The following is a 138,828-nucleotide window of genomic DNA, read 5'->3' as shown; positions in this document are numbered from 1 at the left end:
TACAGTAACTCTCTCAAAAGCAAATGAAAGAAAATGTAGCAAATGATCAGTGTCATGAGAAGTCATACTGAATATTACAGTTTTTTTATATGGAGATGTTGTTCATAATAGTTATGTAACATTAAATAAGTTAACAATGATAAGGCAAATCTCACGTGACAACCTCTGAGGGACTTGACTTCATGGTACAGGTGCATGTTTAGGAGTAGTGTTTCGGGTCTATCTGCATGTTTAACATGGAACTTTATGCATGAGCCACAAGGAGTGTGAGTGTGTTTCTGTGTTAGTCTAACCACTAAATGCGTGCAGCGCCTAACAATGAGGAAACTACCTCCTTCTGCGCGTGGGGCTGGTGGTATTGCTGGCAGCTGGACTGCCTGAGGGCCACCGGCTGGACTCAGTCGACACAATCTGGCAGTGCACGGTACCCAGCAGCAGCATCAGACACATGGGTCCAAACACCTCGCTGGCAGTCGCCCTAGGGACCTCGAAGTACAGCAGCACCGCTGCCACTGAGGGGAGCAAAACATTTTGCAACAGCAAACAAAACAGTCTCTTAGGGGAGACATTATAACAGAATTCATGCTTACTAATGAGGTCTCTTCTGTGCTCCTCAGGTGTGATGGGTAACAAGTTTAGTGTTGCATATAAATGAATGTAAGCTGTGTTGAATAGCTGGCGAATTGAGCCTGCAGCAATAGATCTAACTTCATGAACCACAAACAGAGCATATCGAGACCTGTGTACTTTCTTCAATTAAAAATACGTAATCAAACAACCTAAACAAAACCAACAAAATCAAACTTATTTGGAAAGGAGTGTGCATGTGTCTGGGTGCTTGCAGGCAACAATTTGAAGACACGGTCACAGTAAAGTACTCCTGATGTTTCCACCAATTGCTTTCAGGGAGTTAAGGTGGACTGGAATTAATCAGTGAGTGGTTGTGAGAGAGGGCATGCTGCTTTTTTGGCGGTTGTTAGTGCATTTCTGCAGCCCAGATTTTGAACTGTTGGCCAAGGGGGCGACAATCCAAATGGCACAACTGAAGAGTTTTTATGTGTCATGTGTCAGCTGCTGTGTGACGGTAAGGCTCCACAACATTTAAACCAGAGCTATCATGTGTTTCTATTATCAGTATTAGAAGCAGAATCGGAATACTTGAATCCCACAGTTGGTCACGGTTGTTCCAAGACAGTGAGATCAGTAACTAACTAAACTAAATCAAATAATATATTAAAAAGTTATAAAATATAACAAAATAGTCTATTCTTGCATAGATCTGCAACTAACACATATTTCAGTAATTGACATAAAGCAATTTGCCCTTGGGAAATTATTAACGTTTTTTCTGATTCTGTGTATTTTGATTAAAGAAATAAACACAAAGACGCATTCAGCCATTCGGTTTGGTTAGCTCTTCCAGCACACGAATGCTGACTTATGCTGTTAAAGAAGAGTTTTCTATTCTTCACTGAAACTCTTCTCTAAGCAGATACAAAGTTATTTATCCAGTAAATTAAAAACTGTTCTGATGCATGGAACCTGGTCTAGGTTGAATGTCTACACTGATGTTTGAGTTGAGGTCAGTCTTGTTTTAAGGCTATAGTTGCAAGATGAGTGGTGGTGAGCTAACCTTGCATAATGTAGAGCATGAGGATACATGAGGAGATGGAGATGGAGGTCACCTGGATCCACCACTGGAAGAAGAACGGGAACAGCAGCACTCTGACCAGACCCTTTCGAGTCAGCGCTGTCCATGGACTCTCTGGTTTGGCTTTGCTAAATGTAGATCCTGATGGGATGAAAGGGGTGGTCTGTTAAAACTACATTTACTAAGTGATGGAGCAAGGTTAAAGTAAAGAAGAGATTAAACAGAGCCAGATAAAGCACTGCACATACATATATACATTGCATAGTTTATCTGCTTGACAAGAAACCTGGAGAAATGTCTCAAATACATTTCAAAACAATTAATGCTCCTTATTCACACTCACCTCTTACTAAATCAACATCAATAAGGTCTGGCTTGATGTGCCCCGTCTTCTTTGGTTTGCTGTCCAAACCCTATATAAATAGTAAGGGCTTCTTACTCAACTTAGAGGTCAAATGCACTAAAAATACACAAACATTTATTCCATTAAAGAGAAAAATGAGTATCTTACATTTAGATCGGCATTCTCAAGAGATTTCTCCCAGATTTGTTGATCATATGCCCCGATCTATAACAAAATATAATTCTTCTAATTATCTTAATTCAAAGAAAACACAAGAGGTGATAATAACAACTAAATGATCAAACAAAACCATGTCCAGTTAAATCTATGGAAAGCTTGTGTGATATAACCACACTTTTGTTTTTATTTAAATCAATTTTTCTAAAGAGTAAGGGAACAAAGAGGTAAAGGAAATGATTTAATAAATTGTGAGATGTAAGGATGTAAATCAGAGCATATGGATTCAAGATTGAATGACTATGAATTAAATTATTACAATTGTAATAACAGCCACTTCAAAATAAATCAGATTAATAGTAACAGTAATTAGGTTTAGCAGAGTTTTTAATGTACTAAGTAGTAAACAAGTAAGTAAAGAACCACAAACAAGGCTCATTACATATCTTACGTTATATTACTAGACTTTACTAGTAAAGTATATAGTATAGGTTTGTAACAAGTGATGAGTTTCCAAGACTTTCCTAAATGACACTAACTGTACTGGATGTGTTGCGCTTACCTTTTCTTGGTACCAGGCTATTGTTGCCATTGTTATTAGACAGGGGAACCGGTCAACTCGGATCAGGTCATTTCACGGTAAAGAGAGGAGGAGTGTGGAGAAATCCAGATGTGTTCCCTAATCAGATATGGTGCACGGACACAATGCTGAAGCTTGGAAAAAGCAGAACTTAAACGAGAGGCCCGCAAGGGAAAGCAGAGATAAAATGAACGCGTTTTGGTGTGAAACAAGCACCTGTGTATACACAGGTGCGCTAAGGGTTAGCTAAAAGTAGCCAAAGTAATTATCTGAAATTATTTTTTACCTGGAATTAAACAGCACGGTAGCTTTAGCACAAACTGGAAGAAACCCTTTCTGATCATTACAAACTGCTCGTTAACACTTTCTTGTCATCAGTTTCGGGTCGCTGCACGCTGCAGCGTCTTTTTGTGCAACTGAGCTAACTACTAGCGCCGATTACAGCTTACTTTACCTCTTCCGGTAAGTTTCGACGCGGATAATTTCTGAAAATACTACATTTTAGCAGCTCTTCTGCTTTCACACATACGTCTACTTGTTTATTTAAGCTATTTTACACTTTTTAGCCCATTCTTCCGCTTCCCTTTTCCTGGGTTTGTTGTTTTTCTTAAGTTGGCTCCCAATATTCCCTGAGGTTTGTCTATCAGGTGGCCATTTCAGGTTATTCAAAAGAGAAACCCCTTTCAAAGACGTATGCAATTGTCAACATTAAGTAATAAGCATGAACTAAAATTATAGACAAAAACTATGCTACATATATGTCAGTATACGTACTTCAGTGATGAAACGCATACATCTTCAGAGGGCAAGTGCTACCTGAAAGGCTAATCCGTGGAAACAGAATACCCAATACCTCCATAACATTTCGGCCACTGACAGCGCAGCTGCTGTAGGAACGGTAGTATCAATCACGCTCACGTTTAAGCTTGTCCCTTATATAATACCATAGCCGTACTTTAATGCAAAAAGGGTCCCTCTGAATTATTTTTAAATATTTATTTAACTTCTTAATCATCTAAGCTCTACAAGAAACCTTTTTAAAAAATTTCCAAGACATGTTGCAAATCTCAGTATTCCTGATTTTAGTGAGTAGACTCATTAAAAATTCCTGAAAGAATTTTTCTGTGTAAAAATGCTTCTAGCTCAACTTTTAATTTCTTTTGTATCAATCCAATGATGAGGATAAGGAGGCGAGAAGGAAGAGGGGATTTCTGGCATATATGACTAAAAAGAATGTTCTCTCTCAATTAGCACAAACTATATTACAGGTACATATGATTGTAATTAACATTTAATTAGAATTCAGATGAAAATATTAAGAATACATACAGCTGTACAACACTACTCTTTAGTTCTACTGTTTAAATAATAGCTAAATAAGAGTATCCTGAAAATGATAAGGTCTGATAGAACAACTCTGCTGTCTAGCAGGTGAATCAGCAGGCTGTTAAGATAGAGACAGAGTCATTTGTCATTCGAATCTTGAGTGTCCGCTGATGGCTGCTCATGCTCAGCTGTGCACACGATCTTTGCTTTGACCTTTTTGTTTGAGGAAATGATAAAGTAGGGGCTGAGAGAGGCATAACATGAAGAGAAAAACACCCTCATATCAGCCACCACCGGTGACACTTTTTCCACCGTCAGCATGTAGATCCAGATCACATTTTCAATCCCAAAGAAGACCACATAGAGAACTACCAGGGTTAGCACTGCTTTGGCTGCTCTGGTCTCTGCCCCGCCACCCTGAGAGCGATGAATCCCTTTCATTTGGTGGCTGTGGCGGTGGAGCAGCAGCAAGATGTAACAGCTGGAGCCCACCATCAGGGCAACAAATGCAAAATCCCTCCCAGAGATAGCCACCCCGTTAATCACATAGGACAAGTTGTCTCTGAAGTCTACAAGGCAGAAGCCCAGGTTTAGGGTAAAGGCAGAGACAGTGCCATTTCGTGGAGCCATGGTGAATAATGGAGTTGATATGCATATGGCCATATTGAAGAGCCACAGCCCTGCAAAGGTGGGAATAACCAGGGATGGAAGTGAAGGCTTCAGCCTGGACAAGTAAGGCCCAGTAGAGGTGATGGTCACTGCCTGAAACACACTTAGCATGCAGGTGATGCAGACTGACAAAGCCCGGCCAATGCGGTAAGCATAGATCACCACCTTACAGCCCGGATCATTCAATAGGGCCTTCAGCCCGAACACCGTCATTGACGGGGGGACACTGCGGGTCAGCAGCAGCAACAGGTTGGTAAAGGCCAGGTGGCACAGAATCATGTCCACAGGAAGGAGCTTCGGTCCAGTGCAAACGATATGTGTGTACGCCAAAAGTACCACAGTGTTTCCTAAAACGCCCATACCTGTTTGCAAGAGGAAGGAGACACCTTTGATGGTCACACACAGATCCATGCCACCAAGACCTGCAGCTGTCGTGATTAACAAAGCAGAAAACCAAAACTGTGATAAATACTATACACATAACCTTAATCTTTCAAGATGACTACACAAGTTTTGATAAAACCAGATAACACCAATTGTGTCACCTGTAGTGAAAATGATGCTCACCTGAAGTTGAAGAGAAAAAGTAAAGTATTTAGTGCTTTAAATGTTGGAGAGCCTTTGTAAGTTCAATATATAATCCTAGATGCCCCTAAGGATCGGCCAAGATATTAGTGCAACAAACTAAATATGACTCATGGTCTCAGAGGACAAGACCCACAAAGGAGACAGCGTCCCCATGGATGTTGATACACTTTTTTGGCTTGCTGTATTGACCACTACATGGCTTATAACAGATCCATGATTAACATGTTCTCAGTGTAATGGGGTAAAAATATCCTTTTTAAAAATACTGCCCAAAAACATAATAATAGTAGTGATGGCAGAATTTTGTATGCGGATTATTTTCTAGCTCAATCTGAGTTTTAACTTACGATCATATTAATCAGAGTTAGAATACTTTATTAATCCCTTAGGAAATTATAAGGTTACTTTGAAATAATGTTAAGAATGCCGAAGAGTCATTTCAACGGGCACAACTTTGGAACGTGGAAATTTGCTTTCTTTCAAAGATTCAAGAGAAGGTCAAGAGATTTTAGTTGTTGGTTGCAGTCTGGGAAAATCAGTTCCTTATGTAAATTCTTAAGTGTTATTTTCCTGCACTTTGAAATATCATAAAGCTATTTCCCTGCAGAGTTTTAAGAAATACGGTTGATTGACCACGTGGAGACAGCCGTGAGTGGTTACTGTTTACGCAAAAGCAGCCTGATGATGCTTTGAATGAGCCATCAAGAGGCCTTTACACGCACAGCTGGTGCTTCAGCGTGCGCTCCTTTTCTCCATCATGTCCTGGGAGCATGTTAAAGACACAGAGAAGCAAAACAATTAGCCATATAACAATGCATGTCTGCACTAATTGGGGGCATAGGGACAACTAGACATTATTCATTTAGCACCGACAACGGAAGTTTGTTATAAGTATCCCCGTTTTCTAACCAGCTAACCTGTAAATGGCAAATGTGTCTTTATAAGGACTCTAACCTGGTCAGCTGCACAAGTTTATTTTTGTGCTAAAACGGTGTTGTTTGAGAAGCCTGCTTTTCCCTGGGGGTGGAGGTGGGATCGGGGGGGAGCCTTGGAATAGATAATCACTAGATGTGTTATTTGCTTCCCTGTGTGTTTTTGTAACATGTTTAAATGTTCTGAGAGCTAATTAAAATGGCAAGTTCAAGCATGTCCTTCTCAGGGGATTGCAACAGTATGCTTCATTGCGAGTTAAAGATTTCTTTTTTTCTCTTGACAGGAGATATGTTCTCGCTGATGTAATCTGTTTTTAGCATTGCTCCTATTCTCCTATTATAATTTTGTTGTTTGTCAGAACAACAGGTGAATATGAGTGTGTGTGTCAAAAAACTATTCTTGTTATATAATATTATATTCCCTTGAAGCTGCAGACAGCAGAGATTTATTATTGTCCATGCTGTACATACATATTCTATATGTGTAAAAAATGCTTTCAGCTCAAGTGCACAGTTGTGTAGTGGCTTCTAGAAAAGCCCACACAATTGGAACAATCTGGATGGCATGCAAATATCATGCATACTCTGTAATGATGAAATTTATGTTACTAGGACACAAACAGACCCTTGCAGAGAATCGTCATGTGAAATTGATAAAACCCATTGCGGTTTATGTTAATGCATTTTAAAAAAATCAGGTCCATTCTTAGATGTTCAGCTCAGTTTAGTTAAGAGAAATATCACTTTACACTCTTTTGTTCCTTTGTGTGTGCTGATGAGGGCAAAATCTCTGAACTGGCAGAGGGGTTATTCGTTGTATTTCTCACTGCACCTTTTAATCTTTCCAATAGAAAGAAAAATGCACTTTCAGAAGATTTTGACTTAACAGCCTCACAAGGAGATGGGGACAGCTGACCTCCCAGCATTTTACATTTCATTTGTCTTCATCATCTAAAACTCATTCACTCTAAATTCTTCGGGAGCTCACATTAGATTTTTTTTTATTATACATAAACATAGCTGATTTTCATGTAATGTTCAATCAAAAACATAACATGACTGGCTTTTAATTTAATTCCTAGTTTCATAAAAGCTGGACTAACACAGAGAGGCACAGAACATCCGCACTAAATGATACATATCCAGACTCATTAAAAACGTCAACATATAAATATAGAGGGGAACATACTAGACTAGATGAAAATCCTGGAAAACAAGAAATATGAAAAAATTAAACTGTAATTAACAAATCTAAATATTTTGTACATTTGCATGTTCAGTTTTACCCAGTTGGTTTTCAATGACAGAGAAAAAGTATTTCAATTAACAAAACAGAACAAGAATTTTCAAGGAGAAATTGTATCAAACCACCATTAGTGCCAACACATACATTATATTCATAGTGTTCAGAATAAATATTTAATCAGGGTTTCCTGAATGTGGCCACAATATTTCAAGTACTCTATAATTTTCAAAGTAGGACGTGTCTTGTGTTACAGGAATTAAGCTTAATGTTCTCTAGCAGTTCCCCGATGTTAAATCATATTGTCCTTACAGCATCCTCACAGTTTAGGTTAAATTCTATTAAGAGTTTTTATTGCTGTGGATGAATTACACAATCATAAATCATAAATCGGATCACGCTCCAAATGAAAATTGCAGGCGATCTACCATGAAGAGTGAGTCGAATGTCCTTTGTTTCCTCTTCCTCCACTGGAGGACACTGTGGTGTTGATATGCGTCTAACCAACACAGGGAGGGTTTCTGATTTGCAGTGGCTTTAAAAAAAGATTGAAGATATGAAAAATGCAAAAGTATTGTGGAGGGTTTTACACAGAGATCTGCATATAGGTTCAGTAATTATAAAATTGATTTAATTCTCTCTACTCAGTGAAACAGTGACATGGAGGAATGATTGTAATCTCTTTTTTTTGACAATAAACATGGGACTGATAGATATTGTGCTTTCATTAATGTCATATCTCTCATCCACTGGTAAGCTCTTTGTACGAGGACACACACAGCTTCCACTGTCTTAGCCTGTCTGAAACCCAATACAGGTACAGAAGCAGTCATCTGAATTGATCTCAAGTAATTGGAGGCTGAGGGAAGAGAAGTCAATGGACCATGCAAAACAGATCTTACCTGTCTGCCAGTATAAGAACACAAACACCCTGACTACATCAGGAGAGAAGGATCACAGCGTGACAGGCACAAGGTCCACTTTAGACCTCTTTAGCTTCGACCGTTCTCAGGTAGGAGTTTAACCTTCGAAACGATTTTTTCCTGAAACCATTTAAATGCTAGGCACCATTTGACATTTAGAAGTGCATGACAAATAACATATTGATAATGTGATTTTATTGATTTTCAACTTCCTGTAGGAATGGCATCAGAAGTGTTTGTCCGTGGGATGCTCTTTCTCTTCCTGACCGTTGTGGGAATTCCAGGTAATGCCACTGTAATTGTGGCATTCCTCCTCTTGCTGTACCAGGAGAAGCGACTTTTAGCAGCTGATGCTATTCTCCTGCACCTGGCCTGTGTCAACCTGTTGGTGGTGGTTGTACGTGCTTTGACGGAGACCCTGGCCTCCTTCCGTCTGGCCGACATCTTTGGAGACACAGGCTGTAAATCAGTGATCTTTATCTATAGAGCAACACGTGGCCTCTCAATCTGGCTCACTTTCCTGCTGAGTACCTATCAGTGCTTGAGCATTGCCCCTCCAGGATCAAGCTGGGCTTCTGTTCGTGCCTTGTTAGGTCACTATTTGGCCTTTGTGTTCCTCTTCCTTTGGGTTCTCAATGCCTGCATGACGACAGCAGCCATACTGTTTTCTTTCAGTACCAAGAATGAAACTAGCCCGATAGACAATGGCATTAATGTACAATTCTGCTATTTGAACTTTCCTTCAAAGCTGTCCAGAGATGCCAACGGGGCAATCCAGGTTGGCAGGGATGTTGTGCCCATGGCCCTCATGACACTCGCAAGTCTGATTATCCTGGTATTCCTTTACAAGCACAGCCAGCAGGTGAAGGGACTCCGCAGTAGTGGTGGCGGTGGTGCTGGAAATAGTGGAGCTGAACAACGAGCTGCCAAAGCTGTGGTGGCACTTGTGACCTTGTATGTTGTCTTCTATGGGGCAGATAATGGGCTTTGGGTGTACACCCTCACTGTGAAGAAAACCATGAGTTCCTCACTGATCTCTGACCTGCGTTTATTCTTTGGCTCGCTATATGCAGCACTAAGCCCTCTGGTTATAATTGCATCAAACAGGAAGGTGAACAGCAGGCTGGGGTGTGTAGCACATGAGAAGTCTGCTGTGGAGAAAATCAAAAATCTTTCTAGCATGTGAGGCCTGCTGGGATCAGTTGATCACTGGGCTGAGATTAACCTCAGACAGAATTTTTGAAACTCTGGGTCATGCATCGGTTATTCTGTCTTTGAAATATACTGAGCACACTATTTTCCACAGTTTCCTGATTTTGCTTAAAATTTGGGAATTGCACTGTCTTTTTTCCCCATGTAATGGCTTTGGTAGTTCTTAATTCACAACATGATGCCCTTTTCTTTGTTAAAAAGACCTTTCAGATGTGTTTTAATTCAAATACCTAATAGTTCCTTATTTATTATGTCACTATCAATCAGAACAACCCTGTTACTGAGTACAAGTCTGTACAGATCTCTGCTGATCTGGCACTATGTTCTTTTGTTAGTTTATATTCCCTCTATATTAATTGGGAGGAAGAATTATAGTTGGTTGACATGGGCTCAATGTAGCTGCCTATTTAGCTATAATTAAGGCTTTGAATGTAATCTGGGAAGTGTCCTGTGCTAATGAGCCAGGCTAATTGTCCCACAGAGAATTGTTTAAAACCTTATGGAAAAGACTATATTCTTTGGAGGGAAAAAGCGATGTTTATTAATCAACAATTAGTTACTCCGTTCCGTGCACATGTTATATTGTATGTCTAGGCTTCTTGGGTACAGTTATAAGACTTTAAGGACACAAAAATACATCTTGGCAGCTCAGATGAGCTTGCTGTGAAAGTGGCAATGTGGGAGTTTAGGAGTCATTATGTAATTGCTATGTCTCGGAGAAGTAAGTGTAAAGAGAGAGAGAGAGACAGGGTGAGGACACAGCAACCTCTGTGAGTGACAGTCAAAAAGACATAAAGTGGGGCTGCCAGCACTCTGTGATCCTGCAATAACTCTAAAGTGCAATCAGTGCAGCGGTATTCAACTACTGTCGCATTGCAGGTATGAATGAGGAGGACAAGTCCTCTTTCAGTGCTTGTGCAGAACTGTTGCTTTCACCATCACATTGCCTTCAAAGGGCATTAAAGGCCATATCTTTTATCTAAAAAACAAAAAAACAAAGCCCTGTTAAAATTTATTGTAAAAGTTGCAACCATTAAAACCCTTGACAATGTGATTATATGACTTAAGCTTCTCTGAGGATGAAAAATTCCATGTGTCTTACTCTTCAAACCACTGAAATCTGATTAGCACTTTACACAGACTCCGGTGGAATGAAGGATAGAATACATGGATGGTTTCACAAGTGAAGTGAGCACGCTGAAGCCTCCCTTCAGGTGGTGAATCACTGGGGGCGTTGACACCGATTTCAGTGATGTCATTCTTTCTGTTTCTGTCAGGGAAGAAGAGGTTGATTAATTAAAGAGAACAAATACATGAAAGACAGGTTCCATTGGAGTGTATGCTCAAGTTTCCTTCTGTACAGGTTGTGTGAAGGGCGTGCCAGGCGAGGCATCTCCCTGCACAAGTAAGGACCTGTTTTCGATGTTTTCCATCCTTTTGCAGTCTTTTCAGCTTGATGAATGCAGGGTGCTGATTAACACGTACAGTCCAAACCCACACAATTGTAACCATCTATTACAGCATCTCACAGCCTTCAGCTGAAGCATTTACTCCTAACACTTAATTATTCACTTTACAAAAAAACCTGCCTGTCTATGCACACTTTTCAGTCTGAAGTCTCATTTCACCTGTATGACAAGGCAATGCACTTGCCACCTAGAAAACACAACAAGGCACAACTAATTGATATTTACCCCCCCCCCCCCCCCCAAAAAAAAAAAGAATTAAAAAAATCTACGAATGCTAACCCTTCTCTTTCCTTGTGTGTAGTTAGGCAAGGTATACGACACAAACCTGTGCAAAGCCACAAACGAAAAAGCTGTCAAGTTTTCCACGGTGGTGGATTTAAATGAAACCAAGTGTTGCATTAAGTCACGCCAGGTGATCCTCTTCTGCTGTGCCTGATTTCAGTCTGTTTACCTGCACCAGGTACAGGCATATTTGTCCCTGTGTCCACCAATGGAAAAGCAGCAAGAGGGTTAAACCTCCCCCTTTTCTGCCTTGAAGCAAGTCCACACCCCAAAAACAGCTTCTTCTTCTTTTTTTTTTCCTTTTCTTTTACCCGGGAACTAAATGTTAAACCAGAACTGTCCCCTCCCCCACAGAAACGTTTATGAATTACACAAACATCCAAATGTTAATCATAGAAACCACTATGTGCAAAAAGTGGCAAAAAGCACAAATGTATAAGAACCTCCTAATATCAATAGTTTGATAATGATGATCATAAATGAAGTTCATTTGAGAGCACCATCAACCTGCCAACCTCTTTATTAAATCCTGTAACCTTACATGTTATTTTGTGGATTAAAATACATCTTAGTTGGTAATCCCATGAAAATCTTTATCCGAATATAGCAACTGGGGCTTATTACTCTAATGAAAAAGTATCAGTAATAAAATAATCCTTAAAAAGTTATGCTTAAAAAACCTAAATTTTGAAGAAATGACAGACGTAACAAGCTCTTTTCAAGCTTGCTGATGCTGTCTTTGCCTTTCCTTCAAAAGCACATTTTTTCAGCTGTCTTGTTTAGAGAATCTGAGTGAAGCTACTGATGGAGAATGCCACAGAAAACTGTACTTTTATCTAAACTCATTTGGTATTTTTTAAAAATGCAGGGGTGATGGTTTAAAAAAAAACAAAAAAGCCATCTCGGAAGTAGCTTTAATTCAGTGCAGTGTTCACCTGGGGTTCATCTGGGTTCGAATCGCTGAATTATACCTTACCTCAGAATAGCTGACAGGAGGTGACCCGAGTTTAACACAATCTTTATAAAAATTTTTTTACAATCTTAAGTTACAGAGCTAGATGTGTGTGATCCATTTCTTTGCATCCACCCAGTTTAACTGATTCTTTGAGACAGAGCGCACACACCGTCATGTTTCGACTTGTCTGGAATGCTGCATTGCACCTAAGCAAGGAAGTCAAAAGAAGAACATTTAGACAGCTGAGGTAAAAGTTAGCCCTGTTCAGTCTCAGCAAAACGTTTTCATTTTATACTCTTTAACTCCCCTTTTTGTTGCAGAGACTCAAATATGAAATACACGGTTAATATAAACACAAACATGGAGATTGTGGAGTTTCAAAGTTTAAAGTTCTGGCAGTTCTGATTTTATTTACACTGTAGCAGAAACATGTTAGTGAGGGAATAGTTTGCAAATGGAAATTAGGCTTATTTTTTATTTATTTTTTGAGGGTTGGATAAGCAGATTGATGTCATTCTGGTGTTTCGGCACTAACTATACAGCTCCAGGCACGGGCAGAATATATGGAGAAACACCGAGCTGGCTCATTCTAACCAAAGACAGCAAATAGCACCTTTAAAGCTCACTAATTAAAATGCTATACTTTTGTGTTTGAGCAGCACAAAAGAGCAGTGTAAAAATAAAATAAAGCAAAACAGAAATAAAGGCTTGTTGGTTTGGACAGTATCGGGTGGACTGTTATTCTGTTTCTGGACTGTGCTAATCAATACTCTCTCTCTGCTGGCATTAATAATATTCATGCAAGTCTGAGTAGAGTTAAAAGAAATAGTACACCAAGTCTCTTTTAATTTAGTATTCAGTAGTCTGCTCAAAATAAACAATGTGAAGACAAGAGCTGAATCTGTATGACTGACCAAATTGGCATAATAAATGAAACTACTAGAATACCACAGTACTTAAAGTATAAACTATGACACGGTAAATAGAATTTGAAGGGTATTTATGTAGAGCCCATACTAACCGCTCACCATTCACAGAGACATTCATACAGCACTTTATTATATGCATTTCAAACACCCCACTTCAATGCCTAAGGCCAGTTCAGAGTCACCAGTTACCCATATGTGTATGCCCTTTGAGCGTGTCAGGAAACAGGCACATGGGGAACGTGCAACCTCCACAGAGAAAAGCTTCAGGTTCAGTCCAGTGTGGAAGATTGGGTGGGGTTTGGTTCACTAGCCTGGGGGCAGTAGCCTGCTGCAACTCCACCATGCTCAGGTAAAAAATGCACCACTGTACTGATACATGAAATAAACATTTAGGATGCCTTGCTCCTTATCTAACAGTGTCTCTTACCGTAAGGAAAAGGAGAAATATAGTGTAATAGAGTGTTTTTATTTCAGCTTCTGAACAATAACAGAATATTAATGATCTTTTTCCAGAAAGATAGAGCCGCTGGATTGGCTGAAATGAAAGCTGAAACCTGTTCTGACACGAACTGAAGTTCCAGCGTAGGCTATGTAAGAATTCTCTCAATACGTATGTGGCTCATAATTTATTACTCATGGGTGAATTAGTTTTTGTTTTATCTTCATACAGGTAGTCTCACGGAGATCAAGATATCTTTTTAAAGTAAGAGAGAGAAATAAATGTATATCAGGCAGGAACAGGCTTCATTGGCATGTCAGTTTGCAAAGATTTATCCTTTGATGAGCCAATCCCGTGTCCCTGAAGCACACTGATTCATGCTGAATGCTGTGTGAAAGCATAAGCCCAGCGCCCAGATTTTAATCTCTTTAAATGACTGCGGTTAAAAGGCAGCTAACACAGTAGGGGTTCAAAACTGGGGGCTTGAAAGTTGAATTAAACTCCAGGAAAATAGTATATCTGTATCTGCAAACTACTTGCTAAATACACTATTTTGTTATTTTGATTAAAATGCCTGAATATTGAAGCTAATGTAACATAGACAAGTCTACTTAATTAAAAAACAAACACGTAAATAAACAAAAAATAAAGGAAAACCCTGTGACATGCAGGATCTTACGCAACTTGAAAAACTGACATCAGATACATACACCACTAACTAACCAAAACATCTTAAATATAGTCTAATAAGGCATATAAAAATTAATTGGCTTAAATGTTGACTTTGAATTGTTTAGTACTGTGAAAAACCTGAGGCACTTTGCATAATTAGACTTATGTATTTACGTGTGGCATATATAATGGCCTCAAATTCATTGTGTAGCAAGATAACAACTCGCAATCATAAACATAGAGGTGGTCATGTCATGGCTTGCATGTATGAACATTTCAGGAACAGGCTTTCTTGCCTTTTATGACATTGCAATAGATCTAAGCAGCAGCAGAATAGAATCCAGAGTGTACGCATTTTTTAAACCACTGTATGTACAAAGTAGCTCCACCAATCTCATTGCTTACCTTCATCCAACAACATAAGAATGACCCCAAATACACTGCCTGTACAACCAAAGCTTTTAACTGAGAAGGTGTCAGACCTGCCAAGTCAGGCACTAGTTTTAAACTCTGTTCATTTTACCAGCTTAAAAAAAAGACTGAGACCCAGATTCTGTGTGTGACCTTAGCTGTGCATGTAAGTGACAACATTAATGAACTCTCTACTCATTTTTGAAATGTATTTTATTAAGATAAATGAAAGCCAAATGTCCCCTGTCAAAGCTGGTTGCCTGTCCAGTCCATATGGTGTTATGGATAACTTTGATGTAACCATAAACCTTTTAGAGCTTTACAATCTGCCATAGTATTTTTAAAACACACAAAAACAGATCCAATATCGATCATTATTCCATTTTTCCATGCTGAAGACAACTAATGCTGTCACTACCATTATCACTAGTGCCCATGCAATGAAGATGCAGTTGAGTACTGTGTGTCTCTTTTTAAAATTTGAATTGATGGATGTACAATATGAATCAAGTTACTAATATTTTGGAAGAAAACATGCTTCTTATTTGCTTTCTTTCCCAGAGTTAAATTAGACTTTAAAACTATATCTCTGTGGTAATTAACGGTGGGTAAATATTCTGTCACCCGTGAACGTGTTATATCTTGCTTATTTAATCTGTGCCAATCCAATCCAAAGTGTGAAAACCACAGGTTGTGGTTTTAAAGGGATTATATGCTGTATTTCTTGGATGAATACAGCATACACTTCAGTTTTGATTTATATTATACAAATGAGAAATAATGTGTTAATTCGGGGTGCTGACATGTGAATTTTCTTACCGCTAGACAAGAGACTAACTTTCGCCTTTATTTCAACTCTTTGTGCTTTTACAAGCTAATTAGCCGGTAGTACTGAACAGCTGGGTTAGCAGTGACAAAAGGGATGCTTTCCTTAGATGGTAAAGTGTTCCTTTCAAATGTTACACTGTAGTAGACGTTAGGATTTTGCCCTTATCTTTGTCATCTTTCCCACTAAATGCCAGAAAGGTGGAATTTTCCACAAGCCACTACCCTGAGTTTGCTGTGGAATGCAGACAAGATGGAGCAAGCCTGCAGAGAACGACATCTCAGCAGTAACAGTATGTTGAGGTACTTAGCTTGTGCACATCATGCCCACCTCCTTAATTCTCCCTTCAGGGGGTTTTGTTGAGCTATTACTCAAATTGTAGCGCTGTTCTGTAGTTGCTACTGTTGCTGTGAGGTTCCTGCAGAGGGCCACCTTAGAGTCACTCATTTCCGCAGTCTGAATTCTATGACTCATTCTGGTTGAAAAATGTTGTTTATTTCACGTCGCTAGTTTTATGCAGTAAGCCTCAATCCATCTTTCAATATGTTTGTTCATCTGAGTAGATTTCACAAAGGCCCTAAAAGAAGGAGGATGTTGTAACTCAACTCTAAATTCAAAGCTGTACGAGACATTTACGACTGCTCTTTTAAACAACCTTAGATTGCTATCGGTGCCTTAGAGCAACAGACCTTGTAAAGTTGCACAATGTGGGGCATGTGCTGACATAACAGCCACACGTATCTCATCTCTCCACTAGCCCCCTTTGCACACGTAGTGGAAGAGGAAAATCACATTTGAGGAAAATGACAAGAACATCATGCGTCTTTGGCACCGTACTGAATGTAACAGTACAAAATCTCAGGCAGTCATATTTCTGTACACTTTATATGTTTTTACATAGTACTCGAATGCATCTCATGGTCCTTTGATATACATACATACATACAGTATATGGGATGACAAATTGCCCAGAGTGGGGAGTTACTGGTATGTGATAATAAGGAGTATTCCTGCAACATATTATGAAAAATTGAGCTTCCTTGAGCTTTTTCAGAATAAGTGGTGTCACTCCACCCACTTAAAGCTGAATAATAGATCTGATGAATCCTCTGTGTATCATGCAGCTGCTGTCAGAGTAATTACAAAAGACACGAGTGGAACACTCACACAGTCATATCAGAGTTTATATGAGTTGAGAGTATCACAGTATCGCAGGAGCACACTGTAGCCCAGAGACTAGAATAAGTCTGCTTTCCATGGTCTGCTGATGTGAACAACCTCACAAATTAAAGGCACACTTGCTGGTTCTGTTGTGGTTGCCCCGTTGAGACCCTAAATCCCCCAAAAAGTCCAGCCAGCTTAATTTTGTGTTTTGTGTTCAGAACATTTGCCGTGAGTTCTGAATTTTGAGCTGCTGTTTGGTGCTATAAGGACATCAAACAGTGTACCTCCAGGGGAAGGAGAGGGCGCCACCTGTTGATTTTTTAAAAGTATTTGAAATAAAGGGGCAGCTTGAACAATGTCAGTGTAGAGCATCATGGTTGCATGAAGCTGTTATATTGCTATATTTCCCAGCAGTACGTAGGAGAATACACAACACACTGGATGGCAGATTCATTACATTTTGCATCTCAACCCAGAAACCAGACAGCTATTTTGACAATTGCTGTTACCTGGATAAACAAATCTTAATAAAAGCAAGCTCACCATGTGACCTGTTTGTGATCCAGCTTTACATAAACATGCAGAACTGCTGTTGTTTATACCAACTGTGCACGCTTTGCCCACATTAAATATTTGGTACTCCAGCCTCGCTTTAAGTGTCCTTGGTTCTGCATAAAAGGTACGTGGTCATAGTGATGATCGGTAGCATGAAGCAGCGATACATTTACAGAACAGGTCTAAGGAACCTGAAAAAAAAATCCACATATTTTGACAGGCATCACATCAGCACAGCTCTAGTCACGACTCGCTTTATATTATCCTAATTGGTGTATCTCAACAAAACAAATGGTGAAATGCTTGCACGGAAACAATTCTTCCAGCACTTTCACATCACACTTCAGAAACAGTTGAGTAACAAAATTGTCCAGGCAAAGAAGACCAAAAAACCCCAAAACAATAAAAATACAAGGCGCTTACATATAATAAGGAGACTGGAGGGTGTAAGAGCTGTTTGAGCAATTTCACTACAAAAGCAAAAACAATGTGTCTCATGATGATTATTATATTTATGTCTTTATATGTGCTGTCACCATATAATACCTGCCTCCTAACCAGCAGTGTTGAATCATTTATTGGACTGTATTTATGCAGCATAACATAAGATTACTTACCACTGAAGCCCGCATCATTTAAAACACACAAACACACACAGAAAAGAGGCAATTTGAAGTGCAAATCAGTGGCTCCATTCATGATTGTAACGATACTCGAGGAAAATAGGCAGCTGAGGACACTAGTTTTTTCCAGTGTCACAGGTTTTGTAGGAGTCTCAATGCACTGAATAATGTATTGACTCATTTGTCTGGAGGAGCGCCACAGTAAGCCAGACGATCAATGGCACAGCAGCAGTGCCAGATTAGCTTTTAAAGAACTGCCAGCTTTTTCCCCCAACTGCACAGCTGTGTTCGTCCTTGTATTTGAAAACTATTCTGATGTTAATTTCTAAATTTGTGTCCTGGAACATATTTGATGGGCAGTGCTAGTCAGGAGTGGTTTCTCCATTCTGGAAAGCAGCGCTGTTCCTAATAAACATAATCTGTTATGAATATGTTTGCTTTTTTTCCAACAAAATATATATATTAAATTTTTTATATAAGTAAAGACATCAACCAGAAACAATAAACCAGCAAAAAGATACACTAGTGACAACAAACTGCTCCTCCCATGCCACACATGGCACTTCACACCCCCTATAAACAACATGCAAAACACCCTTTAAAGAAAATAAGATGTCACTGTAGATTAGCACAGTTTGTGATGGATGGCCATAAGCAACAAGTCTTAATCTTCACCAAGGCAATATATGTTTGAAAAACTCAATTTTCCATGATGCTAAATTTTTTAGAGGATTTTAAAAATATTACCTTGGCAATAACGTAAAAATAATAAAACTATAAATTATTGATTTTTATCTCTATCATTTAAAGTTATGGTTCCCTCTATGTACTCATATGCTCTACGTCCCTTCTACCATCAACCTCTCAACATGCACACAAATAGTCACTGCTCTTTTACTTGAACTTCTCCACCTTAGCTATACCCTCCTGCGTTCCCTCTAGATGCACTCATTAACAGTAGAGGGCATTGGAAACATCACCTCATCACCTCCCTACAGGACCAAGGCCCTCCACCTGACCTTGGAAAATGTCCAAGCCAGCAGCACATCAAGCCTCAGAAGGGGAGAGGAGTTCAGGTTGCACGATGAAGGTCAGCATACTGCAGCCTTGTTGCATGCTGACGAGATCTGCTACTTTAGACAGAAGGTGAGTTTTCATGGTTTCATCTTTTTTATCATTTGGTGATGCTGGGCTAAAACTCCATAGATGTTTTTACACTCTGACCCCAACTGCTAAGCTGCACTGATCAGGCCTTCATTATACATGATCAGAAATGCAACGTGGCTTCGTGTTGTTGTTTTCCAACACCTTTGAAACTCCATCTGGCAGCTAAAGCCGACATCTGAGCGGCATTCACATAAAGCGAGATCACCACTCACCAACGCTTTCATGTGAAAATACAATCCTGCTTTTTAGAAATAGGGTAGGCGGAGGCAGAAACAGAAAAGACCATTAATAAGGAAGATGGAGTCTAATGCGGAATCGACCAGTAGGTCTTTTAACGATCACTAGCCATTCATTGATCACGCACTGCAAGACAGGAACAAAGAAAGCTTTGAGGGGAACGACTCCTTGGCTCTGCTTCCACTTCAAAAATCAGTCATCACGTCTCTTAGCTGTAGAGCTCTGTTCTTCCAAAAATAAATACAATCATATATAAAATACAGATCTTAGCAATTAATCTTTGAATAACAATTTACTTGTATATCTTTTTTTTCTTCTGTTAAACTAAATTGTAGTCTATTAACAAATATCAGTACTTTGAAGCATTTCATCGTTAACATACTGTGCATTCATAGTAGTTCAATCTCTTAGAGATTAAGTATTTCACCCATGCTAGGGGCATGACCCTAGGATGAATGGATTTAATGGCTCAAATGTAATTATGAGCAGAGGAATATTAAGGCCTTTTTTGTGCCTCCATCAAGCTCAAAACTTCTTTGTTTTGAGCTTGAATCCATGACGTAAAACCTGCTAAACATTTTTTCAGTAAGGAAATGTTATGAAATGTTTTGCAGTGACCACTTATTATATTCCAAAGTCAACGGTGCAATAGACTTCCATACTTGAAATGTGCAATTCACTTGCATTTTTATTTTTATTCCTATTTATTCTATGTATCCCCTTTGTATATTTTATCTATATATGTCTTTGTATTCATATATGTGTGTATATATATATATATATATATATATATATATATATATAATGTTCTGTAACTCTGTAACTTCTGTCGGTGCTGTGCTTTTTTGGAAACCGAATTTCCCAGAGGAACCCACCCGAGGGATTAATAAAGTTTTATCTTATCTTATCTTATTTTCCAGACTATTGTTATATCTGTGAAAAATTAAACAAGGTCGGTTTTCACCCTATCATTAATTGTTGATCTGGTTTGCTACTCATAAAATATATCTAAATTCTATAAAGCTGCCATGTGGCTTCAACAAACCGAAATGCAATAATGGACAAAACCATGGTGCGAGTTTGGTGCACCATCAGCTGTGACTACTAAAAGCTCCAATCTGTACCACTGCAGTTTGGAATATAACTCTAGGGGCTAGTTTACCCAGCTCTCTCACCAGCTGATGTTGAGGTTGTTTGAAACGGGCACAGAGGCAGCGGTTATCTGAGCAGTAACCACGTTTACAGCTTCAACCACAGCGGCTGGGCTGGGCAGCTCATGCAATAATTGCATCACTGGATCATCTCTATTTTCTGTAGTATTTCAAAAGCATTTCCGCAAACTCGCGGTGTATTAAAACTGGACTGTAACAACCTGCCAACTGTGCATATGGGTAGGGGAAATGCAAACCATATTGTGCAGAAGTAGTTAGGAAAACATTTCCCATCGCGAGCCGTAGGGGCTCTGTATAATTATGTTATTGTTCCAGCAATATGGCCAGACAATGCACAAGTCACATCATCAAGGAAAAAAAAAAAATTTCACCAGGTTCCCATTTTCACAAAAATATATTAGTGGAGTACAGCACGGAGACGACAGCTATTGATTCAAACATATGAGTCTCCTGGATTTCTGCCCGGTCTGTTGTACAAAAGTTATATCCTCCTGAGTTTATCTGCCAGTGTGTCCTTAGTTTTGACCTCTGAATCTCTTGTTGCTTTGTTGCTGCACAATTACTCTTTCAAAATAATGGAATCACACTTTGAAAAGAAGACAAGCAGCAGGAAAATAACAGAAATAATTTTAGTATTTTTTTGTTTCCCAGAAGTGAGATCAAGGCAAAAACATTCCAGCAGAAACTTGTTTTGACTGGATATAAACAATAGTGTATTCTTATTAATTTAAGGATGCTGTGAAAGAGTTGTCAGATATCAGCTTTAAATTCTTATTGATGATGGTATTTATAGATGTGTGTACATTTATGAACACCAAAGCTGTTTTTCTGTATCAACAGTGAAACGTAAAAAGGTCAAAACCTGCTAAGAAAGCATAATGGATTGCAGAACAGCACAAAAGTGACACCTGACAAATCTAAATGTATATTCTGTGGTCTGTCTGCAATATGTCACATTTGCAGTACATTACATTGTTCAGCATTAGCCCTCCCTGAGAAAAACATGCTGTTCCTTGCTACAGTGCATTATGAAAGGTTGCAAATGGGCTAATTTGCAGCTTTGACAGTGCCAGCCTCAGCAAAGGCGGGCAGTAATAGGTTTTGAGGTGCCGCTTCAGCGCCTGCTGTGATGGGAACAACGTGGCTGAAAGTAGGCATAGGTCAGGCTCCTTTGGAAACTCTGACAAATTAAAAACAGAAAACCTTTGACATTTATCATGCTAGGAGTCTGCAAAGGTCATTGCCTGTATGTGCTGCTTTCATTTTCCATCCCTGTCCCCTCTGGACATGTTTTGCTGTGATTGCTTATAGCCTGGTGGAGCTGCAGAAGAAAAAATTGGGAGCTCTGATTTTAGCAAAATACTCTCTCTCTCTCTCTCTCTCTCTCTCTCTCTCTCTCTCTCACACACACACACACACACACACACACACACACACACACACACACACACACACACACACACACACACACACACACACAATGACAGCATTTCTCATACAAGCAGCGGATATATGGAGAACACAGAGATGAAAAACAGAAGTCTATCTGCTGCTGCTTTCCTCTTGTTTATATACTGCACTACAGCAGTTGTTAATGGGCCTATCATGATGATTAGTGATCACATCAGTTTCATCACGATACGATTTAGAAGGAAACCGCTGCTCTGTAAAGAACAACCATAGGCATGTAATACCACACTGAAATTCATTTCTGATTTCCTCGCAATACATCATTCCACACCATAAACACGCAAAACTTGTGATCCCACTGGACCATGACCATCTCATTTAAATGTTAATATAAGTCCCATCATTCATAATTTAATGTGCTCCCTGGCATTTTTCGTTCATTTTGGCGACGCTATCTTATGTGACAAGCCAATTTACTGCTGGACTTGACTAAATTGCTTTAGCATTGTAATGCTAACGCCATAATAAATCCTTGACATACTGTTCCTCCTCAGGTAATAAAAGAAAATAATAGAAAGTTACACACGTTCGCTGTGAAATCCATTCTCATCGATTTCCCCGGCGTTACACACAGCGTGAGATTCTGCCTCCGAGTCGGATACGATACAGCTGGAGAAACATTACGTCTGAGGAATGTGACAGAGCTTGCCCTTCTTGCCCTCTTATTGTCAGAGGTGGCATTAGTGAGGATGAAAGCAGTGTGAGCGATGACACAAGCAGTGCTCGAGAGACGAATCAGACAGATTACAGCTCTGAGGAGAAAGCAGGGCCAGGCTTATTGCTGGTAGGTGTCATTTTGTGTGACCTTTCTGGGAATTACCACCGTGTATGACCCAAAGCATGTCTGCTTGTCACAGAGACATGTAGGAGCTTCTGGTGCTGGTTTAACCTCATCCTCTGTCTTTCTCTGGCAAACATCATGGCTTAACTCAGCCAAGCTACCTTCCAGTTGACCCGATCATGGCCAATAACTGTGGTAATCTCTCACTTCTCGTTAGCTCCCCCACACAACCTCAACTACAATTTAAATTCTACAGGCTTCATGTGTCTGCAATGTGACTTAACCTTTGATAATATGTTGGCACAACTTAGCAGAGAAAACGAGGGATTAGTCGAATCGTAGAAGCTATTGTGGGAGAAAAGCAGCATCAGAAGTTGATCATCATTTAGGGCTAGTCAAAGCTCGAAATCCTGTGATTAAGGCATGTAATCCTATGTTAATTGTAGAACTGCAGCATGTGTTTATACGCTGATGAGTCACTGCGATGTACCTGCTATTTCAAACCAGGCATATCAAATTTGCTTTAAAGAATAAATCTAGTGCTGCCCCCCCATTTTTTTAATAAATCCCATGAAAAGACCAAAACCATAACTGTGTCCAACTCTCAGTTTTTTCAAACCTCACTGCTGCATTCGAATTGCTGCTCAAGTATGAATAAGAATTAGAATGACTTTAATAATCCTCAAAGAGAAATTCTTTTGTCACAGTTGTGGAAGCTGTACAACTAAATGAAAAATCTGAATTAAAAATAAATCCCTCCATCCAACCATTTTCTGAAGCCAATCTGGGCCTCAGTCTAGGCAAAAGGGCCCAGATCTCCCTCTCTCCTGCCGCCTCCTTCAGCTCATCCAAGCCAGTCAAGAGTTATAATTTCTCCAGTGTGTCATGGGTCTGCCCTGGGGGCTCTTTCTAGTAGAACATCCTGCAACCCTCTCAATTTGCTCTTTTCGATATGAAGAAGTAGCAGCTCTACTCTGACTGACCGTCTCAACTATCTCTAAGGAAGAGTTCAGGCAGCCTTTGGAGGAACCTCATTTCTACTGCTTGTATCCATAATCTTATTCTTTCAGTTGTTACCCAAAGCTTGTGACCATAGGTGAGGGTAGGAACATAAATCCACTGGTAAGCTGACAGCCCTGCTTTCACACTCACTCCTCTCTCTGCACAACAGACCCATACAGTGTCTACATTACTGCTAACGCTTCAACAATCCATCTGTCAATCTTACACTCAGTTCGCCACTGACTTGTGAATAAGACCAAGACAGATGAGAATGAGATATTTAAAGTCCTTAATTTTGTCATCCCTCACTGGCTGAGAATGGCCTCGGATTTGGAAATGCTAATTTTCATTCCTGTTACTTCACATTCACCTTTTATACCTAATTTAGCCATCATAGTTTTTGTGGTACATATGAAGTTATGACAAGAAGCCACTTTGATTAGAGCAGCGACTGAAAATGGCTACTCTGGCTCAGTTCAGAAGGTTAAAGTTTGCCAAAATTTGCTGAAAAGCACCTTTAAAGCACAATTTACATTAATTTACATCTTGTATCTTAATCCATAGATTTTAAGCGGCACTGTGACCTCATTGACTGTTTTTTTTTGTTTGAGTAGTGACCATATTTAGACAAGTGGGTGGTGTGCGAAGTTATATGCTAGCAAGCATAGTTAGCAAAATACATAGACAGAGATACTTGTTATCTAGCGCCAAACCAACATGCAAATGTGAACTGAAATGTCACTCATCAAGACTTGTGCACAAACGCCTTCTGCCTTTTGTTAGAAAACTGCATTAAGACCTTTAAACATACTCAGCAGATACAGATCAGTTATTCAGATAGCTGAGGTGACACTAACAGGAAGTTAGTGGTCTACTTGACATCCCAAATCTAATACAAAGCCGCTCTGCCTCTAAAAATGCAGTTTAAGCAGCTGAGTTTTACAAAAGAAAAGAAAAAAGAAAATCAACTTCACATACCACCTTTTTTATAGTAGTAGTAGAACTGACTCATCTTTGGCTATTCCTGAAACTGCAGTCTTCGACACTTGCCTGGGTTTAATTTTTCAGTCCTGGTGGTTGTTGTTTGGTTTAGTCCTTACAAATCTGTAAAGATTTTATGAATTCTGAACATAGCCATGGTAGAAATCTCAAATCACTTCGAGCCTTTGTGCTGAGATAAGTGAACCAACTGTTATACCTGCAAGTTTTGCTATATTTCAAGAAGTTTTGGGAAACTCATATTATTAGGAGTCTTCTGTTCATTTATTTTAATTATGTTAGTTCAGGTTTTGCCTTTTTACTTTAGAAATCTTTCAGAGGATCATTCAAGTCCCCTTGTACCTTGTTAATTTTGCTCGTCTCTGTTTTAGTTAATTCCTGCTTTATTTTGTGCTCTCACTCTTGTTTTTAAAAAAATAATTTGCTAAGTTATTGTCTGGATTATTTTCAGGAATGCCTCCTCCCGCGTGTTTGCAATCCCTTGATTAACTCTTGTGATCAAGAGATTGCAAGAGGTATTATTATACTTTGTCTGAGCATCTGTGTTTCTTGCCTTCATTGTTCCTTGTTCCTCTGATGCCTTTTGAGTTTCTGTTGCCCGGGTGGATTTTTGGACTTGTGCATTAAACTTAATAAAAGTTTTTTTTTTTTTCTTATTTCTGCCTGTGTTTTGACCCCTGAATTTGGGTCCTTAACCTGCAAATCCTGACATGAATATATGCAAAGCTCGCCTTGGATCATTCCTCTCATCTAATTATTTTAAAAATTTATATATTCTCAAAAATGTTGTGGTATTTCTTTAAAGAAAGTAGAATTTATGTGAAATGTTCATAAAATGCAATGGAAATAAACAGTTGTGTGGATTTCTCTTCAGGAAAAGAAACAGTGTCTAAACAATCTCTATATCCTGAAGATCTGGGATATAGCGGAGAGGGGCTTGTCTAATAATATATCCCACTGAGCAATACGACAAATCCTGCTTGAAATCCAGCCAAACACTAACAGGAAGCTACTGTGACAGGCAAAAATACAATCACTCAGCTTGCAAAGAATAATTGCTTTAAGACACTAATTAAGATAAATGAGCTTTAAAGAGAGAGAGAAAAGGACACAGAGGGAGAGGAAATGAAGTTATGAAGTTAAATTGTCATTTTACTTGAAATAATGCCTGTAGACTTGCAACAACTCCAAGAAAATATCTCTGAAGACATCCGATGTAAATCCATTTTTCTTTCCCTCCACATGTTTCTCCCTGAAGACGTTTCTCATATATTCACGGCAGCCCTGTGCCTGTGTTTTCCCCTCCCTTCACATCCATGTCTGTATTTGATGTGCTCCACAATCCAGCCTTTGGACACAGTGTGTTTTGAGAGACAGATGAGAGGAAATGATTCATTCATCAGACAAGGCTCAGAATACAAATCCCATCTGACCTGCTGATCGGATGGTTGATATTGCAGATCTTCCTCGTGGCGGGTGCCGGGTACGCTTATTAGGGCTTTCAGTGGAGCATGGTGCATGGGTCATCATCTCTCCTGTAGTGACTCTGTGTGACAGCAAACACAAGCTGGCCTCACCTCTGAAAATGTGCACATTGCACCAACTAATTCAAACGTCAAACCAGATAAGGAACTGCAGGATGATAGTGGGATATGAGGGCTGGACAGGCCTGTCAGAGGGGTAATTATTTTCCACCAAAAGGAAATATGGATTTGGCCTCAGGTGTGTGTTTTCTTGTTTCTGTGGGCAAATGTGTCACATCAGAGCTCTGCAAAAGCAGATATATATACTCATCAAAACTTTTGTGATTGCTTTGGACTAGCAATTTCAAAGTGCTGCATGGAAGAAGATGAGTGAGGAGAGCTATCTGTGGTGCTGAAAATGACATTTAAAGACTTGTCTGTTCGCTTTTCTTATCTATAGGTTTGGCACGGACAAAAATGGCATTATATTAACTTAAACAATTATTCTGGGGGCATTGTGATTAATAGAAAACACTGACAGACACAGTGTTTATCAGAGATATTTTATCTGTGAAGTGCATTCATGGCAAGGTGCCCAAAAGGTAGATGTGAGAGCTGTAATACTTAAAGCATATATGACAGCAGGCAGATGAAAAACAACCTGCAGGGATGTTTTTGATGTATTTTCATTATTTTTATTATAGAAATATTTTTCATTTGAGATTCCTCAGCACCCAGATATCAGAGATTTTTGTATACGAAGACACACAGAATACACAGAATATTTCTCCTTCGTGTTATAGACAAGAGATTAATTATTTTAACTCATCACTGCCTTTTGTTATTGTGGCAGTGATGAGGAGATTGTCATGGTTTCATTGCAAGAATTAGAATACAATTTCCTTTCTCGCAGATGTAAGACTTTGGAAGCTGTACAACTTAATGAAGAAAGAAAGAAATTATAAATTAAATATATGAAATTTTAAAACATTAAAATTGAAAGAGGAATTATACAACCAGATTGGTTAGACGATTAAAATGTTTTTTTTTATTTTATATATATATTCAGTGGAGCATTTTTCTTACTACTAGTCTTTTGCAGAGTGTGCTTCTCTGGTGATCCTCCTGTCTGCTGCATGTGCATTGTCTTGCTCCAACCCCAGGCCTTTTTAATACGCTTACTAATTCTTTTAGTATCATTCATCCAGAAGTTTTTGCCTACAGTGGACCACAGCATGAAAAATAAAACATATGGAACTGAGCTACTGGTCTTGTGTTGTTTGCTGTCCAAGTAGATTTCCAGAAATGCCTGTACCTCCTCCATCAATATAGTGAAAAAAGGAGTGAAAAAAGGAGCACTGTAAGTCCTGAATTCCATAATTTACCAGTGTTGGATGTTAGGGTTCCTGGGTCGGTGACCCAGTGTTTTGTGTTTTTGGTTATTTGATTTTGTTATTTCTTTATATTCTAGCTTTGCTTTACGGGTTTTTCTTAAGTTAAGGTCCTCTGGGTGGGGTTTGGTTAGAGTTTTAGTGTTTTGGTTTTCTGTCTGTGTTCCTTTGTTGCTGTCTTCCCTGTCTGCTGTATTTCCACGTCCAGTCAGTGTCTGTGTCTGCCCTGGTCCCACGTCTCTGTTCCCTTTGTTTTAGTGCTTGCCTGTGAGTCTGTGTTAGGTTTCCTGTTTTACTTTGGAAGTCCATGTCTAATGTTAATGTGTCTGGTTTCGCTTCCCCTGGTCTCGTTAGGCCTGATTTGCCCCAGCTGTTTTTCCCTCCTGTTACTCATTCCCTGATTGCTCCCTCTGTGTATTTAAGCCCTGTGTTTCTCTGTGTCCATGTCGCGATCTACCGTTTAGTTTGCTGTGTTTTGCCAGTCCACCGGTGTTAGTTTATTTTGAGATTTTCCCAGTTATGTTATGTTTGCGTTCAGCATTAAAGCTGTTTTGGTTTAAGTTTGTCTCTGGAGTCTGCATCTTGGGTCCTATCCCTGTCCGCACACAGCTGTCACCTAACATTGGATGGTTCAGTTCATATCAATTCACAAAATATGAAGGTACAAAAGTACTTTCTGTGATGTTATTTGGATATATGAATAGTCAGATATTAATTTATCACTATATCAGATGATATAGTGGGGTAATATGTAAGGTAATTACTTAAACACAGACAATGAGTAAATTAGTTTAAAATTCTGGGTTGTTTCTTATCTTTGCCATGCTAAATATATGTAGTATTAGCTTGTCCAGTCTTCTCAATGACTCATTGAGCCATTCCCATTCATGATGCATCTGGCTCTTTTGATGATGAGGCTAATGCTCACCAAAGCCTCAGCAGAAATGGTCTAAGGGGAAGGGTGGCTGTCAAGAAGGAGGGAAAACAGGGGAAAAGGACGAGTTATGGCAAATTGCACAAGAACTGGTCTGAAAACCAGTCACAACAGGAGTGATGAATCCAGATTTGAAATATTTGGTTCAAATTGTTGTCATTATGTACAGAGAAGGTCAGGAGAGTGGTACAACGGTGATTGTCTACAGCCACTGAAAAATAAGGTGTAGCCTCTTGTGCTGGGGATCTTGTCAAAATTGATGGAATTATGAACATAGTACAATCAGATTTTGATCTACCACATAATACCAATTGGAAAGCAACAGCAACAGTTTTAAGCATGTGACAATCATCCCAAACAAACCACCGATGCAGTTAATGTATACCCGGATAGAAAAACACACAATTGCACATCAGTTGTGGATTAGCCTTCCCAGAACCTGGGCCTCAACATTACTGAAGCAGTATGAGATCATTTCAACAGAACAAAAAGCCAGCCAAGACAGAGCTTTGAAAGCCCGTCAATAAGCCTGGAGAACTATCTCAGAAGACTACTTAAAGAAATTACAAGAAAGCTCCCTGAGAGAGCTCAGAGTGTGTTGAAAAATGGACACAAGAAACACTGACTTTAAAGCTCATTGGAATTATACAAGCTCTGTTTTTTCTTTATGCACCGTATTGCCATCTATGCTTTCACATGTTTAACAAAAACCACTGCACTCATTTCCCATTTTCATTGCAAAATATAAAGAAACGAGGTGAGGCTCAAGACTTTTGCACAGTACCCTAGATACAAAAAAATCACTACCAGACACACATCATGTTTTAGGAGTTTGGTATCTTGCTCAAAAACCTTTTGACATGTAGACTGGAGGACGCGGCTATCAAATTACCGACTGTTCAACTAGTGGACAACCTCCTGAGCCACAGTTGGGAAAAAAAAGCCAAGACTGAAACAGTATTTATGCCTAGAGGATGCACTCGTGAGCCTTTGATGCTTTTCAGTAAAATGTTTTGACACAAGTAAGCATGGCCATAAAGTCTGGCCTAAAAATTCAGGTTCTCTTCAAAATTAACTGTGAAAACTTAACAACGTTTTAAATTTAGTGCTTTTCTGTAAAATTACTTATTTCGTTTAACACTTTGTTTTTGATATTCGCATTAGTCTCAGCTGTACTTTTTAGGTTAGTGTTAGTGAATGTGAGTATGCTGATCTGCTAATCTAAGGTTTATGCAGAAGCAACACATGCATGCTAAATATCAACAGCCTCAGTTTTCTGACAGTGGTTAAAATTTAGGTTGTTTGTACTGAAAAGCCCCCTGCCATCACCACTAATTAGTGATGATTAGCAAAAAAAATATAAACATCTAAAATGTAGCTCAGTCTTCTGTCTTTCTACAGGCAAAGATGAAGTTTATACCTTAAAGTTTTTCTTTGTTTTGTTTTATATATTAGCACTGAAACAACAATGGTTCTTCACTGTGAAAAAAAGGAAAAAAAACAGGGATTGATGCTGAGGCACACTCTCCCTCTGACTTGCTTCCTTTTATTTGCTCAGCCACTGTGCAATGATTTCCTTTGCCAAGGCAGAGACACTGCACATTAAACTCTATTCTGAGCACAGGCTTCATCCACCCTGTGTATTGTGAAAGAATCCAATAATAAGGCTGAAAGTGAGAGAAACCCTGCAGAGATCTAATCAGTGCTACGCATTATACTGTGCCAGGGTCCAATGTATACCCAAGTCAAACTCATCAGCAGCCATTTTCAGAAACCAAGTTATGAATTATTATCACTCACAGTCTCCGGTACACTCCTTAATGCGCAAATTAACTAAAATATCCTCTGACATTTGTGCTGAGGTTTCAATAGACGACACATGGAACATCTCCAGAGGGGCAACTTCTGAAATCTCGCCGAGCTCATGGTTGAATGGATGCGATATACAGTTTCATGCATTTTCACCTTTTTTGAAACACACTCACTCACCGCATCTTAGTTAAAAATACAGTTTTGTATTTCCTCACATTAATTTGCAGCCTCAGGGAAGGTTCCACTCAGTTCCTGCTGAATATTTTGCCATTTTTTAACTGTGACAAGAAAATGCCAATTTATGGAGCACACAAAATTACTTTCATCCAATAAGCCAGATGCAAATGAATTCCAGTAAAGAAGGTCAAACATATTCAAAGATTTTCAAAGCCCTCTTTAATAGAAAAAAAGCTGGATGTTGGCCTAAATGTGGAAGTACTCTTAAAATACGGTGCACAGTGTGATAAGTAAAGGCTCGCAACGCATTCCTAATGCCTTTCACTTAACCTGCCAGATAGCAAAAAAATGGGCTTGGATAAATTTGTCATGAATGAAATAAAAAGTTAATTTATTTGCTACCTGCCTGACTTTTTATGAAAAACTCGTGGATAAACAAGGCTCAAATGTGTGCAATGGGCATAGAACCAGAGTGATTTGGCTTAAAATGTGCATCCTGCTCCACAGGCTACAGGGAAGTGCTGAGGGGGCTGATCACATTCTGTCCACCTGTTCGCAGAGGGAATGACCTCCAGGAGCAGGTAGACATCCCAGCAGGTAAGTTACTGCTCAAGCCAAGCATGCAGGTAATGCACAGTTGAGTGATGAAGCCCTAAAACCCAGAGTGGGGAAAGAGGAGTGAACTCCAAACCAAAATTAAAACTAAAAGACAAAGAGACCACAAAAAACAAGCTAGATTAAAAACAAACAAATACAAAAAGATGAGTTTGTGTAAACAAAGGTAATGACATCTGCAGTTTTCTATATGCACTCGCTGGTCACATTATTAGGTACATGTTTTGAACTGCACGTTAACACAAATATCTAATCAGTCAATCACATAGCAGCAACATCTAGGCATGTAGACATGACTAAGAGAACAGCTGAAGCAAAACCATCTCTAGTGTTTAAAGAGAATGATCCAAAAATGAGAAAAATATCCAGTGCAACAGCTTTCTGGGTTAAAATGTCTTGCTGATACCAGAGCTCAATAGCTGAAATAACCACTTGTTATAGCCAAAGTAAGCAGAAGAGCATCTCTGAATGGTCAAAACATCAAACCTTAAAGCAAATGAGGTACGGTAGCAGAAGAGTGGCCTGGGTGGGTGCCACTTTTACCAGTTAAGAACAGGAAACTGTGACTACAATTTGTATGGGCTCATCAAAAGTGGAGAAGAGACGATAGGAAAAATGTTTCCTGGTTTGATCTCAATTTCTGCTGCAACATTCAGAGTAGTAGGGTCAGAATCTGGTATGAACAACATAAAATAAAGCATCTATTCTGATTTGTATCAATTATTCAGGCTGGTGGTAGTGATGCCATGGTGTGGAGGACATTTTCTTGACCCCTTAGCAACAACTGAGCATAGTTTTGGTGCCACAGTCTGCCTGAGTAATGTTGCTGACCATGTCATTCCCTTTAGGAGTGTATCACAGTGTATCCATCTTCCAATGGCTGCTTCAAGTAGGATAAACCACCATGTCACAAAGTTCTGCTAACTTCAACCTGCTTTCTTGAACATGGCAATAAGTTCACTGAACTCAAATATCCTCCACAGTCACTAGATATCAATCCAGTAGAACAGTGTAATGAAGAAAGAACACTGGTGATTAAATGTTCTGTCATATTGATCAAAGTTCTTTCAAATCTTTGGATTTTGTGCACATAGAAGGGTCTGGATCGCAGAGGATCTCGGGATTGATCAACACTTTCTTTGTAATTTGTTGCTTCATTGACACTCACAGGTAATTCTTATTGCATACTCTCGAAGCTGAGCTTCAATGGATAACACTCAGTCGCTGTGACATTTGTGTTTAGTGCATTTTCCTTATCTGCTTCTCCACTGTAACTCAGTAAATATTCATAGTATGGAGGTAAGTTTTCCATGGCTTCAATATACTAAAGTTATTTATGAATAAAAGTCAAGACCACCATTATCATCGCTCTCTCTGGTAGTTCAATCAGTGTCGGGGCTCATTAATGTGATAGTAAGTGATATGTATCATGATGGGGACAGCATGGTTGCACAGTGGTTAGCACTGTTACCACACAGCAAGAAGGTCTTGGGACTCTCCAGGTATTTCAGCTTCCGCTGACAGTCCAAAGACATGCAGTTAGTGGTGTTAGGTTAATTGGTGTTTTCTAAATTACCCATAGGTGTGAATGTGAGTGTGAATGGACAGACTGGCAACCTGTCCATGGTGTACCCTGTGCCTCTTGCCCCATGGCAGCTGGGATAGGCTCCAGCACCCCATGTGACCCTGAATTAATTGGATGGATAGATGGACCGGTGGATGAAACTATGCTTTGGAAATGTATTTATTTTTATACCTTATGAATTCTTATATTATTAGACTTGTGAGAAAGTTAATTGAGGGAAATCTCGGTTCTACATACATGTAATCCTCAGTAAATATTGCATGGTAATGATGTTATGAAGGAGAGTAAGGGGAAAGATGCTGTTTTTGCCTTAAAAGGGTGAAAATGTATAAGGAATCAAAAATAAGATAAACACTCTGTTCCTAAAAACAATTAAATGTGGCTGGAGGCATTTAATGATCTAATAATTTAGATTAGATTAATAGAAACCCATAAAAATGTTCGACTTCCACTTTTTCTTAGTTTTCTCAATATTTACAGTATTGATTTGCTGCATTATAAACGCTGGAATAAATGGGAAGCTGCAAAATGTCAGCAAATGTCAGCTGATGAAAATGCATGACTGATGGTTGAACTGTGTGTTTTCATATCACATTCACACACAATTGGCTCTCACTGTCTGCCGCCCTCTTCTTCCATCTTCAGCGCTACGAGACATCCTGCAAAATACCTTCAGAGTTAATGACGGTAATAAACTGAAGATAAACACTGAGCTCTTATAAACAGAGCACAGAATTTCATTTACTCACTGTTGTAACTGAGGAAAGGGTCAATTTACTTCCAATTCAATCAACGGAGGTGATAACATTCATAAAGGAGGAAACCTTTCTCTGGTATTTCTAGTCTGCCAGAAACTTGTGAATGAGGTCTCAGTCATGACTTTATAATTTGCAGATTTAATTTGATTTGTGGATTGAGTCTATAATACAGGAAACTTGACACATCTCGTCTTGCAGCAATTCCTGAAATAATGTTTTTGTCTGATTTTGCTGCCTTGTTTCACCTTCAATGACATATTCATTCACTTTATATTAAACTAACTGTGTGAACACATTTACAGTGTCCTTGGCAGGTCTTTCAAAAAGACGGCTGTGAAGAAAGTGAAATAAAGCCTGTAATAAGAGTTAGAACTCTGCATTTATAAGTGTACTTATCCATAAAGCTTACTGATAATTAGAAAAATCTGCAATACAGTTCACCTATCCACACATCTTTTAAAATTTTTAATAAACTTGAACTTCAATTTTTAAGATGCCACAAAGAACACTTATTTGATCTACTTCAAACATGGAGGGTATATTGCCGAGGACCCAAACCAGTGCAGTGCTAAGTCTGAAGTGATTTGCATGAGTAGTTCTCATGTTGGGTAAAAGTAGTTCTCTGTTATCTTATGTGTTTTTCCTGTGAGCAGTATTTTAAGGGCACAACAACTAATAAATAAAATTTAAAATTACTGTATAAGAACATAATGCTTCAATTGAATGGCTTTGATTGATAGAAAGGGGGATGGCATTTGTAGGGAGGTAAAATTGATCAATTTGTGGAGAAAACACTTTAAGATATAAATAACGCCAGGAGAAATTATTGTGACAGCGACCTGGTTTTTGGCTTCAGCTGGACCCTGGAAGTCAACAGGTTTCAGTCTGAATGTTGGAGTTAAATACTGCTAATGTGGTTCCAGGCATTATATAATGACACTTCCAGACTAAAGATCCTTCAGAAAAACTTTGCCTGAAGCAAAGGCAGAAAGAAATTTATTGGACTGTGGAAGTGTCTAATAAGGCGATAAATTACACCTTGCATTTGCGAAGCACAAAAAAAGAAGAAGTCAGTGTTATGTTCAAAAATTCATTCAGTGAAAATTACAATGAAAACTGTCATTACTATCATTCCAGAGGACATAAATACCATTTTTATGCAACAGTGTCTTGAATCTTTTTCTTCCTGTTTGACATGCCTCGGATTCTGACAGCTTGAAAACCACTGGACTGACACATTTGTTTATCTGTCTTTATAAAGCCCTACAAAGACATTAAAGCATCCCCAAGCCACTAAACCCAAATTTGAAATTTAACTGTATTACTTTGGTTTGAGGCTGGCCAAAAAGTTCAAACTTTGACAGAATGTCACTACTCTGATAGGCTAAAGCAGACAAAGACAGAACAAAAACTACACAACATCTCTTTTTATGCTTTTATTAAATTCTAGATGTTTAAAGTATTGCTTTATTGTAATACTTAACTTTGTCCTCTCAGTTATTTTATGTGGATATATTACACAGAATACACATGAGACTCAATACACAAGTGTCAAGATTTTATATATTGCTCAATGGATATTTTCTCTCTCTCAGAGGAAACCCTAGAGATGGTTATGCAGGAAAATCGCAGAAGCTCAGCAGTTTCTGAAGTACTAAGACCAACCTGTCTTTCACCAACAATCATACTATGTTCAAAGTCACTTAAGTCACCTTAAATCTTTCCTATTCTGATGCTTACTTTGAAATTCAGCAGATACTTTCCATTAACAAGAAGTTGAAAAGAAGTTGTATATACAGTTATTACAGTGGAAGCTCATATTAAACATGGCCAACGTTTCAAATGATGAGGTTAACACATGTAACACTGTAAGCTAAAAACTCAACCTTCAGTTTTTTGTTTTTTTTTCGACTCTCGCCTCTGTATGTTGTCATTGAGACTGGATATCTTTAATATGGTCATCTCAGAAACACTGCTCTGGGTGTCAGCACAGCAGATCCAGATTAAAAGATAAATAAGAAGTGTTTTGAACTATGAAAGAGAGTTGCCAAGGAGGATTCAATAATAAAATATTGATTTAGAAATTAGTGTAATTCTTTCCAAATCAATATTTTAGACCAAAAAAAGGTCATTTTTTGACTTGCTGCATGTTGTTCTGTGTATAACAATTACCAGCACTAAAGATCCCTTTGGGTTAAAAACTTTGTGTTTTAGTCTTCAGTTCCAAATAGTTATAATGCTGTGTAAAATGTAAATAAAACCAATATTCAGTGATTTTCTGATCTCGTAAACTCATATTTGATTCACAATATCAAAAAAAGACGAGGGTCACAAAAGGTTGTAAAAGTAATTAGAACCTAAAATAAATGGCTGGACGAACATTTAAAAAGTAATAACTGGGTATAAAAATGTTAAAGTGCCAGAGTTTCTCAGACATAAAGTTTACCAATTTACAAAACAAAACAAAACAAAACAAAACAAAACAAAACAAAACAAAACAAAACAAAACAAAACAAAACAAAACAAAACAAAACAAAACAAAACAAAACAAAACAAAACAAAACAAAACAAAACAAAACAAAACAAAAAACTGCATCTACAATTTGTGGGCAGGAACACCTCCAGAAATCAATGTCTGTGAACACAGTTCACCGTACCGTCCACAACAGCAGGTTAAAGGCAAGGTAAGGAAAGGCAAGTTTATTTATATAGCTCAATTCAACAGCAAGGTGATTCAAAGTGCTTTACAGAGACATTAAAAAAACCAAAACAAATAAAAAGCATGATTTAAAATGAAAAAGAAAAGGAACAGTAGATAAAAATCAGTAGTTGAAATGTAAGTTTTGAAATTTAAGCTTAAAAGTAAACAGTGCGGTGCGGTGCTTTATTCAAATGCAGCTGAGAACAGGCGAGTCTTCAACCTGGATTTAAACTGAGTGTTTCAGCTGATCTTTAAAGTCTATCGTCTGACAGACAGGCAGCCAGTGTAAAGACCTCAGAGCTGGACTGCACTATCATGCAAAGAAGAGACCATATGTGAACATGATCCAGGAACATCACCGTCTCCTTTAGGTTAAAGCTCATTTATAATGGACTGAGGGAAAAAATGAAATTTGAAATTCTTTAGAATTAAACGTAATCCCAGAAGTAAACATGCAGCATCCATGTTTTTGGAGAACACGGTCAGTGTTCTCCAGACTAAAGAGAAGACTGATCATCCAGCTTGTTATCAGTGCTCAGTTCAAAAGCCTGCATTTCTGATGGTATGGGTGTGCATTAGAACCTATGCAATTGACAGGCTGCGTTTGCAGTTTAGAGCAACATATGTCTTTGTCAGGGAAGTCCTTACATGTTTCAGCAAGACCGTGTCAAATCACATACTGGATCTATTTGAACAGCACACCTTTGTAGTAGTCATTTAAGCTGGTCTGCCTGGAGTCCAGTCCTTTCACCAATTGAAAACATTTTGCATACAATGAAATTAAAAAAACGACATTGAAGACTCTGAACTCTCTAGCAGTGTCAATCCTCTACTGTTGTTGTCGACTGTTCTTAAAAGAAGAGGGGATGCTACACAGTGGAAAATTGAAACAATCATTTTTTCCTAGTATTTTTTGGAGTTGAACCATTTGATGTGTTTTCTATTGTGAATAAAATGTGAGTTTATGAGATTTGCAAATCATCGCCTTTTTTATCGTGGGGCAATCGTGGTTCAAGAGTTGGGAGTTCGCCTTGTAATTGGAAGGTTGCCGGGTCGAGCCCCGGCTCGGACAGTCTCGGTCGTTGTGTCATTGGGCAACTTCACCCGTTGCCTACTGGTGGTGGTCAGAGGGCCCGGTGGTGCCAGTGTCCGGCAGCCTCGCCTCTGTCAGTGCGCCCCAGGGTGGCTGTGGCTACAAAGTAGCTTGCCATCACCAGTGTGTGCGAATGGGTGGATGACTGGATGCGTAAAGCGCTTTGGGGTCCTTAGGGACTATACAAATACAGGCCATTTACCATTTTATTTTTATTTACCATTTTATTTTTATTTACATTTTACGCAGGAGCCCAAACTTTTGTGGAATTGGGGTTGAATCACCAGATAAACAAGCGCCTTCTTGTCTATGAGAGCATCCCGGCTTACCCGGTTTGTAAATGTAAAACTTGGCCTCTCCACTCCTTTAGCGCTATTTGGAATCAATACAAAAAGAAACAGCTTGTGTGAAAAATCAACTGAGATTGAAAGGAGCATCATGTACAGACTTCACAAATAAAACTCAGGGAAGAAGATGATACAGCCTGAAATGCTCAATTGATGAACTACTCGACTTTCTGAAAGTTTAATACAAAATCACTACTGGAATCACCACAACAACCTTGACATTGAAAAAGATGTATGCCTAAATGAGCTGATGGCTGTGTGTTTGCAGAGAGATTTTTTTTATGAATAATATAATTAATTCCTAATCTAAATGCATAAAGTCATTGTTGTTGAACAAGGAAAGTGATTGATTGAACAGAACTGTGTAGAAGCATCAGTGCTTGTATTCTGAACACAAATTTCTCATGGGTAGAAAGAAAAAGGTAGATGAAGTCAAACATTTTCCTTATGCAAAGCTTGACTAATAATTCTACAAAATACATGATTATGTTTTTAATGTTAACTGTGCACAGGCAGCCTCATAAATATTGACAGGAAGACTTCTTTTGGCTTTCATCTAATCTCCTTTTTTCAGGTTTATGTAAATCGACTTTATCATTTGGCAACATGAGTGAGAGATCTGTGTTGGCAGCTCAGGGTGCAATCTGGTCCTGCCAAATGTAGCCATTTTTCATCAACACTACAACAAGACCATCAGATTCAGTGACCCCCACCACGTTACTTCTTGCAGAGCAATAGACAGCATGAAATATGGATGAAACCACCATAACGTCACCCACGGCCAGTGAGGTTCTGTTATGAAGCCTTGAGCTAAATATTTTTACACTCGGCCTTTTGGCTGTTTTGAAATTGGGCGTGTGGAGGAAGGGGTGGCTCTGACTTTGAAACTGAGGACAAACAGACCAGCAAGCATAGCCTGTATTACCCTGCATTCTGACTCTAAAAATTATTGTGATTTATAAAATGAACTAAGCCCATAATATCATCACAGCAAGAGAGCCAAAGGCCATTTTTACCGTATACTATGCAACTAAAAGGCTTTCTGCAATCAGGGGCTATAACCAACTGAGGCACTTCTGTGCTAGCTTCACTTTTCAGACCTGAAATCTGCATCCATCCTTTTATACCGTCTATGTCTCTTTCACTAGGCTACATTATAATAGCTCCATTACCTTGTGTTTAAATCTTGTGTTTCAGTGAAGGTGCCATATTGCCACAGGTTAGCTGTGCCTCCTAACAGATGAATATGGAGGTTGGAGGTACACTTTAATATCATTACGACTCACAAAATTTATAAGAAAAAAATCAGGTGGCTTGGTTTGGTACTTAATTCTGAGAGAATGTTCCTGATTTTCCAATGGAAAAGTGGTCCTTGGTCCCTACTGGTGATAGCACTTTGAATAGAAATCTGAAAAAGTCCCTGGTTTGAAGGCTTCTCTCAGCTTCCTCTAAATATAAAACTGGTCTGACGGAAACAGCCATTTAATGTTTTTACTTTAAACTCTGTCCTTCTTACTGTTCCTTTGTTTGTTAAGCCTCCCACTCTTAGAAGCACAGTTTACACTGATAACGGCAGCTGATTTACTTTTTAAAATACTAAGGATATTTTTTGAAGAACTGGGCCTTTATTTTTGATAGATCTAATAAGGAGGCTGCTTCCTTTCTCTTCCTTTCTCTATTCAGCAGCTGCAGGAAAACAATTGCCACTTGCAGAATGTCTAAGTAGCTAGCAAACTAATTAAACTGACATGCACTCCAGTGCTAGCTCTAGATGACATTTTATATACATTTATGTTTACTGCATGTCACACTCTTTAAAATGACAGAATAAATAGATTTTGCCCGATGAAAGCAGTGAGACATCATCGGGTCGCCTCATCCATAAGCTCTGGTCTTAATACTGACACTTCTGCGCATTGTCCATCAGTCATGATATCAGATGGTGGACACATCATTTAAAAAAACATTTGCTGCCACAGATCCGTGAGCTTTGCCACTTTCACCAAACTATATTTTTTGTCTCATCAACAGAAGAATCAGAAAAACAGTTTTATTCAGGTGTTTGTCCTTAATCAAAATAAAAAAAACAAAACAAAACTGGACCTTCCAATGTGATAACATTCACATTGTACCAGGATTTTTGGTTGTAAATAAAAAAAAATGTTTTTAAAGTATTTCACCATGAGGAGTAATACCCAGCAGATGTGCTGAAGTATTACTGACAGGCCATGATAAGCGATCGATGTTTTGGTGAGGACTTTAATGTAGTGTTAGTTGTTTGCAGTTCCCTTTTCGCTCCTTTTGCACTCATGATGTAAATAAGAAGTTCGCAAAGCTCAAAGTAGACTCTTAAACTGTTAACCACCGAGGTCTTCACCTGCTTGTGAGCACATTCAGCGCAGTAGATCTTCAGCTTAGGTAAAATCTTTATTTAGTATTTTTCTCTTGGCTCTTTTAAACAAAAGTGCAGTGCAGGAACAGTTTTGGTCAGATCTCTTTAGGCTGTATTTAGTTTAATGCACCTGTAAAGGCAGTCTTGGCCCTGATATCCACTGGCTACATCTGAAGCGCACCCCCCCCCCCCCCCCCCCCCCCCCCCCAAAGAAAACCCCAAAAAACTGCCCGTTGGCAAAGTCAGCAGACTAATCAATGGATTCCCAAATTGCATTTTTATTTTCCAGGTCCACATTTTCTCAACCACACAAAAAAGTTGCCGCAGCAAAAATCTTCAGTCTGATGTGAAATACAAACCTGGTTTGACTTTTCTTTTGGATGGAAAACATCTGTGTGAAACTATTAATATAGACAACCTCACAGAAAAAAACACCTCTAAGAGACGTCTAAGGAAGAAAAAGTAACTAGGGAATTAATAATTGTTTTCCATCACGAGCCTCCTTGTTATGAATGTGACATTAGAGTGTGGAAATGATGGATGTGCTTTGGATAAAGCCTGGTGTTTATATGTGACTGTTTAGGCAAAATGAGGGATATGAGGGCCTCTCAATCCTATTCTTTGCACAGTGAGGTGTAGCGGTTCAGACTGAAAGGTTTTAATGGCTTTCAGTTGTTATTATTCTGTGTGTTATGACAGCTTGATTGGGCCTGCGGTTGTCTTTCATTGCCGTTCCATTTGCAGAGCTTCGTGTTGTTATGGTAATTTCCATGAAGTAGATTGCATCTAGCTGGCTACTCCACTTGGGTCCTGTCTGTGAGAGAGGCCCAGAGCCACAGCATAATGAACACATTAGAACAATGCCAGAGTAAAATATCACACACACCAGGCACACTTGAGTCCTTTCACTGACCACCCCGGTTACCTGAGTAACTAATTGCAATATTGATGAAGCTGCAGATCACCATTTTCCAGGAGGAGGTGTGATTTCATTTGAATTTTTACTCATTTCACTAATGTCCACAGGCTTGCAAGGATCCTGCATTGTCCAAAAGTTTACTCTGTGTGTCATAAACAAGGCCAAGGCTCATGTTTGAGAAGGGTTTGACTTAACAATGCAGGTACTTTATACGATCAGCCCATCTGCTAGCTGTGCCTTCCTGCTGTGATATTTAGGCAAATATGCACGTAAGTTTGTGATTTTATTATTTGCTAAATAAAGGTTTTTGCAACTCTGTTTCCTATTTCTCCTTGCCTTCTCATAAAATACTAGAAGACTATGAGTTTTATGCTGTAAAACCCATTGATGCAAAATTGTGAAACTCACTCTCAGCATCTAAGTGTGCAGACAGAGATCAATGCATCCCCTTTACTGCTTCTTCAACTTTGAGTTGCTGGGGACCTGTAGCCTGTAACTGTTTTATTAGTTGTATTAATGAATATTGATATATTTTCTAATTCCAGCGCTCTTTAGTTTTGCTCAGCTGAATCAGATATTATGTTGTCTTTACGTATGGTAGTCTCCTTCAAGACTTCTTGAACTAAAAAGCTAACGTCTCCCTCTCTCTCTCTCTCACTGAGTTTACTCCAGAGATTTGAGTGTGTAAGTGCGGCTCTTGAAGGAATGATAACGTGGATTTGCACACCAGCTTGAAAACTAATTCACAACTGCAATTGCCCTTGAATTAGACCTGTGGAGAACAGATAACAATCTCCCACATTTCAGTTACACACTTACAGTCTACATTAAAACCTCAAGCAACCTTGAAAAATACCATAAGCCATCCATACAGGCATGGCTCATCACACATATCTTAGTATTAACTGTAATTACACATCACTACTCTTTTCAGCACAGGTGACATCTCCTTTACTGTTTAATCTACCTTTTTTATATGATGAAAAGCAGGAGAAACAGAATGTAATATTTAAAAATGAATTGTTGGATGCAAACATGATCAGACAGGTCTACAACTCTGTCCTTCAACATAAAGCATTTTGCTACAATCTGGATGTGAGCTTTTGGCATATGAATGGTAACGTTTATAATTCTTTTATTTTCACAGCCATTTATGAAGCTTTCATCTCAACAAGTTTAGACTATTATAATTCACTTTTCACCAGTCACAGGACCATCTTCTGGCATCATCTCATCTAAAAGCCAGATGCCACACTTTTAACAAATTCAAAGAAATAAGACCCCATCGCTCCCATTTTTGCTGCACTTCTTCAGAACTGATTTTAGACTTAAATTAATTAGTTAGCCCATTTCAAATGCTCCCGAAGCCTTACAAAAAGAAATTGCTCATTTTCTGCTTAAATCCTACAGCTGTGGAACTCTTTATAAGACAAACTGGAGTTTGTCGAAAGAAAGTCTGTTATTGCTCCCCTTTTAAGTCTGTTGAACACATCTGTCTTTATTGTAGGCTTTTGTGTCTTCTCACTTAAATCTGTAGCTGTGTGCATCTGTATTAACTCCCAGCACAGTTTATGTGCATAAATAGCCTCAAGTGTAAGTTTGTATATTTGTCTTTGTTTGTGTTCAGACTTGTGCGTTTGCTAATACAGTATGTGTGTGTATTTGTGGTGTGTGTGTGTGTGTCACAGAGGTTCGTTAACTCGTGCACCCGACGTGGGGCCAGTGAGGAATAACTGCCATCTGCTCAGGCCTGAGGGAGTCCGCTGCCCACCCAGAGCTGCTCAGCCCTAACAGGTAGCCAGTGTGACATCTCAAACTCATCTCCAAACCACCAAACAGCAAATAATGAGGAGCAGACAGCTGGCCGATGGACGCTGCATGCCCCCCTCCCTATCCACACCAGAACCCCCCCCCCCCCCCAAATGTCTACTGAGCTTTTCAGCAATATGGGCAGGACAATGGTGATAGTGGGTTTGGATACATGCTGCACTAGATCCTTATTGTTACAATCATATATTTTTTAACCTTTATGGTTTATAACGCTTAAAAAGGCTTAAAATGAATGATCTTTGCTAGAGCTCTGAGACACACACACAAAAAGTGTGGCCACATTATTAAGCCTACAGATGGCAGTATTTCAGCTGGAACTTGTGCAGGCTGCTGTGAGCCTTTATATCAGCCAGTGAATGAAAATACAGCACAGAGAATTTGCTCTAAAACATGTGAATGCTTGCATTTCTTAGAGAATCACACACTGAGCGAGCGGGCCTAACGAGCGAGTAAACCGCTGCAACACAATTCCTTTTCCCATCAGAAGATGTGTGAATACATGATTCAAAATATACAGCCCATTTGTGCACATGGAAAGCAGTCATTTCACAAATGTATAAAGATCACAATCGTTTGACAAATAGGCCTATTTTGGTCGCTGACTTTATCTCCGTCCTGTGTGCTGTTGATAACACGCAGTCTAGGTCCAATTTGAATGGAATTGTAAGCGCATTTAGAAGTCGGCTCTTTACCAAATGTTTTGACGACTTTTTAGAATGAATCATTGTCAGTGTCCATCTCCACTGATGAACAAATGCGCAGGAACTTTTATTCGTCCGCTGGAAAAAAAAAAGACATAGAACAGGTATTGCAACGCGCCCAAGTTGTGCCAAAGGATGACGCGACGGAGGTCGGGTCTAAAAGCGCACATTGTACGTGAGGTGCAAGTGAACTGATGGGTGACTTCATGTAGCACCGGCATCCACACAGAGAGTGAGAGAGAGAGAGAGGGAGGGAGGGAGAGAGGTGGAGATGGGGTTGTATGACAGCCTGTTACAGAAAATGATCAATCCCTGAACGAGGCGGGAGGGTCACTTGATATCGTCTCCTTCTCAGCGGCTGACAGGGAGATGCTCACTGCTGTCCAGATGACTTTACAAGCTGTGCGTCGCGTCTGCGCGTAGAATAAATTAACCGGCAGTTTATCTCGCTGTATTTGTCGTCCACACTCATTTAGCCCACTGACTGACTCACTGACTGAGACGCGGGACGTTTCTCCCAATATTCAAGCGAAATAACCGGATCTGCGCTACTCATGAATGAGTCTCCTGCTATTTCAAGGTGAGTGGGCTATCCTTTGGTGTTAGCAGCTGAGCGGCAGCTTGTAGAGCAGCTCTGCATTGTGCAGAAGGGTAAAGTTGTTAGACTTCACGCACCTTGGACGCCGTGAAAAGACGCGCAGCGAGCGTGAACTCCGAATGGCGTTATGATTTAGAATGCACGTGTTAATTGGACAAATTGCGGCTCTGCTGACCACCTGTAACAACCAGCAGATGTGGGCTGATGTTCTGAAAACAAAGCAACTGTAAATGCCTCAGCTTCAGTACCAATCAGATCCTCAGGCAAGAGCATTTCTGTATTAGATTTGATGGGAATAATCTTCTTATCAATAACTCTGCTTTACACAAAGCCTGCGAAAGCCACCGGCTTGTGCAGATTTTCCCAAAACTCTTTAGACATTTAGATTATTCTGGGCAGTTCATCAGATTATTGGTCATCAGGAGAATACCAGAGTGAAGTATTTAGCCTGGAGACAGTCAGCTCTCCGCTGCTGCCCTGCAGCCAGAGCTCGTGCTGCTTTGGCAGCCAGGGCAGAGCAGAAGCCACTGGGATGCTGATAAAGCTGGGCAAGAGCTGAGATGAAGCTTGAGTCTGAAAGAACTAAAGCACACACAGCTGCAGCGGTGCCAACTACAACAATGCTGTTCACTAAGTGCATCTTTGTTTGAGCTCTCCTCTGTATGGTGGTTGAGGGGGCGAGGAGCGGTTGTAGTTGGATTCACGGCTCTTTGACTCTCACCCCTCATGCAAACCAGATGAGCCCTTCTTCTCCCTGTATGCTCTTTCTGGTCTGGCTTATCTGGCCGGCCAGTTGGACTAGCTTTTATTCTCCTGGCCCCTCCAGAGTGGGAAAAGCCTCTCGTTGAGAGAGAGAGATTGGCTTCTCTTTTAGCATGCTCTTGCCAGTCATGCGCTTCGGCATTTTATCAGTTGCCTGCTAATTTTAGAATTTAAATGAATCTCCACATTACTTTTCTCTCTCTCTCTCTTGCAATTGACAACAATGAATGAAACTAAGGGTTTGGTTTATGATGATTCCTATTCTTCTGAGGTATAGTTGAGGATTACCCACTCCTAACTCCTCAGCTAAGCTAAAGCAAACAAAAAGACATACTTTGTGTCTTACACGATAAAGCTCTGTCTGAGATTTGTATTGTGACAGTAACACTTTCCAAGTTGCTGAGGATTATCCACAGTACTATCAGTTTTTGTGGGAACTATGTTTGTTAGGAAAACTGTAAAGAAAAAATACAAAATAACCGGGATAGAATTTCTGGAAAAACAAGTTACTATTGAGGTTTTCACTCACTGCCCAGATTTTAGGGAGTAAGTGAAATTTCAGGGGAAGATTTCTAAAAGTAGTGATATCAGTTAAAAAAAGAACGCTCATAAGTTTAAGAGATTAAACTTTGTTTCTGATTAGGTAAAATTTAAATTATATTTTAACTTTTTTAAGAGTCTAAAAGTAAGCCAATGGGGAAAAAAAATCAATGTTATTGGCAGTTTGATTTAATTGATCTATACATACCATTTGATGTAATTCCTCCATCTGCATTTGTAGTGGTAGTATCTTGTACTGAGGAAATATAGGTGAATTATTCTGGAGTCTTTTGACCCTAGAGGCAATGTTGGACCAGTGTAGGTGAAGTAATTTAGAGCATCTGTCTCTGTCATTTTCACCCACAAGCTAGGAGTTAAGTGTTATCTCAGACTTCTACAGAGATTAATGAGCTACTTTATGTTTGAGAAGATAAGAAAAAAAGAAGAGGGATGCTTTATTACTACACTGCAAAAAACAGCTTGTGATTTAAAACAACTGCCAATTCAATCTGTGACATTGATTTTGAAGTATTTTCAATATCAGGGAGTGCAGCGTGGGTCAGAGGCAAAGGCGACGCACAGTTGCTCCAATAATACATCAGACGAATTAGTGTATGTAGCACACTTACACGGTGTGTGAGTGCACAGCAGCTCACTGCTACTGCCCATAGCTGGAGACCCCCCACCTCCAAGTCTCACCATCTCCACCCACCGCTACCCCCGGTTGCCTATGGAGACACTGATTAAACACGACTGTTCAGATGCTACAGCCTGCGGAAGAAGACGTCGAGCCTGCAGTTTGTGTGTGTGTGTGTTTGCACGTGTATACTGTACGCGTGTGAATGTGCGTGTTATACGTGTGCCTATTTACTGGTGCGTCTTTGCATATGAGTGCATATTTGCTAAGAGGAGACATAAAGAGAGGGAAGTGTGACGAGAGGGCTGCGATAACGGGGAGGAGAGCAAACAGTGATATGAAATCGACACTGATGAGAGAGAGAAAGGAAAAAAAGAAGGAAATGCAGACAGAACAAAATACTGCAGATGAACAAGCACAGCCAATGTGAAATTGTCCTTAGTCTTTACTCTCTTGCTTCCACCTTTCAGGCTTCATGCTTCCACTTATTTCAGTGTGTGATCCAGGCCTGGAGGGAGGTGCATATACAGTACATGTGGAGAAGAATAACCTTACAGGGTTAGACAGGAGTGTAAAAAGTGGAAATAGCTAGGTAGCAGAGGTGAGAAGGTCTAATATAGGAAGAGCGAGGAAGAGAAGTGGTAAAAAACAGTGGAGAGGAGAAGTGAGAGGGAGGAGAGGAAAGTGTGCAGCTCACCTGCCAGATGGCAGCTTTGGCAGCGCTCAGCATGCAGTGATGGCGGTCTTGCAATATGGCGCATTGCCTCCAGATTGTCACACTGTTGTTGATACAAACAGTGTAATAACTTTGCTGATGTGTTTGTTTTGCATGATTTCTTTGGCACTTCTGTATTTAGACAGCATATGGCCATACAAAATAGATGACAAAGTTAAGTGATGTCACATGAGTTTTTTTAAATCTGAAATGCATTGACACAAGTTTATCCGTTTGTAATCGGTTTTCTTATATTACTCATGAAATTCAGTTTAATGGCTCTGAAACCGCTGGGCTAAAAATTTTCAGATGTCTGAAAAAGCATTAACAATAACTGGAGAATATTATGGGAAGTACAGGAACCAGTGTTTTCATAACTTGGGTCATATAATGGATCACAAACATCAGGATATCTCGGCTGCTTTTGTTGTAACTTTTACAATCGCTCTTGTGCTAAATTGGTGGGTTTTCTGCCCTTTGAGGCAGATATTCAAGCCAGACTTTGGTAATTTCACAGCACATCAGTTTACTTCATGTAGCTTACATACAAAATACCTAAAACTTGCCATTTGGTAAAATTTGGTTATGTTATTATATCTTATGGAACATGGAAAGAAATTGGTCTTTATGTGTTTGAGCTAAACCCATGTAACTTCACTTTAATCCATCTCTTTCGTACCATTTCAACAAACTAATCATACTCGAATAACTTCTAAAACATGGCTTCTTCGTCTTTCTTCCTTAGTTTTGTGAAGTGTTGTAGTGTAATTATCTATCACCCAATATGAAATCTGAAAGCACAAAGAAGCCACTATGACATTTGTGGTCTCTGGCAGCTCTTTGACCTACTGTTATTTTAAGATATATTTTTGAGTTTCAACTTAAGTCTATGGATAATAACTAAAGATGATAAAGGCTGCTACAGATTTTAATTAAGTGTTTGACAGGTGTAGCATCCATCCATCCATCCATCCATTCTTTCCTGCTTATCCTTGTCAGGGTCACGAGGGGCTAGAACCTATCCCAGCTGACTGGTGAAGCGACGGCTTTAAAACCAAATGTTTTAAACATTAATTCAGCCTTTGAAAAAAAATGAAACATTTCTTTACACCTTTAAAAAGGTAAAACATAGGATATTTGATGTTTGTGATGCTGAGTACTAAAACAGTTGAACTTTGATAGATGGCTCAGGGAAAGCCTGGGGTGTGGTATCATGCCCAGGGATACTTCTACATGACTCTACATGTCGACTGAGGCAAGCCAACCCCAGTTCCTTGCCAGTTCTCAAAAAACAAGAGGCTGCTAAATGATGTAAACAGAGGTTTCAAGATTATATAAAATAAGTCTGGCACTTCAAACTGGTGTTCATTAGGGTTTCAGTAGTTAGCACTTGCAGTTGTCTTTTGGCCTTTGCATGTCACTGTGGATTTTCATCTGGTGCTCCAGTTTCCTCCCACATTCTAAAGAAACATATAAGACAGACTAGCGACAAATCCAGGGTATGGGGTTTTGTAACCCTACACAGCAAAATCTCCAGTGTTAATTCAACTCCTATAGTGTTAAAGTTAACACTTTTCCAGTGTTTATATAATTCTCACTGGTTTAGAGTTAAAGTAACACTTTGCAAAGTGTTATTATTTTAACTCCATTGTAGTGTTAAAAATATAACACCCATAGTGTTAAAATTTCACTCTGTATGGTGTGAAGTGTCTTCACTCAGAGTGTAACTACCTAACATTTATAGTGTTGTTTTAGGACACTGATAAGTGTTCACTTTTACACTGGCTTGGGTTAACTCTTTTCACTGAGGGTGTTACTACACAACAACTATGGTGTTATTTATGACACTTTTAAGTGTTTATTTTCACACTGGATTGTGTAGACTGTTTTCACTTAGAGTGTTATTCTGTAACTTTTACAGTGTTATTTTGGCACTTTAAAGTGACATATATGAGCTTTTAAATACTAGTCTGTATTAATTGTCTGAATACAAAAATGCATTAAAGTGCAATTACTGTATGACTACTGTGTTACATTCAGTGAAAGTCCTTGTTAAGTCCCTTTACAGGATAAAAGGAGAAAACATAAAATTGGTCACATAAGAATTTTAATAAATATTAAATTCCAAGCACCATACAGCATACGTTCACAACAAAAATAATGGCACAATGTACAGACCATCATCATCACCATAAGCACTTTGCAAATCAAAGGGCTTGTATATTTCAATACAGTCTGCTTTAACAACATCTTTTTCATCCGTTTCAAACACTTTATAAGCATGGCAATGTTCACTGAAATTTTCAACCACAAGCTTCTGAACTATGAAGTAGGTGTGACTATTGACCAAAACTATTGTTTTTATTCTGCAAAACACCGGCATCTCATGTTCAGAACCACAACAAATGACCAATCCTGTTCTGTACTCAGTCCCATTAATGTTAACCCAATTAGCAGAGAAAGCCTCTTCTGCAACAGCAGGCAAGCCTAGGGAGATCATTTCACTATTTTCCTCACTATCAACATCAAATGATTTCAAGGGCCCATACTCAACATGGCTTAAAGGACATGTCTCCCACTTGTATGCTATGGATGTTTGATGTTTTTTGGCAAGTGACACTGTGATGTTCTTAAAGTTCTTAAGGGTGTCTTTGAACACCCTATGTTTAGCCTCACCTCTCATGCTCCATACATGCAATAATGGCCCAATTTTTCTGATGCAAGTTGGGTAGTGCAACATAAAGTGGTGTTTGGGAATCATGTTCCTACCTGGATACAACAATTTGAACAAGTCATGATGTTCCATTGTTAAATGTTTTAGAAGCACAGTCATGCCATGTGTAACAGATGGAGAGAATATGATGTTAATTATTTGCAACAATAGCAATAGCATAGTCCAGTTCTGATTTCCTTCTGGCACAATATCACCAAAAATTAAAGGAATGTTTCTTATCAGACAAAGAGTCTGAATGGAGTTAAGACCTATACTATTACCACTACTGTCTAAGTTCACCCTTGTTGGACGATTTTTGCTCTCCAAGTAGCCATAGTCAAAAGCATAGATCCGTGACAAAAGAGCAGGTTTCGGCAGAAAATTGTCTGACAGATATTCCAACAGTAACTTTATCTCATATTGTGCTACCCCTTCGAGAATATCATGCATAATGTCCAAGGAAAAGTTCTGGCAAACATGAAAGAATTGAAGAGTGTTCAGTGTAGAATTCTTTCTTAAGCCAAACACATGTAGCTTTTGAGGATCAGATTGCAACTCACTGCAGTGCATTTCAAAAAGTTCTTTCCCTCGTAAGATGATCTTTGGATCATCCTCAGTATACACACTCTGTGCATCCTGTTTTGCAATTAAACACAAACGACAAAAGTAACGTCCACTGAAAGACTCAACAAAACCCAAAATTGAGTGCATCCCCAAGTTGTCCCCAGTTATCTGACATATAGTGCCATGGACCTTTTCAGATGAGAAGGGTAAATCAATGCCATGGCTCTCCAAAAACTTTATGTCATCAATCAGAGGCTGTAAAATAGGATCAAAGCCGTATTTTTTCACATCTTCTGCATGAAACAATGCAACCAAATGAATGTTCATCAATGCAGAATTTAACTTTGGAGGCAGATTTCTGAGGACAAAATAGATTGCACCAACTTTGTGAACACCACGTTTGGAACCAAGTGGATTAGCAGTCTCAAAGTCATCATAATAAAGCTGAATTTGCAAAGAAGTCTGTGGTTTTGAAAACAATGGATGAGACTTATAGTAACTCCCATCACAAAAGTCTTCATATCTGTCTTCTTTTGATACACATGGTTTAGCAAGCAGCTCGCAAATATAAGAATTGCGACATATAAATTTGATTGTTTCCAAAATTGGAATGTACACAAAAGTGTCTTTTACTGGTACCTGGTCATAAGTGCCTGATTTTTTATTTAACCTTGTATCATAGCGTATTCCTAAAGTCTTTTCCACTGGATCCACAATTCCCCATTTTTCACGGAAATATGACTTTCTTTTAGCTTCAGTGTCGAACTTCTCAACTGGATTGTCAAAAGTCTCAAGACATTTTTCCACTGGAGATCTAACAGGATTTTCTGTTGGCACAACGTTCAGTACTTTATGTTTAAACTCACAGTGCAGTCCATCAGCAAAATCTTCCAAATCACAAACAAGTGATGACACAAAACTATTTGCCAAACCACTACCATTGAGTTTACCAATAATTTTAGTGCAAATTGCTTCAGAATTTTTTTTAATTCTTTGACCTGACCCATTGTTTTCAGAACACCCAACCTCTAGGCTCTGAGTAACACTTGTTCCTGCAACTGCTATGTCTGTATCTTGTAATCTGTCAAAATCAGCTTGAAATGACTCTGAGGGTTCTGCATCACCACTTTGACAACAATCTTCATCATGAACACTATTTAAATGTTTTTTTAAACCAGAATATGTAGTGAACTGACGGCTGCAACCATCTTGTGAACAAGCCAACTTAAATTTGGTGCTTGGATAAAAACTGTGACCTAGTCGCAAATGACTTATCAAAGCCTGACTGGTGCTATGCAGAGTTTGACAGATAAAACATTTAAACATGGTTCTCATTCAACATTTTGGCACGCAACTCACGAACACGTGGTGACTCATCTGTTGAGGTGGCATCAATGTTGAATATGGTGGTCTGCACAAAACTGTAGAGATGAACCAGTGACTCGTCGTAAGATAAGTTGAACACGTAGTGGGATTTGAAAAGTTCATCAAAAGCACTGAGTGAGCTGGTGGCTTGGCAGGGGATGAGCTGTTTGTCCACTGCGATGTAGAAGGTGTCAATGCTGTTCTGGGTTCGACCAACAGCGAGGATGTATGGTTGTTTACCATCTCTTGCTTGCAAGTGTTCATCAATGCTGCAGCATGACTAAAAACAAATGAGATATTGACATATAGGCCTAGCTTATACTTGCTGAGTATGAACCATTCATTCAGTTTGACATTATGTGCCTTGCTAACTTATTACAAAATACTAAGACACATACTTCATGGAGAGGAAAACTAAAAAGTGCAAAAACTGAAAAAGTGTTTTGTAGGATTTTAAAAAGTGAGACAACATATTTACCTTGTGAAAGTGCACCATTTTGTGTGCTGCATCAGTTGGACTTATTTTGGTTCTCCTCTTTCGTCCAGCTGTGGGTGGCAAAAGTTGAAGGAGTAGCAGCAGAGAGGCCATGTCACTGTCCCAGTCTGTGTATGGTTGAATTTATAAAACAATTTCAAAATGACAGGTAAAAATAAATATTATTAAAATCAAACAAGCATGGTGCGACGCCTACCATTTACATCACTCTCTGTTGGTTTCTCAGCAGCTTTTATCAAACGACACAGGTCAGTTGACTGAGTCAGCTGTTTGGCTTCTTTAATAACCTTTGGCTTGAATGACATGTCCCACTTCTCAAGCAACTTGGTGGCTGTTTCAGCACCAAACAGCAGCAGGAAGTCTTGATTGACCTGTTCATCATACACACAGGACATAAAGACAGTGCTCAACATTGTTTACATTGCAATGTGATTTTGACCAATATGGGATATAGCCTGACTGGGATGACCAATGATCACATCTTTTACTGTTGCCATCCACATCAGCAAAACAAAAAAAAAAGGATTAACAGTTGAAAATATCAAGTGATTTGACTTACTAGTCCTTTGACATCCAAAAAGCGTGGAAATGTTTTGAAGACATCTGCAGTTCTTTGTGGATCATGCACCAGATCCTGGCGATGTTGGAACGTCATTTTCATCTTCTGAAATACACTTGCTTCATCAGGAGAGTGAACAAGAAATGAGATGGCCTCCTTGCAGGCATCTCCATCAAGTTGCTGAGGCAATGTGGTTGCTAATCTTCTGCGCTTAGGCCCTTGTTCTTGATGCACTGGGACTTCCTTCACTGGCCGTTTGGTTGTAGACCTGGACATGGTTTTGAGGCGCCACGCTATATATCCAGTGCCTTTCACTCCGTCGTAGAAATGCTCCTGTCACATTTAAACATAGATGAAAAATAAACATCAAATGCGATCTTACAGACTTTGCAGATTCAGCAAAAAGAAACCCAAGGACTATTATCATGTAACAGGTGCAATACATGTTAAACAACATCCACAATTTCAATACAGTTTTATGACAATAGTTATTACGAAAGAGGAATTAAGATTTTTCTTTTAAATCATTTAGCTGATGTAATTATTCCATGATGAAAACTAAATAATGTGCTGTTTTACAATCACTGCATGACTTACATAGCCGTTTGGAGAAAATGGATCCTTCAATGAGGGAAAGAGTGTAATTATTCCAAGGGCATATTTCTCCTTTTGCTTACGGGAGGGAATTCTGCTATAGAGGAAATACAATTGACAATGTTAAATCAGAAGTATGTGTCTTTACTGCAGTATACATTACAAGAATATTCCATATGGCCCATCTTTACTTTTTTATTAGGTACTATTACTCTTACCCATGTCTCTCAGTCATATCACTTGCCAATATGTTAACAAGCTGCCGCCGGGTGCGGTGGCTCAGTGAATTTTCGGCATTGTATTCTTCAAGAATTTCCTCTCCACCAGGTTTCCTAGTCAAGGCATTTTTAACCATCTGCTCATATAAAAGGGAAAATAATAACAATAAAAACTTGTTTGTCAGTAAAGGTGAAAGTTTAGAGGAATGTCAACAAACCTGTGAAAGACATATCTAGCAAGAAGCACTAACTTCTACTAACATTTTTTCATACAGGGCAAGTTGGGAACCACCATGTTTTGAATTTCAATTTGTATAACAATCTACAGTATAAATGGTGTCAACTCAAAAATACAAAAGACATTTTCTGTTCTCAATTACCTCTTTTGCAGCCTCTGACACAGAAACATTTGGTGCAGAACTGTCTTTGCTGGATCTACTGCGGCCTGCAGGAATGCCCTTTTCCCTGAGGTCACTGTCACTTGATGAAAGTGATATAGTGTCCGTGAGGGAAGATAATGTATCCGAGGAGGATGGTGTGGAATGAGCTAAAGGACAAAAATCTTTGGGAGAGATGATTTGGTTAACTTTCTTTAGGCTACTCCACAATGCCATTAATAACACAATTTCAATGTTCATGTTCAGACAACATTCTATACAAATATGACCCAGCCCTGTCCACTGTCATGTATATTGCATGAAGACAGGTCAATGTCATCTGCATCAAGAGCAAAAGAACTTGGCTCTACATTGAGTGGGCTATACTCTGAAAATTTAAGTTATGATAACATTTACCTTCATCTGAAATCTTTTCACGTATTGTCAGGCATAGGTCTGGTTGGGCCTCCAGTAACTCCAGAAAAATGTCTTCTTCGACAGCTGTGTCAGTTTCATCGAAAATATCAAGGTCAGCAGCATCCGGAAGTCCAAACTTGGTTTTGGCTTTACAAAAAGATAAGCATAATGTCACCTAAAACGCCTGAAAAACTTTTTTAAAAACTAATTTTGACTTTTTTATTTAGCTAATATTTATTAACAGCTGTTTTACCTGTCTTTAAAATGGTTAAATTAGACAAGTCTGCAACAACAATATAGGCCTAGGCCTACTGCTCTGTACTGTTTTTAATGTCACACATTAAAATAAAATGTGTTAACATTTAATTCATTTTTTAAATAGATGAGATGCAAACATGATGAACTGATACATGTGCAACAAATTTTGTTCTGCCAGGTTATCTTACCTTCACTGATGAATTCTAGATAAGTGAATCCTGCGTGCAATTTAATGTACTTCTTTACATTGAGGTATTTCACTTTCAGCAACATGTCTTACAACAGCACCTGGTGGAGAGAAGGGGGCACAGAATATTTTTTACCATATATTTAAACCATAGCTTAAGTGGCAACAAATCCGGACAACTTTAAGAAAATATTAGGCTATACATTGTGTGATGATCTGTGAAGGGGTGACAGACCACTTCAACCTCAGGAACATAATTTGGCTTCCCCCTGCGCACTAAAATAGCTGAACTTGGGTACACAGAAATAGCATCCAATGAATTATCCACCCATCCACATGTTTATAAGACGACAACGGCGATCTTCTCGTCTGCACGCAGGCTAGATACTTAGTTCTGCTATGTTGCGAGTAAATCGCTGTAGCCTACTTAGGGAAAAGCATCTCTGTTTAAACCATGTCAGGATGATAATCCACATAAAATTTCCTGTTGAACGCACACCTGCCTTCATCACGCTTTCACTTATGACAACAAATATCCCTTATACTGTAAATTAATGAGTGCAAGTCTTACATTTATATCGGGAGTTTCTGACACATGCACAGCCGTCTGGCTAGTTGCTACTTTGTGGTGGTTGTTTTGTGACACGACATGCTAGGATTATCAGTGGAGGCGACGTCAACGACCCTCAGTCGTTATACCGCTTTGTCTTAAACACTGGATGGTAGCCTATTTCACTAAAACTGTAGAAAAGGGGAAAATGTTCCCTTAGATTAGGCCTACTACAACATAGGGCTGCTCGATTATGGCAAAAATGATAATCACGATTATTTTCACTGAAATTGAGATCTCGATTATTTGACGATATTTATTTAACAATAACAATGTATTGAATAATGACTTTAAAGATTGTCAAAAAATAATATAAAATAGTGTGCAAATACTGATAACAGTGCAAATGTTTGCAATATAAAAAATAAATGAAAAATGTAAACATCTATGTTTAGTGAACGTTGCAGTGTTGCTCTGTGGTGCAGCTACAACACTGTAGCAAAGTTTACACACTGTGTCTACTTGATCCACGTCTGACTCCGCGAACCCATAATGTTTCCACACCACTGAAGTTTTTTTTACCTCTCTTTTCAACCAACGGCAGTCACTCTCCTCTCCAAATAACTTCTGCTTAGCTTTCCGAGCTTCCCTCGGGTCCTCTTAATTGTTGTGACACGTGTTCGAAATGCAGAGAGGTGCGCTCGATTTGCCACACGGAGCAGCGCGAGAGTAAAGCACGAGGGAGGGGCTAATAATCGGCTCAGTCATTTTTAATGATCGTTGAAAGCCCAGATCGTAATCGTGATTAAAATTCGATTAATTGAGCAGCCCTACTACAACATGTATGATATATCCTAACCGTTAGCAAGCAACCCATGCACAAACGCAGCGCGCCTTGCTTGGTCACTAACATCTAACAGAATTCCATAACCCCCTGCCACTTCAAAGATTTGTAGGCTAGGCTACTGCTAAACTCGCTGGTAGCACGTGTAATTAGCCTATCTTGACGCTTTCCAAAACTTGACTTGAACGTCTCCTTGTGATTGTTTAGTTCACTTTTAAATAGGATATTTCTGAGGCGAATGTTCGCTTCCCTTAAAAGCAGTGGGCTAAACGCATTTGTCTTAGCTGCCAGCTAGGCTACCACAAATTCAAATTTTAACATTACATTTAACATATCCAGAGGATAGCTAACTCCTCCCTCGTTTCATTTAATAAGCATTGAACACTGGAAAGCATTTCTCTTATGACATTAGAACTAACTAGAATTGAGAATTATATTAAGCACGCATTTATTTTCGCTGCAATATTAACTTGTTATAGAGGATAGTTTAGCTACCTAAGCTAACGAATCCCATCTCTTACCGCAGATGAATACACTCCACATTAGGAAAATATTGCATGCTTCTGATAAATAATGTTATAGGCTAGTTAGTTACAATATTTAATAATGATAAAATAACATAGGTCTTGTTGTATAGTTCTTACCTGAACAACCTCCTCGATCTTGACAGCAAACTTCTGGCGGACTCCTCATGCCCATGAGCGCGAAAAACCCGGATGTGGAAATCAACTCCAAATGAGTGTTATAGTATTGACTCTTTGAAATAACTCCGGCTACAGAGCTTTTTCAGCACCGTTAGTGTTACTGTAACTCTCAAACCAACACTTTTCAACTCGAAATTTTTAACACCAGTAATTTTAACTCACATCAACACTTCGGATTTTGCTGTGTAGTTAGATAAGGGCTTGAAAAATGGACAGATGGCACCTTAAACCAAATTGGACTGAATTATGAAACACCATCACCATTACAGAACACCGTCAAATTGCTCTTTTTTGCCACCTGGGAAGACAGAGTATTTGGGTCCACTTTGTAAAAGCCCTGTCTTACAAAATAGTAAATGACTAATGTCTGGAATAATGCCTCACAACTTTAAGTGATTACATCTGCAAAATTGTCCTCACCAGGTTATCTGCAACATGTCATAGAAGTCCAGACTGTCTGGACTACATCTAAGACTGCTGTATAGTGATCAGCCGTTGGCAGCTACAAACCAGGTGGGACTGAGCTTAATAGACTTGGAGTATTCAATTTTAATTTGACAAGCAAATCCTATTAGGAAGGGCAAGTTGAGACGAAAGGATACTGCATTATTCCTGCAGGAGTTGTGATAAAGCATTAAAAAAAATGTAACGCATTTGCCATGAAGTGAATTTCTATTTGAGAGAAATTCACCTGCATTTGCAGTTTTGGTAAAATTCTAACTCACTTGGTTACTATACTTCAAACCAGGTTATTTCTATTTTTGGACATTGAAGACATTTCTGTGACTCTTCTCAAATTCATGTGAGAGGCTCAGGAAGTAGGATAGAATTTCTGACGGGTAGAATTAGAAAGAGGCCGGGCTGGATTGACCATAGAGTCTGACTGAGATAATCTGGGCAGATGCTTGTATTTGTACAGCTTTGGGGTGAATGGCCACCAAAGGCCTTATTTGCACTGCGGATTAAATGTTAAATGGGTTTTGGAGTAGCAGATACTTAGAGGGAAAGTTGTTGTATAGTAGAACATGCACCATCTCTCCTCCTCTTTCCTGTTTTACTCTCCCTGACTCGCCGTCTATTGCAGTCTCCTCTTGCTCATAGTGATTTGTCAGCAGTCGAGGTAGCAGCTGTTCCTTTTGCATTGTAATTTCTTTGATCGTAATTATTCGTGCTAGCTACCTCCAACCTTGGCATCTCCCACCCCATGAAACCATATGGGCAAAGCGGGAGGAAGCCGAGGAAACATACAGGCTTCTTTGGAATAAGTTCTTTGATTTCTGTGTGCAGTGGTGTGGGAATCATGGACATATGTGCTTCACAGCTTCAAATGTAGTCTGCATCACTGTGTTTGATTGCTTTTTCCCCATTCATATACTCAGTGAGGTCTAGTTTCTGCCAAATGTAAAGTATTTTCCTTGTCAGGTCTCCTTGATTTATGCATGAGAAATCAATATGGTCCTGCACATCTGTAGAGTAAGTCAGTCGGTCTGAGGAAAATATAGCTTTGCTTTAGAGAGAGCAATAACAACCTGGCCAAAAAAAGAAGAAAAAAGGCAGATATATAAGTGCGAACAGACAATAAAGCCATCCCTCTGAACATAAAGCTGGTAGTTAATATATATTATCTTATAGTACAAATAACTAAACAGGTGAGCTGTTCTGTATTTGGTCCCCAGTCTTCATTTCACCATCTTCATTGTCTTTGTGCGGGTGCAGAAAGACAACTCCAAAACCTGATCAAACACACCTGTTTACTCCTCGCTCTGAGGCGATGTAGGTTACCACTACAGGCGCTAGCTGTGTGGCTCCAGAAGAAAGACAGCTCACTCTGTCTTCCTATGCGATTGCTGAATTATAGAAGACCCTCTATTGCACTTGAACTGCATGGGTTTTCATCACGGCGCTGGAGGTCACTTTGTCTTTCCCCTGTATGCTCATCATATATGCAACACGAGGGCCTCAGCAGTTGAGATGAGCCAGCTTGAGGTCACCATTAAGCAGGGAAGACCAACAACGAGATTTATGGAAGAGGAGACAGAGCTGAGAAGAGGGAAGGGTGGAGAAAGGCATGCATGGTTAAATCTGACTGTGGCAGCAGTGCCCTTCATCTGGTCCCTGCTCTTAACAGCAATTTCAGATAAAGTACTGTATCTGCATGTATAATGCATATGCCCTGAGATAATGGAATGCATTGCAGAGGAGGCTGCTGACTGTGTTGTGGTGATCTGTTGGAATTGGTCCCCTATGTCACATTTACAACTGCCCAGGTTCTGCGCAGCATCCTGCAGTTATTAGAAGCCGAGCTAGTTGCGATGACATAGCGCTGTTTTACTGTCCCCCACGGACATCCTCCACTACTCTACCATCAAGAATTGTGGCTGGCTAGAGAGTCCTAAAGCCTGTAATATCTGCGCTGGCCAATAAACTAAACAACAAGCACGGAGAAAAGGAAATAATTGTTCTGTTTTTTATTATATAAAAAATGCTGGGACACGCAGAGGTGCCAGTCGAGCTGCCAATGAAGCTAAATGAATTCACAGCAGTTTGCAGTGATTTCCAGGGAACAATTGCCTCCCAAAGTGTTATTGCCATTAGTCTAAATACTGGTTTTAAGATTGCCCCCTTCCAACTGGGCAAAGTGCTTCTCTTTGAATTTACATTGTAGAACATAATGATAAAAATTAACCACGGGCCAACTGTCATAAAATTTGACTGAGCAATATCAAAGTGAAGATATCCTGTGGGTATCTGCAGTGTGAGCATCCAAGCTACACATTATGTCCTCTGAGGCTCGAGTCTGTGTTTGGGTGAGGGGGATTTTGAAGGCGGAGCCTATTGCCCTGGGCTTACCCTCTACAACACTGTGTCTGATAAAACACGATGGGCTGAATAGAAAACACTGCTTTTCTAATAAACTCCACCGGTCCCTTGTGATTCATTATGACATTCATTTAAAAGTCATTGTTAATAAAGACGGCATTTTCATGTCCTAATTCCCCGACTCATCATTGTAGGTACCAGCGACAGCCCCTGGCTCTGGCTTGCTGGCTCCCTCCTCCCTTCTGTGTCTGCCATGTTTGACCTACTTCTGTCTCCACAACATTGTAAACAGATCTACTAATTGCCTTCATTTATTCATTTGGAAGTCAAGTTCTGTTGCGACTGGCGCCCTTTCAGCCCATTCATGTGTGATGTGTACAACTAGCCCTCCCCCCAATGACGGGCCTGTGCGTATTCGACGAGAACCCCAGTCAAAGTATCCCATGTGGGTTTATATACTACAATCTCAAACGTTCAGAAGAACTGCAGCCACATATTGTCCAACTCCAAAATGATGTCCTATAAGAAACTTTTAAACTTCTATCAGCAGCCTCATCAGCACAAACCTACAGACACAAAAACCCTTCACGCTTGTGCACAGCCCGCTTGTAATCATGAAGACAGAAGCTGTTATGACTATTGTAGTTCAGACAGTTTTCCGCCCCCGTGGTCTTATACTGTTATTGGCTTTGTGCAGCCTTATAAATCTAGGCCACACAAAACAACAGCAACAAAAAGGAAAATTTTTTTTATCACCTCTGATGTGAGTGACAATGACTCCTATTGTTGACTAAGTGTGAGCACCGAGAAGTATCTTCTGACCTTTAGAAATATCATGGCGCAGTCTGTCGACAGTGTTCTCAAATCTATAATCCAAAACATAAACAAGATAAACCTGAACACATGCTGCTTGTGCTAAATCTGTCCTTCTTTAAAGTGTAAAAAAAATCCTCTTGTATCATCTTGCTCTGAGTGTTTGGAAAGGTAACATCTCCAAAATGTGAATGCTTTGCAAAAATACGTAGCTACCAGCAACAGCCCCTGGCCGAGTGAGCTGTGATGACAAACATGGATAAGAATGTTCAATTTAAGACTTCAACATAAATGTGACTATTAAATATGATTGTGAACAGAAAATCAAAACCTAATTTCCCTAAACAGTTTACTTTACAACATTTATAGGCACCACCTCTAGCCTTATATTTCAGGCCACTTGTTGTTAAACCTCTCATCCCTTTAGTTTGAGAAGCTTTGTCTGAGGGGTTTCCACCACTTTGCCTGCCAGACCATCTATAGTTCCAGGGAATAATGTATTTGTATTACATCATTCTTGAAGATAAATAATTTATCTCATCATCCTATCATCATCCCATGTTCTTACAAATACTATATAACCAGCCTAAAAGGCTTAGTTTAGCTATAAAGCACAGCTTTAGCAATTCAGTGTTATTGGTTGATCTAAATTATCTAAACTTAATTAAACACGGTGAATTCTTATTAAAGCATTTTATCGGGAAATGTGTATTTTAATACTTTTAACTTCATGTCAGTTCTTTTTGTGATGATCACAATTGCGTTTTAACACAGTATCGCAAATCAATTAAGCCTCTGCCTACAAAGCTCTTCACTACTTCACAAAATATGCAAATCTTCAAGAAATAAGGTTTCCACATAATATCTTATCTGAATGTACTACAGTACACATGAAAAATGCTGACAAAACATATCTTTATGCTGTCAAACTTGAGCGATGACTGAACATGATGCACATACTAAAAAAGAAGAGAGCCCTCTTTTAATTATTTCATCTCAACAGCAGTAACCATCGCTTCCGTCCCGTGAATCATGCTTAACAGGGTGCTACAGAAGCTATGACAGCATTTCGCCTCAATTAAAGCTGAACCAAAAGGATGGATTTGGTTCCACAGATCTTGATCCAGGTCAAAGGGTCGTGTTTGCGGAGCACGAGAGACTGGCTTCTCCCTCCTCTGTGTTGTGATTGGTGCCCGCTGAGAGCTCACGTCCCCAGAGGCCTCAGCAAACCATGTTCCTGTGTGTGAGTGTGAATGAGTCACGTCTGGGCTGGAGCGTGTCTGAGTGGCGAGGCGGAGAATTCAGCAGGGAGGACTGCGCAGGGCGAAGAGCTGTCTCTATAATCCAGGGTAAACACTGAGCAGCATGACTGCACGCCTTAGACGTGACCAAAGCCGGCAGAACAGAAATGGATGAAACGAGGAGGCTGCTGCTTGCCTGCATGCCTGCCCAGCTCCGTTTGCCACCAGCACTTCCTTAATTTCTCTTCGTGTTTTTCTCCCCTGTTTTGTAACTCCTTTGAGGATTTCACTGGAGACTCTCAGCACTGAATTAACCTGTGGGTATCACTGCTGGTGTCTGTTGTTTAAGGTCAAGCCAGACTCGAGCCAACCTCTGTAAATATCATTTGGTCTGCTATTTGCTGTTAGACCTCAAGAGCGATGTCTTATTTATTATTTCCAGTTGAGGAAAGGTCATCACTTGAGTTTTTGATAAGATTACAATGCATATTACACCAAAGGTTTTAAGTTGGAAGTTTGTAGAGTGAGTTCAAGCAGAGAAATCCAAAGCAGAGACAAAGTAGAGACAGCCCCAGCTGAAGCACAAAAATCCCTTTTCTGTGGCAGCTCAAGAATTCAGTCACATTTTTCTAACTCTGCAACTTTCAAGCAGCTCTTAAGTGCATTACTTGACATTCCATTATTTAAAAGACTACAAAAAGAAGAAGAAAGATCTCGGGGGAAAAAGGCTGTACTTCAAAAAGTAAAGTTTCGCAATTAGCACTAGTTCATGGTCATTGCTGAAAATAAGCACATGAATCTTGTTTATATTTCATTTTATCCAGATGCTTCATCCTCCAGTATTTCAATCACGCATGAGTACTGATTTCATCAGGTTTTCAGGATAAATGAAAACAGAAACTGGTTCATGGGCTCATCAGCTTGCAAAGCAGATGATCTGAGGGATTTTCAGAAAGAATTTGCTGGACAACATTTTGCCTTAAATAAAGATGTAAATATTAGAGCCAACATGTCCTGCCAAATCTAGGCTTTCTGAGAACTAATAAAAGACATGTTTTTTTTGTGTCCAGTCAGGAAAAAAAAGGAAAGACTTCTCTGTTTTCTAAAACAAAGGCAGCAAAGATAGCACTGTGACTGTGACTGATTCATTTCATGTCTTTATAAATGGAATCTGTTTTAAACAAACAAAAGCAAACACTAAACTTCAGATTTAAGAGCTCCAATGCAGCGTGTGGCAGATATTACTCTTCGGTGGCCAATTACTGGTAGAGTTGCTCACACTGAGCCTGCCAAATTGAGCAGAGTAGGTCGGGACACTCAAGTGACTTCTCCCCCTGTGTGAGCACGGTGGGGACAGATGGGCAGGAGATGCTGGAGTGGAGCTGGAGTTGGCCCAGCCAGCTCAGTGTCAGTCCATCCGCTCTATCCCTGGCTCCAGCTCAACTCAGCCGGACATCCTGTTAGTCAGCCAATGGAGAGCACCCACCGCATCATGACCTCCGCATTAGGATCTGACATGGCTGTCTTCATTTAACCTTTACTTATACCAGGAAGTCTCACTGAGAAAACACCCCGCTTACGTTAGTTCCAGCCAAAAAAGGACAGTTTGCTTCCGAGGTATAGTCTTCTAGGATTTGGCAGGATATACTTGGAGGAAATTTGAAAGCATTTCATTTATTTTTATTTTTAAAGGATTGTTAGAAGAGTGTGAAGGTGCTTTTGGTGTAGTAACGGCGATAACAAAGGAGAGACAGAAACCACCTTTGAGTGTATGATTGGAGAAGCTTCAGGCAGCACACAGGCAGGATTTAGAGTGATGTAGGTGTTTTAATTTATGATGTATCCTCCTATGCAGACAGTTTTATTACTCTTTTAATGGACATCGATGAAGTAACGGCATATGTGAAGCTACTTTATCTACGATGCTTGTGTTGCCATCATAAAACATCAGTCTTTATATAGAGGAAAAAAGACCCTCTTTTTATTGTAGATAAGCTTATTTTGTCTGGCCATATGGGCGACAAAAAGATATTTTATATTAACGTTATAACAGTAAAAAATAAATAAATTAAAAATGTACATCCATCAAACATTCATGTGGCTAACTCATCCATCTTTTTTGTCCGTCATGTGTTTGACGGACATTGTTTGTCCCTTGGAAATATTTACATAAAATATGCTAATGAAATTAAAAAGGGAAGTGTGAGTTGATGCTGCCAGGCTCTGAATCTCTAATGACTCCCTGCCATCCCTGGAAAAAGCCTGATTAATTTAGGAATGTCGGCCGCATTGGAGAGTGATTAATTCCTCCTGGATTCAACCATTTAAACGAACAAGGCAGAGGGGAGGAAGGAAAACAGGGAGCCCAAAATATGGATGCATAATTAATACATTTGGATCATTTAATTAGCCACCCAAACAGAGGGAACGCGCAGCTACATTGTGTCACTGCTTTGTTCAAGTAATAGGCCACAGTTAGGTCTCTCTTACAGAAAGGCGAATATAATGAGCCCCCCTGTTGATATGGGGAATATTGGACCATCTCTCAGGCTAGTAAATATGGGGAGACAGTTTGAACAAATGATTACTTGTTTCTTTGATGTCTCATGTGTCTGACTAAGCAGAGCTAGAGAAGAAAACAAGACATTTCTAGGGTTTTAGTGCCTAACGATATCCTGAAAAGCAATCTTTCACACTTGAAAGAATCAAGGATTTTTTGAGATCTAAAACAAATGTCTGTCTTTTCTTTTTCAGAATGATGTGAAGCTCACTTGAGGAGAACAAGACCCCGCTTGAGCTGATCTTTTTTCTGGACAATCCTGCTACTTGTTGACACACAACCCTGTTTGTCTGAGCTCAATACTTTTCAGAGCCACGTGGGGATGGGAACGTGCTTGTATAAAGGATGGACTTACTGCGGCCTCACTAAAGGTCACGGTCCTCTAAAGGTCATGTCATGGCCCCTGGCACTGTGGCTATTGACTCTAATCTCTCTGAATCAAAAGATGACTCTAGGACAAACTATGAACACCTTCCAATCAGAGAGGAGGGAGTGGTCGCTGAACCACTTGACTGTGCATCAGTCTACTGGGGCTTTGTACATTGGAGCTGTCAATCGAATTTACAAGTTGTCTTCTAATCTAACACTCCTGGTGTCTCATGATACAGGACCAGAGTATGACAACAAAGCATGTTATCCTCCACTAATTGTCCAGCCCTGTTCCGAGCCTTTGGCCTCCACTGACAATGTTAACAAATTGTTGCTTATCGACTACTCTCACAACCGGCTGCTGGCCTGTGGCAGCCTCTACCAGGGCGTCTGTAAGCTGATGAGGCTGGATGATTTGTTCATCCTTGTGGAGCCCACGCATAAGAAAGAGCACTACCTGTCCAGTGACAACCAGACTGGGACGATGTATGGAGTTGTTGTACCCTCTCAGGGTCAGGATGCGACTTTATACATCGGCACTGCCGTAGGCGGAAAACAGGACTACTTTCCAACTATCTCCAGCCGAAAGCTGCCTCGTGACCCAGAATCCTCCGCCATGCTGGACTATGAGCTTCACACTGATTTTGTTTCTTCTCTGATTAAAATCCCCTCAGACACACTGGCTCTTGTGCCACACTTTGACATCTACTACATCTATGGCTTTGCCAGCAGCAGCTTTGTCTACTTCATGACTGTCCAGCCGGAGACTCCAGAGAACGGGATGCCTGCAGGTGGCTCCCCTGGCGACCTCTTTTACACATCCCGCATCATCCGCCTGTGCAAAGGTGACAAGAAGTTCCACTCGTATGTGTCACTTCCTGTGGGGTGCATTCACAGAGGCGAGGAGTACCGTCTGCTGCAGGCAGCTTACCTGTCCAAGGCCGGCAGGGTTCTGGCTAAGTCACTCAACATTAGTGCTCAAGAGGATGTGCTCTTTGCTGTGTTCTCGAAAGGACAGAAGCAGTACCACGACCCTCCAGATCACTCTGCTCTCTGCATCTTCACCATCCAGGACATCAACACCCGCATTAAGGAGCGGCTGCAGTCCTGCTACCAAGGAGAAGGAAATCTGGAGTTGCACTGGCTGCTGGGAAAGGACGTGCAGTGCACCAAGGCGGTAGGTAGATTTTAGGGAGAAATGCTGCTTTGAACTTCATATATTTAGCGAAAGTATCACACAGTAGTGTGTAGCAGTGATATAGTAGAGCTGTACTGAAAGTTAGACTTGCAAGTATGATTGCAGCCTAAACAGCTGATAGATAGGCAGTCTGTGCTATGCTGAAGACACTATTCAGGTTTCAAGATCCCATGAGAGCAGAAGAGCTGGAGGAGATTATTTCCACAATGCTAATCAGAGGAATTCTGTATTGAGCTCTGATTTCATTCAGGGGTTTAGGCACCGACTCCCGCCTCCTTCTCCTCCCCTTTCTCTCCCTCTCTTTCCCCATCTCCCTCCTTCTGCTCTTGTCGCTGTCAGCATTTTTTGAGCCCTCTGAGACCTGTTCTTGATCTTGAGAAAAAACTGCCTTTCTTGTGAATGTCCAAGTCTGTGCCTTTATAAAAGCTATAATTCTGCATAATGAGAGGCTTTCATGGAAGCAAGTTGAAAGTGAAGCGTGAAAACAATGATATTTATCGCATGCGGTAAATCACTCTTGTGGTTCCCAACATGTACTTTGATTAAACCATGTCATCAAATAAATGAGATGTAATGTTATCCATAACACCAACGCAATCGCAAAAGAAATCTCTCTCTCTGTATTCATATGCTGTATGTGTCTGTAATGTGTCTCATTGGATACTTTAGTTCTCTGGTTACATAAATACTCAGTCAAATCAAGCACCAGTTGGGCATGGTGATGCATTAGGTATGATTTCTGTGGTCAGTACAGTTTATATAAGTGTTCATGCATGTAACAACATTGTATAGCCACGGCAGATCACCACTTGAAAAGCCCAAAACCTTTCCACTCTGTTGATTCAGTGCCAATAATGGCAGTTTCTTATTCTGCTAGTTTAAATATAAATTTTATTGCTTTTTGCAACAACATACAAAGGTTTGTTTTCCCAATTATATGCTGCTGTAATAGGAACCCTTTTTCCCCGCCCTCACCTCCCACCCTGCTCTCTTCCAAACCTACAAAAAAAAAAAAAAAAAACCAAACCCACATAAAATATGTATACATTTGTACAATATGTGGCATTTATACATATTCAAGGAAACAAAAAAGAAAGGAGAGAAAAAAAAAGTAGACAATAGAAATAGCTAGCACATACTAAACAATTTTCTCCTCATCCACACTCCTGCAGGAGTTGTCCGATGTTTACTTCTTTTATAAAGTTTTTAAATGGCTTCCAAATTTCATCAAAATATGTTAACTTGTTTTTGAGAAAGTACGTTATCCTTTCCATTGCCATACACTGTGCCAAAGAATTTATCCAAGCACCAATAGCAGGAGGATCTGATGTTTTCCAATTTAATGCAATCATACGTTTTGCCTGTAATGTACAATAATCCATAAACTTAATTTGATGGGCTCTTAGTTTAAGATTTTTAGAATACACTTGTAATAGCAACATTTCTACATCTAGATGTAGATGTAGATGTAGAAGTATTCTGCTAGTTGCTGGGCAAATAAGACATAAAATTCACAGCTAATGACTGAGGCTTTAAATTGGCAGCTGGGTGCTTTAAGTGAAATGATAATATCACTTAAAGTGTAAGAGGTGGGAACTCAGAGATTTTTGTAGCTGACCGTTTGGGGAGTTCCTTTTTTAAGGCACAAAATATCAATTATGCAAATTAAGTATTTAATAACAAATGGGACATGCAATTAACTGCTAAAATAAGCCTGTCTTATTTTTTTGCATTTGATCTGGAAATTAACTCACTGTACCTGTATCTGTATTTTGTAAATCACACATAAAACTAATCACACCTATGAGAACTATTTGGGGATTGGGCTCACATGCTATTTTGCCGAATATAGTAAATCTGGCCCTTGGTCATTCAATTCTCAAGTTGATCCTTTCAAAGTTTCCTCTAGGTCTACTTTTCCTTCCTGATAAGGGAACAACACAATGAATTGCCACAAAGAAGGCGCTTGAAAATGGCTTCATTGGGCATTAAGGCGTTCTCAACACCAAACAGAGAGACCTACAGTATTTAATTCAATAGCAATCCATCACACTACTGTTAGCATAACAACATTTAACCAAAAGAAAAAAAAAGGCAACTATGCTACTTTAATAAAATTTGATCATTAGCCTAATGTGTTTCAGAAACAGAGGATAAAAAATAGCTGCTCTAAAAGGGTAGATTTATATATTAGGTGACAGGCAATTAGCAGAGGTTTGAGGTGCACGTTAGAAGATCAAGCAATCTAAAAATCTGAGAAAAAGACAAACTACACAGGGTCTCTGGTGCACACACTCTTGAGGTCAAATGCAAGTTTTTTTCCCAAGTGAAATACTGACCAGATATTGGAATCAGCATAAACGTCAGGGTTTCCTAAAACTTATGTTCGATGCCATGGCAGTGCTCCAAAAGATGAGATAATTCATGTAAATCACAAAAGTCTGCATAGTGTCAATACAAGAACAGTTAAACAATAACCGAAGTCCTGAAGACACACCATCTGGAAACTATAAACTAAACCAAAGTATAAACCTAATAATAAGCCTGTATATTTCTTGTGCTAATCCATCTAGTGCAAGTTAAGAATCTTTACTGGATCAGTCACTGGCTGAGACCACATCCTCATTATTATTTGACAATGGTGGATGAAGAATTGTGAACTGATGGTGCGGTTTGGGGAAGGCCTGAGAGCGGACTGGCAGCGGCTCCTGAGCCAGGCAGATCCAGAAGTGAATGAAAAAGAGGGGTTGGGAAAATGAGAACAACACGTTTTAGTGTTTTAGGGCTGCAACGATTAGTCGACTAGTCACGATTACGTCGACTATCAAAATCGTCGACGACTGATTTAATAGTCGACGCGTCGTTTGAAGCTTTGTAAGATCCCAAAAGACGCAGGAATAAGTAGTAGGATTTAAGAGTGTAATAACGGACTGAAACAGAAGATGGCAGCACTGCATGTACAAGGATGCCAGCTGCCGTTAAACCCCGAAGAAGAATAAGAAGCTGTGTCCCAGAATTCATAGCGCAGCCTAGTTCAGTTTCCAACAATGGCGGCAGCTAATTAGTTTTAATATTACTCTTATTATTCTTTCTGGGTCACAAAATAAACGTTTAACATATCAAGACATCTCATATTTTCAAAAGCGCTCCGACGTTTTCGGAGACGTCTGTTACCCACCAGCTCGATAGCTAGCCGGGGGCAAGGCTCACTAGAGCCCGTGAGAACACCGGACTCCTGGCAAATCGTTTTCAAACCCACCGCTGTCTTCCGCTACTCAGGTTAAACATGATATACAAATCCCTTAGATAACTTAAAAATTTTATTGTTTGCCTTTTTTTTAGTATTTTATTTGTTCCTGAGTAAATCGGTTTGGCTGAGATTAAAGTTATAGTTTTTACACAGCTGAATAAACCTCAAGCAGACAACTGATTATCAGATGCTCGAGAATATACTCCGGTGTCCCGTTATATTTTAGATATCAAGGACTTTATTAAATTTCACCGAAACAATCTGCAAATGTCATTAAAATTTTATAAACTATCATCTTGTCTTTATTTTTAGTTAGCACATACCTTAAACACTTAAAGCTGTAAGCTAATGATAGTTATATAAGAGCAGATGCATGCTGGTGCAATAAGCTGTACGTTTTACGTCCAATGGATGCATGATCTGATTAGTCCACTAATCGCAAAAATAATCGGTGACTAGTCAACTATCAAAATAATTGTTTGTGGCAGCCCTAATGCATATACAGACAAAGGACCAGAAGGGGAGTGTAGGAGCAGTGGTCCTGCTTCTAAAATTCAGATTAATTATCTTCACGTAAACTTTAACCTGGCGGTACTAGATTTGAGTGCATTTTCTCAAATGTGTGCATCAAGTTTTAAATGACACTCCATTCAATCATCAATCGCAAGTGTCACAACAGCAAGAAGTTATTTGAAGATTATGAAGATTAATCCCCAGAAGACCACAAAATCTGATGGAAGTCCAACAGTTGATGATTAAATTCAAACCAAAATGGTCAAAAAAGCAACCAAAGCAATTCTGCTTTTAGTACAACTACTAAATCCAGTATTAATTTACAGCATATATGTGTAAGTGTCCACATATATTTATTTAGTGTACAGATAGGCATGTCATTAAAATTTCAGCAGCAGAATTTCACATTGACTATTTGGCAATATGTGCAACACTTTTGTGGGTCCAGAGGGAATCTTGAAAATGAGAGATGGATCTTCTATTTCTTGTTTATAAGACTGGAGGTAAAGTGCATGAGCAAAAAGAACTGGGCAGTGGTGCGATATTAGATACATTTATGGTATGCTCACTTAATTGATCACATTTAGTTGATCATTTCAGGGCTAACGAATAATATATGCTTCAGAAATGGAGGATTTAAAACAACAATAAAAAAGCCCTAAAAGGGTAGATTTATATATTAAGTGACAGGCAATTAGCAAAAGTTTGAGGTGCATGTTAGAAGATGCAATAGGACTGCTAAGCGTGCAGCTCTCTTTGATGCCCAATCAAAACCTAACATCTCTTGTGCTCTGTGATGTCAGATCAAGCGATCTAAAAATCACAGAAACAGGCGCAAAATACACGCCGTCTCTCGTGTTTGCCATCAGCAATTATTCTGCTCCGCAAATTTGCCCGCTCTGAGGCGTGTTCACAAACCCAGCAGCACAAACCCTTTTGAAGTAATAATTTTTAACCCTGAAAATCGTGCGCTTAATGCATGTTAGGCTTACCATAAGTCACTCTGAGTTCTCCTCTTATATTCGCATGTGTCTACAGCAATTTCAGTCAGTTTCTGGCCCCCACTAGCTCTCTTCACCCTCTCTCATTACATCTATTTCCTCTCCTTATATCTGTCATACCCACTCCTCCTTCATTTCATTCTCACTGCTTTTCCATCCCTCCTCCTTTCACCTTCTCTCCGGTTCTCTTCCTCACTTCGTCTCAAAAACACAACTCTCTGCCATCATTATCTTAATCTTTTCTATATTTTCACTCGCACACCCTCCTTCTCTCCACGCAGCCTGTTCCCATTGATGATCACTTCTGCGGTCTGGATATAAACCAACCCCTGGGGGGTTCCCAGCTGGTGTCAGGTCGGACAGTGTTCACTGAGAGCAGGGACAGGCTGACCTCTGTCACTTCCTACATCTACGGTGGACACAGTGTGGTCTTCCTGGGGACCAGGAGTGGACGACTTAAGAAGGTGAGTGCAGCTATACACTAACAGTCACTGGCAAACATGAGAGGATTTTTTATCTTGTTTTAAAAAGAATGAAATCTGACATGCATGAATTGTATTGTTTGTGGTGAATTGGTAGATCTCAAGACATGGGAAAGATGAGAAGAGATTATGCATCTTTTGATGATTTACCATGTTGCGTTTCTACACAAAACACATCAATGATTTCTTAAGGCTGCTCTGCCTCCTGTGATAATTAGTTTGGGGTCATGTGGTAACATGAAACACCATATGAATGGCATGCCATGAAATTTTGTGTGTTAACACTACATTTTGTTTTTGCTTATGCATTTTTAAATGTATTTTTACATGATTAATTATTCCCTGTAACACTGAACATACTTAAAATGTGCAAAAATGACACAAAACATGCCCGTGGCATGCTCTTACACTACAATCCCATGGCATCATGTTGCTCTTCTATAAAACTTTTGGGTGAATGAATAAACGAAAGGACATGGGTAACTGCCTCCATCATTCAAAGGGACTGACAAAACGAGACACTTCAAAATTAAATGTGTTGTACAGTATTTCAGGACTTCCCTTTTATAAATATTGGCGATTTACATACTTTTTAGTCACAAATGCTGTGTGTCTATTCAGCTTATCTTTAAACTTTACTTTTTCAAGTTCTAACATGAAAAACTGAAAGCTTCAAGCTCAAGCCAGGACTACATCACTGTGACAGCAGGTTCATTTCTCCACCGTGCAATCAGATATTCCGAGCTTAACTATCTCAATCCCATATTTGGCAGCTTTTTAAAACAAGCTTAGCAGAACTGCATGGCATGATCTGATATCGAACATCATAATTGCTGCTGCTCCAGGATCATCACAGGAGCTGAGCAGTTATGTGTTTGAGATATCATATCTTTGTAACTCAGGGGAAAAAAAATGCTGCATGTTGCAGTCAGACTCCTTATAAGTTCTCGCAAGTGAGCTCACATTATCCCTATTTTATACTCCTCACACTGGCTCCCAGTCGATTTTGAGAATGCTTTTTCTGTACTTATATACAGAGCACTAAATCGACTAGGTCCAGATCATTTATCTCAACATCTTATTAAACACACTACCGCTCGCAGTCTTCAGTCGCAGGATCAAAATTTATTAGTTCTGCCTACCAGATTGAAGACTAGCAGGGGCAGAGCCTTTCAGTCTGTGACACCTAGAGTCTACCCCTCCAGCTACATTTAGCTGACTCTGTGGACTCCTTCAAAAGGCATTTGAAAAGGCTTCTGTCTAACCAGGCCTTCTGCTGAGATTCTTTTTTTCTTTCATTTATTACTTTTTAAATCCTGTAACATGGTGTCATACTGATAGCAATAGTTTTGTTTTGTTTTTTAACAATTTTTTAAAATGATTGCAATCATTTTGTTGTGCTGTGACTTTATGTCAGTTAAAAGTGCTCTTCAAATAAAGCACTTGCATACTAATTACAATAAAAGACATTTGCCTTTAAGGGTTTCTGCCAGAAAAGCGTCTTAAGATATAGTTAACACTGTGCAAGGATATGCATTCATGCAAACTGATGATACAAAATGATACTTAAACATAACCGATCAGTTTTAGCATCTAAACTTACCCAAACATCGATTGACAGTAACTTAATAGTGCACGAAGTCTAAAAATAATATCTCCACATTGGACACAAACCCCCACCATCACATTTTTCTCTGCAGGAAGTGCTAAACTTCGGTATTTTGCCTGACTTGCAAAGCTGTGACATCACAAACATGTGACTGGTCAGTTCAAGTGATGGTCCTGGAGCAACGTTAACATTATATTGTAGAAGCAAAGCAGATACTGTTATATCAGATACATCTGCTGACACGACAAATTTTTCACATGTAAAATTACCAAATTTATCAAAATCTCTGCGATATACACTGCTGAAATACATCACGTCTGGCAGCTTTTGTGTCTCACCCACGCGGATGTAATAATGATCCCTAATCCATTAACAGAAATTCATGCAATAATCTGTTCAATTAATGATCTAATTAGCATAACTGGTTTTGTTAAGTATATCATGGTTATTATGGTAGGAGGACATTACGCAGCTGAACAAAGGTACAGCAGCACCACATTTTGTGCTTCAGCCCTCAGACAGTCGCTCTTAGTTGAGAACAAATTGATGTAAATCTCCATCCATGACTACTTGAGCCAAAACTGAAGCGCACGTCTGTTCCTTCAGTTCCTTTGTGTTAAAGTAAAAGGACATTATGCAGCTGTAGTGGCTCTTGTTTAACAGTGCCCTGGTGGATTTTGGGTTGAATAGCTTTTAGCATTACAAATTACCTCGAGGACCACTTCACTGATTTAGAAAATGATTTTGCTCCGCTTAATAAGAATTTTTAAATGTTTCTAAACATAATTAAATGTACCTAAGTGTTCTGTGCAAGTTTTAGTTCATGCTGCTCCCTAAAACTTCAAAAACATGTGTGTGTTCTCTGCTTCAAACCCTAAAATATGATTTCCAGTTCTTTTCAATTCCAGGATTCAGCCTCATGGTTATAGCGCCTTGTACGAATGTCTTAAAATCTAATGTTAATTTTCTTTTACAGATAAGTTGGTGATATGAAACTTTTTTTTTTCTGTAAAAGGCAAAAAAGATCAAATCCAATATTAAATTGACTAGTATTTCCTGTGCAAACCAGATGTATATTATTTTAAATCATTCTGAGCTCAGCTGCTGTCAAAAAACTGCTAAAACACACATAACTGTTTCACATTTACACTGGGTGACATGTTTCTTTATAACAGTGAACACAAGCTCTGTAGTTTATTTTGAGTCATTCAGCAAATACCATTCTGTTCCCTTATATAACACAGCAAATCTGCATCTGAACATAGCCTGCGACAAATTCTCTTTTTACACTTGTTTAAGTAGCACTGGCTTAACTATGGCTCCTAGCTATTTTAAGAACAGCCTTTTAAAGATTTAATTTTTTAGAAACAAGGTCAAAAGCCTTAGACAAACACAGTCCAGGGTCAAATGCTTTAACAGTCTGACTAAGTCACTGTGGATTTTGGTATTTTCTTTGTAATCATCACAATTTTTTTTTTCTTGTGCCGTCCACATAATCACAGAATCCCTGAGCAACCTTGGTACCAGCTGCCGTGCCAAAAATAAAATGCAGAACACGAGCTAACTGGCACCCCAGTTCACGCCTCTCACACATATCTGCCGTGTGCGTTAGCACTGGAAAGCCTAACAAGCGCTGGCAGGAAAACGACGTTGTACATGAACACGACTTATATCTCTACAGTGACAGTAAACACAACACATGGGCCAGCCAATAACTGTGCTACATAATTAGAGCTTAAAAAGATATTCATGGCTGAAGAACAGAGAGCCTCTGGTTGTAGAGCTCCTAGCTCTTCTATCAAACAGATACCAACAAAGAAACTCTCTGAAAAGGCCACAAGTGTACTTCGGGTGACTGTTTAAAAGGGGATGATAGTGCACACTAACAGACAGTCTTCATGTTGTTACACATTTCAGCACATTATTAACCGTTTATTGACTCTGTCAGTTGTCTAAATGGTAGCAAAGCTTGTTGTTTTATCTAATGTATGTTGCATTCTTGTACAGCACTTTGGTCAACGCTCCTGTTGTAATTAAATGTGCTATATAAAAAATAAACCAATTAAACCATTAATTGGCAGTCCAAAAACACAAAAATACAATCTGTTTATTTAAGGCAAGGCAAGGCAAGTTTATTTGTATAGCACAATTCAACAACAAGGTGATTCAAAGTGCTTTACAGAGACATTAGAAACAAGAACAAATAAAAAGCATGATTTAAAATTGATTAAAACAAACAAATAAACTAACTAACTAATTAACAAACAAACAAACAACAGTATATAAAATCAAAACAGATAAAATCAGAACAGTAGATAAAATCAGTAGTTAAATGTAAGTTTTGAAATTTAAGCTTAAAGTGTGGATTTGGTGCTTTATTCAAATGCAGCTGAGAACAGGTGAGTCTTCAACCTGGATTTAAATAAACTGAGTGTTTCAGCTGATCTGAGGCTTTCTGGGAGTTTGTTCCAGATATAAGGAGCATAAAATCTGAATGCAGCTTCTCCGTGTCTGGTTCTGACTCTGGGAACTGATAAAAGACCGGATCCAGATGACCTGAGGGATCTGGATGGTTCATACTGGGTCAGGAGGTCATTGATGTATTTTGGTCCTAAACCATTCAGAGCTTTATAGGCCAGCATCAGAACTTTAAAGTCTATCCTCTGACGGACAGGCAGCCAGTGTAAAGACCTCAGAGCTGGACTGATGTGGTCCACTTTTTTGGTCTTAGTGAGGACTCGAGCAGCAGAGTTCTGAATGAGCTGTAGTTGTCTGACTGATTTTTTAGGTAGACCTGTAAAGATGCTGTTACAGTAATCAAGCCTACTAAAGATGAATGCATGGACTAGTTTTTCCAGGTCCTGTTGAGACATCAGATCTTTTATCCTTGATATATTCTTGAGGTGATAGTAAGCTGACTTTGTTATTGTCTTAATGTGTTTTTCTAAGTTTAGGTCTGCATCCATCACTACACCCAAATTTCTCGCCTGGTTTGTGGTTTTTAGATGTATAGATTGAAGTTCTCTGGTGACCTGTAATCGTTTTTCTTTGGCGCCAAAGACTATTACCTCAGTTTTGTTTTTGTTTAGCTGGAGAAAATTGTGGCACAACCAGTCATTGATTTCCTCAATGCATTTACCAAGAGCCTGTACAGGGCCTCGGTCTCCTGGTGACATTGTGATATATATTTGTGTGTCATCTGCATAGCTGTGATAGTTTATTTTGTTGTTGTTTATAATCTGTGCCAGTGGGAGCATGTAGATGTTAAACAGAAGGGGTCCCAAGATGGAACCTTGGGGAACTCCACATGTGATACTTGTCTGCTCAGATGTGAAGTTACCTATTGATACAAAGTATTTCCTGTTTTCTACGTATGTTTTGAACCAGTTTAGTACAGTTCCTGAAAGACCTGTCCAGTTCTCCAGTCGTTTGAGTAATATGTTGTGGTCAACTGTATCAAATGCTGCACTGAGATCCAGTAAAACTAGGACTGACATTTTTCCACTGTCTGTATTCAGACATATGTCATTAAACACTTTGGTCAGAGCGGTTTCAGTGCTGTGGTTCTGTCTAAAACCTGACTGGAAGGCATCGTAGCAATTATTCTGTTTTAAGAAGTAACTGAGCTGTTGGGAAACTGCTTTTTCAATGATCTTACTTAAAAACGGGAGATTTGAAATCGGCCTGTAGTTGTTCATTTGTGTCTTGTCAAGATTGTCCTTTTTCAGTATAGGTTTGATTACAGCAGTTTTTAGTGATTCTGGAAACACACCTGATAGTAAAGAAAAGTTGACGATCTGTAACAGGTCTGACTCTAAAGTCTTTGAGACCTTTTTGAAAAAACTTGTTGGCAGGACATCTAAACAGCAGGAGGAGGAGTTCAGTTGACCTAAGATGTCCTCCAGGTCTTTGCTGTTAATAGGTTGAAACTGTTTCATGGTGTTTAAACAGTTTTTTGGTGGACACAGTACATATCCTGGATCTGCTGTTGATGTACCAATTGCTTGTCTAATTTTTTGGATTTTTTCAGTGAAGAATTTGGCAAAGTCATTGCAGGCCATGGTCGAATGAAGTTCAGCTGCCACTGACACAGGAGGGTTTGTTAGCCTGTCAACTGTAGAAAATAAGACCCGAGCATTATGGCTGTTTTTAGTGATGATGTCAGAGAAGTAGGACCTCCTTGCATTCCTCAGTTGTAAATTATAATTGTGAAGTTTCTCTTTATAAATGTCATAATGAACCTGGAGGTTTGTTTTTCTCCATCTGCGCTCAGCTTTCCTACACTCTCTTTTTTCATTTTTCACCAGTGTGGAGTTTCTCCATGGAGACTTTTTCCTTCCAGAGATAACCTTCACCTTAATGGGAGCAATAGTGTCCATTACATTTAACATGTTAGCATTGAAGCTATTGACGAGCTCATTGACTGACCCTCTGGACAGGTCAGGTGTTAATGGGAAGACCTGGTTAAAAATTGCACTACTGTGTTCAGTTATACACCGTTTTGTTATCACTGTTGTTGATATATTTGTGTGGGCTGAGATTTTACTTTCAAAGAAAACACAGTAATGATCAGACAGGCCCACATCAGACACAGTAACCTTTGGAATGCTCAGGCCTTGGAGGTCAGTAGGTCAAGAGTGTGTCCTCTATTATGTGTGGCCTCTGTTACATGCTGAGTCAGCCCAAAGTTGCCCAGAGTGTTACTCAGGTCTTTAGTCCCTTTGTCCTGAGGGTTGTCCACATGAATGTTAAAATCCCCAGCAATAATTACACAGTCAAAATCAACACAGATCACAGACAGCAGTTCACTGAGGTCATTAAAAAAGTCTGTGCAGTATTTGGGAGGCCTGTAAACATTAAGAAACACAACTTTGGATGGGGCCTTCAGCTGTAAAGCCACATATTCAAAAGACTGAAAACTTCCAGGAGATAGCTGCTTACATTGAAATGATTCATTCAATAAGACAGCAACCCCTCCTCCTCTCCTGCTCGCCCTGACCTCACTGATAAAACTGTAGTTAGGAGGGGTCGTCTCGATGAGAACAGCTCCACTGTTACTTTGGTCCAACCAAGTTTCAGTTAAAAACATAAAATCAAGGCTGTGCTCAGTGATTAAATCATTAATTAAAAATGTTTTCCCAGCTAGAGATCTAATGTTTAATAAAGCCAACTTAAGTGTTTTAGAGGTATTACTTGTCCCCTCGTGTTTGGGAGCAGTCTGTGGCACACAAGGTATGTTTACTATGTTTAAAGATCTTTTAGAGTGCTGCTCTCTGTGTTTTGACCAGGCCACATGTCTCCTGTCACCTAAAAGTACAGAAATTTTAAAACCTTCTAGTAAACAGGGTCCCAGCTTCTCCTGGGAAAAGTCATCACTGCCATAATCCTCACAGCCCGGACCCTTCACACATCACGCATCAGACTGCGGAGACAGGGCATGAAGAGGAACTAAGGGGGGCGAGGCTGGGCAATGTGACTTCGATTGCTCTGTTGAGGGTGGGGCTCGATGGCGAACCTTTGGCCGCTCTGGTGGGGGGTTTATGGGGGACAAAAAGGGATTGGGACGGGGGGTAGATCTGAGCCCAGCATTGACCCGCTCCATCATCTCCTCAGTGAATTTCAGGTGTGGGGAGGAGGGAGAAAGGGAGGGGGAGGAGGGTGATGGCCTGTCAGGGGTTTGGGGGACTGGGGAAGGTCGTGGTCCCTTGTCCTGGTCGTTGGTGTTGTTGAGAGAGTTGGAGGCAAATAGGGACCCCTCTTCTTGCCTTAGATGTCTCTCCTTTCTGAGGCTCTTCCTCAGATGCCATGGATGTCTCTCCTTTCTGAGGCTCTTCCCGATTTGAAAGACAACTCAAATCTTCATATCTGAAACTGACTCAAAATAATCGCCCGGATACCAAAAAAAGTCTTTCTATTAATCATTCATTTATAATTTTAATTTTACGGTAGAGTAATGGAGAAGCTTGTTAAATATTTGTTTTTATAAAATATTTTTTAAAACTCTCTGGTGCAGGCCAAGTATACTAAGCCCTTCACAGTCTATTGCATGTGTAACTACTCATCAAGGTAAGCCTAAAAGAAATTCAGCTGAACCTGCCTTGATGAGGCAGGCGGGGAGGCAAGCAAAGAAAAGCAATCAAACACAAATGCTCGCTAAATATGTTGCTGAATTGACTGACAAAAATCACACAAGTATGAACTACTCAATTCTTCAAGATTGATGTGTTTGTCCAGTCCCACAGACCACGGGATGACCCCTTTCTGTGGGATTCATAAAGTTGATTCAGCTCATTGTCTGTCATGTTTTGTACTGTAGCAAGTTATTATAATCAAGTTCCTATAAAGCTCATTCTTCTGATCTAACTGAATTGACTTGTTGGGACTGCAGGCTCTGGTTCCTGCACAGTTGTAGAGCGTGCAGCTGACTGAGGAAATGTGTGAGAGGACTGTTGTGACATTAGCCCGGGGGCCTCAGTCTTATGAGGAGCAATCTGTCTGACACAACGCACACACACATACTGGTCCAGACTGGGGGCACAGATAGCATCACTGCAGCTCTTTCATTTGATGAGCCATCAGGGAAAAAGACAAGATAGGCTGACAGTGGAGGAGAGAGAGAAAGAGAAAACAGTCAGGCAATGTGAGACAAAGAAAGAAGGATGACCACTGGGGAAAAAGGAGAAGCAACAGATATGGAGGAAGAAAGGCAGGGATATTAAGTGGAAAAAAAACAAGGACATATTAAGAATGAAGGGGAAGTAAGACTGGCAAAAAATAAAAATAAAACACTGAGAGAAAGGGAGACTTCGTGTTTGTTCAGGAGGTAAGCATTAAGTTTTGGGTGAGCAGTAGTAATCCATCGTTACCACTGTTAAGTGCAGCCTTTAAAGGCCAGAGTTTGCCATTACGCTGACAGAACATGCAGGCATGATTCAGACTCCCAGGAGCCTCTAAGGAGCACAGGGTCACCTCTCCAATCCTATTCTATCACCCCCAAATGGACAGTCTCAGTGGAAATGGGGCATGACAATAAATATCATGAGTGGATCACTGCAACAGCAGGGCCATAGCAAAGGTCAAGCCTGCCACAGAAAGGGTGTAACCAGGGTGAAAGGTCACCAGGATAACCATCTTAGTATCCAGGCTCCGTGCAGCATATGGATGCGCTCATCAATGTGTCTCAATTAGACTGCTCCTGTTCCAGCTATAATAGGACGTTTCAATCATCATCTGCTGCAGCTTTGTAGCCATAGGTGGTTGATTTTAGTGAAGTAATATGACCCTGTGGGTGACTCGAGGCTGAACACAAAATGGGGCTTTTACACTTAGCAGGATGTATGCTAATGAGGTGAATCCGGATAGAAGTGATTATCTCATCCTGATCCTTATTAAAATGCATTCTGGTCTCAAGGTATGAGGTACAGAAATAGTAGATGCAACTTTCAGTGGCACAAATACTGTCTCACACCGAGGTTCTAACAATTTATGTGCAACAATGACGCACATTTATCTGAATTCAGTGGTTCTGTTTTGCTCATGTGATGCTCTGGAACAAATCTGAACAGCTTCATAAAAACTGTCCCTGAGCTTTCAGAAAGAAAGAATCTCTTTAGTCTACACACAGTGATTTCACTGAAACAAACACTGAAAGAAACACTGAAAACTCATACGTGGGAAATAGAGAGAGTGGAGAAACGATTTAAAGCGCAAGCCTTAGGATGGAAGGAATGAAATGAATGATTATCACCGATCGAATAACTAGTTTTATTGTGCTTTTCTTGGCAGTATGTTCTGAAATCTTGAAAGTTAACAAGACACTTCTTTGTCAAGTCGTGAGGTGAAGGTGATCAATCCTTAACAGTGTTTCACACCCTCGATATAGTGAGGCTGAATTTTTACGACCAGGTTCCCATACCTAGAGATCTTTCAGACCTCCCAGTATATATTTGTTGAACAAATCGAGGTCATATCAGGTTTTCGCCACACTTTGATTGATGGTGGGATATTTTTTTAAACGCACTCGCATATGTTTAGGTCAAATTTTAATTCGATTTCATTTATATAGCACCAAATCACAAGCACAGCTGTCTCAAAGCCCTTTATATTGTAAAGTAAAGACCCCACAGTAATACAGAGAAACCACAATAATCAAACGACCCCCTATGATCAAGCATTTGGCGACAGTGGGAAAGAAAAACTCCCTTTAAGAAGGAAGAAACTTCCAGCAGGCCAATTGGGGGTGTGGGGAGTGTTAACAGTAATGTCTCTCTCTCATGAATGCACTTATCTTAAATGTGCCATGTGCATAAAGAAGGTCTCTGACAGGATAATCAACAAAACTAACATGACTTCCTTGTTTAAAGCTTAATGTTAAATCGTATATAGTCAAAAGTGGTGTTTTACCCTGGTAGAATCCTGAACAGTGATATTGTTGCTTACAGGCATGTCTACAGTTATCAGTTAGGTTGATGGAATCATTACTCGTCTCCGAACCAGCTTTAAGACGATTAAATAATTGTTGGTGGAAAGAGGACACAAAGCTCACTGTAGGAGCCATTTTCGTGTTTGCATGCCTCTAGTTGTCCCTTTTTGTGTTTGTGAGTGATTGCATTTAAGGCAGGAACATTTAATTAGGGTCACTGATCATAAGGACCAAACAGTTTGTGATCGCTGTGCTGTTGTGATTTATGTTTGATAATGTTGGACATTAAGATGAACTGTGGAATGGCAAATGCAATCAATGGTGAACAATAAATGTTTAAGCTGACAAGATAACAACAACGCTGGAATTATTGGACTTTCTCAATACCACAAGTTTTCTTTCATAACAGTGGCACTGTGTCAGCTCCACCATTGAACACCTCAGTGGCTTCAAGCGTAGCCTCTACACTCAATGCAAGGGGTTAACAACATACATTCTGTTTATAGCTTTTTATAATTCTGCATCAGATTTTACCTGCTGATAGCACCACCATAACGCCAGATGGCCGTAATATGTGGGATGAGGCTGCATCAGTAACCATGGACATTCTGTCCTCTACTTTGTGATATACACACACGAGATCTTTAAAACTTCATTATTACAAAGTCCAGACTAAAAAGCAGCAGATTATGCTTCAGATTGTTTCATATTATTTTTATCATTTGGAATTCCTACTAGCATCAAGCTCTAGTAGTACACACCACAGTCATAGGTCCTGTGATCCAATCTTTACAGCTTGTGTAGTGCAGACTATGATAATTAAGCAAAAAGTATATTATGTATGCTGTACGTTCATGTAAAAGAGAAAGTTTTGATAAGATTGTATGCAGTGGCAACTGAGTACACCCACACTGTTTCAATCCGATTATTAAGTGATGACATGACAAATCCTACTTCCGGGCCTAAAGTAGTCTGTGTTTAATATGGCTTTTGTGTTGTTAACATGTTTAATGCTTTGTATTTTCTTCTATTTAATCTCAAAAAGCTCCTAAAAAAAGTCAGTGACCACTGTTGACCTCCCTCGGCTTTTATTACCGCTAATCATTTATTTAAGCTCAGTTTTTAAAACCTTACGATGTAACTACAGCCCAGCCCATGCAGCAGTATATGAATGACTAACCTCGTATTGTGGATGGATTATCTCAGTTGTTCTCCTGGCTGAAGTTTGGTCCTTTTACAGCATCCTGCCATGCGATTACATTTGTTCCTGACCACTGAGAACCCTCACGTTAACTTTTATCGAGTGGAAAAAAAGTTAGTTTGTTTATATTATGCTAACATAGCTGTGTCGCTAGCGGTCACGTAGTACATCATTATATACCAGCTAGCCAAACTTCAGTAACCCTACAAACGTCACTGCTGTTTAGTTTTCTGTCTTCAGCTCATTAGCTGATCATCAGCAAATGTGACCACCTCTGTAAAACTGAAAGGTTTTACTAGTTTGCTGCTTTTCTAAAGTGTCTGGGTGTGTCTTAACACAAAATATTCCCAGAAGTGGACGTCCCAGCAAATTCAAGAACATGACAGCAGGTTTAAGCTTCCAAAGTTTATCTTAAAAATGACTGAGAGGGCCAAATTGCAAGATATTGGCCCATAATGAATAACACTGTGTGGGGTAAAAACCAAATACCAGTGTTGCAGTGATGTTAAGGACAGGCCCTGGGCACCTTGGAGTCACTGAGTCAACTATAAATGCCTCTGCATACCAAAGTGTTCTAAAGGTCAAATGTGAGGTCAAGATGAATCAAGATGTCAATGTCCACTCTTCAGCTTAACTGAAATGGCTTTGCAGGGCCTAAAGAGAGCTGTGCATATACAAATGCCAGTCAACCTCAATGAACTGAAGCTGCAGAATGGGACAAAATTCCTCTGCAACAATATAAGAGTGATAGAATTATACAGAACACCATTGCTTCTGCTTATTCCTCCTAAAGGTGGACTACACAGAATCCTGTGAAAACTTTCCTTTTTTAATTACATATTTTTCACTTGGTCAAAACATTTAGGATAACACTTCTCTCGACCTTTTTGTACGAAAGACAGAAGGACTGTAAACTTTTGCCTCTTACGTAGCTACCATAGTCTAGCAAGTACCTAAGCAGAAAACACACTGCAGAATGACTTTTCTTACCCTGTGGCAGCCTCAAACACATAACAAGTGATGAGTGGAATTGATTTTCTGAGGAAATGTTGCTGCTGAGCACATTAATGCTCAGAAGGACTGTGCCATGGGACTAGGCCATACAGAGTGAAACTATGTGCTCTTCTGACAAAGTGAGCAAATTAAAAATATTGTGCAACTCAGTATGAGATGCTTCCAAGTTTCTTGTAAAATTTATCCTATGTAGTGCTTTTCTATGTTCCGGGAGAAATCAGCGAAGTCATCACTGCCACTGAGAAAGTGCAGTAACATTTTATGATTAACTCATTCGTGTGTGCCACAGGACTTTACCTTAGATAGACAAGGCTGACAAGCATCACAAATTAGATCCCTGCAGCTGCCTCAGCCCTATTCTTGAGCAAGCCAGTGATGCCTTTACTATTCAATCACTGCAAGAAAACTGCCTCAGTGGTGGCAAATATAATTTGAAGGATGCATTTACGAGTGCAGTGTAGAACGAAATAAAAACAGACCGGCACATTACCTCAGCGGCTGTAGCTACTCAGCAGCAGTATTTCCCTAGAAATGGTTGAAAATGTTAAGCTCACGGCAAATAAAGCCTTAGTCAAATACTCTCATGTGCAAATAGTGGATTCATTACAGCTTATTGAGACAGTTGACTGGCTGAAGAAATCCCAGAGTGAATGGATAAATGACTTGAACTTTTCAAAGTCACGGTTGTAAGGGGACTGAGAAAGGAAGACGTGGTGATTGAAATCATAAGAATGGGGAGGAGAGCAGGAAAAATAGATTTGTTTGAGGCTACTCCGAGAAGAATCTTCATCTTGCATTAAGAGCGCAGACCTTAAGGGTAAAAATCTTTAGAGCGGATCGCAATTCAATGTCTCAGTACAGCTAAAATAGTATTAAGAGAGGCAATTTGGTGATAACAGAGAAAAGTGTACATCTTTCTTCTTTTCCTTACTGGCTTTTATTTAGCAGCTATGTTTCCCTCCAACTCTTTGTCCTCTCTTCCTTTATATCTGTTCTTTCTCTTGTGCGGTCACACAAATGGAAACAGGACTGTGACTGCATTGCGGTCAGGAAAATGAAGACCATACGGGTGCAATGAATTGTTCCACTGTCCCCCTCCCACCGCTTTTGTTGATGGGCCATGGGAACCTGACAAACAATGGGAATGATTGGAGGGATGGGGGCTGCACGGAGGAGGACAGGAAACAGAGAACAGGAAACCATGTCCTCAAGGAGACAGAAAAGAAGTGAACATGCACAGACTGAGCGGAGACTGTGGTCAAGTTGTAGAAATTGTGGAATGAAAACCTGGAAGCTTGCCATGCAGCTGAAGGTTAAAGCGAACTGAAAATTTGGCTGCTGGAACTGGAAGGCTTTTAACAATAAATCTCAAAAACACACATGCATTCACACACACACACACTTGAATGTCATGACCTCTTTTCCAACCCAGTTGGCAATCGCGTTTTAGGTATGCACTTGCCAACATACAGCGTATCTAGTGGCTGTGATCAATATGCTCCTCTTTGTGACTGTGGTTAGCATAATGGCTGAATGATTAGTCGTGTCCTGTAATACACATCTCCACCTCAGTGACACTCTTTGTGTTCATTAGCTGCTGCAGCTCGTCTCTTTAGCATTCACAGAGCCATGATGGATATGCGGGCTAATCAATGCACGCTCTCCTTGGCTGTCATCTACAATTGGACCATATGCCAGCCACTCAACCTTAAAGGTGGACAGTTGTCTGGCCCTTATGTTACTGCATGCCCTGTGTCACAATACGGAGTCAGCCAGGGAGCATCCACTGTGAGTTCTGTGCCAAAATCTGTCTTGTTTACACTCTGAATACATATACTTCGGATCTAGTCTTGCGTGTATAATCATTCTGCTCCTGTTTTCAGAGTAATGGAAGATTTATGTGTGGTTTCCTTGCAAACATTAGTCCTGATTATTACTCTTAATGGTTTTACATGAAAAACATGCATGGAGGAGGATGAAATATTGATTTCTGGCATAATGTGGCATAAAGACTAGAAAACTGTTTGTTTAAGAACAGCTATACCAGACTTGCCATGTCTAGGTCAGAGTGCGTCAGACAACTGGTCTTCAGGGACAAACCTTGTCAGAGTGGCAGATTGGGAATGATTTACTGAACAGACTGCTCTTTGCCTCCTGGGTCATCATCCATATGTTTAGGTTAACTGGGCACAGCTTGGTTGGCTATATATGGACAGAATTTCTTTCTCAAGTTTGGCTGGTCAGTGCATAAACATAAGAATCATCTGCTTTACAATGTTTCTCCATTTTCAGGAGAAAACAGGTCGTTTTAGACATTTATGAGTGTACTTCCTCTCCTTTAATATCGTTGCCTGAAATCAATCCCATCTGTAAATACACACAGGAGAGACTTTTGACTGAGTGTATTACTCATACGAGGTCTGGCAGCTTTACAGCGGAGCCAAAACGGCTCAAACCAAGCGACATCTTAGAAGTCTTTTTTTTGTTTTCTTTGGCTCTCACAGGATAAGAGTGGAGCTTAGCATTTAAGATGCAAAGCCGTCCACTAGAAAGCTAGGCTGTTTTCGTTAAGAGCCCATGGGCTCAGGTTGCATATCTGTTTGTAGAGGCCAAACTAAGCTGGGTTGTTTATAACCATCACAGGTTCTGCAAGGGAATTTCAGCAGCAGGAAGGATATTGCTGTTATTGGCTTAAATATTATTCATGGGTTAAATATATATCCTTGTCAGCTGTGAGAGGCTGGGATGAGAGAATGAAATGCGAGGCATACTGAGGTCATACTGTATGAACATGTGGTATCAATGGCAAAACAGTACAGTTCTTCTGTTACATGACAAAGACCACACAGGAAGTTCAACAAAAAGAGGTTTCCTAAGGTTTTTGGAAAATATGCAGTCCTTGGTATTGACTTTAAAGCAATGCCCTAACTACTTTACCACAACCCTATTTAGACATGTGATCCATCCACGGTGGATCAAATCTACTATTAAACATGAAAAAAAAGAGCAAAGCACAACCAAAAAGCATTTGAGGTGCTCTGAAATCTAGCACAATGCTGAAGTGTAACTGCACAGCCGATACCTGTTCACAGGGTCTGTCCCCAGAGACGAAAGCAACAGAAGTAAAAATGAAGTCAGTCTGAAATTAGCTGTTGTTCCCTCTATCCCATTAAAGACTAAAAATACCTATACATATACAGACTGCCTTGAGCTTTGTAGCCTGTAACTGTTAAAATCGGTCAAATTAGTGAATGATGCTTGACTGGGCAGCAGATTGTGAAGGCAATTTTGTCATTAAAATATTAAAACTGTTAATTCTTACTGTCCCCAAGGAGAATGGTTACATGAGTTTTAGAAATTACCTAAATTTTATGTGGGCTGTATTAAAAAATAGTTAATGGTTCAATACAAGTGCTGCCCTATAAGTATTCTTATACTATGTATGTGTGTTCTGCAGTCTAACAGATTGTGTATTGATCAAACAAGTAATCATACACACAATTTAAAACTACCGATTTATTGAAAGCAGGCAACAGACGAGTACAAGTGTGTAATTTATTTTGTTTGCATGCTTGTGTGTGCAAATGTGTGTGTAACATCCAAAAAACAGGCTCATTATAAAACCAATTAAACCCACCTTACTCTCATTATGAAGCTGTAGGGCTTAAGAAGAGATTGAGGACCTGTTGTACTCCCAGAGGGCTTCTGCCTGGTCAGGCCTGCTTTAGATGATAAAACCACTTTTAAATCCGCTGAAATCAAACACCACAAATCGGTCGTGATGGGTCAGTATTTTTTTCCGAGTTCATCCCTGTATCCCTGGCCCCTGGTCAACCTCATTATACACCGCTCGGTATCTGACCTCTAGACGGTTGTGCTGGGCTTTCTTAAACATTGTTTCACCGCAGAAATGTTCACATTCTCTGGTTTCTGTTTGTGCTGCTATTTATGAAAAGAAGAGTGTGGGAAAAATAATGTAAACTGGCTCCATTACTGTGTGGGATTTTGATACGGGAGAAGAGGAATAGGATAAGGAGGAGGAGGAGGAGGAATAGTAGCTCGAGCAGACAAGGAAAGAGAGCAAAAACAGAGAGTGAGCGAGCGAGAGCGAGAGAAAGAAGCTTATTTCTGAACTAAATCTGTCTTTGAAATAACTATTTAAAGGATAATTTGTGCATGGTGTTGAGTTATTAACAATCTGACAGGTGAGAGACAGTGTCTGTCCTCTTATGATCTGGATTTAAGAGGCCATCCTGTGTTGCTATTGTAATTGCAACTTTGGTGTTAACATAGAAGACAATCACAAATCTTTGCTTCTCCCCTTCCACCAGCCGCATACACCAACAAACAGACACACCCGTTAGCACATATTTATGCCCCCACCCCTCCACCCTCTTTTCATTCTTGGATGGCAGAACTGACGGTTGGAGAGGCACAGCTGCCTGGAAGGTGGAGGCATGATTGATTGATGAAGTTTTGGTGCCCAGGGGATCCAATCATGTAATCAGTTTGTATTGATTGACTGTCCCCATTGAGAGACTGCTGAGGCTCTGCTGCCATGTGTGCAAGCTAAGCTTGGCACACATTCAAAATCTTCTGCAGTCAGATTTGATTTGGGTGGCGAGGTCGCCTAAGTCCACGTGTTGGGATTCATGCTGGGAAGTCTGTCATAATCACACTGCAGACGTTCCAAACCGCTCCCACAATTCTCTGCTCCAATTCTTCATTATCTTGTATTTATTTTAATTATTATGATTGAGAAATTAATTCAGCTTTACTGTAATTGCATCACATGTTTAATGATCCAGTCTCCTTGGAATTTAAATGGGGCTTCCACCTGGGTTTGCATAGCTAATGAGATTTTTTCCCCCTTGCCACTATGTTTTTTTCCCAGACTCTTGTTTCACATTTCTGACTTCTATTTCACTTGTCAAGTTAGCATCACTTTAGTGATGCAATGCACATCATTCCTTCACCAGCATTACAAAAAAGGGCATTGTGAGTGCAAATAAAGGTATTTTTGTGAAATATAAAATTGAAGGACAGCACTAAGGAGAAAGACAAACAATTTCTGTCTTTGCGACAAAATGATGAAAAATGAACACTTTCAATATATCACTAACATCTAGTTATACTGAGAATAACAATGGCTTTTTAAGCTAAAAGCTCTTCTTAAGATTGACAACTTCCATATCGGTGAGCCACTTTTCACAAAGACAGACCTGCTTATTTATTTGCTTTACCGAAGCAGCACACCTTGTTTGTTGGTAGAGGTGGGAGAGGAGAATCGAAACCGCTTCACCGGTGGGCATTCGTTTTCTATGCTTGCATTTAATGAGCCCCAAAAGATTTCTCTCTGAAAGTCACTCCAAAGTCAAATTAAGGCTGAACTTGCTAAACACGTTTCAAAACTCAGATGCGTCACTGCTTTAACCTCAGGGGTGAATGTGGGTCAGAGGCGCAATAACCAGTTGGACTACTGAATGAGAAGCAGCTAATCTGTCTTTCCCTTTTCTTCCCCTCAGTCTCACCACAGGCTATAAATGTACCTTGTCTTGGTGGCACTGGGTGAACACGCTAGCAAAACTATTGCAAAGCGCCACAAGTCAGGAATGTAAATGAAGGAGAATGAAATAAAATGTAAAGCAACCACAGACTCTCCATTTCAAATACCCACACCTAATTTATTGTGTAAGCTTTCAAACACACATTGGGAAATCAGAGGTAACTGTTGAGGGAAAAACAAACTGTGACTAAGCTGTGAGACAGACATTTTTGAATTTGCTTACTTGCTGTCTGAGAGCTAGATAAGAAGATCAACATCAATTTCATCTCGGTGAAATCCACAGCTGTGATGTTTGGTGCCAAATGTTAGCTTATTATAAAGCCTGCAAGAACTGGCATTAGTAGCCAAGCAACTTGAAAGGTGCTTTCAACTAAAGCCTACTTAAACATGTTTTTGGAACATGGGATAGAATATAGCATATAGAACTATAAAATCAACCGTTACTAGAGATGGACCGATCCGATATTACGTATCAGTATCGGTCTGATACTGACGTAAATTACTGGATCGGATATCGGAGAGAAATAAAAACTGTAATCCGATCCATTAAATATCAAAAAAACACCTCACAAAACTTGCAACAGGCCTAACTCGGCTCATAACGTAGCACGTTGCAGCAGTATGCGTCACGTGATAGAGCGGCTGTGTGTATTTGTAGCATCTGGCATTTTATCTCCGAGGAAGTTATCCCAGAGAGAAGTAAAGCAAATGTGTAAGTTCATCTCTGAATGTTTGTAAAGCATTCCAGCCTTAAGCTTAACAACCGATATATGGAGCGACTGCCTCTTCTCTCCCCCTCCGTCTCCTGCTGCTACTTCAATCATGAAACTGATCAATGATCTGCTGATCGGCTTTTCTGTCCGTCTCTCTTGTTTGTTCATCGCCCACTTTGCACCAGAAAGAGGAAACCAGCGGCTGAACAACAGCAGCACGTTTAACCTTGATAAGCTGTTGTTAGAATTTATTTAATATTACTTTCTACAGCAGGATCTTTTTCTATGCAGGTGACGGCTGGTAACTGTGCAGGGGCGGATCTAGCAAAGTTTAGCCAGGGGGGCTGATAGGGCATGAACAGGGAAAAGGGGGCACAAAAACATACATTTCTTACTTATTCTCATTTAAATTGTCTAGCTTTTAATAAATAATTATCCGAATCTTACACCCAAAGTTTTAATCTGATGTAAAATGTATAGAAGTCCATTAGTGTATATAGTAACTATTAAGTCTAATATACCCTAGTAAGCTATAGTACTTTTTCCTTTGGGAAGGTATCTGTGCAGTCTGCAATTCTGTTGAAGAAAGATGTTGAATCTATTTAATTATTCTTGAAAAATAATTTATTTCTGGGCATTTTTTTCACACACTGCATCAAATTGAAGTTGATTACGTCATTTAAGCATCATGAGGTGGAGGGTGGTTCCTTATTTTTTATTTTTTTTGCTGGGAGTTTTAGAGCCCTATTAGTTAGGTTGCTTACTCTTTAAAATACCAGAATAGGGAGGATGGAGTAGGTTTAAGTTTATTAGATTGATCAGTATTGCTGAACTATGAAATGTTTTGGGTGTATCTTTTAGAATAGAATAGAATAGAATTCAACTTTATTGTCATTGCACATGCACAGGTACAGGGCAACGAAATGCAGTTTGCATCCATCCAGAAGTGCTTTAGTGATATAGATATATTACAATATATATTAGCAATAATATAGATATGTGAGTATATTACAGAAATGGGTCTATTATGGTATGTTATAATGTACACGGTATGAAGTATGTTGTGAATATTCTATAACTATAAGTATGTACAGGCTGTAGTGAGTACAAGCTATGTACAGGATATGAATATAAATATGAAAAACTATACAGAATATGAAATAAATAACTTTACAGAATCTGGGATATACAGCTATACAGAAATGGGAACTATGCAAGTTGTAAACAGTTGTAGGATTAAAAATTATCGAATGTACAGAATGATTATTTACACAGAGCTATACAGTAGTGCAGTTAAGATAAGTGAGGGTGTATACAGGTTTGCATACAGGTATAACAGACTAGCTTTAGTGGGGGTTTTTTTTGTTGTTTTTTTTAACTTGAGTATGAACTTATTGAGTATGAACTTATACAAAAAGCAGCAAAATATTTAAAAAAACAGTTTTATTGATTAAAAAACACACTATATCCGATTCATATCGGTATCAACCGATATCCAAATTTATGATATTGGTATCGGACATAAAAAAGTGATACCGTGTCATCTCTATTATGTACTGAAGTTAATTCCTGATCTACAGCTTAGCAGGTTGACTAACCTCTCAGATCTCTCAGGTTAAGTTTGTTTGGTATTTAATGGTGTTTGAACACCATTAAACCCGGAAAAAAATCCTTCAGCTTGCTTTCTAAGTAGACACAGCTCTTTAATGTAACAACTGATGAATTGATGAATTGCTCCTCTTTGAAGACATCGCTGTACTGAATTAACAGAGATTAAATTGTTTTTGATCTCCTCATTTACAGTACCTACTAGTTAAACATTTCCTTTGCATTTAATTTCAAGTTGCTCTTTTTCATTTACAAGTTAACAAGCTGTTTTGTCTCACATAAGTGCCTTTTTAGATAATGAGCTGATGTTCTAATGGACCGCTGGAAGGGAGGAGCATTTATTTACAACCGATTAGCCATTAACGAAGAATAAAGCGTTACTGGCTTGTATAGTTTGTATGGACCTTCATTACAGTTGTATACTCTGGAGAAATGCATTGATGGTTATTGCTTCACATTTTATTGAAGTCGTTACACTGCTGTGCACCAAATGGAGCCAAGAATGGTTTCCTTTAGTGTTACAAGTTAAAGTGGAAAAACATACCAAACTTTACACATAACAGTGGGTGATCATAAAACTGAAAGCAAAAGCCATCCGTGCATATTTCATATAAAGCTGCTATTTAGTTTTCTTTTAACAAAACATAGAAAGCATACAAAATCTTACAGAGAAGAGTCCTAATTCTACAAATGTACAGTAACCATTCAGTCACTGTCTCTTCATCTCTGTGTTTGTCTATGCCTCTGCAGGTCAGGGTGGACAGCCCTCTGGAAGGAGGAGTGCTGTATGAGACAGTGACTGTGATGAAGGATAGCAGTCCCATCCTCAGGGACATGGCCTTCTCCCTGGACAGGAACTCTCTCTATGTCATGTCTGGCAAGCAGGTGAGGAAAAACCCTCATGTTGGTGCTGCTGTCAAGAGAACCATTGGAAAAGCAGGATGATGCGGCAACAGATGAGGCTGTCCTTCAGCTGGAAGCCCACTGGTTCAAGCCCCTATGATAGCGAGTGTTCGGCATGTTGACATGTCCTTCAGTTAAACACAAGATGTGTAGCATGAAATTTAGAGTTTTAGTTGACAAGAAACATACAGTATGGAAGTATTTTTGGAAATCGGTTAGTGGAAGCGGTTTTGAACAAACATATTAATAATGATGATTAGATTTGGATTGAGGGCCAAAACAAATAAATAATCCTTGTTTTTTTAGGCTGTTGCAAAAAGAAATGTTCTGCACATTCTGTTAAGATTAGTATTTCTGCATGGAGCTTTGGAATCAGAAGTAAAACGGTTTCAAATCAAAAACATTAAGCTATGCTAAATTATAAATTAATACTGTTTATTTGGAATTGAAGCAGAGGATTATGACTTATCCTTAAAACAATAATTCCCTTACATTCATGAACTGTACGTCTACAGAAGAGATTGTTAAATATGCAGACTGTGTGTAAGAGGATGGACCACTGCTCCAATTACTTATCCATGCGAATCGACTTACAGCGCATGCATCTTTTGTACGTAACACACACACACGCACACACATCCCTTACAAAACCAGTGTCGGCTTTTTTTTTTCTGTGTGGCTGTATTCCACCTCATCTGCTCCTCACTTGGCCCAGCATCACAGAGGCGAGCAGTTGTTGTCGTTGTTGTTGGACGATATTCTCTGCACTCATTGGAGATAAGAGTGAACAGTGGTAATCACTTTCAACTCCCATCAAGTGATTATTTTGGCGCGCTGGCATGCCACTGTGAAATGGGATTAGGTTTCAGTGCAGCCAAAAAAAGAAAAAAAAAGTCTCTACCACTGCTCTCGGTTGTCTTCTGACTGCTGGAATTTATTGAGCCAGAGTCACAGGACAGAAAGCCAAAGGGCAGTGGGACAATTGCAGTTGTGTCAGTTACATCAGAGTGGCTCTGACTCTTTCCTGAGAGCCTGAAAAACAGTCTGGAAATCTATAAAAGCGTCAAGTTTAAGACAACACATAATGTCATTTGAGGAAGAATAGAGACAGTCTTGTGTTGGGTGCCGTCTTCTAAAACAAATCAAGGCAGCTCTTCCTTCTGTGTGATAGACTGGAAGAGACAGGGCATAACTTATTGATGAGCTCTGGTCGTTCAAGGAGAGACACATGCTTCCTTCAAGGAGATAGCCAGCTATTCTCCTCACTCCGCCTTCAGTGACGCACAGTAACAGAGCAATAACCAAACCCTGCTTCGCCTGGCATTTTCTCTCAATATTAGAACAGCTTTGGCTTTGTAGCCTCCAGGAGCTTGAAACAGAGTAAAGCCTTCCGCTTTCTGTCTCCTCCTCCATCTTTGCTCAGCTTTCCCTTTAGACTTCCCCGTATCATGGGTAAGGAACCCCCCAGGGAGAGGGCTTCACTCGCAGATTTCCCACATTTCCAGTAGATCCCAGAGATGAGAGATTTTCAGATTCCTGGGAGCCAAACAATACAGAAATGATGTGGAATGAGGAGCGAAGCACAGACAGATTTGGCTGAGATCAGCCGACCCTTGTGGAATAACAATGAGCCCCTCTGTCTCCTGCCGGGTGAAACATGCAGGGTTAGCATGATGATGAAGAGTGAGGATCGTGTGTATGTGTGTGGATGTGTGTGTTTTTGTGTCTTCACCAAAACACTACTTGGAAGCCATTATTGATATGGGAAAAAAACAGCAGTTAATCTTTTTTCTCACTGTATGCCTTTAGTTTGATCAATTCTAAGAATAGAAATGCTCAGAATCCAAACACACTAAAACCTCACTGAATGTCATTCTTCAGTCTGTGAAGTCATGGCTAAGGCTTTAAACCTAAAAGAAGAAGGGGGGGGAGAGAAGTGCTGCAGGGTTTTTCCAGAGCAATATTTCAAAGTGCCACTCTGTGAAATGTAAAATCATTGCTTGAAATCCAACCCAACCATTTCTTTGTTTACCTGTGCCTATTTATTAACCCTTACCTGTATGTGAGAGTACAGTGTACCAGCGTTTCCCAGCCTATTTTGTGGGACCTTCCCCCTAAACTCAGATGGGCTGAAGCCCGCCTTTACCAACACACCTATCATGATCCAAACGTGTTCATTTGAATTGTTTCTAAACTGCATGAATATTCATCAGCAGCCACATGGTGCATCTTTTTCTGTTTGTAGACAGATGTTGTAATTGCAATTTAAAAATGAAATATGGATCTAAGATTGTTTATATTTATGTTATCCTTATTTTCTTTGCTTTTGGTTTAGTTTGCATTCATACTACTGTAACACTTCCGGAGTTTGCAGTCGTTTATCAGCACTTATCCACTAATGAACTCAGGTGTTGCTGTACTGTTAACACGGGCTGGTAGGAGCCGTGTCTTGCGAAGTGAATGTGCTGTGCTGGTGATTTAGTACTACTTCTGACAAAATCAGCCTCTCACTAATCTGTAACCTCATTTGTTTATTGCATTATTATGAAATCGTATTATTCTTAATTAAGCAGAGGTACTCTGTCATCTAAATATACAGCCCGACAACTACAGAGTACCTTTTGAGTTACAAAATTATTCTGTTGTGAAATCACTGCAGCCAGGGTGCTGAAAAGGCCAAGAGAGTTTCAAACAGAAACCTCTCTCTAAAGGTGTTCGCTTAAACTAACGTAACATGTTTTAAGTGTTTACAGCCGATAAAGTGAAGAAATTAAATTTAACAGAAATCTGCATTACAATGTTAATACAGACTTTATTTTTTTCATATCCTGAAATGGTAAATGGACTGATTCTTATTATTCACTTCTAAACTCAAGTGCAACTAATAAACATTCACACACATTCACACTCCGATGAACGCATCGGAGGGTTATTTGAGGTTAGTATCTTGCCCAAGGATATTTGGCATGCGGACTGGGGGAGCCAGGAATCGAACCACCAACCTTCCGATCAGTAGCTGATCTGCTCTACGACCTGAGCCACAGCCACCCCGTCTTTTGAAATTTTTGCACCACATATATTAATATTTTTATATTTATGATTTAATGTAGCACAATTTTTGAAACAGCTATAGTCATACTGTAAAACACTGGAAAGGTGTTGGATATTCGTTGAAATGCAATGCAATCATGTAGTCATGTGATGGCTGTGGATTTTTCCAAATCAGACTGAGGATATAGGATGACAGCATCACAGAGGTCTAAAAGCCTGAATGTTCATCTGACAGCATTCGTAAAGTTCCAATAAATCCGGATGAAAGTGTTACAGAGATAGTGAATTGGTCAGATAATAAGGTCGAGCATTAGTGTAAGGCCATCCCAGATGTTGCGAGACGATAAAGATTTTCCCAAAGCTAGAAAAGTGGATGTGATCATCAGCCGATTCTACCACGGTACAACGCTCAAAAGCAGTCAGAATGAGATTTTGCCTCTGGGGAAAAGGGGCATATTTATTGGTTTTCTGTGATTGCTTGAAATGAGGAAATACCACGAAAAAACACAAGGCAAACAAAAGCTTGATGAGAAATACTAAAACTCCGTCTAGTTATGAATGATTCATGAGGATCTACAGCACACTGAACATCCACTGAGAAATTGTGCTTAATTTAAGCAAACACAATTGTAGACATACATTATAAAGGACACACATATACAGTATGTTGTCATATGAACATTGCACAAATTTTCCTTTCTTAGCCATATTCCAAGATGAACAGGTATCTACTTGAGATGTATTCAGTATTCTGTAACAAAGAAAATTCAAATCCCATACAAATTTACTGGTGTGGAAATACATATTCTTATGTTGTTGCGGTCGGTGACCTCCACCAGTGCTCTCTTCTCGTAATTTTCCAGCTTATTTTTTATAACTAAAAATATCTGAATTTCACCCTCATGTTTCAGCTCCCCGTTTAGCCAATTCGGAACCAGTGACTATGTCTTGATTTCCCCTTGGACTGCCTCATTCTGTTTATCTGTGGGTGTTCAGGTCACTACAAAAAATATGAATATTTAAATAAACAACAGCATTAGCTTGTGCTTTCACTCGCAGCAATACCATGGCTGGTCTTGTGTCTGTGCGTTTTTATGGTAAAATATACTCCTTGAAACTACTGTAGCAAGAACTACACAAAGATCATTTTCCAGTACTTCTGTAGATGTTACTACATGTGTCAGTCTGGGATAACTTTAGATCGATTTTGTCAATGCAATAGAGCCACAACCATTCAAAATATTAGGGGTGTGCAGCTGAGCTCAAAATGAAAGAAGAGTGTGAAGATGGGTTTGTTCTAACCAATGGTTACAGAGAAATAGCTTCATCATGGAGCTGTGTTGTTTCTGTGTTGGTGCTTTAGATGATAAATTAAACATGGGTATACCCGCCAATCTGAGAAGTGTCTCCAAACCTGGATTCTTTTTAATGACCAGCAAAGGATGACTACTACATAAAGATCTCAGATTCCATAAAAGTCTTTGGGATAATGACTCCTGGTGACTCATTGTGTACTCTTAAGAAACGTTAGTCCCATTTAGAGTCAAATAGAGTGTAAGCAGAGTATGCTTTAGGTTGTGGGTACTTTGTGATTAATAAGCTGCTTCTATAAGAGTCTGCAGCATTCTGTTTTGCTCAGTCAGATGCACATACCGCTCGCTGTTATGGTACAGCGTGTGATTAGCTCTATGCAGAGTTTTGCAGATGCAAATCTACATGTTTTAGTGCCGTCTACACATTACAAAGCTTAGTGGCATTGCTGCTGTTGTTTGTTGGCACTGAAGATAAAATTGCCAGACATACAAATCATTATAAGTAAATTGACAACCAAGCGTGGAAACGAATTAAAGATGTAACTGCAGCCATTGTTTTTGCAAGTCATCTGTGCTTCTTTGAATTCTGTTGTTTGTTTTACACAACTGCCTATTTATAGTGAAATATGGTTGTTGCTTTCCTGTTCATGGCAACTTTTCACCCAAACAGATTTTTACTAATGCAGTTTCAACATATTGTACCAGATTTATCTAGATACATTTGAAAACTATGAAATGTTGAGCAAGGTGTTCCAATTAGTATCTTTGATTTTCTATTTTATGTCAAGTTGTTATGAGTGGCTTAAGTGTGCAACAAAACGTGTGATTTCACTTGTATGTATGTATTTAACATGTAAATTAGTAAGTCAATTGTGTAGCGTTTTTCCTTTTATGCTTGCCGTCAAATTGTCAAACCCTAACCCTGGTGTCAGCCAGCTGGCTGGGCCTTTCACAACTCCACCCATGGGACACATGACCTAAAAAGACAAAGTGACAGGAGGGTCACCACAAAGTGATCTTGAATGACATAATATTTTGTTGTCTTGTTATGACCATCAAAGTGGACTTTATGCAACTGATATTTCTGAGGCTTGCTATACTTATCATTTTATTAGGTGCAACACAACATGAAGGGTGGTGTACTGGAGACCTTCTGAATGGATGCATATCATGTAACTGTAATAGTGTAATTGATCCAGTGACCGTTGTTGTGTTGTAACTTACCTTTGTGCCTGCATCTCAAATATTCCTGTTTATACATGCACACACAGTTTATTATGTGTGTTTGTGTTTATACACACACACACACACACACACACACACACACACACACTCAGGACATATTGTTTGAGCTTATTTGGATTCAACTCAGTAAGACCGTGCTCAGATCAGTTCCACTAAAGGAATCAACCCTGATTCTGCGGTGCAGGCTTCACATCTGATTCTTAGAACAGACAGTAGAAAACAGAAGATCCATAGCTCTCCCCCTGTAAAGGTCACACCGCAGACCAACTTTGTTAACTTAGATGAGCCTCAGTCTACAACAATTCATGGATTATTTCTACTGCGTCAGATATGTACTTAGAGCCCTCAGCTCCACCCGTGCTGCAAAATAATTTTGTTAATGGAATGCACCGAAGGGATTCTGAACTGCTGGAAAAAAGGGAGAAAGTTATTTCGAAGGGAGCAGCAGATAATCCATTTTGCCAACACAGACCTGAGAGAGCACCCACTTATGCTATCAAGAGCACCGGAGACACTCTAATCCATAATCCACTCTTCATTTGTGATTGCTTACATCAGGAAATTGCTTGCATCATATGTCCAGACCCAGAATAATAACAAAGTATAAAATAGCTGGGCTCAGGCTGCGGGTCTAACTGGTTTTGTATGCAGGGGTGGTGCAAACGCAACAGCAGCTAATGGAGAGCTTATGCTTTGCCAGACATTCATGCATGGAAGTGGTGCTAGAAGTAGAGAATGTGGCTGTCTGTTAGAATGCGTTTCTGTCTGCGCAGATGTGGAAAATAGTACAGACCTATATAATGTGGCTACAGTGTAATATACTTTATTGGTGTGTAAGAAAATCCTTTATCAAAGGTTATAAAAAAAGTTAAATATGAAGATTGCTGCAAAACTGCTTCTCAGATTTTGGTGTCATTTCAAGTCATTTCTGACAAAAAAATCTAGCAATTCTTCATGTGGGTAAACCCACAGTACTGCATACTGCAAATTTGTGTCTGCAGCTAGAAAGAGAAAAAACGGGTTGTTTTCCTTTGGGATATTTCAGTGCGAGCTCTGACGAGGCTTCCTTATAGTGCAAAATAGGCAAAATGATGAAATGGGCTTTGCTCACTCATCATCAGCTGCTTATTATTTCATCAGTGTTTTATTTGCATGCCTTTGTTGGCCTTATTTCCACTCCATGACATCAGTATAATTGATGCACAGGTTGATGGCTTTTGGATAAAATTCTATTTAATACACTGTCTACCCAGTTTAGGCGTGTCATATGTCAGTATTCTGGCTTATTGGTCAGTGCTTTTGAATTACTTTATTAGTATTTTATTTAGATGTCCCACTTTGTGTGAAATATGATGATAAAATAATATATGTGGCACCTCTAAGCAAATTTCGGTAGCCACATCTATAAGAAGTTTCAGAGGATAGTTTGTATAAGACCAATGTTTGCATATTTCTGTATGACTATTTTGGGTGTCCAGGTGGCCTGGTGGTTTGGGACACTTACAGATATTTCCGGGTTCAGATCAGAAAGCTAATAATGCATGCATGTTATTTTTGCTTCACCATTTTTCCATGTTTCCTGTCTGGATGTCCACTGAAGATTACACAGTGTGGGCACAAATGTACCACATTTATCTTAATAATGTAAAATTGATTGTAATCTAAATTGGACAATATGTTCATGAACAATATAGGGCTCCTACTGGATTCAAGACTCTTTACAGATTTGCTATAGATTAAAAAAGATGTTAAAAATATTGCAACAAGACAGCACTAGAATTTATAGCATTGTTTTTTAATTTTCTTGAGCTGTTAAACTGTTCCTCTTGTTTAGGTGGCTCAAGTTCCTGTGGAGGCCTGTGAGCAGTACAGTACATGTGCTGAGTGTCTGAGCTCTGGTGACCCCCACTGTGGCTGGTGCGTCCTGTATAACATGTAAGTCCACTCACTTTATCTTCTCTCACAATCCCATACTCTCATCATAGCCCAGGGATTTAAAAGCACAAAATTACTGTATGTAGTCACATGATTTGTTGAGTTTAATATAACACAGTTATTGTACTCCATGGAGTTTGCCATTATCAACAGCTGGCAGGATGAATATAAAGCCAGGAAGTGGTTACTGGACAGTGTGATCCCTCCTAAATAGCGCTATTTGGGACAGCAGAAACTGCATGCCCACCAGATTTTATTGTCTGTCGCACAAGAGGAAAAGGGGTGTTTAATGGAGGAGGGAGGGATTAGCCTTACAGCCACAGCAGGTGTACCAGCTGCACTTCTACATACCCGGGGAACATTTTGGACCTGACGGAGCAGGCTTATCTCCTCCATCTTAATTATCTGACCCCAGGTTAGCTTGCATAATACCTCGATATGGAGCAAAGGGGATTCAGAAGATTAAAACCCTGTGTTTCTGAACCAGCCGTCGTGTTGAATCTGACCTCAGCCAGGGATTTACTGCTGTCATCATATGACGTCGTCATTTCAGCCAGCAATATCTTGATGGTGATCAGCATTATTTAAATTGCAGCTCTCTGCTTTATCAAACTGGGTGGGAAGAAGGAAAAAAAGTGCTTTTTAAAATCTAAATTACTTCATTAAACAGTTGTTTTTTTTCTCCCTGAGTACTGACTTTGTCTGAAAGTCCCATTAAACTGTTTATTTAAATTAATGCCTTACACTTATCAGTGAGTAGATAGGCTGCTGTTCCCTCAAGTAACCCAAAGTGAATCATGATCTCTCACACTGCAGAATGAGACTACTTTGTTTTTCTGTCTATTAAATCCAGATTGGGGTCTTTTTCAGCTGCCTGAATGACTCTCTCAGTGTGGCACATACACTGCTTTCAGGATCTCAGTTTCCTACCCCTGGCAGGGTGAACCAAAGAACCTATCTAACAGAGTGTGTGTGGGGGGGTGTTTCTGAGCATGCAAAGAGCCTGAAGGAAACACGAACAAATGGTTCCATCAGACAAAACACGGTGGATAAAAGAGGGAAAAATAAAAGGCAATGAAAGACGGTCAGAGATGAAAGACGTTTTTTTTCAGGAGCACTTCATCTGATGAGCGGTTAGAAGGTGACCGTCTACACTGCTGTGGCTGCGGTCCGCCTCAAGGAGCCGAGCCAGCAACAGCTGTCACCACGTTTCCAATGCACCTTTATATCGTGTTGTAATTACAGCAGAGGCCTCGGTGCTCTTTGAGCTCTTTCAGGAGGTGCCACCCCCTCAACAGCCTCTGAGAGTGGATTAAGTACCTTCTCCCCTTGCTGCATGTGTTACATGTTAAAAAGAAAGAGATGATGGTGTACAGTCAAAATGCTCTCTGGATTTGCTTTCTTAGTTCAACTTTACAGCACAGATACACTTTATTAATTCTTTTTAAACAGTGTTTGTGTTTAAGTACAGCATAGAAACCGTACAGTCAGATAGATTCTCTCTGAGAGAAAACTGCTATAATGCTTCTATGGTAGTGTCAAGATGGTAGTGTCAATATAATCTCTACATCAAATCCTACATTTCTAAAGCTGGCCAAAAAAAAAAAAAAAGATTTAAAGGTCCTTTCCACTTCTTGCCATTACTTAAAATATCTTTTTACTTTGCACTTCTCTCTTACGGGATTATTCTAAGGTCACAGTATGCTGCCAGCCCTTTCACTTTTACTTTTAATTGCCTGTTGGAGTCTGGGAGTTAAAGCTATTCTTCTATTGCTCAGTAATTTCCTCTGCGCAAAAAAAAGCAAAGTGAAATGTTATAGAGACAACCAGCATCTTAAAGTCATTTATAGGAAATAAAAAGTAATTGGACACAATTGGAAATACTTTTAAATGCTATATAACACTTAATTCATATCAACTCAGTCTATATCTGCTATATATTATCTAAACTCTGATTTAGCCAAAGTAGCAGCACTGGTTCTATGAATGGGAATTGGAGAGAGCTGGGTGATACGACAAAGAGGAGAAAGGTAGATATATTGTGTGCAGAAGACCAGGTGGAAGGGAAGCAAGGCCAGGAGCATTGGGAGTGGATTCAAGCTTTTTTTTATCATAGGAGAAATGGGGCTAATGAGGTAATCTTGAATAAATAGTGTTGTGGAAGTGAAGAAAGTGTCAGACAGGATCATGAATTTGAAGCTGGAAATCGAATGTTGAATGTTCTCAGTGCCTATGCCCCACAGGTTGGATGTCAGTTTGAAGAGAAATTCTGGAGTAAGTTAAATGAAGTGGTAGAGAGTGTCCCCAGGAGGAGAGATTGGTGATTGGTGCAGACCTCAATGAACATGTAGTTGAAGGGAACAAAGGTGATGAAGAGGTGTTGGGTAGCTATGGTGTTAAGAGAGGAGAGAAATGCAGTAGGAAAGATGATGGAAATAGTTGTGGTGAACACGTACAACAATAAGAGGGAGGAACATAAGGTGACATTAAAGAGTGGAGGAAGCTTCACATGGGTAAACTGGATTAAATGCTGGAAGCTGAAGAAGGAAGAAAGTTGAGTCCAGGAAGGAGTTGAGACAGGCTCTGGTGGGTAAGGAAGATTTGTCAGATGACCAGGAAAGTGTAGTGCTGAGGTCAAGAAGGTGTTTGGTGGGTTCAACAGACTCGGTGGTAGAATGAGAAAGTGCAGAAAAGAAAGAGAGTGGTTAGCAAAGAAAATGTGGGACAGTCAGAAAAGTTGAAGAAAGTAGATAGGAGTACTGAGAGGCTAGGCATATGGCAAAGAGAGAGGTGGCAAAGGAAAAGTCGTATGTGAGGATAGATATTAAGGAAGGAAAAAAGACTTGTATTGATTGACTTGGTAGAGAGACTGAGCTGGAAAGGATGTGCAGCAGGTTAGGGTGATCAAGGACAAAAAGGGAAATGTAACAAGTAGAGAGAGTGTTTAGAGATGTTGGAACCAGTACTTTGAATGTAGACAATGTCGAAGATGAAGATGAATATGAAGATGTAGAAGATGAATGAATGTAGACCAATGTCGAAGATGAAGATGTAGAAGATGAATGAATGTAGAAAATGACAGCAAGAGGGAGACAGTTGGAAGAAAGTTAGGAAGGAAGTGCAGAGGTAAGGACGAAGTGAGAGCAGCTTTGAAGAGGACGATGAGAGCAAAGGCAGTTGCAGTCCAAGCAGTCCAGATGACATACCTGTGAATATACAGAGATTTCTAGGAGGGAGGGCAGTGGACGTTTTGACCAGCTTGTTTAACACTATCATAGAGAGTGAGAGGATGGCTGAGGAATGAAGAAGAAGTGTACAGGTACTGTTTTTCAAGAAAAAAAGATGATGTGCAGAGCTATACTGACAACAGAGGAATAAAGATGATGAGCCTTACCATGATGATATGGGAAAGAGTTTTTGAAGCTAGGCCAAGAAGAGAGTTAATAACCAGTAGCAGCAGTATGGCAGAATGTCAGAGAAAGAGCATTAAAGATAGAATGTTTGGATTGAGAGTGTTGATGGACAACTATGAGAGGGCCAGAACGGGTTGCACTGTGCTTTTGTGGCTCTAGAGAAAGAATATAATAGGGTGCCAAGAGAGGAACTGTGGTAGTGCTTGAGGAAGTCAGAAGTAGCAGAAAACCATTCGAGGGTGGGTCAGGACATGGATGAGGAATGTGAAACAGTGGTGAGTTGTGAGGATTTTTAAGTGATAGAGATTGTGTTTAGAGGCAAAATTTAAATTTTTTTTTTTTTTCCAAAAACTGTATATATCTCTTTTCTGCCTTCACTGAGCAGTTAAAGTACTTTGGCACTACAACCCAAATCTATTCACTTTAAGCACTTTTTATCTGTCAAACACACTCATGGTCTGATGGATGCTTCAGGCACCAATTGGGGATCAGTATCTTGCAGATTGGAGGAGCTGTGATACAAATCACTGACCCTCTGATTGGTATATAATTAACTCTACCTTCTGAGCCGCAGCAGCCTGGTCTTTTAGGAGTGAAGTGCTGATTGACCAACAATAACATATAAAACTCAGTGAGATTCAACACTAAGCTCGACATTATTTAATACATTTTTACCTGGAACTTTCTGTTTCTCCACAGGTGTTCGAGAAGAGATCGGTGTCAACGGGCAGACGAAGCCTTCCACTTTGCGACAGACATTGACCGCTGTGTGAAGGTTATTGCTCACCCAGACAGCATCGCTGTATCAGCACATAGTGTCCCTGTGAGTCTGCTTATCATTCCGCCAATCACTGCAATGCCACTCCACTCACAATGCCAGTGTTTATGAGCAATCAGCAGGAGTATCCTTGTTCATCCACATGTACAGTAAGAATAAGCCCGGGAGAGAAGATTAGTTTTGTGAGATGTGAATTGAGACAGAAGGTCCCTGTAAGGCATCCACTATATTTACTTTGGTTTAAAAACATGTATTATGAGATTGGAGACAAATGTGAATGGGGGAGAGTTGTTATTGTAGCGTACTCTGTCTGCTCCTCTGATGCATCAGCCAAAAGGTTGATTACATTTTCTGAAAGCTCTATTTAGCTGCTCTTTCTCCAGTAGCCAAGAGCACAGAAGACATTAGGAGGTAAAAAAAAACATAATCTTAAAAGGACTCGTGGGACAATTGAGGCAATGTGCTTGTTTGTTTTATTCTTGAGTAATATAGGAGATGATCAACATCATGGGTGGGTAAACGTGCAGCTGGAGCCAGAAGCTGGTTACCTTAGCATTAAAACTGGAAAACGCCCAGTCAATAAAAATGCTATACATAAATCTCACTGAAACAAATCTTGAATAAGTCCAGCTTTTTTCCTCCTATATGCAGTCTTAGTGTTAAGTTATAAACTAACCATCTATCTGGGCATTTACTACACTGGTACAACAGAAGAATCTGTCTTTTCATCTAACTGTAGGCAAGAAAGAAAGAACAATGTGTGTGTGTTTGTGCGTATTTCCAAAATTGGCTTATTCTCAAACTAGATGTGATAAAATATACAGCTGAATCTGTTATATAGTGCTGACATCGCACTGTCAGACTGTTCCCCACCACTGTAAGTGTAGCAGTGTCTTAAATCTTTCCTGTCTGCTTTCTTTTAGCTTCTACTTGAGGTGAACAATGTTCCAGACCTTTCTGCTGGTATTACTTGTTCATTTGGCCAGCAGGCTGAATTGGAGGGTCATGTGAAGGGGAACAGGGTTATGTGTCTTTCCCCAGCCGGAAAAGATGTTCCCCAAATACCAGAGGGACAAGGTGAGCTCAGATATCAGTGTATATTGTAAAAAAAATCAATAAAAATATAAACCTATAACCAATATTTAATGATGCTAACATAAGATGTAAGGATTAATGTATCAATATTCTAGACTCTAACAAAAAGAGTCTGCTTTAAAGATTGGCTCCCTTGCAGTTTTTGTTTAGCCAAAGATGTGGTGAGTACCAAGGAGCTGTAGAATTTCCTCTGAGCATTTAAAGTAATCCTTCAATTGAAGTTTGTGACAGAAGGTTTTCTCATGACAACAGCAATATGCCCTTCCAGGAATGCAGACACCAGGTGGCTCTTTACAGGAATGTGATAAAAGCATTAACTTTTTTTTTTTTTGCCTCACTTTGACCTTCTCTTTTCACTCATTGTTTTCATTCTTTCACCCATCCTTTTTGTCTCTCTCTCATCAACTCTCTTACATGTTTTTCCACTCCCTCTCGCTTTCCCTTCGCTCACCACGCTGCGTCTGCGTCCCTCTCTTTAAGACTGGGCTGGGGTAGAGCTTCGTCTGAATTCAAAGGAAACGGGTCAAATGGTCGCCAGCACGGAGGTGAAATTCTACAACTGCAGCACACATAAAATGTGAGTTCAGCTGCCCCTGCACCCCCCAACCCACCATCCACCATCCACCCCACATCTTTGATTTGTTCAATAGATGGAAGAGCACGATTTAATTTAGAGCAATGATGTACTGATGCTCCCAACCCTACTTAAGATCAGCCTGTTAGATAACCTTTGAGATCAATTTATCTGTCAGGTTTAATTTAAATCAACATGATGCATTTGCCATGGCCTGTTTGTTTCGACTCTGGTTTAACTAGCAGTTTGTGGGCTTACTGGTTGAAGCTTTAAGTATCAGTTAACTATCATTGTCTGCCGCACACTCCTGTGAATTCAATACTGAATTCAATACTGTTCCACTCATCCTAGAAAATGTTTTAGGTCTACGAACTGGTATCCAATACAGCAAAAAACTATTAAAGCTGAAGCATTCATGATATACATCATGTACTAACTGCAAAAGATTTACCAGTAAGATCATAGTAAATTTGTCATTTATGACCCCCTGTCTTTGGACAAAAGACCCAGAGTTTATAAGGATTAAAGACTGCAAAACATGACAGGAGGACAGATCGTCGTTCTGCTCTTTGACAGAATCAGCAGTGTTTGGATCAGCCTTTTATATGGTTGTTTTCTTGGTCTTTGAATTACTGTTTTAACACCAGCTGATCAGAAAATATTTTTACAGTTAATCATTGTTTATTTTCTATTCCTTTTTTAAGCAAAAAAACTTCAATCATTCTGAGGGTTCAGCTTTCTCAGTGTGAATTTCCTGCTTTCCTCTGTTTCATATCAAAGTACTTCTGAGTTTTGAACTGTCTGCGGTACAAAATAAGAGACAAAGGCACAACAAACTAAACAATTAATAGAGAGAATAATTGTTAGATTAAACAGTAATAAACTACAATTGTTTGTTGCAGCCCTTATACATATTAACACCTAGAAATGGCTTCACTCTAGACCAACAGTCCCTGACGGCTGCTTAAAAAGATAAGTACTAGATTCACACACCCCCTTTTGACTTCATCCCAAGGGGCCTTGCCAGAGAATTGTGTTTGCCTCCAATATTAGACATAAGATATTTTATATTTTTAGCCTTGCTCTGATGCTTGAGGGTAAGTAAAATAATTTAAAAGTACATTATTTAAATGTCATCCAATATAAGCCTACTAACTGGGCAGGGACGCAGTTTTGACTTTGAGCCATTATGCAAATGTCTGCTGTATTTATCATAACAGTAAAATATGACAAGAGTCTTTCTTTGTGAATAACAATTGCAAGCACTGCTACAAATGTGGATCTTATTAGGATGAAAGCCAATTAGCAGCATTTGTCAGCTTTAAAAGAAGTTAGCAAACACTTTATAAGTTTTCACAGCAACATTAACAAAACTCCAAATAAGGAAAATTTAATTATTTACTTTAAAGAACTTAAACCTACAACGTGTGCTTTTTTTAAAATCTACTTCAAGTGAGTCACACATCATGAGCCAACACATGCTTTTTTTTGAGGTTTTAATTGATGTGCTTAAACATAGGCTTCACTTAACTGAACGTTGAATTACACCCAGCCATGAGTGACAAAAGCTAGCCTCTGTATCCACTTTGGGAGGAAACATTTGACTGATGGAGTATTTATAGTAAACCCAGAAAATTAGCCCACATGCCACTTATTCACAATGCTCTTTGACTGTGACATAAACGCTGCAATATAACCATATTAAGCCATTAGAAGAAAACAGTTGGAAGCTCATCACATCCGCCCCACCCCAGTACGGCCTCCATTAGCTGCAGGGTGACCCTGTATACTCCTGTGATTAATATTTCAGACCAAACACACTCCTAACCCAGCACCTCTTTCTCCCCCTCTACCTCCGCTACCACCATCACCTCACCACCACATCACCCTCCATAATTAATTATCCAGTGTTTGCAGCACCCTGCCAGTCCAGCTCTATTAATGCGCAACCCCCCGAATTTCATTCTAACACATGCACCCACAAGCACACATTTTTATGTCCATACTGGCCCTGGGCAGCTAATTAATATCAAATTTTAATGAAGCTGCTCTACATTTATTGGCATTTGTAACTCACTATGAGCTGCAGTGTTGGAGCTCTACTAGTGTTTTTATAGTTTTCTCATGGCTGCATCTCATTCAGCAGGACAATTTAGGATTAACAGACTGTGATAATGCATGGATCCTCTTCCTACACTCTGGTAGAACTTAATTAGAGGCAGGAAAGTCAACAACCTCCCCAACAGGAAAAGAGGATAGACCCTAATCAGAATCTTCACAATTGCTTTATTGGTTTATGAACAGCTGTGTATCGTTCATCTCTGCTGTATTAGCACTGCTTCCATGTTTGTTGACCAAAATGTGATTAAATCTCGTTGGATAGATTCCACAACCTTAATCCACAACTGACCGCTTGTTGTAGGTGACTGAATCCAAGCCAGAGCTGTTGCACAATTCTACCCATGAAACATTCGGTTATTTCCATTCTGATTTTGTACACAATCCTGAGAAGATTGGCATACTGTTAACTGCAAACAACATAATAAAATGAAAAGCTGTAGTAGTCAAATTTAGATGTATTAAGGACACTGTGTCCTTGATACTAGTGTACATCATTTTTTATATTCCTAGAATGACTGTTTATGCTTTAACTAACAGTGACATGTGAACGGTTTCTCTCCTACCAATATTTCAAGCTGAAGGTAATGCTTTGTTACGCACAAACAAAAAAAAACAAAACACATTCATGCTGCCTGAGGACATCTTCATAAAAGAGAGTGTCAAGATAAATTCAGCACAATCCTTCATTAGTCTCCCGTCTGCAGTCCTTTACGAAGTCTGAGAAAGGGAACATGCAGATGATGGGCAGGGTTTACAATCTGTGTAAATGCGGTAGTGTTGCATGGCACACTTAGTGAACAGTCTGTCATAATGTGTTCATTTTGTCCTGCAGGTGTCTGTCCTGTGTAAACAGCACTTTTCGCTGTCACTGGTGTAAATACCGCAACCTGTGCACGCACGACCCAAGCAGCTGTTCTTTCCAGGAGGGCAGAGTCAATGCCTCGGAGGTACTTTCATAGAAATACTAGAGCAGATTGAAGTCTTGCTTTCAGGAACACAATTTTTCTGATGATATATGACACTTTTGCCTTAAAGGTAGAAATCCAAGTAAACAAAAACACATTCTCTGCAAAGAATCATTAGGATAAAAACCTTACAGCCTTGCAAAGCCATACGGGGAGAAGGATGGTTCGATCAGCACCCTAACATGCTCATTTTAGCAAATATCATCTTCCACTTAGTTTTTTTGCATATTAACGGTCAGCACTAAGCACATTAGCAACTAAAGAGAATTTCATTAGTTTTCCAAGTGTTTAGTCATAAACCAAAGTGCTATTCACATTAAAAGCATATAAAAGCTGTAGATGACAGAATTTAAAAAATTGTGAATACTTTTTTTCATAATGAATACTTTGAATCATTTTTTTGTCAAATGTCATGATAATTGGTCTTTCAGGAACTTTAGTATAAATATGTATAAAAATATTTTTGCCAATCCATCCTGGAGGATGTTATATATTTTAGCTGATTAGAGGAAACTGTGTACTACTAGTGATATTAGAAGAAAACTCAGAGGTTTACCAAAGACTGTATTATCCTTACTAATCATGCAGCAGTTTAATGGCAGTTCGTCAATATGTTGTGAAAATATTTCAGCAAAGAGCCACCTGTCCATACAATTCCTAGTAATAATATAGATAATTAAATGCTTAATAGAGTAGAAAACAGGGTTGTACTTGATATGTGAACGTAAACAGGTGAGATTTGAACTCTGGAATAGAGTCTAGCTGATATAGCTGAAGAGGTAGTGAGTTCCTACATATCAATCAACTTTACTGTAGAAAAATGATGCACCATGTGAATGCAAAGTCTATTTGGATTAGTGATTTCTTTGCCCCACTAATCCCTGAGTCATATTACAGATTCATATGGATTATGTCATATTAGGCTACATTCAACAAAACAAACAGATGTGCATGCAAACCAACATAGACTAGTGTACAGAAACTATAATGTGTGTGTTTTAGATACACAGCTCAATCTGTCATAAGGAAGCTAACTTTGAAAATATCATAAATGCTACCTGTTTAATATTGAGGCAGTTGATACGTATTTACTGTAAAAAGTAAAATTGCAGTTCTTCGTATGTTCCTTTCACAGGCATGTCCTCAGCTTCTTAACTCTGGAGAAATTCTCATTCCGGCTGGTGAGGTTCGACCCATTACCCTGAGGGCCCGGAACCTTCCTCAGCCACAGTCGGGCCAGCGGGGCTATGAGTGTGTGGTGAATGTGCAGGGTGTCAGCCACCGTGTCACGGCGCTCCGCTTCAACAGCACCAGTGTGCAGTGCCAGAACAGCTCGGTATGACCTCAAACACTCCCAGCGGGAGTCTCACAGCTGTCAAATGAGGCAGACGGCTTGGATGCTGTGTAGGCAAGGTACATAGGGTATATCAGCATCAGTGAATACCGCCTGAAGTGTCAAGCACACCGAGGCAAAAGTAGAGGAAAGGGAAAGTGATAAGGAATTGTGAAAAGCATGTAAGAGAAAGAAGGGGAGTAACAGGGAAGTAACGAAGGAGAGAAGGGAAAATTGTTGCATGGTTAAAAACGAAATACACCACAACTATACGACTGTATCTCAAAACCGTATCTCAGTTTGAATGGCATAAGTTATGGAGGAGCACAGGATATTTCTTGCCCAATTTTTTACACAATACAAATCACAGGCTAAATTTCAATGGAAAAGCACACCTTGGCACTCTGTGACAATGTATGAAAAGGCCATTTTTCTTCAGATGTGGATGATCGGCCACCCCAGCCTGGGTTTGCGTCCCTACATGTCAAAGAGTAGAGGAGCAGACAACCATGGCAGAAATGACAGATGGTTAAAAGCATTGTCTCGCTGCTGCCCTTTCATCCCCTCATTTTCCCTACTCTGTCTCTCTCCATCTTTTTTATACTCTGTGCCCTGTCTCCCTTTGAATTCCCCTCTCCCCCCTATTCTGAACACTCTCTTACTTTTGGTTTCTGCTTTTCAGTACATGTACGAGGGTGTGAAGATCAGTGACCTGGCAGTGGACCTCTCCATTGTATGGAACGGCAATTTCATCATTGACAATCCAGAGAAGATTAAAGGTGCCTCTGTCATCTATCACTGCCATACCAGAGAAGTGTAAAACACTCAATCTACAGGGTATAGATGGGTCATAGAAAGCACTTGAAGGCTCCTGAAGGGCCTTGAGAGAAAGTTCACAATAGCAGGGAGTGTTATCAAAGAGCACCCAATCACTTGTACACCTGAAGGGGTGAAGGATGATTTTTCATATTTGCTCAGCTTGGCTCTTACTGCCGCTTTTGGTTTCTTGTCCATCATCCTGCACGGAAAGGTGCTTGTCAGCTGTCATGGTGGGTGGTACATTAAATACATCCCCATTGACCAAAATATATGCATGCCATGAATTTTAACAGGCCTTGCTGTTATTTAAGGAAGTTCATTTACATGGGTATAAATAAAGGTTACTTACTGGAAAGGATGTAAAAGGCAAACTTCAAAGACGGGTTTATTGGATTACTCATGATCTTTTTCTTAATCCTTGAAATAGGCCATGTGCATAAACATGCCTTATTAAATTATTTTTATTGAATACACATGATGACTTTGCAGTTATTTGTGGCGATGACAGTGAAAAGCAACTGTTTGAGTTTGTGTTCTCTTTTGTTATTTCATAAAATTTTTTAGTTTACCAAATTGCACTCCCTGCTGGTCTAAATTTTGGTGCGTGTACAGTATATTTTATAGGTTTTCATATATTACAGTATTGTTACACTGTTGTCTCTGTTATCCTACAGTGCATCTCTACAAATGCAGTGCCCTACGGGACAGCTGTGGCATGTGTCTGCGGGCAGAGAGGAAGTTCCAGTGTGGCTGGTGTAGCGGTGAGGGCCGGTGCACCATGAAGCAGCACTGTCCTCCCATTTCCCCTTACGCTAGCCGCTGGCTGGATCTTTCTGCCAGGAATGTCAAATGCACCAACCCACGCATTACGGAGGTCTGTGGCTCATTAGTGCACTTGGGTTGTCTGTTGCTGAGTCATCCTATTGAGCCATCAAGTTTAAGCATATGGTGAATTCAAATAATGCAAACACAGCTAAGTAGTTAATTAAGTGGTTAGCTAAGAAGGACGTTAGTTTAGAAGTGGTTTCTGGGACCTGGGTACAAATTTGTAGTAGTTGTGTGCTAAGATCCAGCAATTTATAAGTAAATGTTCTATTTAATTTCTTTTTAAAATTCAAAGGAAAGAGAGAAAACAACTCATTGCATTAAAATAACTCCATCACTATCATGTTTGAAAACATGTCTGTCAGAGAAACTGAGTTGAACCAGGTTATTATAGTGGATAAAATACCTGATTTTGCTTCTATTTGCCATTACAGCAAGCGAGACATAGAGAAACAGGTTGATAGACCTTAGAGCGACAAAAAAAGTCTAACTCTGTTCGAAGATTTTGAGAAGTTACTTTCCGAAATCACATCTTTTATCTGTACATAATACTATCCGAAAACCACATGCCAGACATCTTTTTAACAAATACAAGTAGTTCATACTGTACATATCAATAAATAACTCTAATTTTCTCTGTGGCCAACTTCCAGTTTTTCTTCCAAGTGCTTGTTTACCTGAGCCTATCTTACATTTTGTTCCACACCAGCTGAATACCCTAAGTGCTTGACAGCTAAACGTATTCAGTCTGTTTAGAAAGTGATGATGGATCTTTTATGTCACAAACTCCTGTTCATTCTCTTGAATGAGGCGCAGTGGGTCAGGCACAGAGATGCAAGGCTCTTCCACTTCAAAGAGCCGGGAGCCTTTGATGTTCCTGTCACATTATTGGGGTTTTTGAAGGAGCTGCAGCCGAATGAATCAACTACTGAGCGCTGCTTGGGAGTGGAGGGAGTGTTGCTCCGGCATTGCTCCTGTTCTGTTCTGTAGGTCCAAAGGTTTCCTGCTGGGATGGTTAACTTGACACTGGAAAGGGCTGTGAATAGGTTTTCTCAAGGCTTTGTTATTCACTGCATTATTCATTAAAGTTTGCTTGGAATTATGGTGGATTTCAAGGTTTTCTGAAGAGACCCAGTTGCTATGAAAGCTGAGCATTTCACACACAGACTTATGGTATATTTACTTAATATTTGCTTCCCAAGAATAAAGAAAGGCTACACAGATCCAGTTTTAAGTTTTTAAAGTGTGATTCTACTATTCCACATATTATAGGACAATATTTCTTGATCAAAATAGTCAAAAGCCTATATTTTAAGGCAGTGCTCAAAGCCAAATTTTTAGTAAGAACTTAAAGTGTTTGCATTTTATGATAATTGAAATTCTTTTGGGTTTGGCCAAGTTTAACTCTCTTTATAGCATCTTTTTTTCCAGTATGGAAGTGCACATTATTTATGTGGAAAAAAATATACAAGAATTATTCAAAAAATATGTACAAGAATAAAGCTTTATAATATTTATTTAATTTATTTAATTCCTCTCTTCTATGTAGGTCAACCCAGTTGCTGGACCTTTGGAAGGGGGCACCCTGGTGACAATCCAGGGCTTGAACCTTGGTCTATCCTTCTCTGAGCTGGTTGGTAACGTGGAAGTGGCAGGAGTGCAGTGCACACCACAGGAGGAGGGATACATCACTGCAGAACAGTAAGAGAAACTCCTCCCCTCCAGTACTAATAAATAGTACTGATATAGTACTATTAAATAAATGCGTGCACTCTCCCTATCTCCTTCTTTCTACATATTTTTTTCCCCATAAAGACACTAGCACATTCTGAATAAGCTGGATACTCTGTGATGCCTCATCAGGTTGTAGGATTGTGCATGGTTCTTTGTATTGCTCTGGTGCAGTCAGAGCCAAAGGAAGAGACAGTCTTTGTGTCATTGTCGTTATAAGGCTGTCGGCACAGCTGTAATTGAAATGCGTTGCATGTCGCTGACTGGAGGGACAATCTGTTAGCCATGTGTTTCTCTCACAGCCATGTAATGCAATTGGGCTCAGGCTGCAGGGACTTTATTTATATCCTTCTAAAGAAGGGGGGGTAAAAAAAAAAAGGGAAAAAAAACATGCCAGCAGAAAATTGGAAAACTCACGTGATGTATGAATAGAAGGGCTGGGCAGGGACGATTCATTGGGTGCTCTTATTGTATCGCAGGACAAGTTTCTTGTGCAGAGCTGTGCATTTGGCAGGGCCATTCATTTGGCACAAACAGTGCTTTAAAACATGGCATTACAGCTGTTACTACCATTAATTTCAGCGTGGGGTCAGTTGCTATAATGACTTATTCATGGCGTACTTTATCTTATTGACCTGACAGGCAATACTGATTTATTGAAGAATCCACTATGTTGTCATGGTAACCGGAGGTAATGGTGGGTGGCAATCGTGCTGGAGATGGGGAGGGGTGTAGTTTATCATTTGAGTTATACTGCTGTTATAGGTTTCCCATTCAGAAGAAAGATGGGCTTCTGTATTGACCCACAACTTCCATGAAAGTCTACCTCAATCACACCGGCCATCTTCCGGCAGTGCACTTCATAACAAATGTGATGCAGTGCAGTGATTCTTCTGTGTGTATGCCTGGATGCTGCTATTACTATTATGCATGATGCCTGTGTTTTTGTGCACCCACATACATATTTTGTTTTTTTACTTTTTTGTCTTGAAAGGATTGTGTGTGAGATGGCTGCAGCTCCTGAAGGAAGTACTCCAGGTCCAGTTATGCTGTGTGTTGGCGAATGTAGACCAGAGCTACGAGCACAGTCTTCCCAGCTCTACTCCTTTGTGGTAACTCTGACACTGAAACACGTGTAACTTGTCCACTTTTTCCAAAATAAACGCGAAGTGTTTGTATGATTGTAGGTAAAAGCTAACCAGTTCGATCGGTTCAGGCAACTGCAATCATCAACTGGCAAGGAAGAGAATAAGACTCTCAATGCATTTTAAGTGCAGCACAGACTGTGCACAAGACAGTTTAAAAAATAATTAGGAATGACTTTTCAACTGTGGTATTTTTGTTAGTGGCTGATGAAAACAATGTTCTGGTTTATTGCACCTTATCCCAAAGAGGGCTCTGTTTCTGAGCATGTGGTGTAGTATTACTCGTTTTTAAAATAATTATAGCCTTGATACTCAATAAATTATTAGACCTTGGTCTACCGTTTATAACAATTTTGCTCTTAACTTTTTAGTTCTACAGAGACTTACTGAGCCAAGGCTGGAAGAACAGGGTTTATCAGAATCACACAGTTAATAAGACATATTGTATTCTGCGTTGGCACGTATGCTAAATGAAACATGAATGATTTTCTTTTTCTTCCAAAGACCCCTGCAATGTTGGCACTGACTCCAGGCCGAGGACCTGAATCTGGGGGCACCAAGGTCACTGTAGTCGGGGAGAATCTAGGAGCTGGCAGTACCGTTAATGTGTACTTTGGTAATCAGACATGTGAGCTATACAGGTGAGTAATATAACCCCTTAACATCATCTTAATCTCACATTAAAAATGATTCCTGACTCACAAGCACTAAATTTAGATTGCCTCTGCACAATATTAAAGATTTAGCCTTCACTAATATCAATTAAAAACTGTATGAGGTCACTCTTTTAAAAAAGCACACCTTTGATACAATTATGTGTCTGTGCGTTAAATTAAAAGTCTTTGATAATTAGTGAGGAGATGATGAAACTCACTGTAGTAAGTTTTGTTCTCTGTGTATTTATAGATATCTATTTAAAGTTCAAAATGCCTCACATTGTAGCAGTCAGGTGGGTGAGGCAAGGAAGCCATTAATTTGAGCACCCTCTAATTACAGTGTTCCATCCCTAATGTGTCTGTAACGAGGAAGAGATGGGACAGACTATAATGAATCCTCTCCTCTCACCGTAATGCGCATGGCTCATAGTGACGTGAAGTCTGCCACTGCAGCACTGAGTGGGCAGTCACAATCAAAGGCATGAATAAATCTCTCTTTTGGTAATCTCACCAGGAGGACCAAGTCAGAGATTGTGTGCTTCTCTGCTCCATCGGTGACTGGAGCGGGGCCAGTGCAAGTCAGTTTGAGTGTTGACCGCGCCAAGGTTCCTGGAAGTCTGACCTTTGAGTACATAGAAGACCCCACAGTACAGCGCATTGAGCCCCTGTGGAGCATTACCAGGTAACATAAAAAAATTAAGTACTGAATAAACGCTGTTACTAGCCTAATCATAGGAACGTGTGACAATTAAAAAAGTGCAAATGATCTCATCTTGCAAGTGACAGTTTTCATGTTGCAAAATGTGTTGCAGATGATGCATGTGTGAAAGAGGACTTCATGCACTTCATGTTTAACTGTTTTCTGTCATAAATATCCAATACTTCATTTAGATTAAATCAACACCCACACACAAGTTGTGAATCTATGTGTAAAGTCAGTGGCACAGAAAAACTTGTACTATGTGTGATTCACTTTTCTCAAAAAATGGGTACAATTCCCATAAAGTTTCCTTTTTACGAAGGCTATAATGTTCAGTTTTTATTGATGCTGTCACAGAGGTGTTAATTTAATTATATGGACCGTGGTAACAGTAATAGTTTTGTGCTGGTTAGCCATTTCAAATGTTCTGGCCCCCTCATGCACGTAACCTGAAAGGATAAAAAATAAAAACACTTCTCAACATAAAGAAGTCCAAGACAACAACACAATATTATGAAATACAGATGTTGTTCCAGGACTGCACTGCACAGATAAGCTTCAGTGTTCATTGACTAAAGCCCAATCCCTCTTGGCCCATCACTTGGCCCTAGTCCTCCCATTTCTTTTGGCAATGGAGGAGTAGTGGTCCTTTAGTCCTCTAACCAGGGCGTAGAGGACAATTTAGACAGCTAGAGAACAGCTACCCTTTTAATACCCAAAGAAACAGGGCACCCTACATTATTTGTTAAAACTAATCATTTCTGACCAAAGTAATGTGGCATTGGCTTTCTTTGTCAAGAAGCAGGTAATTTAGGTGTTAAGCTCCATTTACTCCTATATATTGAGAATTATCTCACAAACAACTCCTCCGTGAATTGAAGCCAGTTTCGGTACAATGGGATTAATAATACAGCTCTTCATAGAAAGTCTCTTAGGAAATCTGAGAGTTTGGCAATACTGTCAGGGTTGCAGAGATATTATCAAGTCACTGGCCACAACATTGTTATCTATATAAACAATCATAGTCAAAAAAAACCCCCAAACAAACCATCTTTGACTCAAATATTCACGATTCTACATGAATGAGTTCTATGCAGTTAATATTACAATAATGAACCTGCTACGTGAACATTTGTATCGCAGTTGAAGGGTGCACTACCTGGACTCTGCTAAATAAAAGATGGCACTTAATTTGAGTTAGGGTGGGATTACTCGGCACTACGTCCCTGCAGATTAGACTTCAGAGAGACACCCTGGCCCTCAGCCTAGTGACAGGAGGAGCTTTGTGGAGCTGCAATCAAGAGCCCTCATCATGAATCTGCATTCCCACTATGAGGCACTACAAGCTTAGGTAGCCTTTGAAGTGTGAGAAGAGAAGGATTGGCACTCTGTCAGGCTGACTTGACCGACCAGTTTTTTTAAGCATTTTTCCACCTCTCCTGTATTTTGACCTCTTTGTCTCACTTTTCCGACTTTCTACTTCCACATTTTTCTAAGCTCGCACTGCAGTTCAGGTTATTCAGAGATTACAGCGTGTTGTTTATTTTAATCACATCTAGCGCAGATATGTAAACAAGCAGCACCTGTATTCGTGCTATGCCAGTCTCGCAGTTATGGATGAATATAAAATAGCAGCCAGCTGGTTCTCCGTTTGATCTGTCCAATAACAAAGCCTGAGCTACCATCCCAGCTATTCCTCCTCAAGCCTGCATTAATGCAGGTTTTCTGGGAAATGTTTAAAAACACAGATGTCTCTGTGGTTATCATTCTAATTTAAATCATGATGAAAAAGCAGCAGCATTTCAGCAGGTTGCTTTGAGAGCATTGTGCACGTATGTGCTTGTTTGAACAATAAATATGTATTTCTTTCCTCTAAACAGTGGACACACCACTCTGACCGTGACTGGCACCAATCTGGATGTAGTTCAGGAACCACGCGTCAGAGTCAAATATGCTGGGCATGAATCTGTCAATGTGAGTGTAAAAACTGCTGATTTATAGTTATATTTAGTTTTTAAAAAGCATACGTCAATAAATTTACTCTAAATCTGTGATTTGTTATGATTGTATTTAGACAGATTCAGTGCTGTGGTATAATCATTTTTATAATGTGATTGAAGAGGAAGAGGTTTGGGGAGGAAAAAAGAAGTGAGAACAGGTTTACATAAAGGATCATTCCAAAAGAAGATTTAAAAAATGATATGGATGAACAACTCACTTTTGGAGGTGATTTATGGAGCTAATTCTGCTCGCCTGAACTGCTCAGGCAGGTCGCTCAAAGTGATTGATTGTTATAAAGTGTTGGGACCCTGTTGGCAAAAGACCAGGGTCCTTTGGGAGCAAGTTTTCCACTTCTTACTAGTCATGGATTTGCTTTAGGACTGCACCCTGGCAGAAAAGATAAATATTGCAGAGATGCCAGAGAGAGAATGATGGCATTATTTGCTTGCACGAATGTAAGAGAAAACAAGGACCTTCAGTTTTTGTGTTTGATAAATTAGGGTGTTTTTATGTGGAACATGTTGTATGTGAGAAGTTTGCCCAGAGCCAATTAAATGATGTGTTAACGATGCCAGCCCAAATTTTCAGCCAGTCAATTAAAGCTGCATGTTCGACAGTGTTACTGGCAAAGCTGAGATCTGAAGGGATTAAAGTTGAACTTTAACCCGAAACGGCTGCTAGAAAAGGGTCACTGGTGAATTTAATGAGGGCAGCATCTTTATCACACATATCTCGAAAACATAACTGGAATTACTTGAAAATGTTAAGAATCACAAAAGCATTTAATTTACTTCAAATAGCTTTCTGTGCAAAACTAGATCTGACTAAAGCTAACTAGAAACTGGTGTCAAGCTGGTGAAATTTAAAGGGACAGCTCATTTTTAAAGGAGACTTTGAAGAAGTATAGGGGCGAAAAAGCCCACAGAATTTCACTCTCGTAATCGAGTGATTGGCTTAATATGAAACAGATTCTAGTAGATATTATTCTGTTAATATGCAAGTTGAATAGGATTTTAAAGGGTCTAACATCTGGATGTTCGAAATAACAGGATAGTTATTAGTAGTATAACATTTGGGCACGAAGTGAGACATCTGTTCAGATCTATTTAGCAAAAATGGTTCCTACATATATAAAAACTACAAGTGGTGCTTCATTAATTGCTGTACTTAATTTTCCTTTGAGGTTAAATGAATAATTACTGGAAGATATAAAACTTGTATATCATAATACGTACAGTCTGGCTGCTGTAATATTTCACTCACTACATTGTCAGGTTGTGGATAATGTGGTGTAACTTAAAAAACCTGATCTGATTCTTCTCCAGGTGTGCAAAGTTCTGAACACAACCACCATCAGCTGCTTCGCTCCATCTCTGAAGGTGGAGTACACCACAGACCATGAGACAGTGAAACATGTGGATGAGTTTGGATTTGTCTTCAACAATGTCCAAGCTCTGCTCACCTATAACAACACAAGCTTTGTCTACTACCCCAACCCTTACCTGGAGCCCCTCAGCCTTTCGGGTGTTTTGGAGCAGAAACCTGGAGCTCCCATCATACTCAAAGTAAGTTGATGGAGAGCTTCCCAGAAATGAGTCTAGTTTCAGTTCCCATTTCAGAGTAAGGCAAAACCTTAAAAACACTAAGTGGCTTTCATAACAGCATTTGTTTTATCTTCAGTACACATAACCTAATGTAATTCTATCCTTATGCTCAGTGCTATAAATGGTCTGTTGCTTGATTCAGTGATCAAAAAAATCTTATCCCATTTGATCAGATTTTATTTCTTCCACACACATCAACCCCTCTGTTTCCCCATTAATTTTTATGCCTTTTTAATAAATATTTCAGACCACGGTGGACATAACTGCTGACTTTTTCTGTCTGATGTTCTTCTCCCTGTGAACTCAAATGCTTCCTGTCAAAGAACGGACAACACTTCTTTTGTACTTTTTAAAATAATTTTTTTCTGCCTTACTTTTCTTCCCTTTACTTTCATGTGCCACTGCAAGGAAGTTAAATCTTTAGCTACGTTTGCCAAGAGAGAACAGCATGGCATATTGGTTTGTGTCTTGAAGTAATCTGCCTTTGTTAGCTAAAATAATTTAGCAGCTTTCTTGCAAAAAAAAATAAAAAATAGACTCTGTGGCAGTCCGCAGTGCAGTACAGAAACTGACAGAAAGCCTTCTTCGCAAGACAAAAGCCAAGGCAAAGGGATGTGATCAGTGCTGTTTGTTTTGTCTCTCAGCAAGAATATGCAAAAACTACCCAAGCTGAATTTCATAAAACTTGGTGGAAAGGTGCAGAATGGGGACCAGAAAAACCAATTAACTTTTGGTTCTTTGCAAACTTGCAAAGTAGCGCCTAGGCCCTGGCAGGTGATGTGCTCTGTGAATGCCCTTATAGCTGTTTACACTAACTCCACTGATGCATAAACATTGAATGATGCTAAAGCATACTATTTTTCTGGTGAACAGTTGCTTGTCTGGTCAAATAGTTCATGCACAGAATCATGTTTTTAATTGGATCTCTTAGATCAAACAAATATTGTTTTTTTAAGATTCTCAGTACAGAGTTCAGGTTTAATGTTTGAGCTGTTTGGTCTTAAAATGTGAAATGTGCTTGATATATTTAAATTTTATATTATATGTTGCAGGGACGTAACCTGGTGCCATCTGCATCTGGTGGAGCTAGGCTCAACTACACGGTGCTGATCGGGGATACACCTTGTTCTCTTACTGTGTCGGACACTCAGTTACTCTGTGAGCCACCAAACCTCACCGGGCAACACAAAGTCCTGGTCAGTTTCAACTCTGTGCCTATCCGGCAATTCTCTGTCTGTCTGTCCATCTGTTTCCCTGTCTGCATGAATGTGGGTCACTCTCTGCAGGTCAGTGCTTGTCTGTATTTGTGGGTCATTGACAGGCTTTCACTTAGTTGTTGGCTTTCTGTCATTGTTTGTCACTCATGGTCTAGTAGGTTCCAAAGTAGCGAACATTGCCTTCTACAATTATTGACATGCACTCTTGCAAGTATTGACAGTAGAGCTATTAAAAGAAAAGTAAGTGTGTGTGCCTGGATATTAGTTTATTCAAAGGCAACTATACAGGCAAATCTTTAACATTTGATGTGATCATTTTATTTATTTATTTTTTGGCTTTGCCTTTTTTTGAACATGTTTTAAAGATTTTATTGAAAATCTTTAAATCTTTCAATTTTATCGTGCAATTATTCAGGTTCAAGTCGGCGGACTCCACATCTCTCCAGGAGAGGTTCACATCCGATCCGACAGCCTGCTCACCCTTCCTGCTATCCTCAGTATCACAGCTGGAGGAGGGCTGCTCCTCATCATCGTTGTAATAGTTCTGCTGGCCTACAGGCGGAAGTCACATGAGAATGACCTCACTTTGAAGCGCCTGCAGATGCAGATGGACAATCTGGAATCCAGAGTGGCTCTGGAGTGCAAAGAGGGTCAGTACGAACTAAAAGATAAAAATATCTTAAATCCGCTCAATCATATTCCCAAATTAACATGAAATGTATAATTGCATTATATTCTTTTAAAAGCTTATGTCAGAATTATGTGTACAAAATGATTTACAGTGCTGTGAAAAAGCATTTGCCCGCTTCCTGATTTCTTATTTTATTGCATATTTGTCACACATGTTTCAGATCACATGAGAGCTCAGATAACCTGAGATGTGAAAAACGTAATCCTCCCTCTTTGTTAAATCGTGAATTAGCTGTGATTAACCACATTTTGTGAAAAGCTGACTTCAATTTTACTAGCTACACTCAGCCTTGACAGGACTCTTTCTGACAAATTGAATGTGCTAAAAGATCACAAAAAGAAACACATCATGCCACAATCGAAAGAAAAATGAGAAACAGAGTCACTGACATCAGTCTAAAAAGGGTTACAAAAGCATTTCTAAGGCTTTGGGGCTCAACTGAACCAGAGTGAGAACATGGAAGAGCGCATTGATGACTTGTCCAAGAGGTCACAAAAGAACCCAGACAGCATGTAAAGACCTGCAGGCCTCTCTTGCCTCAGTTGAGGTCATTGATTAATGATTCAAAAATAAGAAAGAGACTGAGCAAAAATGGCATTCATAGGAGACCTCCAAGTTGAAAACCACTGACAACCAAAAAGAACAAAGACATATCTGCCAGAAAACATCCGGATGATCTCCAAAACTTTTAGGAAAATATTCTGTGGATAACTTTTTGCCCTTAAAAATGACTCATTTGAAAACTGCATTTTGTATTAACTCGGATCATCTTAGGCTAACAATAAAGCTTGTCTGATCTGAAACATGTAAATACGACAAATATGCATATAAAACAATATCCCATCTGCCCCCCGTCATATTTCTTTTCAAGATTTTCTTATTTAATCACTAGTGTACATATATTTATATTTATAGATACATATATATTTAGTCATCTTTTCTCTTTTACCACGTCTCTCTAATATTTTGCTCTTTACTATTTTTCTATTTATTTTTTTATTTTATTATATTTTATTATATTTTCTTCTACTGTACCATGCTGCTGAGTGACTGCTGCTTGTCAAACACATTTCATTGCAATGTTGACCCTGTGCTAACTTGCATATGACAAATAAAACTGAAAACTGAAACCTGAAAACCCCAAAAAACTAGGCATATGCTTTTTCACAGCACTATATAAGGTGGCTTAATTAAAAGATGAGCAAAATTATAGTTAATATTCAAGCTATAGATATCAAATTTCAAAGATGCAAATGTAAAAGTTTTTTATTTGGAATTACTGTCTTACACTACTAAAATGTTGGGCAAAACATTTTATACATGTGTCATGTGCAGCCTTTGCAGAACTACAGACTGACATCAATGAATTAACCAGTGATCTGGACAGAGCCGGCATTCCCTACTTGGATTATCGCACTTATGCCATGAGAGTTCTCTTCCCCGGTATAGATGATCATCCTGTCCTCAGAGAACTGGAGGTGAGGAACCTTTGAAGAAGAGGCTGCAACACTTGAATGCAGTGTCAACCATTTTTCTGACGTCTTGACCTTAAAGCTTCAGTATACTCCAAAAATAATTGCTACTGGCTTTTTGGCCAAAGCTGTCAAACTGTCTGTGAGAATATTCACATCAGTTTGAGGTCAAAAAGTTTTGGACCGCTGCCCATAAAAAGCAAAAGAATATACCTGATTAAAATTTGACTGCACTCTATTTCAAGGTCACTTCCAGTGCTCCTGCTATTTTCACATCCCTGACCGGTAGAGCTGTTCAGACCACTTGAACTTGCACATTTGTAATGCCTGCTGAATCTGCTCCACTGTGTCAAAACACCAACCATGCAACTTGATTTCCATTTTCGGGAAGAGAATGGGAAGCAGTTTGAGTGGAGACTGTGGCTTTACAATTGACTGGTGCCACTCCTAACCTGGGGCGCCTTCTTCTAGCTTGGGCACTGTGGAGACCAAACTCACCACCAGTAATTATCCTTGACATAAAGGTTGAGTCAGTTTTGCAGAGAAGTAGATTTTTGCTTTCGAGTTCGAGGTCCCTGCACATAAGTGGGCAGAAAGGGACTTCAAGGAGGAAATCTACTGTAAAACAGCTGCAAAGCTGTCAATGGTGCAGACCTTCACAAGAAGTGTCCTTATAGCCAAATTTTATTAATGTTTTTAATTTGAGTTTTTGACTGCAGCTCATACTGGGAATTTTTTGCTTCCATTAATCTCTGAGCCTTCTACTGGGTTTGAAGTCATTTCTGTTTCTTAAAATGCATTTGAAAGAAGTGTTTTCATTATTGTCTCAAAGGATAGGCAAATTATTTAATTTTTGAGGCATTCTCTATTCAGTTTTTAAGAAAATCTGGAGAAAAAAAAGTATTTGGCTTTTAATTTTTTTGTGTAAAAAAAAAAAAAAGAAGAAGAAGAAGCTTGGAATGTAAAGGTCAAGGCTGATGTTACCAATTAAAGATAGTTTAATCAAGATATTATTAGGGTACAAATTATAGCACTTCTTAAGAACCAATTAACTCTTTAGAAATCCTCTGATTGCACTTGACACATAACAAAGGTTCTTTATTTAGTGCAAAAAAGGTTTTTATTATTTTTTATATATTCCTTTAAATCTACACTTTTAAGGGTGGGGCAGTTCTCTACGCATTTGCATAACCTTCACTCACTTCTAGGCAAAGGCTTTAGCAACACCAGTAATTCTGGTTTGTACCGACCCTTTGAAGGGGAGAATTTCTACTCTGGTCTGTATTTCTGTTATAACTCATCCATGAGTGTGTACCATCTAATGAGCGCACTCACCTTTCTGTGTGTGCAAAAATGCATGATGCGTGCAGGTGCCAGGGAGCGGACAGGCGAATGTGGAGAAAGCCTTGAAGCAATTTGCTCAGCTGGTGAATAATAAGGTTTTCCTGCTGACATTCATACGCACACTGGAGCTGCAGCGCTCCTTCTCCATGCGTGACCGCGGCTACGTTGCCTCGCTCATCATGACCGCTCTGCAGGGACGGCTGGAGTACGCCACAGACATCCTGAAACATCTGCTCTCAGATCTTATAGAACGCAATCTGGAGAGCAAGAACCACCCCAAACTACTCCTCCGCAGGTAAGCAGAATCATTCACAGTGCTAAAACCCAATTAACAAAAAGCTGTGTAACATACAGAGTTATTTTTTGTCAGCTGAAAACTTTCATTTCCAGTTCTTTGGTAAAATGTAAGACGCATAAATTTAAGGTAAAACTGCAGGACAGAACAGAACATGAATTCATTTATTTAAATTGATATCAGAGAGAGTGGTCCTACTGAGCCACAGTCCTGTGGCTTTTGTGGACAAAGCAGAATTTAGATCTCTAATCAGATCTCAGCTGTGCTTGCAGAAAAGAAGAAATCAGTTGTTCTCCAAAATGTTTAAAGAAAGTCCCTAAAAGCTAGACATGCAAGAAAGTCAGAAATTTGAAAAGCCCATTACATTTCGGTTGGGAGGTCATGTCGGGTACATCATTCAGTTTCGCAACACTGGACTCCCTTTTTTCTCTGTGGTGAGAGGATTAAAACTAGAGATTTTTTCAGTCACAAACCCGACCAATTCTGATCAATGCTGCTTATCTTTTGGCATAGATAATTCCTTTGTGCATTGTTCTTTCCGGCCCAGTTGCTGCACTTCTGATGGTTGAATAACTAGGCCAGTAACGGGAAGCCCACCTTTGTACAGCTTTGTTTTGTGCAGCAGTGTGAAACATCCGCTATGAGTCTGAGAAACAGGATGCCTGAGCAGACAGGTGAAAGACAGGAGTGTTAAAAGTGATAGAGAGTGGGAGGGACTGGCAGAGGAGGAGAACCTAATGGGGAAGAGTGAGTGCAGCGGCAGCAGAGTTGTTGTCAGTCTGACTTATCTTCTGTGTGCCACTCATGAAACATTCAGCTGTAGCTCACATTTCTTTCCCCATCACCTCTCCTCTTCCTCCTCTCGCCTCTCTCCCTTTTTCCTCCACCTCTGGTTATCTGCCGATTGTTTTCCCAGTGCTGAGACCGGCCTACTGAATGTTTCATGAGGTCTTAAAAAAGGGGTGGGGGGTGGGGGGGTTGCTCTCACAATCTGACGCACACTCATTAAATATAAGGATGAGTTCACATGGGAGCTAGTACAACAAGAACTTGTTAGCCCAAACATGCAGCTCTTGCGGAAGCACTCTAAAGTTTAATGGGACGCCGTCAACAGTTGATTCAGTGCAGGTTAAGATTGAAATCTGGGTAAGAACAAAAGAAAAGTGCGACAGGTTTAGGACATGGAATTTGTAGCTAAAATGCTGTAGGCCTTGGATCGGATTTAAAAATTGCCACAGAAATATTTTTTTTTACATATTTAGTTAGAATATATGACAGTAAATCATAAATTTTTTACCCATGTGGACTCATATAAAGTAGCTAAGTGCAGACACTGCAAGGAAGAAACAGAGTGACTCAAAGTGGCCTTCAAACCTGTCTCTAAGCAATTATGTCATGACCCAAAAATGCTGGGCACTAGCAGCACTTAACCCAAAGTCTGCTGGAATCCTTCGAGATCAAGCGGCTATATCATCAGAACTCTCCTTGTTAAATTTTTCTTTGGTTTCAACAATGCCAGGCTCGTCTACGTCTTAAATTATAAAGAATACTCAGACCACTCCAGCTCTCAGAGGGGTGCCTTTGCTAATAAATGAGTACACTCTCTCTTTGTCTTACAGAACAGAGTCAGTGGCAGAGAAGATGCTGACAAACTGGTTTGCTTTCTTGCTCCACAAATTTCTCAAGGTAAAACGAAATCCTTCTCACATCTCACTGCTAAGATGGTGAGAGCTACTATGGTTTCGCTTAAAGTTATTTGCATTGATTCTGAAATAGACTGCTGTGCATGTTTGTGTTGCGGCTGTGATTTTAAATGCCTAATATCGATGTGTTCTAACAACACCCTGGAAGGATAATGGTTACCTGCGAGGTCAAACATGTCTCCAGCTTTGTATAAAAGCTCAATTTTATTATGTTTGATGTGTCATGCTCCAGTTACTCAGTCTCATCACCTCTGCTGATGAATACTGATTTCCATCCTTCCCTTCACTACTTTTTTTATGTCTTCTTTTCCTTTCTCCCACCTTTCAACCTAATCCCTGGGTTCTTTTCCAAAACAAAGGAGTGTGCTGGCGAGCCTCTCTTCATGCTGTTCTGTGCCATCAAACAGCAAATGGAGAAAGGACCCATAGACTCCATCACAGGAGAGGCACGCTATTCCCTGAGTGAAGACAAACTCATCCGCCAGCAGATTGAATACAAGACGCTGGTGAGTCACAAAGACATGGATAGAGAGAGAGAAACAAAAAACTCTCTACCTTTTGTCTGCTTTAATTTTTGCACATCTCTTGGCAAAGTGCCTTGACAGATCCCCAGAAATGTTGAATATGCCAAGGCTGTGGTTATAATTTGATGATTGCTTTGAATGTTTGCATACCTTTGATAAAATGAAATAAACATTCTTGCATAGCCAGATGCCCATTTCGTTAAGCTTAAAATTCGACAAAACATTTTCGAAATTCCATTTTTAAAGCAGTTCACACACTTGCCTCAAAACCCCATACAACAAATATCCTTTTTAATCAAATACTGTTTCCACTGGACATCGTTCACCCAAATTAGTGAAAAAAAAGTATTATATTAGCTACCTTTACAATTACAAATATTAGACTGAGTCTATATAAGCTTAACTGTCATGTGCTAAACCAGTACATTCACGAGGTAAGACTACCTGGATAATGCAACATGTCTCTTTCTTTTACATTTCTTTTGAAATGAAGCCAGCTGGGTTCCTCCAGCGCCCCATCAGAATAGGTTCCCCCTCAGGCTTTAGCTGCATGGCAGAGCCAGCCAGCGACAGGATGACACCTCTCTGATCGCCATGTCGGAGATTCTGAGAGTCTGTGTCTCATTACTTGTTTAATGCCCCTGCCAGAGCTGCACAAGCACATCCTGGAGGTGTGAAATTACATTTCTGGCCAAGATGCTCTCCACCAGGACAGTTTGGTGAAGAGCAGGTAATGAAAGGACTTCCGTATCAATCAACACATTTCTCTCTGCCTCCTTCCTTTTCTTCCCCCTTCTCTCTATCCTGGATCTCCAGACGCTGAGCTGTGTGAACCCCGACAATGAGAACAGCCCAGAAATCCCTGTCAAGGTGCTCAACTGTGACACCATTACCCAGGTAAAGGAGAAGATCCTGGATGCAGTGTACAAGAACATGCCGTACTCACAGCGGCCACGGGCTACAGACATGGATCTAGGTGAGGCTGCACAGAGTGCAATCCCATTGTGAAGGAATAATTTCAGTACAGTAATTGTGTTATATATTTTGGGGCAAAACTAAGATTGCACTATTTCTGTGGCACATCACATGTGGAATAATGACAGCTGGGGAAAACAGAGCAGAAATCGAGCGTGCCAAATGACAATATACCAAATACCAAATATGACATCTAGAAAGGGCTCCACATCAGTTTCGTCAAGACTCCCCCCCCCCACCCCCCCTTACCTGTTTACAGCCCTAATCAGAACAACACTCTAACACTGACGTTAAACCGTTCTGACAGTGCACCTACACCTAGGCTTACGCCCACAACATGTCATCCAATACCGAATGACTCGGCACAAATCCAACTGACATGCACCTTCAAAGGCAGTAAATAAGATAACTTGTAGGTAGTGGCTGATCGTGCTTTGGGCTTGTAGTGTTATACCCTAAGGGGCTTTTCCAGGCTAGGGATTTGGAGAGGATCAGTTTCTCTTTGTTGCTTTGGGCAGCTTAAAGCTCTGTGAAGACACTGTCATTTTTATTTTGTTCACAGAATCACAATCACTTTAATTGTCAAGTAGAAATGCACAGGAAGCTGTCTTGGTGACACTTTGGTTGCTACACTTGACAACTTGCAGAGTTTCAAAGAATAAAATATAGTGCGAAAGGATAACATGACCTCAACTGCAGCGCCAAGGGGCAGACAAATGATCGACATTTGACAATATGTAACTGTCAAAAACTTGGGATACCAACATTCCTCAAAGTGCCATATGTCACACATTTATTATTGATTGTATTTTCCTACAGAGTGGCGGCAGGGCAGAACAGCTCGTGTGGTTCTGCAGGATGAGGACATCACAACAAAGATAGAGAGCGACTGGAAGAGACTCAACACCCTCATGCACTACCAGGTCTGTTAATAACAATCATACCACGACTACAAGTAAAAACTGATTTTTGAGTTTATGAATAATTCAGTTATTTGCGCCCATTACAGTGTCTTATAATCAAGGTGATATGCTAAAACTTGCTTGTTTCTCCGACCAACGGTAGAGTATATAAAACGGATTCCAATCAGATAACCCACATCTGAAATGAATGACTTATTACAACAGCAGAATATAGTTAGACTTTGGCGTTCAGACTCCACTCTCCAAAGTTAAGTGATGTGTAAATATATGGATTGGTAAAGGGGAAGAGGGTCAGCAATTTAGCACAGAGATAGATGGGAATTTTTGCAGCTTAAGCAGACCACCAAAGTGGGAGGCAGCTTGGTTTATAATACAGAGTGAGGCATGTGTATGTCCTAGTGTTCCCCAAAGCATACAAGCCTGGGACAGGGAGAGAAGCAGTAAGAAAACATAAAAAAGCATCAATGCATATCATGTCAACATATATTACAATGATTTTGGCAAATGCTGCATGAATAGAAGGATGTGGGGTGGGGGTGGGTTGTAAAGCAGCTTACAGAAGGATAGCAACAAAAAAAATCCTACCTTATAAAATAATGGATGAGTAGCCGGGTATCATTCGAGCAATCAGCTGGTGTCGGCTGTCACTGAGATCAACTGTTATCAGCTTATTTGCTGGGATATTGGGTTTGGAGATTGACTTTATATCCAGCCTGAACCAATACTAAGTGCAATAAAAGCAAAAGCAAAAAAAACCCCTCACATGTGAAAAAAGACGGCGGAAATGTTTGACATTTTAGTGACTCAAACATTTTTAAAATTAACGTCTGTCGACTGACGCTTTACTTCAGCTCTAATTACCTCAAAGCTTGTAAAAAACGATTGCAATTTTATACCTGGAAAGTCTGAATTTTTCAGACGGATTACTCAGTTGCTCACTAGATATTGTTGATGAAGGGCAAAGTATTACTCATTTACATTCATCTCACTCACCTCATCACTGCCTACATTTTTTTCCAACCTCGTGGTCACAAACACACTTAGTCAACCAAACATGCACTTGTGTGCCCGTCTCTTTACAACACTTTTTTTTCCTTCCCAGCTCATAAATGCGACTACACAGGTCACTAACCTCAGATGAGTCATCCTGTTCCTTTGTCAGTCAAATGTTCATCTACACTGTCAGCTTTGGGCCAACTGTACCATGCACAGAGAAAACATACTTTTCTAAAAACACAGAGACCAGTAAAGACAAAGAAAAGCCACATTTTCTGCACTAAAAGTATGTTTTGAGAGGAGAGAATGCATTCTGTCTTATCTCTAGAGGAGATAAACAATTTAGCTCTTTCATTTTTAATCTTTCGACTAGCTAGGAAATGCATGTTTTGTCGCTAAGCTGAATTTGGTATTCGCTATAATGCAGCTTTTGCAGAATAGTGCAAAGCTAAGTCTGAATGTGGAATTTCTCTCATACTGCGGATAACCGGTCTTCATCATAGCTCATAGAGCAGAGCTACAATATTCAGCATTTCCCCAGTGCTGTTCCACAGACAGGATCTAGGACCGACACTAGAAAAAAGTGCCTGTATTGTTATGTGAAAACATTTAGCAGTCTATTACATAAATATTTCACTTTACTTACATGCTGCAAAAGATTAAGCTAAGTTACCATGAGCATCACTGGAGGGCAATGTTGAGTTAAGTATTGATGTGAGAGTTTAGAAAAAACCTTTCATGCATTTAGTTATGATCATCACCTACTTAAATAAGAAAGGACCTGAACTCAACTACAAATACAGAAAGGGCTGCAAATACTACACCTCCAAATATATGATATAGAAAGGCACAGTGTAGCAACGGTAAAAGTGTTTCCTGGGGCTGCAGAAACATCATGGTTGGAATTACTTTGGTTTACAACACAATGCATGTCTTTGCTGAATCCATCAATTTTTTAGTTTGGTCATTGTTTGGGCTACTTGCAGAGTATTTCTTTATTTGGGTGTTTGTAGCATCTGCAGTGTGTTGAGTTCTCCTGCAATTTATATTTGGTACAGTAATATAAAGCTGTTCCAGTAGATGCTGTGCTGCCTTTTATTTTCATCTATCTGATGATAGTGGATTTTTACAGGAGACTGCAGTTGAACTAAAAGCCTGTCTTTTATAAATTTACAAAGCCCACAGAGGACATTCAAAACCTTTCCGTCATAATTCTGAAAATCCTTGGCTCTTGGTTTGAAGCTCAAAAAATATTTGGAATTCCTGCCATGATTACTTTTGACCAACAGCTGCTAGCAAAAAATTCACAAGGCTCTACCTTTGTTTTTCAGGTATCTGATCGCTGTGTGGTGGCCTTGGTGCCCAAACAGATGTCCTCTTTCAACATTCCTTCTTCAGCCAGCTTCCCACGCAGTATCAGCAGATATGGTTAGTACTGCTTAGGAAATTCAAATACTTAATATTCATCCACCTCACAGTAGTGATGCACCATCTGTTTCTGTCACTTATCAATCTGCTGTAAAGCACATTAGTTGACACTGTTAGAAGGCATGTTAAATAAAGGAAGCATGATAGTCTAGAAAAAATATTCAAGAAATATTCTGCATTTACAAAAGCAAATCAAGTATGTTGTTTATTAGGTTTTATATATAAGCTGACATGGAACTGTCTTTTCACTTCACGTTTCTATACAGTAGGTATAACACAAGCTGACCTGATCTTAACGTCAATAAAATCATGCACTTTACATAAATGTTTGTCGTTGGGTTTAATATATTCCTTTTAAAAACACAAGAACTTCAAGCGATGCCACGCTGTAAGTCGAAAAGCTGAAAACACAAAACACTTAGTGGCAGAAAGCGAGAACCATAGAAACCATCTCTTTAATGAATGAGTGTATGTCTGCATCATTACTATGACGACCGATGAAATAATGACAGCACCTGATTATACAGTCAAAACACACACAGCCCACCTGCTCACTTCCAGATTACAACGAAGACTGTCAACCACTTATTTAGACCTGAGAAATCAATGTGACGTTCTCTTTGTTTGTGCTCCAGTCTAATAGAGTGATTATCAGATATATAATGTACATTTACAAACTGAAATATTTTAGGAATTGTGCATTTTTCTTTATCATCTATTCTTTAACCATCTAGGTGTGGATGTATCGTTCCGTTCCACCCCCACCAGCCCTGACAGCCCCCACTCCCGTGTGCCTATGCTGACCCCTGACCTGGAGAGTGGTGTCAAAGTTTGGCACTTAGTCAAGAACCATGACCACGGGGACCAGAAAGAGGGCGAGCGAGGCAGCAAGATGGTGTCTGAGATTTACCTGACACGGCTACTAGCAACAAAGGTACCACATAACACATGCTGCAAACTGTGGTAACGGTGAATAGAAAAAAACAAACATGGAGAAAACATTTGTACTCGGAGGCCTTTATTTGGTGATTTTGAAGTTTTCATGACCACTCAAAGTCCTTTGCACCACAGGAAAAGTGACACATCCATTCCTAGAGAAATTAACTAATTAACTTAATGTAGATGTCTGTGGTAGGAAACGTCATCATTTGTAAAAACAACAAACAAAATATTCACAAAAAACAGAGCAAATCTCCATTCTGTTACTTTTCAGGGAACGCTGCAGAAGTTTGTGGACGATTTATTTGAGACCCTGTTCAGCACTGTGTGTCGAGGCACTGCTCTGCCTCTCGCAATTAAATACATGTTTGACTTCCTGGATGAGCAGGCTGACAGACATGGCATCCATGACATGGACGTCCGCCACACATGGAAGAGCAACTGGTGAGAAAGATTTTTGATTTCTCATAGTGCTGTTGTCTACTTACAGCCTAAGAAAAGAAACTTTTCAGCAGCACTTAGCTTGTTACAGAAATAGCTTTCTGTAACAATTGTAATATATTTTCATGTTCTAGCCACAGTCTTACACAACTGTTAAGATTATCTTATCAAATATTTTTTTTCTGTTTTGTTTTTTAGAATTGTATAGTATTGTTTTGATTTTATAGTAGAGTATAGAGTTGTTAAATTTTGTAGGTCATCTGGTTTTATCTTGTATGGGTCAATGGCTCTCAAGGAAGCAACTCCTATTTCTGGGAACAATCTGTAATTCCAAATTATCTTTCAGTAGTCTTCTAATCTCCATGTTTTGAAAAGAAAAAGTCACTAAAAGGATGATTAAAAGGACATTTCATGATTTCCTTTTGCAAAATAGCCTTGCACAGCCTAAAATATATATTTTTTTACGTTTCTGTATAGCCGCTATTCTCAATAGCCGCTCTCATTCACTTTCCTCCATTAATTTGACAGCATCTGAATGGGGCGGCTGCAACGCTAAATTAGTACCCAGGTCACTTTTCAGTAAAAGCTGTGATGACAGGCTTTCTAGGTGTGAGCTAGTAATATTTACTCTTAATCACTTTTAACAGAAGACCAGTCTGAATGCATGCAGTCACATTAATGGATAAGCACACGGAGCTTTAAGAAGCACTTGCTTTTTCTCCATTCTGTGTGGCTACCATTGATATGTCTGAATGAAGCCATTAGGAACGTAAAAGTGACATACTTCTGGATGACAAAATGCAGTCACTTTAACAGATTAATGAAGCCAGCAGTGTTATCAGTTTTCTCTGAAAAGTGCTCATTTGATTCTCCCCCCCCCCAGCCTTCCCCTCCGCTTCTGGGTAAATGTGATCAAGAATCCCCAGTTTGTGTTTGACATCCATAAAAGTAGCATCACAGACGCCTGTTTGTCTGTGGTGGCCCAAACCTTCATGGACTCTTGCTCAACATCCGAACATCGTCTGGGAAAAGACTCTCCCTCCACCAAACTACTCTACGCCAAGGACATACCACATTACAAAAGCTGGGTAGAAAGGTGTGTATGTGCAGGCTTTTTTATAATTATGTTAAAATTATGTTTTGTATACGGTAGATAAGTATATTTATAGGCAGCTTTTAGGCCTAAATGTTTTCAGGTAAGATGCTGCATATTATAAACTGGAATTTATCAGTCTGAATTTTAAAAAGTAAATAAGATATGGAAGAAACACCCTTCAACCATGTTAAGAATGTTGACATTGCATTCTTTGTCCACTTGTCGGCCACTCTAAAACTGTGATGTATTGGAATATTGGATTTTTAAATCATCAATATCTTTATCACTATCCTGTATTGATCAGGCGCTAACTTGGGAGCATTGACAGACATCCAGCTCCTCACCAGAACGTTGGTTGCCATTGGTTTCATCAGCAATACTATGTTTTGTCAGAACCACCACATTTATTAATTTACTCTCACATACACAGAGCGCCTTTCATGACTCTGTAAGTTTTATCACACCACAGTTCCATATCTTTTACACCTTTGCCATATAAAGCAATAGTGTTGCAACCTTTGTTAATGCAACTCTAGGGACCCATTAGAAAGTCTAGCTAGATCTTCAATGGTGCCTTTACGAGCATGACAAAAAATCCGTCTTTAAATGAAATAATTGTTCTTTAAGTAATAATAATAATCTCACTCATTTGTTAATTATCATATTAGTAAAAGATCAAGGTCAGGTCTTCATCATTCGCCGACATTTTTTAATTCAGTAGTTGCAATAAAAATATGTAGAAACAATGAAATGAGTTGTGCACTGCATGTAAAATTAAACTTCTTCGATGCATGCAGCAAGGCAGGGCATTCTTTATATACACATGCGATTGCTCAGAGTTATGAGTCCAGATGGGTTTTTGTTGAAACCTTTAATGATGAACATAATCTTCCTAAGGCTCTTGCTGAGGCTCAGTTTGTGTATCTGCATATGGAAATAAAAAGCGTGTTCGTTTATTTTTGAATACATTGTCTGCATTACTACATGACTAAACGCATGAGTAACGCTTTCCTTGTTTTCTATGGTGCAACACCTCTGATTTACAGGTTCCCGTGTCGAAGCATATTCTTTTCAAAACAGACCGATTCCATGTGAGAAGAAAAGCTATGGTATGCATCACTGTGCCCTCCACACTGACAGTGCGTGTGTGTGTGTGTGTGTGTGTGCGTGCGTCTCCTCTCAGGTACTATGCTGACATCAACCGCCTGCCTGCCATCAGTGATCAGGATATGAATGCCTATCTGGCTGAACAGGCTCGCCTTCACTCCAGTGAGTTCAATGTGCTCAGTGCCCTCCATGAGATCTACGCATATGTCAGCAAATACAGCCAAGAGGTGAGGCCCAGTCAATACACTTTAAACCAGTAATGTGCACCACATGTTTTTGCAGTATTACCAATTGAAGTTATCAATTTTGGAAGTCAAAGCAGCCATAATTAATCATTTATTTATTTATAAATAGCAGTGTCTTGATTCCATTGCATTGAACTTCCAGAGAGTTATAAGCCAACTCTTCAATTTTCTGCAGTTTGGGACACTTTAACGTCTCTCCTGCCATTGTTTGATTTTAGGAATCTGACTTCTTTTAGCCAATACTTTCTTTTATTGTCATTTATTTTAGCAGCTAAAGGGGCAGATAATTCCCTCAAAAATGGAGACAAAAGTAGAGTAATTACTGGAGTTAAATTGGTCAGCTGGACACAAATACATCTCTTAATACACGCCAGTCTTGTTCTGTGAATGCTGGGTGTGCGGACAGGCAACTGTTTGCTAACAACTTACCAAAACACGGTTTTAATTTTGAGCCCTCGTAAAGGTCATGGCTGATTGCAGAAATCAAACGGGCAAAAAACAAAACAGACTGTGTCGAATTTAATGAATTCATTTTGTGATAATATGCTGGGTGATTTTCAATTAACCAATAAAAGAATTACTGAGAATGCCGCTAACAATTTCCAGGAACACGAAGTGTGTCTTCAAATTGCTTCTGTTGTCAGCTAAAAGTGCAAAACTAATTTATGCGACAAACTATATATACATAGTAAGGTAACAAGGATTGAGTGAAACTTATTAGCGTTGAGTCCGCGGTCAAACATAAGTAATGCATTCAGAACAAAGACGGAAACAACACAATCATAAACAAAAATTAAATAAAATCTAAAACAAAATCTGACCCCATGACATAACGCGTGCGTGCTAATTTACTACAGCTGACCAGTGACATGCTTTGTGTCCTTATGGCCTATATCTCTGTGTGTTTTAGATCATTGAGGCACTGGAGCAGGATGAACAGGCCCAAAAGCAGAAGCTGGCGTATAAAGTGGAGCAGATCATCTCAGCTTTGTCCACAGAGAGCTGAGAAACACACACGATCCTAAATACTTCCATATACACACATAAACACATTCTGTATGCACACATGATACACAGACACCAAAATATACCATAACAGGGGAATTATAAACACATATGCCTCTCAGATGTGGAAATCAACCGACTTCTGGTATGCATGTGCGGATATATTAAATCACACATACACACAAACTGTTGTGCACAGAGAGACTGCAGTTTTAATGGACCTACTGTATACAAACTGACAGTTACACGTGGATAAATACACGGGTACAAATGTACATACGCAAACCACAGCACACATCAAACAGCAGAACGTCCCAAAGCAAGACTTTTGAATCCAATGTCATTTTTCAGAAGAAATTCCAAAAGGCAAACATCCAACTTCTAAAACACTACTATAGAGGGAGAGAGAAGGAGGATTTAGGCCATCACGGCTGCTGAATTTTCCGCCAATTCTTGTCCGCTGGGTAATGGTTTGCCTTTGTAGTCGGTGGTTATACTAAGTGTGTGTGTGGCATGGCTCTGAAGAGAACACCACTTAATAAAGAATGACTCAACTTGAAAAGCCACTGGAGGAGCTCAAAGACAGGAGCCAATTTAATGGGACAAGACTCAAAGTTCTTTTTATATGTCAAACATGAAGGACACTTATTCGCACTACATATCACAAACTTGGAGTGACATCGCCATTTGTTGCCATTCGGAGCAGAGATGTGCATCTTGCACCAAGTCTTTTTTCTGGGTTTTTAAAGGCTTAAGAGAGAGAACACTTAGGATTTCAGCAAAATTACTTTTTATTTTGGTGCTTGAGGATTTCCATCATATGTGACATCATAAAACATCATATATTTTTTTTCATTTAATGATGATTGTCTGAACTACTGGGTTTTGAAAGAAGTATACAACAGATTTGTCGCTTATAGGTTTAGGGTCTGGCTGTTTAATAATCCAACACCAAGACATCATTACTTTCCAATTTGAAATATGTGTAGATATTTTCAGACCCAATCCCTGGCTCTTCGTGCCAAATATAATATATCTCATGTTTCATTCATATTAAACGCTCCTGTAGAAGCTATTAATAATACATGCCATTGTACGGAAAAGATCCCATTTGAGATAGGACATTTTTTTTTACAGTGATGATCAATAGACCAGTAATTCAGCCATTCAGAGATAAGTGGGGACCAAATTGAACTGCAGTAGAAAGCATGATTAATGATGCTATAAGCCTGAAAGTGGATCAGATTAGCCTAACCTGGCCAATAGCACCCACCCTTCCAGTCTCATCAGTCATTGTTTACATTTAGCGTGATACTTGAAATGCACACGGTGTACAAGATACCAAGAACACCTGCAGCTCCTGTCAAGTAATCTGGTCAAACTAGATTAGATAAAGGCCTTGATGCTTTTTTGATTTACCAAATGAATCCACTTTGAGCATAATGTGGAAACTAAATGCAGGTTAAAAGCTGAAGTCTGATTTTTTCACCTTCAAAACAGGCGATCTGGATCGGGATTCAGCTCAGTGTAAAGCAGGTGCTCTTATATTTCTTAAACAGAGTGGATATATGATTAACGGTATATGTGACTGGTCCAGCAGTGGGTTCTTGTAAAGTCTGTTTGTTGCTTCACAGCACTAGTGACGCTTTATATCCTTACTGTTTTCGTGCTTTAACGTAGAATTCACGTTTTATTCCAGTTTTATTTTGCATTCCAGTGTACACTTTACCTGATTGCTCGTTGTCCCCCCCTGCTCCTGTAGTTATAGTGCCATATCTAAACTTTAAAATAATTATCTAAACTTCAGCATAACTGTAAAAAAAAAAGAAAAAAAAAAGAAAAAAAAATCTGCGACATCACGACTACTTCACAGTTTTAGTTCTGATTGGTTGTTTCACCAATTTACAATGAGGAAACAAATGCCTTTTTATGCTTGAGGCTTCTTATAAAGTCTCTGGAAGTATTACTGCTATCTTCTTAACATTTCCGTACCAATGGAGTTCATTTATCCCCCACAAGACCTTGAATCATGTTATCTACAAGAACAAGATGAACTACGATAAATAATAAGTACATTTCCTGTTAAATGTTGAAATATGACAGAATTCATCAGTTTCATGTGTGGTTTGATGATGATAATTTATAAATGTGTTGTGCAATAAACTGTCAGATGTTTAAGCTGTAATGTTTTTTTAAACTATATATTACTGTATAAATACTGTACATAAAAAACACTCCTATTTTGCAAGCAAAAGATTCACTTTGTACTGTTGTTATACATTAAATGCGCAGCTAATGAAAATGATTTTTGCATTTTTGTCTAATTTGTGGTGACATTTCTTTTTAAAATAATCAGGCTGAACATGATTATTCATTTTCTCTGTATTAAAAGGGTACTACATCCCAAGTCCTGGCTGTAATAGGTCAAATATTGTCTTTATTTAAGAACATTTAACTAAACTTCTTTGCCTTTCATCGTACTTCATTATACATAGTTTACAGTTCTGCATTTTTAACCACATGAAACATCAGAATCATCATAATGTGACTTACTTAATTTGCACAGTGCTTTTTTTTCTCTGACAAAATACTGCTGATGGTAGAGGTGAAGTCATTTTTAACCCAATCAAAACTCTGCCACACATAACTGGATAATCTATTTTTATGGTATTAGTGGACCATTAGCATTCCACTTTAATAATTAAACTTATTGACTTTTCATAGGAAGGCTTTGCAAGACGGTGATGTCACAGGGATAAACTCAAATCCCACGAGAACATACATCATTCATCCTTTTTAGTGTTTGACCCACAAGCAGATAATATTAGCCCTCCAGCAAAGTCTCAAAATATTTTTAAATAGGGTTTTTAATACGTGTTTTACTAGATTTGCTTCTTAATGAAAGCCATTATTTAGTAAAAGAGTACCTATTTCAACACTAGCACAATGTTATTATTTTAAATATCGTATTATTTATAAGCCTATAACCATGATTGAAATTTTTAGTCATGCAATCAGAATACCATTTTAAAAAGATAGTTAATTTTTTGTTGAATTTAAATGCTCATGGTTGTGTTGCTTTACAGTGTTTCACAGGAAGAGGGTGTTGTATTTCCAGACCCAACAAAGGTAAAGCCTACTTCACAAATCAGCAAAGACCTGTAGAGTAATGGCCTCCAGCTGGAATATTTTCCCTGGAACTAGAAAACAAATGTGAGGAGAATGAT

General features: G+C 39.5%; 5 protein-coding genes across 9 annotated transcripts in view; 2 read left to right on the top strand and 3 right to left on the bottom strand.

The window, feature by feature from the left end:
- phtf1 (putative homeodomain transcription factor 1) overlaps positions 1–3,544 on the bottom strand; it is a 10,338-nt gene extending 6,794 nt beyond the window's left edge. Inside the window, exons 1-6 of one of the 3 annotated variants that reach the window (XM_026167086.2) lie at positions 3,526–3,544; positions 2,734–2,850; positions 2,163–2,219; positions 1,995–2,064; positions 1,634–1,792; positions 332–512 (exon numbers count right to left, since the gene is read on the bottom strand). In XM_026167086.2, coding sequence (XP_026022871.1) covers positions 332–512; positions 1,634–1,792; positions 1,995–2,064; positions 2,163–2,219; positions 2,734–2,763 — 497 coding nt within the window. In that variant the 5' untranslated portion in view covers positions 2,764–2,850; positions 3,526–3,544. Of the gene's footprint in view, positions 1–331; positions 513–1,633; positions 1,793–1,994; positions 2,065–2,162; positions 2,220–2,733; positions 2,886–3,037; positions 3,383–3,525 lie in introns of those variants that run through there. The other 2 variants (XM_026167082.2, XM_026167085.2) reach the window with 2 other exon arrangements.
- A 614-nt stretch (positions 3,545–4,158) lies between these two features.
- ora1 (olfactory receptor class A related 1) lies at positions 4,159–5,240 on the bottom strand. Its single transcript, XM_026166348.2, has one exon. It carries the CDS (start codon positions 5,155–5,157, stop codon positions 4,216–4,218), a length of 942 nt encoding a protein of 313 aa, XP_026022133.2. The 5' UTR covers positions 5,158–5,240; the 3' UTR covers positions 4,159–4,215.
- Positions 5,241–8,381: 3,141 nt separating this feature from the next.
- Positions 8,382–9,844, top strand: ora2 (olfactory receptor class A related 2). The gene is made up of 2 exons (XM_026166347.2): positions 8,382–8,521; positions 8,651–9,844. Exon 2 carries the CDS (start codon positions 8,653–8,655, stop codon positions 9,616–9,618), a length of 966 nt encoding a protein of 321 aa, XP_026022132.1. The 5' UTR covers positions 8,382–8,521; positions 8,651–8,652; the 3' UTR covers positions 9,619–9,844.
- Positions 9,845–43,809: 33,965 nt separating this feature from the next.
- LOC113022072 (plexin-A2-like) lies at positions 43,810–137,906 on the top strand. The gene is made up of 32 exons (XM_026167080.2): positions 43,810–44,095; positions 64,242–65,593; positions 70,660–70,842; positions 91,744–91,878; positions 99,340–99,440; positions 103,553–103,676; positions 104,555–104,708; positions 105,207–105,303; positions 108,254–108,368; positions 109,522–109,722; positions 110,402–110,498; positions 111,213–111,412; positions 112,913–113,064; positions 114,089–114,206; positions 114,744–114,880; positions 115,410–115,577; positions 117,476–117,569; positions 118,922–119,161; positions 120,253–120,396; positions 120,833–121,067; positions 122,444–122,586; positions 123,951–124,219; positions 125,839–125,905; positions 126,282–126,428; positions 127,263–127,422; positions 128,241–128,344; positions 130,672–130,768; positions 131,503–131,702; positions 131,982–132,151; positions 133,032–133,244; positions 134,428–134,578; positions 135,507–137,906. The coding sequence occupies exons 2-32, from the start codon at positions 64,370–64,372 to the stop codon at positions 135,600–135,602; spliced, it is 5,736 nt and encodes a 1,911-aa protein (XP_026022865.1). The 5' UTR covers positions 43,810–44,095; positions 64,242–64,369; the 3' UTR covers positions 135,603–137,906.
- On the bottom strand, positions 48,858–56,793 carry LOC113006624 (uncharacterized). Of its 3 annotated transcripts, none has more exons than XM_026142696.2 (10): positions 56,554–56,793; positions 54,517–54,616; positions 54,071–54,217; positions 53,657–53,838; positions 53,277–53,413; positions 53,062–53,155; positions 52,465–52,797; positions 52,102–52,276; positions 51,888–52,012; positions 48,858–51,689 (listed from the first exon to the last, which is right to left on the bottom strand). In XM_026142696.2, the coding sequence occupies exons 2-10, from the start codon at positions 54,599–54,601 to the stop codon at positions 51,363–51,365; spliced, it is 1,605 nt and encodes a 534-aa protein (XP_025998481.2). In that variant the 5' UTR covers positions 54,602–54,616; positions 56,554–56,793; the 3' UTR covers positions 48,858–51,362. The 3 variants fall into 3 exon arrangements, with proteins under 3 accessions (XP_025998481.2, XP_080157776.1, XP_080157777.1); XM_080301650.1 differs by lacking the exon at positions 56,554–56,793 and adding an exon at positions 55,648–55,734; XM_080301651.1 differs by lacking the exon at positions 56,554–56,793 and having other exon boundaries at positions 53,062–53,152; positions 54,517–54,913.
- Positions 137,907–138,828: the final 922 nt, after the last annotated feature.

This window comes from Astatotilapia calliptera, chromosome 5 (genome assembly GCF_964374335.1).
Source record: "Astatotilapia calliptera chromosome 5, fAstCal68.1, whole genome shotgun sequence".
In the NCBI taxonomy this organism is placed as follows: domain Eukaryota; kingdom Metazoa; phylum Chordata; class Actinopteri; order Cichliformes; family Cichlidae; genus Astatotilapia; species Astatotilapia calliptera.
Note: the sequence above shows the minus strand (reverse complement) of the source record. Positions and strands in the feature narration are given on the sequence as shown.

What these genes read in the sequence shown, in the direction of transcription:
- LOC113006624 (XM_026142696.2), bottom strand. Translation starts at nt 54,601, where the DNA reads ATGTTGCTGAAAGTGAAATACCTCAATGTAAAGAAGTACATTAAATTG. An exon ending in TGTCAGAGGCTGCAAAAGAG is followed by an intron (nt 53,414 to 53,656) that starts GTAATTGAGAAC and finishes TTATATGAGCAG; the next exon opens with ATGGTTAAAAATGCCTTGAC. An exon ending in CATTTTCTCCAAACGGCTAT is followed by an intron (nt 52,798 to 53,061) that starts GTAAGTCATGCA and finishes TAAATGTGACAG; the next exon opens with GAGCATTTCTACGACGGAGT.
- ora2 (XM_026166347.2), top strand. Translation starts at nt 8,653, where the DNA reads ATGGCATCAGAAGTGTTTGTCCGTGGGATGCTCTTTCTCTTCCTGACC.
- LOC113022072 (XM_026167080.2), top strand. Translation starts at nt 64,370, where the DNA reads ATGGGAACGTGCTTGTATAAAGGATGGACTTACTGCGGCCTCACTAAA. An exon ending in AACTGCAGCACACATAAAAT is followed by an intron (nt 105,304 to 108,253) that starts GTGAGTTCAGCT and finishes TTTGTCCTGCAG; the next exon opens with GTGTCTGTCCTGTGTAAACA. An exon ending in CCCAGCTCTACTCCTTTGTG is followed by an intron (nt 114,207 to 114,743) that starts GTAACTCTGACA and finishes TTTCTTCCAAAG; the next exon opens with ACCCCTGCAATGTTGGCACT.
- ora1 (XM_026166348.2), bottom strand. Translation starts at nt 5,157, where the DNA reads ATGGATCTGTGTGTGACCATCAAAGGTGTCTCCTTCCTCTTGCAAACA.